The following is a 121,896-nucleotide window of genomic DNA, read 5'->3' as shown; positions in this document are numbered from 1 at the left end:
TGGGTAGAATCTGTTCTTGTTAGAATACATTGGTATTGGCATTCTTTTATAGAATAAAATACGTTAATAACAATGATTGATAAATCTTGGTTTGTGAAATGCGATAATTGACTACAAGCACTGATTGGAATAACTAATAGATTTCAATTTAATAATTAATTCTGCTAATTTTTTAATACTACTGCAGAATTTGGTTTACCCAAATTTTGATTTTCTGGATAATCTCTTCTGAAAATGCAAATTGTTTTAATAAGTGTGTGAATTTATATGATATCTAAATTTTTTCCAAAATAACATAAACTAATATGGAATTGAATAAAAAGAGTTTTACACGTTATTTGGTAAAACTACAGTCTATTGTAAAAGTTCTTTTAAATAGGAAATTTATGGAAAATTCTAATATGTACTACTATGCTGAATAAGAAGTGTTTTCAACTCTTATTTGATCAAGATAAGTAGAATTGTATTGGTATCCCATTAAACCTATAAAAACCAGGTAAAACTTGTGAAAAACATGATCTTCTAAGTTGAAAATCTGTTAAGATTTTATAATTTGGTTCAGTGAAATTTAATATGTATTTATGTGTAGTCCAGTGTTTGATGGTAAAAATAGAGTATTACCTCGGAATTCTTTCAGACAGCATTGAGTTTCATGAAAATTTGTAATTAAGCTTATCTAATTCTCTGCTTAAAAGTTATACATTCCTGATATGTGCTTTTTGTTTTTTGGGGTGAAATCTACCCTTTGTTAAAAAAAAATTTAAAAACCATAGATTTAAACGTTTAATATATTGAAATCATGTTTAAATATTTAGAATAAACATTCTTGTATAATTTTGAAATATAATTTATGATGTTTTACTATGTTTCAACCCTTAGAAACCATCTGTTATGATGAAATTAAAAAAAATAAAAATAGTTTTCAACAGTTTTAAATGTTTTTGTTAAGTTTTAATATCATATGTTCTTCTTATTTAAAATATTGTAATGGTAGCCTTGATTGTTGTAATTCTTTTTCTCAACGCCTAAAGCTCAGCTGATTTGATTCTAGACTCGGTACACAAGATGATATGTAGTGGGACGATAACATACAATGCATTAAGCAATTCAATCAATCATTTACATTAATTCTATACAATATACTTCAAACACTCAAAATATTATATGTATTATTAATATTCAATGTGTTATTACTAAACTGAAATCAAATTACAACAAACAAGATTACCAGATATATCTAATCAAAAATGTATTCTACAAATGAATAAATACTACATAAACTCAATATGGATTCGTCTACTTATTCAAACTTCAACTAATCAACATATTTATTGGTGCATTTATAATGAATGAAAATCCCTTTACTTTTCATAATATAATTTATAATTTATTGCAACATTTCAACTCTTAATAACAACCACTTATGAAAAAAAATTGTTAAAATTATAAGTGTGTTTTGTAGCTCAAAGTCATTTAAATGTGTAGAATAAACATTTTTCCATATTCTGACACATAATTTATGACGTGTTACAATATTGCAACCCTTAGAATCTACCCTAATGACAAAAAAATAAAATTAGTTTTCAACAGCTTAAAATGTTGTAATTGTGCATTTATAATAAATTATAAACTTTTTCAGTTGATGTAATTTATAATTTATTGCATCCCAAACCTTTACAAACCAACCTTGTGATTAAAATTAACAATCATGTTTACTTAAAATTAAAAACTGAAATTATAAAATAAGTAAAGTAGAGAAATAAAAATTTTATGTGCATTGCAATTATGTCTCTTAAATATTCAACGATTCAAAAATAGTATGTGTAGGTGAACTGTAAAAATATGAAATGTATATAACATTTACCCCAAAAAATATGTGCATATAACCTTAAATAATACATTATAGAATTTGTAACAAATTTTATTTAATACTGTGTATTTAACAGTAAAGTACCAGAGAGAACATTTTTAAGGTTAACCAAATAAAAAGCATGTTTAAAAATTTATTCAGCATTCAAATTAAAATGAATGAATTTATTTAAAATAATTTATATTTGTAATTTTATCATGAAAATTAAATTTCTGCTTCTGTATTAAGTGATGAATTTAATGATGAAGGCATGAATTTGTTGTACTTACATTTTTATTAATCAAAAAAATAACTTTAATTCAGTAATTTTTGAAAAGGTTAATATTAACGAAGTACATCACGTGTATATTCTTTCGGTTTTGGAAATGTACTGACTACATAATATAAAAGAGATATACATCAGCAGGTGTTTGCTTATGGTGTGCTTTGTTACTTTACTTCTACCTATACTTTCATCTATATATAAATATGTGCATGTGTGTGCACACACACACACACACACACACACCTTTTATATATTTTCTTTTTTGAATTGCAGTGCCCTTTCTGAGTCGTGGTGCCCTTTTGCAATTAAAATTTTTCCTTGGTGCCCTTCCCTAAGAAAAAGCATGACTACTCATAAGTAATAGATAAAAATAAATAAAACTCGTGTATTTTCATTATTTTTTTACTTCATTAACATTAAATTAATAATTATAAATGTCTTGGTTAAATTAATTATGAAGCTACAATATTTTATGACATCCCTATGAAGTGGCTGTGGCTTCCTGGCACACAGTTTGGGAATCACTATTGTAGACAATTCATGACTAAATAACACAAGCAACCACCTCAAAGAGAGTCTGTTATTGTACGGTACAATCGTTTCATTGAAACAGGTTGTGTGTCACATAGAGCACCAGGCCAGGGTAAACATCAGTCTCAGAAGTGGCAATCAAGCAGATGTGGCAGGCATTCATTCATAGTACAGGTAGATCAACGGGATGGGCCAGCTTAGAATTGAATATTCATAGGGTTATAGCATGGAGGGTATTGCATAGTCGACTATCATTTAAATCCTACAAATTAAAACTGATACAAGCTTTGAGTGAAGACAATAAAGAAAAACAAACTGAGTATTGTGTAATCGTGCTTTATTTAAAAACAAAGTTAAGACTGAAGGTAAAATTATCTTAATAAAATTGTGTTCATTGATGCAGCAACCTTCCATACCAGTGGTAAAGTGAATCGACATAATATTCGGATATAGGGTGAGCAGAATTCACGACACGCAAAAAAACATGCATGGGACTTGCCTAAGGTAAATGTTTTTTTTTGCTGTAAGCTGTCACAAAATTTACAGTTTTACCTTTTTTGCTGAGTTAATTGTAACTAGAATATCATACTTGGACATGCTTGAACATTATCTTATGCCACAATTACTACAGGATATGGACACAGAATTCATTTTCCAGCAAGATTGCATGCCATCACATTATCAACATGCAGTTGTCCCGTATCTCAGTAGCAAAGTTCCGACTTGGATTGGATGTTGTGGAACAATTTCATGTTCACCACGATCACCTAACTCCAGTGGACTCTCTGTGGAGTTATGTTAAACACATAGTGTTTGTTTCTCCACTTCCAGGAAATGTCAGTGAGCTGCGGCACTGGATAACAAATAGTTGCCATCATTGATCAAGGCATACTTCATAGGATTTGGCAGGAAATTGGTTATAGATGGGACATCTGCCATGTTGTTACACATGGTAGCCATATTGAACATTTGTAAATGAAAATTGAAAATATACTGTATTTAGTGTTGTATCAAACATTTCTGCAAGTTATTTACTTTTTCCTTTATTAAAGGTTACTTTTATACAACAAATTTAGAAATACTCTGAATATCTCTCTCTCTCTCTCTCTCTCTTTATATGTATATATATATATATATATATATATATATATATATATATATATATATTAGCCTATCTGTAAATAATAGGTATCCAATACCTGTTATTTTCTATTATTTTACAGACTAACTGCTATTATACATTACTTGTGGCCACCATTCCCTTCATTACTCCTTTTAAGCAGGAGCTGGATCAATTTCATATGTTGTAACGTGTTTTATATTATAACAATAATATATTGTTTTGTTATAAGGCTTATGAACCACAATCAACCTAAATTGGATATTTGCTAAAACCAAAAGATTTTGTGAATACAATTGGATTTAAACCTTCCCTAAGTGCTACTGTATTATATTGTTATTTTTATATTGCATATTTATCGTTATTGGTGTTTTTATTGAATTTGAAAATATATATTTTTTGAAACAGAATGTTTTTAAAAGTAATTTCTTTTTGGTATTCTATTGTGTTCTTTTCTTATTATTGAAAATTTCTTTTTTTTTGGAGACATTGGGACAAATTCATTCCATGCTGACAGATAGCTGTTTGGATACATTAGAAGAAGCTTGGTGTGATAGTGGTGGTAATAATAAAAGAAGAGTTAAAAAACTATTTGGTGAAGATATACGCTTTACTCCTGCAGAAATGAATGATTTCAATTTACCTGATGTAAGCTTTTTAACTGATTTGTCAACTGGTATTGAAGCTGTCCATTCATTTTCAATGAAATATGATGGCGGTAATTCATTCAGCAGTTCAACAAAAGAGGATAAGAAACCAGTCTCAAAAAGATCGGTTAGTAGTTAATGAATCAAAAAAATATGTAAAAAGAATTATACAAGTTGTACAATAGCTTTATAATTAAGTTAATTATATTTGTTGGGTTAATTATAATAATTAAGTGTATATTCCCTCTCTCTGAATTGTGAGACCTTGCCGATGGTGAGGCTACTTGAGTACAGAGTAGCTGGACCGAGGTCCAGCTACTCTGTATCACTGGAGTGGTATCTGTTGAGAACCGGACTGGTTCTCAACACCGACTTCTGCTTCAAGCTCCGGAGCATCTGGAAAGAGTATCCAGGAATGCCCGGTAAGTCGCCACAGGTGTTAAAGTGTGGTCACAACCACCAAACATCGGACACTGGATAGCACATGCAATGACTTTGGCCCGTAACATGACTTCGTGAGCTGCCAGGGATTGTAGTGCACCTCACGCAAGGAATCATGCTTCCTTGATGGCATGAACGTACTCATTACGGGCGTGCTGGTAAATCCGCAGACCCTCAGCGTGCACATCATCAACGATAATCCTTGTTATGGGGCGACGCTGGCATCTTCTCTTAGTAGACCTAGCTGTTGCGCACAGCACGCTAAGTAGAGGACCATCATTTTTTTCCTGGGTTTCTGCCTGCGTTTAACAGATGGCTCCCTGGAAGCAGCGGTCATGACAGCTCCATGTATTCTCTGATAAGCAGACTGACCACTACCTAAGTGTGTTCATTGCCTGAGGGGGCTGTAGGACCCTGTTGCAGCCAATCTTGATGGCCTGGCTGAATTGTTCAGCCATCAATTCCACCTCCTTCCTGTGCTCCATGCCCCATTCCAACCTATGTAAGGCAGCTGCACACTCACGCTGCAGCCTGTGCTGATCCGGGTCTCTTAGGTTGTAGGGACTCAAATCTGGAGCTCTTGGATTGCCACCATAAGCAATCTCATAGGCTGTAAGTCTGTGAGACTTACAGCCTATGGCTGTAACACTGGCTCACACTGGCTTTGAGCCAAACAGTCCAACTACTTGTACACCTAAGCAGATCGCCCGTTACCAAGTTGACATCGATGTAACTTTCCCTCAATTCGGAAGAGAAAGTTGGCAGTTGTTCTGCTTCATTAAGCAAGTAGAGGTTCCTGGCTTCAATGAACTGTGTGAGACCAACGCCTCTGGGGTCAGTGAGTGGTGTACCCCAGGCGGAAGACTTGGTGTCAGGGTCCATAGGAACCAGCACTCTGATGCCTGGGAGACCATCCAGAATCCGCCCCAAACTTTGCCAACAAGTCATCGATACTCTATTCAAGCTGGAAGTATCCCAACACCAGTATGACATTGAGGGTACTCCTTGTGACTCGCACAACAGTGAACCACTTATCTGAAAATTGGGGCATCCAGAAGACACCCAATGAGACCAAGCTGACCACGATCGCAGAGAGCAGCCGTCCCCCACGAGATTGAATAACATCAACTCTGTGGAAGGGCCAACCGTGTACAGCTCCTGGACCAAGAGGACTTCGAGGTCATACTCCTCAAGAATCCTCATGGCTTCATTGGTGGCTGACCAGGAATGATAGAGGTTTAACTGCTCCAGGCACAAGCGTTCAATAAGGTGACAACCGTCCTCAAAAGCTTCCTCCAATTCAGGCGTCGCCATATGCCATATTGTTTACGATCATCACCGCATGATAGTCATAAGAAAGAGTGGTGTGGTTGTTAGTGTAAAGCAACAAATTAATATACCTCTTCTATCTATGAGAACATTAATAATTTCTGTGAATGCACAGTGCATATCTCTCCAATTATTAGAGCATTAGTTAATAAAATATGAAATTAGAAAAAAAAATTCTCAGTTAGCAGTTTTTATAATTAAAATGTAGGGTTATTTTATTACCATAAAACATAATTTTCATATGGACGTTATTAATGTTTCAACTCAAAGAAACATTTTGTAATGTAAATTTAATAAAGTTTACAAACTGTAAACATTTACTATCTTTCATTTTTAGTTTAAGCTCTAATGATTTTCTTATAAAAATTATATTTTTGAAGTGCGTAGATTACTCCAATTCTTCATTTTAAAAACATCAGTCACATATAATGCAAGGGCTCAAATTTTTTTTTTATTCTGTTATATATTTTTTATTTATTCATCTTCAAAGGAAATTGAAACTTAGATATCACTGAAAAAAAATCACAAGGGTGTATTTGTTCACCAATGAATAGATACTATTATGTGTCAGATTACTAATCATAGTCACATATTAAACTCTGTATAAATAATATTTTTCTAAAAGATAGATTAGTTTGTCTAAGATAACATCTTTAAATGTGGTCTTTTTGTACCAGACATGAGATGATAAAAAATGCCTTAGAAGAAGTTAAAAAGATAATGTAAATAACTTGAGATGAATTGTATAAGGTTCATAGATGACATGGCTTTTTTTTAAGAGCTCAAACACAGGATATTGAACAGTGATTTCAAAATTATAAGAGACTATCTCAGAATATGGAATGTAAATGAATGTTAGAAATATTAAAGTGAGGATTGAAGGCATAAAGCCTATGGCAGTCTGCACAAAAGAATGAGGAAATGAACAAGTTAAACAGTATGATTCTTAGGTACCATGTAATAGGTTACGCAAGTAAAATTAAATAAATGGAAACATTCTTTTTTATCAATGGCTAAGGAAGGATTTAACAGAAAGAAACAATTATTATGTAGCAAGATGAAGCTGGATTTGAATAAAGTGACTTGTGAAATGTTATGTTTGCAATTTACATCTGTGTGGGTGTGAAATATGGACAGAAAATAAAGTGGAAAGGACTAGAAGCATCTGAAATAGAGGAGATAATAAGATGACTAAACTGACAAAGTATAAAATGAAGAAGAAATGGAGAGTAAATGAGAACTGAAGCTTAATCAGAGTAATTCAGAACAGGAAAGTTGATTGGCTGGGATATAATATAAAAAGAGAAGGATTGATTAAAGACGTGCTAGAAGTATCAGTAGATGTTGCAAAAGAAATGACAGAAAAGAGAAAAATTACAGACAACCTAACAGAAAATGGGACCTATTTTGAGTCTTAAATATCTTGAATAAAGGAAAACGGAGATGTACAAGGTGCAAGGGATCCACCTCATTGTAAATAGCTGTATGCTTAAGGCTAGGTTTAGCTAGGTTTGTTAAATATTTAATGCAATAAAAAATATTTTTTATTCATGTGCGAGTTATTTTTGTTACAGTTTGGAAGACCATGGTTAGTAAAAGAATTGCAGAAATGTTGTGGATCACAAACCCCTGCTGGTTTATCTGTTGAAGAATTCTGTGAAACTGTGATGACACTTTTAAAATCTGGTCGTTCAAATGATGAACTACAAAATGAAGTAATTATTTCTACAACTTAATTACAGTATTATTATTATATTCATCATTCCGTTACGTTGTAATTTTTTTTACTTTTTTATCAAGACTAATTTCATTACAATAATAAATATCTGGATCTTTTGTAATATTTTCTGCTTTTAGGTTGCATTAATTATTAGGTCAGAATCCAATGAATCCCATCATTTATTGGTATTTGACTTTTTAACAATGGTAACCTACCTTATTTTTCTTTTAATTCATTTCACCAAAGTAAACTGAATGAATGAATAAATGAAGTGAACTCATGTGAGTTCTTGTTATTTTTTTTTGAATTTGGATTAGCTATTCCAAGAGAATTTTAACCAGTAATGCGTGGGGACTGTTCACTGTTCATGATTAAAATTTAAGGACAAGGCTTATAATCAGCTGATGTAGCAAATAGGTAATGAATAAAACATGTGTATTGAAGATGTATTTGGGAGTATTGTTGAAAAGTAAAGCAGTATTAGTGCTAGTGTCTAGGATAAGAGTGTGGTTTTGGATGTCGGAGGGATATGGAAAGAAAGGAAGAATACATACTTTAAGGAGAGCAAAAGCAATTGTGGTAGATAGCAGGGAAAGGCATATACAGATGATTGTAATACTAGTTTGAAATATAGGTTACCAGAGAATGCTATGGATAGATAAAAATTTACTGAAAGAAGTATATGTCTACTGATATTTTTGGAAAACCAGTGGGATAAAATAAGGTAAGTAAGAAAGTTTAATAAAAACTTACATTTTATCTCCCATTAATTACCTCCATTAAAACTGAAGGGAAAATTGGAACGAGATCAGAATAATTGAAGGTAGGACATTAATCTAAAGATTTACAATTTAAGTTTTTCTTTTAGTTCTAAGAATGTGTTAGAAGAACGGGTTAGAAGGGACTCATTACAGTACATAATAAACTCATTATGAAGGAAATTAAATGTGACATCAGGGAGAATAATTTTGAGTTGTAACTTACAATTTGTTATTAAAAAAATTACCAATTAATAAAAAAATAATTTATTATATAAATCTCTTAGCTATATTTTTTAGCCATTTTTCTACATAATTGCCATCCAATTTTATGCACTTATCGTGTCTGTAAACAGGTTTTTGAATATTTTTGAATACCTTGTCATAAAATTGTGTCACCTGTGATTTAAGCCAGGTAGTAACACTGTTTTCAACTCCTTGTCATTTTCAAAACGCTGTGTTGCTGCTAATCATTTCTTCATTTTCAGGAAAAGGTGACAGTCACTGGGAGCCAAATCAGGGCTGTATGGAGGATGGTTGAAAAAACTCCCATATGAAACTGTTGATTTGGTGTCTGTAGTATGCAGGCAAAGTGTTGTCATGAAGGTTCGACCACTTGTCATGAATGTTTGTTCAACCTTTCTGAAACATACAACACCTGTCTTACCGCACATCTCACATTTTACTGCACCAGTCTTACAGACACATCTAACCACACTGTTACTTATGATATTCCCTCCATATACTGCACAAAGTTCATGATGAATTTCAGCTGCCGACAAGTTCTTTGCATGAAGGAAATGGATGATAGCAAGCACTTTACAATCAGCAGTATTTTCTGTGACAGCAGCCATTACGAGTGAGAGTTTTACAAGAACAAACATGCAAGTGATACTTCCAAAAAAACACTACTAGAACTGCACTGAACCGGGCTGTTCAACTGAGCAAACACAGAATTGTTACCCCCCACTCATTTGCTCAATACCGAGGATCGGAAGTTAATTTCTGAGTAGCCTGTAGCATACCATAAATCAAATGATTTTGCTAATATTGAATAAATTCAGAAAGTAGAAGAAAGTTGATAAAACAATTTTTATACACGTTATAGTTACGATAGCATTGTTTATGTCAATTTTTTGTATTGTTTTATTTATTTTTGTTTCTTTTTCCAGATGTTTGAACTGTTGGGTTTTGATAGATTTGAATTAATTCAGTTACTGTTGCAACATCGTAATGATATTGTTTTTAATAATTCTGTTGCTGAAGAGAAAAAACTAATTGCAGCACAAGGTTTGTAATATATTATTCTATAAATAAATAAATGTTTTAATTAGAATCATGGCTGGCTCAAAGATTTAGAATGTAGTCTAAATTTTTTTCATTTGTTAACAGCTTTGCTTTTCGATTTGTCTATTTATAAGCAGTTAAAAACAGTAATTTAAGTAGTCACAATCCAAGGAGAGAAAAATGTTAAGATTAACTAAGACTTTAATATAAAAAAAATTAACAAGAAATTCCAAATTTCTATGAATTCATTTCTAGAGAAATTAAAAATTTCTCAAACTAAGAAATTTGAAAATGAATGATTAAAACAAAATTAATGAAATAAGATGGAAATATTAAACTGATCAATAATGGTTTGTCTCTAAATGCCATCAGAATTTCATTAATGAAAATATATTTTCCTGAACAGTATTTTTTTTTTTTTAGAAAGTCAAGAATAATTCTACAACAGTTTTTCTAAGCTTATCTTTTTTTTCTATAGAGGAAGAAAGTGAAGGTATTGCAAAATTATTTTGAATTTATCATGATCCATAATTTACTTTTACCGGATTACAACCTGTTATTTAATCCTACTGGATTAACTTACTGGATCCTACTGGAGACAATAATTTTTAAAGAAAAATGTACTTTTAGATTAAATTAAACATTCACCCACCTTACATCTCTGATAGTGGGAATCATATCCTGTGCATATTTATTTATTTCATTAATACAATTGGATCCAAAACGAATCACATAAAAACTGATTCAAAACATCCAGTACAGTAAATTATGCTGATAATTGCCATCTAATAACAAGATTTATTTCATGATTACCTGTAAAATTTATATTTTATGCAGTGTTAATATCCGAACATCACCTTCAGTTGATTGAGAGATTAGGCTTTAACTTTGTCGTCAGTTTCTTCACTGTTAACAGTTTCCTGAGAATTTTCATGGTCTTTTTTTACACTCACTTTCATCGAAACATTTTCAACAAGTTTCCTGAGCTAATGTGAACAGAGAAATAATTCATCATAGGATGCCATTATCACATCTGATTAAGAAACTGACTCACAGGATATCACTATAAAATTCCTATTGATAATATAAAAAAATAACTTCTATATGCTTACAAAGAAGTTAAAAAGAAGGAATATCCTTAATTAAATATATGTAAGACTTACAAAATGTTACCTTTTGCATGATTTATTTTATGTGTGTTTACACATGTACAAAATGTTATGTGTCAATAAATCATTTAAGCAAATATTGATTAACTATTAGTAATTTAATATTTCATTCGTTTTTTGTTGTTGTTTGGTCAGGAACAACATAGCAAAGGCGACCTGTATATGGTTATCAAGTTGTTGTACAATCATAGCAGGAGAAATTAAGGATGATGATAGTGAAGATGATGAATTCAATCCTATTGAGTTGCGCGCAAAAAGGTATATTGTGTTAAAGTATTTAATTCAGTGAATTAAATTGTCAGATTAATATTTTAACTTAGTGTATTTGTGTTTTGTAAGAAATGCTGATTTAATGTTACAATTGTAAAAATTGAAAATATTTTAAAATAAAAATTATTAAAATATTAACAATAGTTTTTGTTTAAAATTTTATTTCTTTAAAAAGGGAGTAAACATTTTAACTGTTGTCAGAAGAACATACTCATTACATATACTTGCTGAGTGCTCAAAATGTATAATTCTTTGGAAGGTGATTACTATAACTTGTGTTTAGAGGTAAAGTCCTTACTTAATGCTTTTGATGACACATTGAAACCCACAGACTAGTAGTATATGTGTTTACATCTTATTTCCTTTATTTTAAAATTACAAATAAAACTTGTTTTAAAATGTATATAAAATGAGTTTTTGTGTAAATATGAGATGCAGAAATACATTAAAAAAATTAACTAGTTTGACCTTTGTGAAATGTTGAAGTATGGAAAAAACAAGTTGTTCCGTGCAATCAATGCTAACATCAACACACTTTCCTCTCTGTTTTTTTATTATATTTATTTATGATAAATTTTTCTCCTTATAAATAACAACTCTTATTAGTTTAAAGGCTATATTGTTTTGAAATATATAGAATATTTTTCCTAAATACACAAAGAAATGGAATCCTTCCATCAAAATAAAAAAGAAAAATTTCGATGAAATTTTTACAGCTGGAGATGATTTGTTCTCTGTCTGCTGTTATGTATTTTGAAAAATAAATTCATAAATTCATTCCTCATAAATAGATTTATTAAAATTGATTTAACCGATATTCTTAGTGAAGATAATATGGAAATTTTTCATTAGAAAATTAGTAAAATTTTACATAAGAAAAATCTTAGGTTTTATTATTGTTAGATAATTTTACCAAATAATATATTATTATTTGAAAGTAATAGTTTACTTTGTTTACTAGCAATAAATTAATAATGGAATAATTTTCAAATGTAATCTGTTTTGTATAAATATGTCCGATTACATTATGGTCATTTTGTGTTAAATCAACAAGAGCAAGTTACTTAGGTAGTATCATTGTAAATTACTCTGACTTAAGTGGAAGATTTTTAAATGGAAGATTGTGTGTTATTTAAACAAAAGTTGAAGATATTTTTTCATATTTATTCGTTATCGTTGCTTAATATTGGATTATAATAGTAAAATGATGTTTAGCCTCATACCATTTAAATATTCAAAGTATTTTCCCATGTAGTTAGAAAATAAGTAAAAAAATACACATTTCCAGAATTGGCTTATCTTAATTTCAGTAGTAATAATCTCTATATCTGCTTTTCTTACTTTATCAAAATGCATTTTCTAGCCTTTAAGTCTTGCACACGGATTTTTAATATTAACAGTGTTAATTTGAAGACAAAAAAAATTTGGAACAAGATTTCACAAAAAAATAAATTCTTATTACAAAATAGAACCAAAAATATGTAAAATGAAATAAATTGAAATATCAATTAATAAAAAGATAAAAAATCCATTAAACTGTAAAAATTTCAATTTTTACGCTACAAAAAGTTCATTTCATTATCACTCATTTGTATTTGTTAAGCGTGCCAGCAAAATTAAATCATATTCTCTCTAAATTTGTATTATTTGTTTTTTTAATTTAAAACCACACAGAAAAGTCTTTTTAGGGCAATTTTCTTCATTTAGACTAGGTATAGCTAACCCATTTCTGCTGCGGGCCATTTTGTTTGATGGTGTAATTTTTGCAGGCTGCTTAAAATTATTTTATACTGATTCAGGATCAGTAACATTAGCAGGATAATTAAAACTATTATTAACAGTTAAATTTTTATTCAGTTCTTTTTCAATATCAGATTCAAAGACTGGTAACATGCAATTTTCAGTATTTCAGAGAGAGATGTTTATCTGTCTTGATCTATATGCTGTTTTGTTTAACTTCATACATGAAAATGTTTGCGTAAGTCTATACTCCCAAAGCACATCAAATGTTTTACTTTTATAGTATTTTTTACGTAAGTAAGAATATCTGAAATTTCTACTCAACATTTGTCTTTCAAAACCAATCATTTTGGATATTAATTCCAGTTGAATGAAAGAGGGAACTTATTCTATTTCAAATGAAAAAGGTCCAACAAAAAGAGAAACATATCTTGTAACTCTTTAAAATCATTAAAATGGGTATCGAATTTGTTTTGAGATTTCCTTAATTTTGTTACAATGTTGTGAGAAAGTGCAATTTTGACTTCTGATAATGTTTTATTGTATATTTACGGAGTTTTTTTTTTATATGATAGTGGTGCAAAAACGAGGCACAAATATAATCCTTTATGAACACTTTGAATTCTTCTGAAAACAATAATAATTATTAAAGATTAAAATACTAGTATAATTTTTTGAACCGATTTAATAGAATTTTCAAACATGCTTTGTGCAATTTTTTATGATAAGATAATATTAACTTACAATGTAAAGATTGTTTTATAAAGATAATACTGCATGAGTAGGTTAAGTATGTTAAGACAATTGAGTTGATTTGGATGAAGTAAATGTAAAAAATAAATAATTACTTTATTTCTAAGTAAAATTTATGTAATTAAAAGCAAATTTAATGCATATGTCGTTTTATATCAATTTTTTTAATCTGATTTTTAGGCAAGCTGCTTTAAAAGCAGCGCTAAATGCTCCAGCTGTAAAAGAAAAAGAGAAAACAAGTCGTTTACAAAAGAAAGAAATCTATCCTCATGTTTATGATTCACTTAGTAAAGCAAAACAAACTGCAGGTACTTTTTAAACTGTGAAATATTATGGACATTTTTCCTAATATACTAATCTATTAAATTGTTTCTATAATAAATTTTAACATTTATGTAAAAAAATATGTAAATTTTAGTATTTAATAAATTTATTGAATTGAGATTACAGTTGTGGTTTTTGTTTATAGTGTAAATTAATGGTTGGTTTCAGGTTATATATCAGAAGTCAAAATGCTTTTACCAGAAGGTGTTGAAAGGAAAGATACAAAACAGTATGAAGAAGTTAATATACCAGTATCTGAACCACCACCAACTTCTGTTGGCAGTAAACTAGTTCCTATTGATTCATTAGATGAGGTAGATTTCTTTTATAAGTTAGTTTATATTGCATTTCTCTTCATTAATAGTTTTGTCTTTTTTATGATCTTTAGGTGATTTGTTGCTATTAATGCTATTCGTATATTTAAATTGTTTAATTCAGTCATAGTATCCATTCAATTTTATTGAATATTCTGATTAATGTTAATTAATAAATAAACCACCTAAAACAGAACTTTATAGTTTTTTGGTCGTTAGGTCATCTTGTCTTGATTCTCGGTTACAATTTATATAATAACATGTATGATGTATCTGATCATATCTGTGTATATTTATATACTGCAATTTGTATATTATTTTTATATTTAACATTATTATTAATGAATGAATAATAATTAAATATTAAGTTTTATATAATTGAGAGTCAAAATGAAAAGATGATCTAAGAACAGAAAATCATCTTTTCAAAGTAAATTCTATTTATTATACTTCTTCATTATATAACCGATTAAAATTGAAAATGTAATTCCTCCAATGTAAAAACAATGTCAGATAAATCCTACTTTATTTTTTACAGAAAATAATTTTTTTAGAGGTACATCTATCTTCAGTATTTTCAAAATAAATGAAGCTATTAGGTATGGCTGAAAAGTAATGGACAGTCACTAATAATTTTCAAACGGTAAGAAGTATTCAGATGAAAAAAAGAGATGAAAGTACATTAGTTTGTTACAAGAAATTTCATTTTGTTTTCAGTTCAATCAGAATTTACATGCTTGCATTTCTTCCGATAGTGAACAAATTGTCACATTTTATCAATTAATCCCAACAGCCTTTACTTAATTTATGAATACGCTGTGTCCGTGTTTGGTTCATTATCCATGATGAAATAATTGCCCTTCAGATTATTCTATAAATGTTAGACGAAATGAAAATCACAGGGTGTCAAATCTGCTGACTGTAGAGGATGTGACTTCAACTACCATCATTGGAAGAGTACACAAGATTGCAAGCTTGAATGTAAGAGATGTAATGTATTAGTCTTGGTAAGCTTGCCGTTGTCAAGAAAGAATGTTAAAGAATCCAGATTACAACACTGGGACTAGCAGAGGCACATTGGAGAGACAGTGGCCACTTCAGTACATTTGAAGGGAATGTGGTATATTTATTAGGAAAATCAAAACAATCAAGCAGTGGTGTCGCATTTATAGTATTGAGGGAATGGAAAGATGCGGTATACAAATATAGATCAATTAACGACAGTTTCCTTCAGGTGAGATTAAACACAAAGCTGGTGAAGCTCAATATAATTAAGGTGTATGCTCCAACATCAGCAGCTGAAAATGAAGAAATAGAAGAGCTTTATAACCAACTTGCCTCGTGCTGTGACTTGCTACCTTTGAAAGAAATTACTATTGTGTAAGGTGGCTTTAACACAAAAGTAGGCAGTAAAGAAATTGCAATAATATTGCACGTTGGCCATGGCCAACAATAGTCTCTGTGAAAGAAATTATGGTTCCAGTCCTGTCAAGAAAAGAGACTCCAAAAAATCAATACATTGTTTTGGTAACATCCTTGTAGGCTGTATACGTGGGTCTCACTGTGGACCAGATATCGCAACCAAACTGATTTCGTTTTGATTTCAGAAAGATGGGAAACGTCAGTCAAGAAAATAAAAACATATCTCTGTGCAGATGACAGGTCAAACCGTCAAGTGCTATGTCTGTTTCTTAGAGTCAAGTTGTGTTTCAACTGAATAAAACAAGACTAGTCTTTTCAGAATTCAAAAGATGGAACTTCTTCAGAAAATAAAAGTCAAGTTCAGTGAGAAATATGTTGAAAGTGAACAAGCATCTTTTAAAAAATAAGAAGAATTTAAAATCATGATCTTGGAAGCCACAGAAGAGATAGCTAAAGAAGTGAAACGAAACTAGTTGTCCAGTTAAACTGCTCAACTTGTAAAGGAATGAAGAAGAGTGAAAGGTACCACCAGTGCCTTTCGCTTCTCAAGTCCTCAGTACATTACTGGAGATTGTCAACTGAAATCCAAAGATTGTGTTATCATGATAAAAATTCATATATCCAAGAAACTTGCAATAAAATTGAGAAGCCGAACAGGAATAATGAAATGTGGTCCACGTCCAAAGAAATAAGGAAACTTACAAACACCTTCAAACAAAAAAAAGACAAAATCTTGGGTTATAGAAGATGCAGGTATTAAACTTCTTACCGACTATTGGGAGATTGGAGGAAGATGGAAAACTACTGCACCAACCCATATCTTGACGACCATGCAGAGCTCACAGAGTTAGATTTAGTACCAGAGAGAGAATATTGAGATTTAGTACCAGAGAGAGAATATTGAGATTAAGTACCAGAGAGAGAACAGTGATTCTCAAAGAGGACGTGTGAAAAGCAATAAAGAAATTGAAGGACAAGTCACCAGGTTCAGATAGCATCACAGAAAAATGTTCAAGGCAACAGATGACTATGTACCAGATCTGTAAATAGTGGGCAACTTCAGTGTACATACCTCTACATAAAAAAGGCTGCGAAAATTATAGAACTATTCTCCGATTTCACATGCGAGTAAAATTTTGTTGTTTATACTTCATGAACGTCTACAATACTATCTGGAAGGAGAAATTCCTGCAGAGCAAGCCAAATTCATCAAAGAAATGAGTACGCGTGAGCAAATTCGAAATATTAGGCAGCTGTTAGAGGAAGTTAGAGAGTTCAATCCTCTTATAATATATTTCCTAGATAACACCAAGATCTTTGACTCCATCAGATAGAAAGATCTGTGGTGAGTGTTGAAGAAGATGGGTGTTCCTGATCATCTTGTTACCCTCATTTGGAACCTACATGTAAAGAACAGTACATTGGTTAGACTGGAAAATGATACAATGGAGCTCTTTTACCTGATGAGAGGAGTATAACAGGGATTTATTCTAGCATGGCACTATATGAATAGGAGGCCGGCAAATAACCAACTTAAGGTTTGCCGATGATATGACTCTGTTTGCAGGCTCTGAAGTTGAAATGAAGGACATCCTCAACCGAGTTCAGCAAGAAAGTGAGGCGCTAGAGCTGAAATTAAACATTAAAAAAAACAAACATTTTCATCTTAAACAGACTGTTTGGATTATCAAAGTAGTCTGATAATCAGACTTAAACGGACTGTTTTTATTATTAGACTGAATGGACAATCTTCCAGTCAGTGATGTGCTGTCTGATTTCAAAAAGGTGGATCATTTTGTATATTTATTTTTGATAAATGTTGAGGCTCGTTGACCAAAATACAAAGAATTATCTTTGTGAAGGAGGCGCTTATGAAATTCACAGGTATTTGGAAGGATAGGGCAATCATGAGGAATACAAAGCTGAGACTGCTTGAGGTACTAATCTTCCCAGTAGTTATGTATGGTATTGAGACCTGGGCCATCAAGGTTGAAGACCAGAGGTGAATTGATGCATTTGTCGTGTGGGCCTACAGAAAAATGCTCCGCGCTGCATGGATGGAAAAGAGGACGAACAACTTGATTATAAATGAGCTGGATATACAGAGGATGTAGTCCGCAATATACTTCCAGCGCATCCTCTGCTTTTTTGGTCATGTAGTCCGTAGGCCCGGCATAAATACAGGGGAAAAAAATCATGGGCAGTAAGTAGGTCATGCAAAAGACCACTGTAAAAATGGCTGGACCAAATTGAAGATGCGACTGGGAAAAACACTAGACATTTCTTCAGAAAGATTAAAATGGCAGAGGACCATGAGCTATGGCGCGGGAAATTGTCGGCCTGATATGAAAATTACTAATAAATAAAATAATAAAGCAGTCATTGTAAACAAAAAATAAAGATGTTTAGTAAATTAATTATTAATTTAAACCAATAGTAATATATTCATTTATTTATTTATATGAATATATTTTTCTCACCAGACGCAGATTACCATCCTTTTGCCACACTACATCAGAAAACCTTATTAATTTTTTATTTTAAAAGTTAGCTTTTTTATTTGCAATACAGTGTACATTTTTTCTATTATTCCCAAAGAATAAAATAAAATAATTTGTTTAAATTTTTTCATGGCTATAATATACTCTTATCTTCTCTGTTAGAAATTTGTTTTAAAAATCAATTGAAATTGATTCAGATAGGATAATGTATTATTTTTAAATTGAAAATGATTTGCACATTCCATCCGTGCTAGTGTTAGAAAGATCTCATTGTAGTCTTGGCAGAATTTCAACATGGCTGTTGAATATATTAAGATATATTGCAGTAATCATAAATCAACAGGGATTCATTTCCCATCTTGCTGAAATGTACAGGAAGAATTGAAAAATTCCCTTCGACATGCCAGAAGGCGGAGGTAGATTTCACCGATGCTAAGTAGGGGATAAAAAAGATTTCCACCTTAAAGTTAAGAAAAAACTTCAAATTTACTCATGGTGACAATGGTTGTATGTGAAAAAAAGTTTCACATGTTCAGCATATGACAAGCCCCATCTTACAACCCAACAACATTTTGGTCATCCCTTGTTGTAAGCGTTGGTCATCAAAAATTGTTTCAGACAAAAGTTTTAGGTAATGTTTAGAGGACTAACGACCACTTTAAACCAATTCAATATTGTGCCTATTATGGGAGGTATGATTTTTTTGTCTTCAAAACCTCATTTTTTCCACCCCCTGGGCCAATTGTTGGTGTTATCAAAAAACTTTACATAAGTTTTAGGTACTTATCCAAAGAATAGTAGGAATTTTAAACAAATTCAATATTTTTACTTATTAAGAAAGTTATAGCAATATTTTATTTTTTTTAAAAAGCCCCCCCCATTTCCACCCTAACGGTACAATTTTGGCTGTTAACAAACTCTACCGAGTTTTTGGGACACGTTATTTTTAAGGAACAGTTTGAAAGTGATTGGTACAAAATTATGGCAGTTATTGTGTCCACAAGAAAGTGAAATATATATATATATATATATATATATAAACTTTTGAGCTGACTATGGTTTTTGGAGTCTGGGGGGTGTGAAATGCAAAGATATGACGAAATTTTCTGGAAGTCAAATCATGGTACTCATTATAATATGTAGCTTTCTTATGAAATCTACCCAAAAGTAATCAGAATTGAATGCATATGCATCAATTTAGTGTTTTAATTTATTCAGTGAAAATAGATTTCCATTAACTATAATATGAGTGATTCATTTGTTATCAATAAGCAGTTAAAAATGTAATTTAATCATCAAGTTAAAGGAAATTTTGAATAAGAATGAATGAAAAAACAGATAATAAATTGACACTGTTATAGCCTGATTAGAAGTTTATTTTATAATTTGCCATTAATCTCACTTAATGGGTGATATGGTCCATAAGTAAATTAAAGTTAATGTCATATATGTTATAAACAGTGATAAGCATTAATTATTGTTTTAATAATTATGACAATTTTTAATGTTTGGTTCTTTTCAGATAATGAAGTACTGTTATGATTTTTTCACCATTATTGGTAACATTAGTTAATTAATTTGCTTAAGGTAAATTATACATTTTATTTTTTTTCAGTAATGTTACATAGGCCATCACTCTGCTTACTCTGGTAAATAAATACAAGGAATTCCTTATTTGCATTCGAATTGAAAGCATAATCCAAGATTAATCAACATCTCTACAATCATTACGAATATAGAATATACTTCCAAATTATGTACTATATGAAAGATACTTAGCTTTATTTGGCAAAATGAGCAGTTTTGCTGCTTTTTATACATAAAGATTTTTAAACTTCAAATATAATGGATCATTTGATGCCATCTTGTGCAAAATAACATTTTTCTCTTCTTCAATATAAATGAGACTTATAACATGTGAGGTATACATTTGCCTTTATTTGTTTAAAAGTTAATGGAACAAATTAGAAATGACAATCTTGTATTATATTAATAAATATTTTGTTCCTAAATAAAATTACTAAAGAAATAGAAAAATAAATAATTAAAATGTAAAACCCACTTACCAACAATATTTTAATGTGTCCTAGCGCTTTCGGAAACGAATTCCATCTTCAGGAACTTAATTTTTTTTTTATTAATTAAAATTTTGTCATCAGGAGTAGAATTGTTATATAAAGTGTGTAAGATATATAAAGGTGGTCGTCATGTGTTAAAATTGTGTCAACTTAATGTCCTGTCATAATGAATGTCTCTACCGTAATGGTAAAATGGGAATGACTGGTATGGTCAGCTCACTTTATAGTTATTGTCTAGTACTTGTTTATATAATTTATCATTTTCAAATCTTGTTTGTACATTTATTAATTAATCGTTATTAAGATATATATATATGGTACTTTTCTAAGTTATTGGTAATGTGTATATTATTTGAAAAATCAAGAATGTTAATAAAATTATCTGGTTTATAATTATGGTTGTTATTTATAATATACTTAGCAAAATTACATTTATCTATTTGACTTTTTTTTTATACCATTGATATGTTTTCTCGTATTCTAATTGAGAATGACCGATTGGTCTTGTCAATGTATTTTAATTCACAATTTGCACATTTTAAGCTATATATGCCTTGTTATCTAAAATTATTACTTTAGATGGATCTGTATTATTTAAATATTTTATTATTAGTTATATGTGCAGTTTTTATACCAAATAATTTAAGTATTCTGTTGAAATTTCTATAATTTATGTTATACTTGATTTTAGTGTAGGCATTATCACCGTTGCTTTTGTTTAATTTTATGTTATCTTTTATGAAAATTTTGTATTTTATTATGTAATTTATCTATTAAATTACATAATTATAATTAAAAACTGCATACTAATTGAATGAAAAACTAATGTTTTATTGGTTGTTTTTTTTTTTTTTTTAACAAAAAATGTCTAATGAGTTTCTTTGTATAAAACATTTTGTGTTGTTGGCATTTCTTAGTTGCTAAACCTGTAGCAACCAATGCCTGTTTGGAAAGCAGTAGTGTGTTGATAAGAAAAAAGGGGAAAGATTTCACACTTTCCATGATCAGTACTAGATTGTGAAATGTATTAAAATTATTATAAGAAAGCCATGTTTACTAATTATATCTGCAGTTTCTGGTATTATTTAATACTGTAGAAGATTTATTTGTTTATATCTTGCTTCTCTATGCAGTTCATTCATTAGTTTGTGAAATGTATATACCTGATATGCTATTATTATATTACTCCAGGTCAGAAAAAAGTTCCAATTACCGTTACATTAGCTTTGCAAACCTTGTAGCTTTTAGTTTTACAGAACTCCCAGCTTACTAGTTAGTTCTACAGAATAAAACTTCTTAAATAATTACAGGTTTTTATATTTTTTCCAATTTTGATTAAAAAGTAACTAAAAATATATTTCAGAACAGTGGTAGTGGCTTCAGAACAGTTTGTTACAGGGGATACTCCATAATTTTGATTGTTCAAAGGAAATATTTTTACATTATTTTCTCATCTACTGTTTATAATATATATTTTTCATGAAATTTCTGAGAAACAAAAAATCTATTACTTGAAAAAAAAAAAACACAATATTTGATTAATAAAAAAACCGTTCTCTTTTTTTACTATGTCTAAAATGGGATGGAAGTGTTGTTACTACTAGAATTGTTTAAAATAGGGGAAATCCCCTCTTTTATTAGGGGCAATTTGGAATGTTACCAACCATATTTGAAAAGTATCATTAAATTATTAAAAAAAATTATAAATTGATTTTTGTTTTTAATTTATTTTAATTTCATCAACTGCAGCCTTAAACTATTTTATATAGTTTCCAACTTTCACAGATGCATTTATGGAAACCAGGTACCGATTTTTGAATAGTCTCATCTTAGGTATAGCCACTTTTAAAGCAAATATTTCTGTACTGTTCTCTTGTTTTCATTATTGTCCTTAAAATAAAAGCTGGTTTTAATTTACATTGCCATGAAACACTTATATCTCTTCACTATTAAAATTGTGGCTTAAGTCTTCCTCCATATACTTCAGCAGAATGGTTAATACTTGCCAGCTTATTTAGTTTTGTGGTGCCGAGCAGGCACCTTTGGTATCTTGCATGAACACAACTTTGAGTTGCTCAAATGGTATGACACTATTTCATAAAGAACTGTCCTTGAAATTTCAGGAAAAGACAAGACAAGGGAGGAAATAATGAACCAACTGTTCTTAAAAGCAAAAATCAGTAATCACAAATGACTGCCTTGCTATGCTTATTCTCCAGCTCTCCGTTGAATTTTTCTGGCCCATTTTCTTAATTTTCTTTCACTCATGGGGGTGTTTGATAATATATTTACATATCTTAACAATGATGAATTTCAGCCATTGTCATATTTCACCCATTTCTAGTAAAAAACTGAAATTTATAATTACATTACCTTACTTAAAAAATATGGAAAGTTGGTACACATGCATAAAATGGTCATTGCAATGCTGTTTTGGAGATATTAAATGAACTTTCCAAAAAATTTTATGTATGAAATGTGTTTGTACAGATATTATACTGCGTGCTACTGAAGTTAGAATGAAATATTATGCATGTATGGCATACTGGAAATCAAATTTTATTGCTTGTCATTGTATTAAAGTTAAAAGAAATAATGTATTAATTTTAATTTGTTCAGTATGTTTATTAATAAAAATGTTGCATATTGTGTTAAGTTTTAATTTGTATTTAATGTCAACATACATTTTTTTTAAAAATGTTACACACTGGTGGAAAGGTGTTTAATTTATCATATCTGTTATTACTTATGTTGATGTTCTGTAAATACAGGTTGGACAGATGGCATTTAATGGTGTTAAAAAATTGAACAGAATACAGTGTTGTGTTTTATTCAGCTTATCATACAAATGAAAATCTATTAATATGTGCGCCCACTGGTGCTGGTAAAACGAATGTTGCTCTACTGACAGTTGTACATACAATTCGACAATTCATTGATAAAGGCGTCATTCAAAAAGATAAATTCAAGGTTATAATCTTTTTTATGTTTTTTAGTGTAATATATTCTTCTGATATATTAAGTAAAACTTAAAAATAGTAATTTCAAGTTTTCTATTAATTTTGTAAAACTTCAGTAATCTAGAGTATATTTAAAAGGGCTTTCTTTCTCTAGAAAACTCTTCATGTGATATTACCATTTTTCATTTATCTTTGTATCTAAGTCAGGAAATACATCTCTTGGAATATTAAAGTAGTTATTCTAGGGAAAAATCTTTTTGACAAAAAATAAAAGTTACTGCATAAATTATGTTTAGATGCTAAAATCTAATGCTTAGGTTTATTATATATTTAAAATTTGTATATTTATGGAATTCTTTGCAGCTAACGATAGAAGATATTTTTCACGCGAAAAAGTAATCTCTCACATGAAACACTGTCCTGCTCCAGTATTTGGGCTGATCCTTTATGCAGGATGATAATTTTCATCAGCATTAAAATATTTGTTGCCATGTTCCTTCTTTATGTTGATCGTTAATTTATAATTGAATAGTTAATGTATATAAGTGTGAATTAGTGTTTTATTAATGAAATGGATGAATTTGTAGGAGAGGGACACAAGTAATTCATTATATTTTAATAAGGTGAGAGTTTGCCCAATGGTTCAGAAATTGCACTGGAGTAACTTTTGTTTGTTGTTGCTGTATTATTTTTTGATTGTAGTTTATTCATTTTTAGCAATTCAGTTTTATAATTACATATTTTTTCTGGAGTTATTTTATCAGTGAGAGCAGTTGATAATCTCAATATTGAAATTGTTTTATCCAAATCATAGTGAAGTTTTATTTTATATTATTTGAAACATTTTGTTTTAATTTGTTTCTATAACTTATGATTTGTATTTGAATGTTTGGCTTATATTATGTATTGTTATATATAAAGCTGATAGTTTCATTATTACTCATTTTTTGTTGTCAAAGGTGTCTGTACGTCTGTTAACATAGTTACTACAATTTTGTCTTTTGTAGTTTAGTTTCTCTTTCAGGTTTTTTAAAGCCTGAAATTAAGTTGTTAATTATCATTATTATTCTCAGACTCGTGAGGGTAATGAACACTGCAGGAGTCCAGGGTTGGAGCTCTCTGGCTAGACGGTCAGGCGAGCAAAGTGAGCCCTGACTGGCTAGTTAAATATATTTTTTTAGCATATAAGTTGAATAGACTCAAGGGGATATATTTTTTTTTATGTAGGCAGCTCCAAATCTGCTTTTAGTGTTCTGAATGAAGTTAAAAAACTAGGTATTCAGGAGTTCTCTTAATTTTGTGAACTTATTTAATAGAATTAAAGAATTAGTATAATAGAATTAAGTATTTAATTATACTTATTTAATAGAACACAGTCATTTAATGTTAACACTGAATAAACGTTTTCATTCGTTATTTAAAAGTAAGCAGAATATATTATATTATTATATAAGAATAAAAGATTATGAATTTTTTTTGGTTATGTTATGAAGTAGATTGTTTATTTGGAAAAACTTAAATATTATTTATTTTTGGTGGTATTGATAAATGTATTTAGATTCCTAAAATTAGTATCAAGATCACAATAAATTTAATCAACTATTAAGTTGGAATCGTAGCACTATCAAAAAGATAATTCAAAAAATGAATGATCAAATGATAATTCAAAGATTTTTTTTTTTTTGGTGGAACTTTCAAAAATTACTTGAGTGATATCTTTTGATGAAATGATTATTGAATTATCTTCAGTTGTAATTCTTAATTGTTAGATATGATGTTATTATTTGAGTAATGATAATAATATTTAAAATTATGAACTAAGAGAAAAAATTGCATCTGATTCTTTATTGAGAGTAATCAGATTTTAAGGTCTGGGACTCAGAGTGGAAAATAAATATACTTATTACAGTTACAAATTCCTCTTAATATTGTATCAATTTAAATAAATTGTCCTGTGAAATTATTATTTTTACATTAATTAAATATTATAATTATTTGTAAATTTAATTTGACACCTGTTTCAGTACCATCAATATATTTGTAAAGTATATTTCTTATAAATAGAATATTCATATTCTCATTCTCTTCAGTTTCAAATGCTGGTCTCTGTGGTGCGAGCCTTTCATCCAGAGGGACCAGGTTCAAATCCTGGTCAGGCATGGGATTTTCACACAAATAATTGTCATTCATCTCATCCTCTGAAGCAATACCTAATGGTGGTCTCAGAGGTTAAAGAAAATGTACTCATAGTTGATTTTATTTTGTAAATTACAAATATATCATCCACATATCTCATCCAGAATTGTATTTTATTTTGTATGTCGTTTTTAAAATTTATCTGTATAAATTTCAGCCTTGACTACTGGCAGAAGCATTCCTATTGATATTCTTTTGTTTCATATAAATTTACTGTCAAAAGTAACATATTTTTGTGTTATATGTTATCTGTTTTGGTCATTACATTGTTCACTTCTAGAAAATAATGAACCACTAGGTAATTCATGATCTTAAGGTAGTGTAATGTTCATAGAAATTTCATTCTGTTATTGGGTATATTTACATTTTACAATGTTGTTAACTATAATTTTACTACTTTCAGAATAAAATATTTATCTGTAGAACTGATAAGATGCTTTTTTTTCATTTAAAACTATTATTACTGCATTTGTAACGTAATAAGTTACAGTTAAAAATTAAGACTATAAATTAATAAAGACTCAAAAGACATCTTGCAGTTTGTAAATTCTGTATTTTTACATATAATATATTTATAATGTGTAACACCTGTATATTTTAGAATTTTTTGGTATTTTATTTGATAAAATTAATAATTTTGAATTTTATAATGTTTTGCAGATAGTTTACATTGCTCCAATGAAAGCATTAGCTGCTGAAATGACTGCAAACTTTAATCGGAAATTAGGACCATTAGGGGTTCAAGTATGTGAATTATGCAGTTAATTAAGGCAGAAATATTACAAACTCAGATGCTTGTTACTACACCAGAAAAATGGGATGTGGTTACAAGAAAAGGAACTGGTAATTTTCAGTTATGATTATAGCAGTTAAATATTAAACTGACTGTCTTTCTATTAAACATTTATTTCTTTTTTTTAAAGTGTTATTCTAATAATTTTCTTTTTATTAACAGGTGATATAGCACTCACAAGTCTTGTTAAACTATTAATTATTGATGAAGTACATCTATTGCACGGTGATAGAGGTCCTGTTGTGGAAGCCCTTGTTGCTCGTACATTAAGGCAGGTAATCAAACAAATTATTGGTAAACAGATGTGTTTTTTTGTAGATTAAAGTTTGAGTAAAGAATGAAAAGGATTGATTGTTATTTGTATTTTGCTGTAACATACCACAATAAACAAAGTTTACCTTTTCATTTTCACTGCTTATTAATTTTGGGCTCTTTCCTGTACTGTATTATTGGCAAAAAAAAATTACACATGGTTTTTTATGGATTGATTCTTGATGCTTTTAATAATATTAAAAGTTAAGATAAACAAAAAAAGTATTATTAATACTTTTAATATTTTTGATTTCTTCCATTTAACATAGTAAACAATAAAAATCAAAAACTTTTCTTGGAAGGTGATTTTGAAGGAGGTGGGGAGCATAAAAAGCAGATTTTTTTTTAATTTTTAAAACTTTTAAGTTTAGTTAATTAAACATGTAATGATAATTTTACAATAAAAATTTATCATAAATTACCCCCTCACCCCAAAAAGAAAAATCTTAGAAAACTTTTTTTTCTGTAAATTACTTTTTCACTATATAAGAATAAATAACCAATGCCAGGAAATTATTACAACTTTGTTGTCAGCTTTTTATATAAAAATTTATATAAAATGCCTTTTTAAAATTATACAATATTTGTTGTATAAAACATCTTTTGTGAAGCAGTTTTTTATAGTTGTTACTTTTAAAATTATATTGAATAGGAAACCTATAACAAAATAAGCAGTTTATTATTAAAATGTAAATAAAAAATTGTTAAAAACCTGTTCGTATGTAAATAAAAATAAATAAAAGTTTCTGGTTAATAATATTTTAAATAACTATTTATCACATCTAAAACAAAACAGAAATATCACTTTATACAAAATTAGAATTGAAACAAACAAAAACAATATGACTATGAGCAGCTGACTGTTCAAAAATGTAATTTCATAATTTTTTCAAGGTAGCAGAACATGTCAGAAACTTATTAGTGTTATTTCTGTGAACTCAAAGTTATAATCAAATAAAACAACAAAAGGAGAAAATTAACAGACATGGATTAAAGTCAAATTAAGTGGTGAAGACAGATTCTGTCAATTTCATTTGAAGTTGAGTAAATGAGTGAAAGAATTAAAGTATTTTTTTTCTTTGTGTGAAAAATTGAATTTAAAGAAATAGAATTTGTTAAAAATTATGATGATTCTTCATCAAAAATATATGTATAATAAGCAACAAATACATGGATACATTGCTGTTGTGTAGCATTAGTGTCTTGTTTTTCCACAGTTAAGTTGTTTTTTTTTTTTAATTTCATCAAATTCATTACCAGTAAATAATAAATGACTTTCATTATTCTTTTGGTTTTATTGAACAGACTGTTAAAGACACTCTTATAATATAATAAAAAAAAACAACTGTGATTATTATAGCCCTCATGTTTGAAATGCTTCTACATGCTGTTTGTGTCTAAGAATTTGTGAAACTGTGTGGTTGCATGTAATTCCCTCCATAAATATTTTGCTGCAAATTTTTATAAAAACAGTTTTTTTCCATTTTGAAACAAAATTTCACTTGCATTGCTCCCCAGACTTGATATTTAACTGAAAAATTTCCTTAACAGTTAGCATCAAACTGTTAGTTTGTAAAACCTTGAAATTTGTATTTAAATTGTCCATGTATGCATAACTCACCTTGCTTAAGTTATTCAGAAATATCATTTGTGACATTCATATGTACAAAGGGCATTCAATAATTAAACATTTTTAGTGAAGGAGACACTTAATGCAGGGGATTGAAACCTATGTAAGTATTAGTTGGCAATCTTGTGAAGAGCTGTTTGATTAATATTTACATAAACATAACCTCTAAAGTCTTAGTTAAGATGGCATATCTGCTCGAAGAAAGTACTTTTGAAGAACACCATTCTGTGATCTGATTTTTACTTTCGGAAAGTGTACAACCATCAGAAATATTCTCTTGGATGAACAAACAATATGGCAGTAGTTGCATGAACTGTGCGAGTTTTTACGCATGGGTGGAAAAGTTTAAAAGTAGCTGCAAAAGCGTGACCGATGAACACCACTCCGGGTGTCCGGTAACAGTGTCGACCTCAACTTTAGATTCTCATATTGATTCAGTAATCCAAGAAGACTGATGACTTACAGTTGAACAAATTGCTGATAAATGTCGAGTAAGTGTAGGTATAACTCATTCGATCATTCAGAACAAATTGAACTACTGTAAGACTTGTGCAAACTGGATTCCCAGAGAGCTTACCATTCATCACAAAGCTGAGAGATTTCACATTTGCAACAAACTCAAAAATTGTTTCAGTAATGAAGGTGGTGCATTTTTGGACAGATTTTAATATGTGATGAAACTTGGATACATCATTTTGGGCCGGAGTCCAAGCGTCAAAGCATGCAAGGGAAACACCCTGAATCGCCTGCCCGTAAAAAATTCAAAACACAACCATCATCGGCTGGTAAGGTCATGTTAACTATCTTTTGGATTGCCGATGGTCTGATTTTCTGTGATTATTTGGAGGGGCAGCGCACTGTCAACAGCCTATACTACTCATTCATGATAGAGAACAAAGTCAAGCCCGCGTTGAAGATAAATTGTTTAGGACGGCAAAGGAAAGGCATGCTTGTTCTTCCAAGGCAATGCTCAATCTTATATGGCACAACTGATGCTGGAAACTATTGGCAAAGTGGGTTGGGAGCTCCTACCTGATCCTTCTTATAGCCCTGAATTTGCCCCCTTTGGAATTGTATGTGTGAAACTTTGTGCAGCATCAAGTTAACAAAGCGGTAAAGAAAAAAGTACAAAACTAGCTCTGAGATCAAGGTAAAGAATTCTTTGCTGAGGGGATAAGAAGACTCATAAAAAGATGGGACAAATATAGAGAAGTTTGTGGGGATTATGTGGAAATGTAGACAAAAAATTGTATTTATTTAATAAACTATTTTTGCTATATAGCTATTTGTCTGTTTAATTATTGAATGACCCTTATGATGATGCTTGTTTATGTTTAAGCACAGAAGAGGAATTTTTCCAATCCTTTATTTACAAGCATGATCAGAGAAGAAAGCGATAACAATTGTTATACCGTAGCTTCTGATGATAATGATTATCAGGAATTAGTGGGGGGATTATACAATTAATTATAGTTACAAAGGTTGTACACAGCAAGCTGACTTCCCAGAGTATTTGGTAAGTCTACTCTGAAGTAAAGAAAATAAAATTTCTCAGGAAAATCTTTTTGTTTCTCTCAACATATGTATTCTTTCAAATCTACACATTTAGTCCAATGATTCTCAGTTTTCTTGACACTATCCTTGTGATGTGATTTATGTAAATCTTCAAAATAGGTGCAGGCTTAGGCAATAACTTCATCATTTCATGCAAACCATTTCTTTATCACTCACTTTCCAGCAAGCATATCTTCACATTTGCAAATAGATAATAGTTTGATAATAATGCACGGCAAATAGGTGAAATGAAGAAGAATTTTGTAACATAATTTAAACAGTTTTGCTACTGTAGATGAGTGAGGTGGTGCATTGCCCTGGTTGAAAAAAAAAAAACATTTTTTCATCAAATGTGGAAGTCTTTTTTCTTTATTTCCTCACTCAGACAACTCAGTAAGGATGAATAATTTTGCCGGGTTATCATTTTATCTTTCTCCAAAAAGTCAATGAAGAGAATGCCATGACCATATTAAAAGACTTTACTGCTAATGGAATGGTTTTCACCTTTGGAACAAGTTCTACAACTTTTTACATTAAAAATAAAAAGTATTTTACTTTTATGTAAAATATTTTATGTAAATCTGAATGATTTGACTGTACTTTGTTACAGATCTGTTTCTCAAATGAAACTGCAAAAATATTCTTCTCAATTGAAACAATCCCAAACCATGCTTAGAAATATTTAATTGTTCACATATTTTGTTAATTTGTGATCAATTGTGGCTCATCTTCAGGCAGTTTTCACTAGTATAGAAATTTGTGTGAAATATGATGCACTTAGCCATTTGAAACACCTATTACTTAGCAAGCTCATGCACTTTTAATCTTATATTCTCCATTACCATACCATGGATTGTGTAAAGGCCAAATCCTGATTTATGCAACATGAGTGTAGATTTTAATGGAATAAGTCAGAGCAAATATCAGTAGATTTAATGGCAGAAATGTTTGTCAATAATTCAATACTTACTAAATAGTTGAAATAATTTTGTTTGATCTTTAGATTGTACTGCCGCACTACCATGTAATTGGCCTAAGTGTATAGCAGTTAACGCCAGCTACTAGCACAAACATTCAGACCAAACTGAAAGTAACTGCTTATTTAAATAGATTTCAACCGGGTTTCTGTTGAATTATAAATTAGCTAATCATGTTAAACACTAACAAATCGATTGAAATATGTTACTTATCTATCTTCAAGAATATTATTCTTAACAAAAAAATATTTTTAAAAATGAACAAATTTTAACGGCGAAAATCAAATTTATTAGTTTGTATTAGTTGCATAGTCTGTTGCAGCCATTCAAGTTAGTCGTTTCCAGAAACACTATATCTTCACACAAATATTTTTAAGAATTTCTTTTTAATTCATCGACCTGTATTTCAAGTATTAAGATTTATTTTTTTTGCATGAAAATTTCCTTGCTTGTGCCAGTTTGCTTTTGTATATCTCCCATTACTTTGTTCAATGCGTGCAATTTTACTACCTAAATTAAAAAATTGCCTCACAAATGGTATTATTGTTTTTTTATAACCCTCAGGACCACCGTTAGCTATTGTTTAAGGGGATGAGATGAATGACAAGTTGCGTGTGAAAATGCCATGCCTGACCAGGTTTGAACCTGGGACCTCCGAATGAAAGGCCGAGATGCTATCACTTGTGCCATGGAGGCCGGCTCTGGTATATTCCCTTATTTTAATTTTTGATTATTTTCCTTTCTAACTTTTCCTTTTCCTTTCTAACTTTTTTGATTTCTACTCAAAGAACATTATCATCAGTGAATCTTTTTTTCCTTTGATAGTTTATCAGCTTCAGCATACAACTTTTGTAGCAGTGGGAGCAAGCTAAATCCTATCATTACTCTTTTCTTAATCAGAGCTTGCATTTCTTCATCTCCTACTCTATTACTAATGCTTCTTTTTATACACGTTGAAGTGTAAAGAAATATTGGACTAAATATTTATTTTCACAAAGGAGCTATAATAGCCTCCCTAGTGCCAGTCCTGTTTCTGTAACCAAAATGATCTTCATTTAATACTACATCTTCTGTCACTTGTAGATAACTGGTTAAAAAACTATTAAAGGGAGATGAATAGTAAGTGATAACTTGAGAGAACATGGTAATGAGTTTGTTCACATTTTGAGTTAGAATTTCTTTTTGTTATTCTTTTTTAATGTATTTAAAAATTTTTTAACTTATCTTTTTAATAATTTTTTATTGTAGGTTATGGTTTTTGTTCATGCACGTAATGCCACCATTCGTACGGCAATGATTTTAAAAGAAATGGCATCACAAAAAGGTCAGCTAAGGTTGTTTGAGCCAGAAGATGGACCTTCTGCTGGTAATGCAAGAAAAACATTTCAACGAGCTCGGTCTAAACAGCTTGCAGAATTGTTTCAGGCTGGATTTTCAGTTCATCATGCCGGATTATTACGTAGTGACAGGTGACAAAATTGTTTGATTTTTATACAATTAAATTTTTTATTTTGATAATTTATTTCATTATATTATGCTGTTGATCAACTTTACAGCATGGCAGTTGGTCTTGCTTGTTGTCAGGCTAGTCCTGGAAAAGTATCACAGGTTAAATGCAAATAACAAAAGTGTATTGTTTATATAGGTGTTAAAATTTAATTAAAAGTAAGTGCCATGATCTTACAATCTTTGAACACATGTTATGTAACTGTATTAGAATTATCATGATTACTGTAATTAAGTTTTTACTGTAACATCTGCTAGTATTTAGAAGGTTGTGATTTTATTTTTTTACAATTGACCATTAACTATTTAATGGTCAATTGTAACACAATAGAGTATACATTTGGAAAAAGTTAACCTTTTATAGAATAAAATATCTAATCTTAATAGTAAAAAAGAATTTTAGTTTAGAAGTAAAAACAATACAGTTTAATAGCTTAATAAATAAAATATCTTTAAAAATTAAGTAAATGTGAAAAATAATCAATTAACCTTGAACTCAACAGTAATATCAATACAGTTGTGCTTTTACCATGTGGACATTGTGAAACTATGCCGTGCATTTCCTTAAATTTTTAGCCAGGTATTTGATACCATAAAATTGTGACCATTGAGCCAGAAAGCAATTTTTAGCATTTGATTCCTTAGTGTTTCATAGCATTTGAACATTGGACAAAAATGACTACTGAAGATCTGGCTTGTCCAAACTAGTTAAGTTAGTTTACTCATTGTCTGGCTTGTTTATATGTGATTAAAATTGTACATATATTAATGATGACTACCCAAATTTTTTAAATATTGCCTACCTTTGACAAAGTTGTTTTTAGAGTATACTCAATTTTTTAACAATTTGAGCTTTCATTTTTATTTGCATTCAGATCTGTATGTATTAAGTACCTTTTCTTTTATGGATGTTCTAATCTATCTTGTGGACAGTAAATGTAACTAATTTCTAAGTTTCTTTCACTATTGTGTGCTTTCACAGTTGTTGTCAGTTGGTATACCAGTTAGTGTTATAATAATGGCTTCTCACATTATTTTGTGAACAGGCATGTTGTATGGAAGGGAAAAGTATGCATTTCATAAAAGTAAACGTCTTCTGTAGGATAGGTTACTCTACCTGAATAATTGAATAAATCAGTGTAAACAAAAATAGTGTGCAGTTGTTATGAGCAAATTGTATAATGGTAACATTAATTTTCACACGAGTAAAATTGAAAAGATTGTGTCAGTTACTTGATGGTGGGGTCATTATCCTCTCACTTCATTGTTACTACAATTGCCCAGGTGTTAGAACAACCTTTTTGGAATTTGTTATACTTAGACAACAATTCCTAAATAAACAAATAAAAGGATTCAAGGAAATTTTAAATATTTTAACTTTATCAGGGGTGTAAAAATCATTGTATAAGCAAGGAAGTCTGATATAAGTCAGTTGGACAAAACTTATGTGAATGTTGTCAAGAATTAAGGAAATCAATTGTGTGAAATATTAATCCTTAAAAGAAGTTTTACTGTGTTATCTATTTTACGATTAAGGCAGTAGTTACTTTACTGGTAGAGTAAGGTGATCTGTAAGAATAGAAGAATAGTTAATTAGCTATTTTGATGTGATTATTTGGTGCAGGAGTATATGAGGGGGACACAAAAATAACTAGAATTTGTACTTTGCATGTAATCTAAACATAGTTGTGAATTCCACCTCTAGCTGTAGCAAGCTTACAATGTTCTGCGATGTTCTTTCAAATGGCTTTGTTCTGTATTTTTTATAAGGCATTTCGTGGTGGTTTTTCTTGATACTTATTAGAAAAACATAGAGTCCGTGTTAAGTTTTGTTTCCTCTTTGGGAAAGCAGCTGCTGAAACATTTTACTAGTATTTAAAAATATTTTTAAAGAGGAAGCTTTAAGTAAAACAATATGCAAGTGGTTTTTGTGTTTCAAACACAACCACTTGAAGACCAACCAAGACCTGGCTAGCTTTTCACAATTAGAAATGACAAAAATCTTGAAAAAGTTTGTAATAGAATTATGAAGATTGTTGTCAGACTGATAAACAGAGATTTCTGAATTGAGTTGTACGAGTATGTTTATGAGTTCTTGCCAATAAATTTTAATAGGCGATTTGAATTTGGAACACGTTGTAATATTTGTGTCTCAGCTGCTCATAAAAAATCAGTTTTGTTAATGTGTGTTATGATTTGAAGGATGAACTTCAAAATGGCTCATACTTTCTTTCTAAAGTTGTGGCAGGTGATGAAAGCAGGTGCTACAGTTATGATCTGGAAACAAAACAACAATCAAGCAAGTGGAAATCATAGAGTTCACCAATAACACAAAAGCATGGCTAGTTTGATCAAATGTGAAGACAATTTTGTTTTGTTGAACAGGATTGTTCACATAGAATTTGCTCATGCTGGACAGTGAATCAGCATTTCTACGTGGACATGTTGATAAGATTTTTTGAGACAAAAATGCCTGGTGATATGGGAAAGTAATTATTGGTATCTACACCATGATAACAGCTCTATCCATACTGCTCTATACTCCAAACAGTTTTTGTTACAAAATAAGATGACCATTGATCCTCACCCTCCCTTCTCACAAGATCGTACTTCATTTGATTTTTTCCTTTCCTGTATATGAAGAAAGAGTCCAAAGGAAAGCATTTTTGTGCCATGGAGGAAATCAGAGATAAATTATTATAACCTTTGGGCAAGTATTTAAAAAAAAAGAGTTCCCAGTATTTGGAAAACTATTAGGTTAAGGGCAATTGAGTTACATGATAACACTTTGAAAGAGATTAAATTTTCAGAAAATTAAAATTATTGAACTTTTTTTTTAATGATGATAGTTATTTTTGGGTACCCTGTCATATATGCTTTGACATGAACAGTTGGATTTACCACAATGGATATGTTAATTTCTTAAATTAAGAGTTTGATTAATTTGTAATGATGTGATACTTCATATCTTCATTTCAAAATTGTGTAATAGTAGGATTTATTTTATATCTTTTGTTTAATTTCCTTAATTTTTAAACATGTACTTAGTTTTATAAATAAATTTTCCTATCTTACTATTATTCCTGTATTGTATGAGTAACCAAATCATTAATTTTCAGTCCAGATCATTAAAAGCTACTTAAATTTTAAAATTTCTTCATTTAAAACTTTAGAGTGATTGGCTTATTGCAAGATTATATGAAAATTGTTCAAACATATTATGTGAATATATTTTATAAATAATATATATATATATATATATACATTTTTTTATTATTTTTTTTTCCAGGTCGATGGTTGAGAAATATTTTGGTGAAGGGTTGATAAAAGTTCTAGTTTGTACTTCAACATTAGCATGGGGTGTTAACCTTCCTGCTCACGCTGTTATAATTCGGGTCAGTTTTTTTAAAACTAAAATTCAATTCATTATTATGAAATAATGTTGATTAATGTAAAATAATGTAATTAGTTGTGGTAACTTATTGCACAATTTTAAATATTAAATTCTTCAATGTTCTAAGGGCTTCTCCAAATCTGTGGGTTGATCCATATTCAGATATTCAGGATCTTAATTTACTGATAAGTTGGGTTGAAAATGAATATTGGCATATTTGTTGCATAAAAGGCTGGGTTCCTTACTTCTTGAATATAAAAAAAAAACAAAAAAAAACTAAGAAATTAGCAGTATAAGTTGCTTTCTATGAGAATTAAGGTACCATTTGTAGGCCGAATATGCATCATTTCAGTGGGCTTTGTCACATTGATACACATTAGTATATTCAATTTAGTGAAAAAGTAAAAAGTAAACCATTTTACCTAAAACACTATACTCCTTGTAACAAGTAAATAGGTAATTAATTTGATGATAGACTAAAAAGAAGAGGGATCTTATAAAAAAAGATAGATACAAATGTGCAGTTTTGTACAAATTTACACAATTATTTAATTTTTATACTTAAAAAAAATTGATATAGAAAAATTGGAACTGCAAAAGTGATAATAATATCAATAATTATAATAATAATATGATAGTAATAGTTTATTTGTAAAAGGAACTGAGTATGCAGTATGTTTAACTTATATCATTTTATGTACTTACTATATTGTAACTTATTTACTCATTCTAATAATCTCCATTTAAAGCCTTTTACTGTTTAACAATCAACTTAAATTCATAAATCCTCTTTCATTTTTCCCTTTTTGTCCATTATTATAAATCAACAATAAAATAAATATAACAGTACTAAACGGAGAACAAACAATTACAACACAATTACACTGATTTAATGCCTCACTAATATACATATACACAAGTCAAGCTGCCTTTTATGTTTCACAACAAAAACTGTGTAGTTTCTTTTGGGTTTTCTTATTAACAAAAGGCTCAAGTATATCTTGATTGTAGCGTAGAATAAACTGAACTTACCAGCAAAAATGTGTCTTCAAGCTCTTGCATATTACAGATACAGCAGTTTTTGTCACCCTCAAAATTATATAACTGCCTTTTCAAATAAATTTGAGGTCTACAAGCTTTTGGCATCCTATGTTAACCAACAGATTTTTTTTTTGAGACTGGACACCCTTAATTTTATGTACTTTTCCCAACTCCAAGAACATTCCATAACTGATAATCAGGGTTTTAATTTGAATTCACAAAAATCCCTTTCGGCACGCCAGAAGGCGGAGGTAGATTTCTGGTGATAAAAAAGATTTCCACCTTAAATTTAAGAAAAACTTCAAATTTACTCGATACGACAATGGTTGCATTTGAAAAACTTTTCACTTGTTTAGCATATGACAAGCCCCATCTTCTTACAATTACAGCAACATTTTGATCATCCATTGTTGTAAGGGTTGGTCATATCAAAAATTGTTACAAATTCAATACTGTGCCTATTAAGGGAGGTATGATTTTGTTTGTCTTCAACTACCATTTTTTCCACTTCCTGGGCCAAAGGTTGGTGATACCAAAAAACTTCACTTACATAAGTTTTAGGCCCGTATCTAAAGAATAGTAGGAATTTTAAACAAATTCGATATTTTACTTTTTAAGAAAGTTATAGCAATATTTTGTTTTTTCGAAAAAGCCCCTCCCCCCATTTCCATCGCCATGGTTTGATTTTGACCATTAACAAACTTGACAGAGATTTTGGGATGAGTTATTTTTAAGAAACAGTTTGAAAGTGATTGGCACAAAATTACGGCAGTTATCGTGTCCACAAGAAAGTGAAATATATATATAAACTTTTGAACTGACGGTGGTTTTGGGGTCAGGGGGATGTGAAACGCAAAGATATGTCAAAATTTTCCACAAGTCAAATCATGGTACCTTTACAATAGGTAGCTTTCTTATGAAATCTACCTAATACTATTGACATCACCTACAGACTGAGTAAAATAGGCTTCTTAATCTTAATATTTCTTTTCTGAGATTTAAAATATTCTATTCATATAATGTGTTCAGCCAACACCTTCTTTCATGTTTCTTTCAGATATGTTAACTAGTTTAAAACCACACTGCCTTTCCAATCTTCATTCAATACTATCAACATTTTCAAATAAATATTTGGCAGTCAATTATCAGCTATTTGTTTTCACCTTCAATAATTATTTCTGCACTCTGTGATTCACTTGAACTTTGATCTATGAGATTCCCATCTTTGCTCTAACAAAATTTTTGGGTGTGGTGCGGCCAAAGTGGAACAATCTTATAAAACCAACATGAATGCATTCAGTTTTCTTATACTAATGAGATGCCCAAATTTCCATATTATGCAGTATTCTGCTCTTCACTATTGATCTAAACTGCACCCATTTCATATCTTATTTATATTGTGGAGTATTACATTATTACTTGCAACGGCAGCTTTGCAGTTGATCTCCTTGTGTTCATTGATTCATACTTATTGCATTATCACTTACTAATCTAATTTTTACTTTAAAGCAGCAATTGAAAAAAAATATATCAAATATATCTCCATTTAATAATTAAGTACCCTATTTATTGAATTTAAAAAGTAATGCAATATATATTGTAACAGCCTATATTCAGAAATAAATGTAAGTGTGGAACTAGAGAGTGAGTGGTTTAGAAAATAAATGAAAAAATAAAAAATGTATATATATTTTTTGTGAAAAGATAATTGAGGTATAATAGATAATATATTGATAACAAATAATATATAGATAATAGATAATTGAGATAATTTGTATTTTGTTTATTATGTAACAGGGAACAGAGTTGTATGATTCAAAACATGGATCATTTGTTGATTTGGGTATATTGGATGTGTTGCAAATATTTGGTCGTGCTGGCAGACCTCAATTTGATACGTCAGGTCATGGTATTATTATAACATGTCATGATAAATTATCACATTATTTATCGTTGTTGACAAATCAGTTTCCTATTGAAAGTAATTTCACTGCCTGTCTTGCAGATAATTTAAATGCTGAGGTATTTATTGTTTATTTATAATTTTTTTCTGTCTTTATTATTAGTTATTGGTAAATAAAACATCTATTCAGGCGATAAAAATTTACTAAACCAACTAAATTATTGGTTTAGCTGGTAAAGTTATTTTCATTAATAATAGTGGTTTAAAATTGATGGCACTAATAAATAAATAATTTTTTTTTTCATGAAATAGTTATTTTAAGTAAGTATAAATTATTTCAAAGGAAGTATCAAACAAAGGAAGTGTATATAGTTGTAGAAAAATTAATATTAAAAAAATTATTGTTAGTATATCTGTTTTATTTTATAAAATATTAAAAATAATGGTTGTGTATTTAATTGTACAGTAAAAAAATAAATCTCTGAAGCTTGATAACAGTAAAATGTAATATATTTTAATTAAAAAGGAATATAGTGCCAGTTTTATTGGTTGTCACATAGTACTCGTAAAGTCTTTTTAGAATTAGAAATTTCTTATTTATTAAACTACTTGGTCTAAATTGCTTGCTGTACTAAATTCCTTTTAAAATTTTACTCGTCATTTTAATCATTTTTTTAGAAATACAGCAGTATAGGTGCTGTTCCTTTATGGGTTTTAAGATGTAACATATTTTAGATCTGAAGTCTGTTGCCTTATCCTCAATAGAAAACGTGCACTGTAGTTCAAAAATATCAAGGCTTTTTTGAGTTGAAAAGGAAAATTGAATAATTTATAGAAAAGTATCACCTTTTTTAAATTGTTTTCTTTCGTTTTTATATGTATAAGTAGGTTTTAGTATTTTGTTGTAAATGTAAGGAACATTTAAAAAGTAATGAGTGCATCATTAGGTGAAATGTTAACACAATATCCACATCAGTGATGTTGGTTCATATGATTTTAGTATCTTAACAATGAAATATAATATTTTGCACAGTTGTTGATTCTTGTTGACTTTTACAAACATTGAACAATTATCACTGTTGATCACGCTAAGAATCTCTCAGAAATGCATTAAAAAACAAGTGTTCAGACAGGGTCGGACAGGGACTGTAGAGAATTACTTACTCAAAATCATCTTCAAAATTACAAGTAGAGGAAAGAACAGAAGAGGAAGCCTTCTGTTGTGAATCTGACTGTAGATTCACGATTGGGCTAATATCTGAGTGGGTGTTTGATCACCACTTGCTAGTAAAAGTAACGATTCTTACGTAGATTTAATACAATTGTGGCCAACTGAGGACCTGTACGACCCTGCCATCCATTGTGTGGTGTAGAAAAATATACTACTGCATTTGAACATAAGTTTGGTCTCTTAATGTGGTTATCCATATTCAAGGGACTCCTTGAATTTTATTCATTTACTCGTTCTACCCATAAATCTTTACACTTATTTTCATGAACCAGATGTATGTATCAAAATGCAGTTGTAAGTTTTGGTATTCGATAGGAAAAAATTTACTCAGTGTCCAGACTGTCAATTTAGGGCTGAAAAGTAGGAGTAGAACATGTAGACATTATGCAAATAAATACAGTAAATGTTAGTGACATATTTCATAATACTTGACAGTATGCCATTTTTTTTTATTTTTGGTGGTCCTCCTCACCATAATGCACCCACACCAAGGCAAACTTATGAAATTTAGCTCTGTGACTGTATCTGCAGCACCTGAAACATCTTTGGACATCCACGTACTCTTTTACTCAGCAGGACCCAAAATTGATAAACAGTTAGTTTACCCCTGCAGAGGTAGATTTTTAAAGGAAACCAGAACCCACTTCAAAAACTTTGTGATATTGCTGTGTATCACGCCTACCTGTTTTAAAGACCAGCCAGCAGTCCCGCCGAAAGGCGGCTTCATCCAAATCTGTGTTCTGTTCCCTAATGAGGGACAAGACATCCTCATCGGTAAGGCTGTGACTATAATGCAGGGCCTATACATTCTTTCTGGGTCTATTTTTACTTCAATCGCTTAACCGCAGTGAAATCTCTAATTGCCTGAATGGTCTCTGTGTTATCTGCTACTACAACTAATCCCTTGTTGGTCTCTTTGATTTTTGCGATTTTAAGATCCTTCCAGTTACCCCGAAGTGCAACCTGGAGGTCTTTCTTCAGCTGACTGCTGGACAGTCGAGCCCTCTGCTCTGCTGACAAATGCATCTTCAGGTTTCTTGGACTGGCTGGGTTTCACGTCTGCTCCTAATCACCTCAGCATACCTACGCGGCTGCGCTGGGGCCAGTTTCTGAACTGCAGTTACCTCCTTAGGCTTTGAGGCAAGATTTTCAAAACCCTCCATGAGAGCTGTGAAAGTCACTCGAAAGAATTCTTGACGGGGCAATAATCTCCCCTTGGTAGGTGCATTGGTACTCTTGGGATTTGCTAGATAGGAAAACAAGTCATCAAGTTTCGCCAAAACATCATGGACCAATGGAGCAGAGCTGTCAGGCCTGCCTCCGGCTTGTGAAAACTCTTCAACTCATGGTCGGAATCAGTAAGCTTTTTATATTCAAGTCTGCCTTTTTAAAGTTCCAACGTAGGGGTTAGTTTTCATTGTATGGCACTTTTGTCATGGCCAACGTAACTATAAGTGCTCTGTGACCACATCCACCAGCATCGTTGAGTAAGAGGGCCTTGGTTTTTTCAGATAAGTGTGGGAGGATAACAACCAAATCAGGTCGTGATAACTATCACGACCTGAATATGAGAGGTAGGTAGGTGGTGTATCCACAACATCCAGAAGGTTATCAATCATCTCTCCAAGGCACTTTCTGAATGGCATTAGTCTTGAGTAATCCCATCTTGGAGAAGGGCTGTTAAAGTCTCCAACAAGAATAATATTTGATCAATTTGCATAATTAGGATAGGTTCCTCCAGATTTATGTTGCTAGAATGTACCACACAGCTGTATGCCTCATTCTGAAGATTGATATTAATGAAGCATAGAAGAAATTTTAGGTAGGAAAATGCTACACTTACTCACAATTTTCTCTTTAAATTAAAGAACATTGATAAATTAAACATTGCTTGTCTTGCAGTTTTCTACTGGAACTGACACAGTTTACTGAGATGAAAATGTTGATGTTTTCAGAGATTAATTTTTTAATTTCTGTAGTTATTTAAAAAAATCCTGTTCTCTTGAAAAACTGCAGTTCTTGTAATGAGGTTACAGTTAAATTTTGCAAGCCCAGATGTAAATGCTTTGGTTGCTCTTTGATATTATATTTTCCCTTTTTTTACAAATTAATTATTCATTAATTAATGTTGTGTTGTGTTAAATCAGTTATGCTTATATTAATTGATTGAATCAGAGGCCTGTAAGCAGCTGTGTCACTTGTTCATATAGTGAGTGTACTTGTAGTTTACTACATCCCTGGTTTACTTGATTACCAAGCAAGAATTATTGTTTTTAAATTAAGAATAATTTCTCATTGTAAAGTATATATAACTATTTATATTATTTTATATGTTTGTAGGTGATGTAACACCTGATGTAAAAGCAATTGCCAGCGCTAATGTTATAGTAACAACACCAGAAAAATGGGATGGTATATCACGTAGCTGGCAAACACGTGGCTATGTTCGTGCAGTCTCTCTTATTATTATTGATGAAATACATTTATTAGGTGAAGATCGCGGTCCTATTCTCAAAGTAATTGTGTCTCGTACAAATTTTATTTCTTCACATACTTCTAAAACATTACGGATTGTTGGTCTTTCTACAGCATTAGCAAATGCTAGAGATCTTGCTAATTGGTTGGGTATTGGACAGGTTAGTTTTATTATTAAAGCCAGTAAATATATTTTATCAGTGTTAATAATAAATTTCTTTCATTATTATGTGTTACTTATATAATTGTAATAAATAATTAAATTTTCTCCAAATTGATATGAACACCTTATTAACTATTATGTAGTTAATAATATTTTGTTCACATGTCAGGGACATAAGAATGTGAGAAAGTTTTCTGGTCAGAAAGTATTTTGTTTTATAAAATAAATGACAAGAATTACTTTCTTATAAACAAAAATGTAAAAAGTTTCTTTATCATCAAAATAAAGCTCAACATCTCAAATGTATCAATAGAGTTACATTTAAACCAATTTATTTTATATTGTCAGAGTAATTATTTGAAAGCTTGTTTGATAAAAATAAATAATTCAAACATAAAGGATTTAAAATATATGAGAAGATTGTAAACATGCATTAAATTATGTAAGCTAGGTGGAAAAAAAGAAAGAACTGTTATCTCTTAAACAATTTTCTTTGTCAGTAAAAGAGTACATCTGTAAATCTATTATAAGGATAAATATACAGAAGTAGATGTGGTCTCAATAAATTCTTATTAATAAAGTTATCGAGGAGTTTATCGTCTCCCATTTGGTGTGTTCTCAGGTGGTGGATAGGGCAATTCCCAGCAGATATGCAGGGTAGATGGAAAATAAAATACCACCCAGAGACCAAAGTGGTACCTCAAATACACTTCGTGTCTGATTTGCAACATGTGGCAAAGTGGTCGCAGTCTGTTCACCAGAGGTACAGCTGGGAATTTCTCCTAAGAGCTACCAACCTTGAGATGTATCTTAGGGAACTTGTTCTTCTAACCCAACAAAAAATAAACGTAGATGTGCATTTTGTACAGAAAGCTTGGACTAATTTTGTACCAAGTAACTTTGATAGAATCTGACTTTTAAAAGAATAATACAAGGAACTTTTATAAAACATCCAAAACTAACTTAACAAGTTGCACACCACCAACTTTACATTTTAAAGATCCAGAAACTCTCAAAACTGCATATAATAACACAGAATATTACAGAATACTCAAAAAACTACACAACTGCGACCCTCCACAAGAAAACTTTAATTTTGAAAACATCATTCCAAGTCGAGCAGATTCAAACCCACCAACTTTTGAAGAAATTAAAGAAATGATAAAGTAACTTAAAACTAACAAACCATCTGGATAAGACAATGCTATGGAAACGTTCTAGTGAAAAGATGAAAGTGTTGATGGAGTAATCCAAGAAATCTGTGAGACAAAACTCTACCATTTGGATGGATGGGCATCTGTGTTAATACAGCCACTGCACAAGAAGGGAGACAAAACAGATCAAAGTAATTACACATGAATATTCCTCTTACCACTGATATGTAAGACCCTATCCAAAGAACTCTTAAACTGAGCTAAAACGGTCTCTACCTGCAAAAAGGACAGTATTAAGGAGGGTTTAGGAAAGGTAGGTGGTCCTGTGCAGAACAAATCACAAACCTAAAAATAAAAAAAAACATCTTAGAAATTGGGGAAATCAGGAGTTTGAAATGTGTGGTTACTTTTGTAGATTTTAAAAATGCTTACAATTCAATTGACAGAAATGTGCTTATTATCAATCTAAAAGAATTGGACTGGATAGTAAAATGACTGAAATAATTAAAGCAACCTTAACAAACACATTTTTTTCTAGAGGAGGGGAAACCTTTTATAAGCATCATGTGGTCTCATACTCCGTAGTGTAGTGTGGGACTCTCCCTTGCAGGCCTACTCATTAAATCCCCTCCCCCAATACAGCAAGGGATGCTGGGCCCAACTTATGGTACTATCACAGCATCGCTGTGTGTTTGTCTCCATTACTGGCCCCATGTCTCAAACTTGTCAGGATCTTGTGGTTTTTTTTTTAATTTGGTCTTGGGGTTGGCTGCCTGCACCAAAGGAAACTCGGACATTCATCCCTGGACATCTTCCATCAACATGGTTCGGATGATCTTAACCAGCATCATGCATTGTTTGGTCTGTAGGATTTTCCCAGTGATGTTCTTAGGGGTAAGCATGCCAAATTTTCCTTTGTGTGCTTCCCTATGCTGCAGGAACTTATTGCACTTGAACGTCATGTATTCCACGATCTCCTTCTCCCAGCAGTAATTGCAATCCACAGAAGGTCTCAAAATCCATGACCAGTAAGAAACTGTGTCAACTTGTACCCTTTCTTTCTGTTCTTGTCTAGCCTCTGGGAATTACTATTCAGGTATTATTTCAGAGGATGATATGTATAAGTGTAAATGAAGTGTAGTATTGTACAGTCTTAGTTTGACCATTCCACAGATGTGTGGTTAATTGAAACCCAACCACCAAAGAACACTGGCATCCAAGATCTAGTATTCAAATCTGTATAAAAGTAACTGCCTTTATTAGGACTTGAACGCTGGAACTCTTGACTTCCAAATCAGCTGATTTGGGAATATGCATTCACCACTAGACCAACCTGGTGGGTTGTCAACTCATACCCCAGTTTGAGTTAAACTAACTTGAGTACAGCCTTTACTGGAGTCCATCTGCCTTTTGTCAACTGATCCCATTTCTGCTGCCCTCTGCATCCACCTTATTCACTCCCCTGTACATCTCCTCTCTTCCAAACGAGGAAATCCGGGGATGCAATTCTCACTATGCTGGCGACATCACCTGAGATACTGTTTACCCATAGTATACCTGAAAGGGAAGGGATAAAGATTGCACATCTGACTAAGATTGCATGGGCTCTCCCCCTCTGCAGCAATGGACCAGACTGGGGCTCCATTGAGTAATTTCAAGAGTATCACCTGAGACAAGACCTTCCACTTTGATGTGTGAGGGCCCTGATGTTGGCTGTTGTCTAACTGAACACAACAGGTGTTTTTTCAGCTTTGACCAACATATGCCTCTGGAATGTAGCATTTTTGTTTATCCATACCCCATGGTATTTCATTGCCTGGGTAGGGTGGACTATCATGGTACCGACCCTTAACAAAATTAGGGTCAGCTTATGCCTACCCAAGACTACAACCACTTGGGTCTTCTCTGGCAAAAGCTGAAGGCTGATCTCCTGCAAGCATGAAACAATAATGTTTGTTGCCTTGTTTCCAGTGTCCATCACTGCCCGTTCCAACTTTGCTGTTAACACAAGTGTCAAGTCATTGGCAAACCCAGTAAAGACTGCCCCAATGGGAAGTGCGAGGGACAGGACCTTGTCATATGTTATTTTACATAGTGTTCAACACTATGACTAATAGGGGGTTCAGGGCTCAACACTGAACCCTGTGGAACATTACAACTTATCCTGATCCATATCTCTCCCCCCAGTGGAAATTACCCGTCGCCAATTTTTTGAAAGGTAGCACTGGGTTACCCTTCTTGGTATAGACTAATGCCATAACTCTTCATAGCCTGGAATATTGTGTCCCATGAATAAACTGTTGATGTAACCTGTTACATCAAAAAGATGTAACAGCCTTTACTGGAGTCCATCTGCCTTTTGTCAACTGATCCCATTTCTGCTGCCCTCTGTAAACCACTCTATAAACCACAGAGATGGTTTATCCCCTCCTTTTCAATTGTGGGTTAGAGAATGTAGAAAGTTTATAAACAATAACAACTTTAAATAAGATCAAGGTGGATTGTCTAATTTTCGCAGATGACATGGCATTAATTACAGACTCACTTGAAAATGCACAAGAACAAATCACAGAATTAAAAAAACAAGCAGGCAAGGTCGTTCACAGTTTATCACCGGAATCAAACATGTATGTCTTGAGCTCAATCTGGCCTACTGGCCGTTGGTCATGACTACGTATGGCATCTACAGTCGACCTGCACCCTCAAAAAGTTTACTCAGGTAAATTGAGCAAGCAGATCAATCTAAAGGATGCTGGTTTGCTGGCTTGCCTCCCCTTCTTCCTGAGGATCACATGCTGGGCAGACTTCCAGGAGTCTGGAAACCATTCCTGGGTGATGGCATAATTGAATGTGTCAACCTTGCACCACAGAGCAAGTTTTACAACAAGCTTGACCACCTCCAAACCATGCCATCCAGGCCAGGGCTCTTACTGCGCTTGATATTATAACTGGCCACCATGAGCTCTTCTGTGGTGATGAGTGGGATATTAATGGCAACTATTTCCTTGTGGTTTGTCTTGCAAAACATAATGCTAAAGTTAAATTTATGGGGAAACTCTCAGAAAATTTTGAAATAACATAAGGTGTAACTCAAGGAGATGGTTTATGCCCTCCTTTTCAATTGTGGGTTAGAGAATGTAGAAAGTTTATAAACAATAACAACTTTAAATAAGATCAAGGTGGATTGTCTAATTTTCGCAGATGACATGGCATTAATTACAGACTCACTTGAAAATGCACAAGAACAAATCACAGAATTAAAAAAACAAGCAGGCAAGGTCGTTCAAATATCATTTGAAAAACACAGTTTATGACAAACATCAGGTATGCACTTCAATACGTTAAGATAAATAATAAAACACAAAATGGATTGCATTAAATATCTTTGAGAACGGATATCAAATGCCACAAAAAAGCGATAGAAACTAGAACACAAAAAATGGAAAGAGCATTTACATTACAAGAAACACATAAATTTCTGTCATGGAATATAAAACTGAGACATTGTCAAACAGTGGTTAGACCCAAAATACTTAATGCGGTAGAAACACTTAAACTAATTGGAACTATAGATCTTGAACAATTAGAAAAGATTTAAAGGAGAGTTTTGAGTAGAATACTAGGACCTAAAAGTAACAGGGAATTTGAATTCAAATTATGACCTTATAGAGAACTATATTTTATTTTAACTATATTTTAAACTATATATTAAACTGACAGATGTGGAAAAGATTACAATTCTATAGACATATATGTAGGATGGGTGTTAACAAAATAACTAAATGATGTTTTGATTTGCTAAGAAGTTACAAATCCAAACCCAAATGGTTTCAGGAAATAGAAAAAGGCAAGAAAAACACTAGAATCAACAGACACAATAAATGACAGGACTCTTTTTAGAGAGGTAATTCAGAAACCAGGTTATCAGGAAAATCTACCAGTGGAAGGAAGTGGACACAAGAAGAGAATGAACAACTCTTTTTAAGGATGAAAGAAGTGTGGGTGCAAAAGAAGCATAACCAAAGTTGATTTATTGTACCCCCTAAAAGGGTATTTGAAAAAAGTTATCAGCAGAACTAAAAACCTCAATACATAGGAATATAGTACTTTCAGTGTTGGTCAAAGTGGCTGTTCGATTCTAATAAGAGTCTGAAGGGGGAGAGAGAAAGAGAGAATTGAATGAGTGAGATGATGGGAATAATCATATATGAAAATCAAGTCTTTTCAAAGCATATAAACTTGTAATAAAAGAAGATATTACCAGCTTATAGAGATTGTGAATGAACAGGGAATTAAAAAAAGCTCTATGACTACCCTAAAATAATAGAATTAAGAAGAGAAAGTTGAAGTGGACAGAATGTATGACAAAAGTGAGAAAGGAAAAAAAAACCATTATATGTATAATAAATGTAATCTGCAGTTGAAGTAAAGGGGGAACATACAGCTGGGCCAACAATACTAAATTGATTTTTGGTGATTTGGCTTGTTTTGTAGCTCCTTGAAATTTTTTACGACTTAATTAAGTATACCTAATACAATTTTATAAACAAAAGGTTTAAAAAAATAGTATTTGGATATTGTTTAGCTTGATGTAAATGTTGAAACATTTACACTTTTAAAATTGAGAATATTTAAAACTAAGAATTCAAAGTACAAACAGTCTGAAGTTTCAATTCAGAAACTTTTTAGAAAAGTAGAGAAAACGAGTAAAAATTACTTTATTATTTTTAAGTGCTTTTTTTTTTTTGAAGAAAACTATTTATTTTGTTAGTGAATGTTAATTTGAAGTAACTGCCCATGAGCAAAAAGAAAAAAGTAGATAAGCAGTAAAAAAAGTTATTAATCTTTACTAGTAAATGTTTTGTTAAAGTTTTAAGTGAATATTTGTGAATTTTTAAAGAGTAACGGCTATTTTCTTCCCTTAATCTTTTTTGTACATAACAACTGGTGTAAATATTTTTCCACACAGGAGACATGAGACTTTATAATTATTTTATTAAGTAGCTTTTATTCTTTGTTTTGTAAAGCTCCTTTAAATTTAACATTTATTGCAGAAACTAACTTTAAGTAAATGTTTTTTGTTCCGTATATGCCATTATATCTTTTAATCAAACAGTAGATGCTATTTAATTTTTAAATTAACTAATTATTGTAGTCCAGAACTCTACTTTACCAGACTTTCCATCTAGTTTAATTTTTCTTTTCCTTTTTTTGTTTTCTGTTTTGGATTTCAAAATATTACATGTAATACCATAAAGCTAAAATCTATTTTAGTGTACATTGATGTTTATTTAGTTAGTATGAAGATTGTGTGTGTATGTTTTATTTTGTTTGTAGATGGGATTATATAACTTCAGACCATCTGTTCGTCCAGTACCACTTGAAGTTCATATATCTTTATTTCCCGGTAAACATTATTGTCCGCGTATGGCAACTATGAATAGACCTACTTTTCAGGCAATACGGCAGCATTCTCCTGCACAGGCAGTTTTAATATTTGTGTCGTCTCGTCATCAAACACGATTAACAGTCCTAGATCTAATTGCATTCCTTGCTGGTGAAGAAGAACCAAAACAGTGGTTACATACAAATGAACAGGTAATTTTATATCTCTAAATACAGTTTAACTTTTTTTTATTTGGTAATTTTGATTAAAAATGACATGTTTGTGAGGGGAAATAGAACATACAGTTTTGTATACCATTAATTATCTTATCTTATATTTTAAAAATATAATGTTTTTAAAGTTACAAGATAAATTAGGTAGCTCAAGCACTAAAAATAGATATGGACTCCTTTTATATAAATTAAAGTCCTGTGAATGAAAAGATGGAAGTTTTCTAATTATGTGCATGAATGAACGAATGACTTATATGTAAAATGCTTTAAAAAAATATAAAGTTGTTTGGGGGGTCTTCCTTTCTAGCTTTCAAAAGGTGCCAGTTTTATTTTTCAGAAAATGATAAAATCATTTATTTTTCCAGTAAAGGAAATTTCATTACCCACAATGTATATGCATGATTTGTAACGTTTTGATCATATATTTGTTAAAAAAATTACCACTAATTTTAAAATACATTTGGAAGTCTAATTAAAACAAAACTCTTGAATTATAATTTCCTTCTGTTCATACCCATGTTTTATATTATAATGATAATGTAAATTCATTTTTATCCTAAGAATGTTATCTATTATTTTGAAAATAATATAAGATGGAGCAGATGTAAAATCAATCAAAGGTCTCATTCGGGAAAAAAATACTAGGATGGTAAGTTATGATCAAATTAAGTATCCTAACATACCTATTGAAAAAACAATTCATATAATAAAAAATAAACTAATAAATAATCATGAAGACTTAAATTTATTGATAACATCATCGCTATTATAAGGAATATATGCCAACAAAATTACTTACCGACAGATTTAATGATAAGTGTTTTGCACAGGAAAATACCTTGCCTACGGTATTTCCTTTGTCAGCTATCATGTCTGAAATTTACTTACAAGATTTTGAGAATAAATTAGTTTATGGCATTATTCATACACGTAATGTTTTATTATGGACTCTTCATGTTGATGTTTTGTGTTTAATACGGTTATATATAATGAACACTTCATAATTATAAATAAGCTTAATTCATATATAACAATTTAAAATTTCCTTTAGAAATAAATTTTCTAGATGTTAGTATTGAAATTAATAATAATTAAACTGTAACTTCAGTATACAGGAAACCTATAACCGATAAATTCACAGTTCATAGAAGATCAGATCAGCCTTGGGCTCACAAAATTAACATACATACAAATATGATTAATAGAGCAATCCATTATACACAAAATAATAAAAATAAATTAAACATGTAAATAAATACTATAAAACAAAACATATTACAATTCTTAATAGATACAGTGATTTGTTAATTGATAATATATAAAAAAAAAACAAATGTCAAAACTTAATAGTACAATAACTTTAAAAACCAATAAATAACTCACAGAAGGTTGAAAATGTTTACTTAAAATATTCATACACAGATAGCGTTGTTGAAAATATAACTAAGGTTTACCATAATAATAAATTTAAACCTGCATATAAAACAAACAACCACATAATAAATTACTTAAAAAGCAATAATAATAATACTGATTCATATAATTTATACAATTTATGTGGGGTTTATAAGATAAAGTGTAATGATTGCAAGAATATTTACGTAGGTAAAACCAATAGATCTTTTAAAGCCAGATTTTTTTAAACATTTTAGGCATTATAAAAATAAAAAGTTGGGTTTCTCTAATGTTGCTGATCACCTCATTAATAATAAACATTCTATTTCAGATATTAATACTAATTTAGAAATATTGGAAATTAAGAAAGGAGATATAAAAAGTAATAATAATAAAAATCTAGATATTTTGGAAAAATATTACATATTAGTTGAAAATCTCTTCCTTCTAAGCCATTTTTTAAAGTTAGGAATCAGGTGTTAATCACTGGAAGACAGATCAGGTGAATATAAAGGGTGTTGGAGGAATTTGAACCATAATTCGTTGATTCTTGCCATTATAATGACAAGTGTGATCCGGATATTTCATCGTTGAGATGCTGCAATTGGTTTGCATAATATTATTCGCCACTTATTGTTTTACTCATCTTTAGATAATCAATGAAAGTTCCCAAAAAATCCAAAAAAACAGTTGCCATAACTTTTTCATGAAAAAAGTCATTTTCGCTTTTTTTGGAGCAGGTTGACCTTTTCTAACCCATTTTTTTTACTGCTGTTTTGTCTTGGGAGTGTAATGATGAACCCAAGTCTCATCAACTGTCACAAATATACCTAAAAATTTAATAATTATTAATCTGTGTTAAAATATTAATATTTTCTTGTGAAAACTGGGTAGACTAAATTCTGTGTGTGTCATGTTCAACAATCCATGGTGCTGATAATTCTGGAACATGATAATGCTCAGCCATACATATTGCATGCAACCACCAAGGTTATTGTGAAGTTGAAATTTGAATTTATTCTACACCCTCTATACCATGTGATTTGGCACTCTGCGATCTTCTTTCTGTGGTTAAAGAGGCTATTAAAGGTATTAATTTTGCCATGGATGATGAACTGAAAGACATAGTGAGATCATGAATGAAGGAAGGACCACCAGCATTCTTTATTGACTGAATAAGAAAACTGATACATTGTGGAGGTCGGTATGTATATCTGTAAATTGTGATTAAGTGGAAAAACAAATGTAAGTTTTTGTAGCAAGTAAAATGCACTTTTATGCTATATTTGTTTCATTTATCTGTCTCTCCATTTGTGAGTTATGAGCGACAGTGCCTTACATTTCACTCACCCCTGATATATATTTTTTCAAAAAAATTGTAATCATGTAATCACGTATCATAAACATGAAACTCAAAACATGGCTCTGGAAAATATATAAGCACATTTTAATGAAGTATAAAGAAATAAATTGCGAATACATTTATGTAATTACATTAATTTTTAAAGTATTATTTCCTAATTTAATTATAGCAAAACAATTTCATGAATGAATGAATGACCATGAAACTCAATTTTTATGTGAACTTTTTGTATGAATGACAGTCTTAATGAAATGAAAAATGATCAACATCTGTGATTAAATGGTGGCATCTCTTAACAGTCTTGGATTCAAATCCACTAAAAAGAATAAATAGTAATGTAAAAAAATATTAATTGAAAATTAAACAGAAATTATAAAAAGATATAACATGAATATTTTCAGTAGGGATTTTGTATTTGGTATATTTATTTGTTATGTAATGTTTAAGTGTGCTAAGATGGGGTATTTTTTGTATTTATTTTTGGTTTTAAATTATATGTTCATGAAAACATACGACATTTTAATGCACTCAAACACTGATTTACTAATGAACAGGTGGAATTCCAATTTATCTTTCAATTATATTCTAAATATCTTATCTGCCTTACTGGAAAAATACTGCCGTCAGTAACATCAGCTTAAATTGTGTTAATTTTTAATATTTTAACTTATTAAAATGCAAGTTTAATTTCTTTTAAAGAACATTATCTTTCTACAGATATAATTTTTCTTAAGTCACCAGTACTATCATTATAATACTTTGTTTGTCATTTCTTAAATTTGTAATAGCAAATCTTTTTGTATTATTATTATTCTTATTTTCAGGAAATGGAACAAATTGTTGGATCTGTTAAAGATCCAAATCTGAAACTGACATTAGCATTTGGTATTGGTATGCATCACGCTGGGTTACAAGAAAGAGATAGAAGAACTGTTGAAGAATTATTTGTTAATCAAAAGATTCAGGTTATTAATTAATTCAGTTTATTAACTATGGTTGACATTGACCATTTTTGGTTGATATTAATTGTATTTATTTACTACTGTAGCAGAGAAACTAAGCACACTAGGATTTTTCTTGGACTTGTTAGGCAATTTGTCTTTTAACCATCTTCTGCAGCTATGTCCTTTTGTGCTCTGAATATCCTGAGATTCTTCCTCTCCATAGATCTTTAATCTCTGGAAATTTCTCTTTTTATGATGTGCCCAGTTTAGTGTAAATGCAAGTTCTGATTTTAGCGGTAATATTTTGGTCTTTATATCATCTCTCTTCCTTTCTATCCTCCATACCTCACCTTTAATTTCTCTTGAGGGAGTGCCCTCTTCTCAAACACTATCAATCATTTTGATTTTACTTGAAAATGATATTTTGTTTATATTAGTAATGTTATATAGTGAGACCTGTTAACATTAGGTTAAGTAAATCCATTATAGGTATGTTTATTCTAGTATAAGTATAATTTTATATTTTACAGACTTAAATTTATATATAGGATTAATGTATTTATTATTATTATTATGCTTTTACGGCCAACATGGGACCACTTAAGTCAATTTTAGTTGGATCTTTTCTGAGAAAAGCGTGTTATTTTACTCTTTCGAACTGCCCAGTATTTCTTCATCCGTTCAGATCTTGCTTTCTTTTCTTCATCCGTAAACACCCTCTTCGTTGTATTTTGTAGTTTGTCTGTCTTTTATTTAAATCTAATGCTTTTATCTTTTAGCTTTGTAATTTTTCCAGTTTTATTCTGTAGGTCAGTCAGGGAAATTCCCAATTCTTTCATATCTTCTCTAATTTCTTTGATCCATCCTACTTCTAGCTTTTGGAACCAGAGCTTTTCAATGATATTTCTTGACAGTCTTGTTTGCGGTGTCCTTATGAGATGACCGAAGAAAGAGATTCTTTTTTTCCGCATAGTATCAGTAACAGGCTCTATTTCTCGATACACCACCTCATTTGGCACAATCCACCATTGGCCTTCTTTTTGGTGTTTTTTATTGATACACGTTCTGACAATTCTCCTCTCTATTTTCAGAATTTTTTCAATTCGGTTTTTCTGAGTGATTTTGAAAAGAGTCTCGCTTCCGTAGGTGACTTCTGGCTGTACTACAGTTTTATAATGTTTAAGTTTTGTTTTAGCAGAAAGGCATTTTTTGTTATATGTTGACCAAGTTAATTTTTGGGATTTAATCATTTTATTTGTCCTGTTTTGCCATGTCACTTTTTCATTTAAATTATAAGTTATTATTTCCCCTAGATAATTAAATTGTTTTACTATTTTAATTTTCTGATTGTTTACCGTAATGTGCTCTATTACCAGAGGATCTATGGCCATTAGTTCAGTTTTTTCGAAAGAGATATGAAGCCCTATCTTTTGTGCTAGGTTTTGAAGGCTCATGATTTGTGTTTTGGCTTCTTGAATATTATTTGCTAAAAGAGCGAGGTCATCTGCAAATCCTAGGCAATTTAGTGTGATGGAGTTTTTCTTAGTACCCATTTTTATATTTTTGGGATTTATTTCATACCATTTTCTCATGACAAATTCAAGGGCGCAGTTAAAAAGGAGTGGTGAGAGGCCGTCTCCTTGCCTCAATCCAGTTTTTATGTAGAAGGGTTGAGAGAGTTCACCTCTGAATTTCACTCTGGATTGGGTATTGGTTAAAGTTAATTTTATCATGTTTACGAGTTTAGGGTGAAGGCCCAGGTTTCTCAGAATATTCAGCATGGATGGTCGGTGTATACAATCATAGGCCCTTTTAAAGTCGACGAAGGTGATTATTAGTTGTTTTTTCCATCTTTTATATAAATCCATCATAAGTTTTAGGGATATTATTTGCTCCGGGCAACCTCTCCATGGCCTAAATCCCCCTTGGTATTCCAGTTCAAGTTGGTCTTTGCATCGGTTGTATATGATTCTCGACAGGATTTTGTATGTGCAATCCAGGAGAGATATGCCTCTGTAGTTTTCAGGATTAGTTTTATCCCCTTTTTTATGTAATGGATGGATGAGGGCTGTGGTCCACTGTTCTGGAAGTTTTTCTTCGTTTCATATTTTCACGAGGCATAGATGTAGGGAAGTTTTGACTGAATAAACTGATGAGTGTTTCCAGAGTTCTGCGAAAAGCTGGTCTTCTCCGCTTGCTTTGTAGTTTTTTATTTCATTTAAGGCTGCGAGAACTTCTTGAATTGTTGGCGGGTTGATATTTACTGGTGAAGTTTTAACTGGAGTTTCAGTGTCAATCTCAAAAAGCTCTGGGGGGTCGTCACAGTTGAGGAGTCTATTGAAGGTTTCTGCCAAAATTTCAGCATTTTCTTTATTGGTGTGGGCCATATTTCCTTTTTTTCCTCTCAGCATAAGGGTGGGTGGTTCATATCTTTGAAGAGCCTGACCAAAAATTTTATAATAGTCTCGGAAATTAGTTTTCTTGGAACTTTCTTCTATTTGCTGAATCAAGTTTTTTTGGGCTTGTCGTTTGGTTCCTCTTATAATTTTCTGAGTTATTTTCCTTTGTTTGGTGAATTCATGATTAGATTCTTCAGTTTTCTGGGTTTGGTGGTTGATCCAAGCCCGGTGTCTGTCTTTGACTGCTTTGTCACATTCTTCATTCCACCATTGGTGTTTTTTTCTTGGGTTTATAGGGGCTAGTTCTTCAGCTATTTCTTTCAGTTGGGATGTCAGTTCTTTTAAATTATTAGTTAATTTGATTTTTTTTGTTGTTTCTTCAAAGATGGCATTGTTTATTAATTTATGTGGATCATAAGCTCTTTTGTTTTTAGGTTGGGGTTTCTTTTTATGCGGGGTGAATTTTATTTTAACTTTAATTAAGTAATGGTCCGATCCAGTATCTTTCCTCTCAAGACTTTTACATTATAAATCTCCTTGTGATAATTCCGGTCCATGCAAACATGATCCAGTTGCCATTCTCCTTTTTTCCAATCTGGGTATTTCCAAGTCTTCAATTTGTTTGGTTTTCTCATAAAATAGGTGGATTTTGAGATCATATTATGGTTTCTGCAAAATTCGACAAGTCTTTGGCCGTTCTTGTTAGTTTTCTTTTGGGCAGGCCATTTTCCGATAATATCACGATATCTTTGTTCTTTACCAAGTTGGGCATTAAAGTCCCCTATTAAAATCTTCGTGTGGGTCTTATTTATGTTGTTTGCAGTTTGGTCAAGAAGTTCCCAGAATTTGTCCATCTCTTCTCTATCTTTTTTAAGATTGTTTTTGTCATTGGTGGGAGCATGGACATTTATTATGGTGTAGAATTTATTGGCTGATTTTAGGGTTAAGGTTGAAATCCTGGGGGAGTAAGACTTAAATTCTACGACCAAGTCAATTATTTTAAGATTGATTGCAAATCCTGTTCCGAACTGTGGGCAATTCTTCATCACACGTTTCCCGGGGATTCCTTTGTAAATTCTGTAACCCTGAGATTCAAACGGCTCTCGATCGGTGTTTCTCATTTCTTGAAGTCCTGCGATTAGGATATTTTGTTTGTCCATTATGTCTGTTAGAGTTTTTAGTTTGCCGGGTTGAGTTAGAGAATTAATGTTGTGAGTGGCAATGTAGTTTATTTGCTTGTGTCTTATCCTCAATTTTGAAGTTGTGTTGTTTTTGGGTGTTTCCAAACGCTCCGATTCATTGTTATCTTTTAAGCAGCTGCCCACCGGATCCGAGTGGAGCCTTCTCTGGTATTTACCAGACGGTGGATTTTTTCTTAAAAGACCTTCCATATTTGACTTTCAAAGGCAAGTCAGCCTTGGGTGGGAATAAATTCCCGAGTTACAACTCTGGATGTGATCCAGAGAGGTGATTCCGATTTAGTTCACCAGTAGAAATCTCCACGTTTCTAACTGGTTATCCAGACGAATCAACGTGGAGGCGCAAACCGATTTTTTTAATTGAGATTTTAAGTGTGGAGAAAGTTTAAATCGGTTCCGGAGTCATTTCGTCCATTAATGTATTTATATATGAACATAACTTATTCAATCAACTCTAGGCTCTTGGGTCTACGTTATAAACAAGAATCATCCTTATCATCATCTATCCCTGCTGTACCACTCTTTTTCCTTGTCTTCCACGGAATATTCCTTTTCTTCTCTGCTCCTTTTACTTATCTTCTGTGGAATATTCCATTTCTCCTCATAACTTCATCCAGATGAAAGTTTTCATTCAGTTCAAGTTCATTCAGTTTTTTCATTCAGATGAAAGGCAAATACTTATACAAATCAGAATGTGGTCAAATCTATAAATATTAAAAAATTATGTAGAAAACACTAATTATACAAAAATTAAAAGTTGATTGTTGTACTGTATGGTACGAAGCCTTAGTAAGAATCTAGAGCATTAAACAAAAACTAGACATTACGTACCTTACATTATTCGAACGAAATGTAAAATCATCATAGAAACTGCAATTTTTTTTTTATCTGAGTATGTTAAGCGATTGTGAAGTTGATAGATAATGAAATAATTGTAATTTTTTGATGAATATGATAGATAATATAGTATAAACTTCAATAATAACTTTAGTCTGGGCATAGGAAATTACATCTTTATTTTCTTTTAAATTGAAGTCTACTGTTATGCCGCACTTATAAACTAGTGCTAATTTTATTTATACTTTTGTTACAGTTATATAATGTATTGTTCTGTATAGCATCATCTTGCTATGTAAAGTTTACATGCTCATAACTAATTTTTCACAGGTATTAATTGCAACTGCTACATTAGCTTGCGGTGTTAATTTTCCAGCACATCTTGTCGTTGTTAAAGGGACTGAATATTATGATGGTAAAGTCAAAAGATATGTGGACATGCCCATTACTGATATATTGCAAATGATGGGCCATGCTGGTCGACCACAGTTTGATAATCAGGGAATTGCTGTTGTTCTGGTAAATAATATTAATTTTATTTTCTGAGCCACTTAAATGATTCTGCTTATTTTATTCTTTAATGTTTGTGACAAAAACATAATTAGAACTAATTATGTTAAATGTAGTTTTGATAAGATACTATTGTATTTTTAATGTTACTGCTATTTCTTGTAAATTTGATAAATAGATTTGTTGTACATGTTAACTACGGATCACTAGATCTGTAATATAAGTATAATAACAAATTATAATTGTGGCAAAGGCATACTGACATCTGCTCATGTGTTTTTCACACAGATGAAAGATAAATACTTAGAAAAATCTTGTAATTTCTAAATAATTGGCAGTACACATGTAATTCTAAAAATGTGGTCAAATGTATAAAAATTAAAAAATTCTATAGAAAACACTAATTGTACAAAAATTAAAAGTTGACTGTGTACAGTGTGGTAAGAATTAGAGCACTCTCAGTATAATCTTGTTTTTGTTTAATGCTCTGTATTAAACAAAAACGAGAGCGTTAAACAAAAGACTATACCTACCACACATTATTCAAACCAAATGTAAAATCATCAACTATACTTTTTATTACTTGAATGTGATAAGAGAATATGCAGTTGATAGATAATGAAATAATTGTTAACTCTCTAATGCCAACAATTCTATAGTCTTCCTGGTTATGTAAAAATTATACTTTTGATGCTTTTTTTTAATAATTTTTTCCAGTATGTAATTATTTATTCATTTAAGAAAGATATTCTATTCAAATTATAATATAGTCAATTATATTATTATCAATTATAATTTTATTAATTATATTATTTAAATTAAATTTCTTGATTTTCTGAATATCAGATACAGAATATTTTTTATCAATAAGGTAACATTACATAAACCCAGTTTACCGTTTTTATAATTTCTAATGTGTTCTAAAAATCTAGTTTGATGCAGGATCGTGTGAAAGTGCTATTGGAATAAAGAAAAAAAAAGTCACTTCATTTGATTTATAATTCTGTACTTGGGTTGTTCAAATTGATTTTTGATTATAAAAAATGCAATATATTGGTGTAGAGGAATATGGGTCATAAGTATTGACTTAAGAAAAATATATATTTGTTTGTAAACTACCCAATTTTGTTTTATTTTTAAACCATCCTATACTTTTAATTTCTGTATTTTCTCAGTTTTTACTGCATTATTATAATATCTAAGAAAAAGATATTAAACTATTTCAGCGAAGAAAAAACTTTTTTCTAACGTTATTGATTTGAATTGAATAAGCCCACATATTTTTATAATATTTGAGATTTAGGATTTCTATGTACAATGTTTTTAATTAATTCAATTGAAAATATTCTATCTTAAAGAAATTCTATAATCGTTTTTTTGATTTTCGCCTAAAATGTAAGACATCACACATTTTTTTATATGCATCATTACATTTTAATTTATTACTATATCTCTTATATATATTACATCAATTCTTTTGTTTTGTTTTTAGATATATAAAGTGATAAGAGAACTACCTGATCTAAAATTAGAGTTTTTTGTTCGTGGCTGTTGGGAAGGTGAAGAAGAAGATAAAGACAGAAAAATTAGCAGAAATGATATAGGACCTCCTACTGTTCTTCATGCTGATCAAGAATATACACTTTGCATTAAAATGATTAGGTTAAATCAAACTAGGTAAAATAAATTTTTCACAAGCATTTAAAGATTTACCTCTATACTAATTAATAAAACTAGCGAGTTACTAAGAGAGTCCACATTAATAATGTTTACCTAATTCAGTTGTCTGTAATTATAACTATACAGAAAAGACACTTTTCCATATCTAAAACTTAAAGCAGTACAAGTTGATTTTAAGAGTTTTGACATACATACTGTTATTACAGTTACGTCAATTGTTGCAATTTTTTTTTTCCTTTATTAGTATTGTTTCCTCATACTTGAGGAGACAAGTCTAACCCTGTGCCATCTCTGTTAACTGTGCAGGAATATGTAGTATGAAAAAAGTGCTGCTGTTTTTGGTTAGTTTAAAAATTCAAAGTGCATAAAATATTGAAACCATCTAAACATTATTGTGAAGCGAGTTCATGATTATCTGGTTACCAATGACCACTAGATAAGATAAAATGATCTTATTAATAGAAGTTTGAGGTTAAATCATGACATTATACAATCATCCCCCAATATCATCGTATACTGTGATGATTAGTCCTGTACATATACCTTTTTAATTAAGTTGTTTGTTTTGGTAATGACAGAATATTGCTGCAGTAATTAAAATTACTGTGTGATATATTCTATTCAGCCACACGCAACTTGCTGTTGAAAACAAAATTATCCGTAGTGATAATTATTTATATTGGAAACCTTTCTTTAAAAATGTGAATGAATAATTACTAATTAATTGTTAATCAATTCATGGTAAAGATTCATTAATTTTGTAGATTAATTATATGTAAACTGATAATGTCTGCTGCATAAAAAATGTATCTTTCAACACAAAACTTGCCAGTTTTTCACTATATGTACATTCAGGTTTATAATAATTTATTACAGCGCTTATTTTATTAAGCATATCATATTTAAAACAAAGCTAGTTATTTATTTTTTCTAAACTTGTATATCTATTGAAATTATTTCTAGAGAGAGAAAAGGACATGCACCTAAATTTTCTAAAGCAGTAGAACCTGGTTGGTTCCTAGTACTTGGCAGTATTGAAACTCAAGAATTGCTTGCATTGAAAAGAGTAATGCCTGTTACACAACAGCTTCTATTTACAACTCCAGCAGCAACAGGTATTTTACTTTTTTTTTCTCATTTCATTGTAATTTATGTTACAGGGGATGAAAGATATTTTAAATTTTGGTTTTATCAAATAATTTAGTGATGTAACCTCAGCTTACAAATCTCCAGTCTGTAATAAATTGAAAAGCATTTGCATTTTTGCTTGTCGGTTCATGATACTGATAAATATATGTCATCATAAATAAAAAGATATGGACGAGAATGTGTCACCATATTTTGTTGTGAATGTTTCTTTAATTTTCACTTTTGGCAGTTTTATGTGGTTGTTCATATATATTTTCTGAAAATCCTGTTTACATCTACATTGGTTATTATAATCATTTGTTGAATTGTAGGCTGTATGTTTAATTGGATCCAGCTCATTTCAGTAATCGATATCATTGAATATTTATTCATCTAACTGTAAAACTCTCAGTAGAATCGTTAACTTGCATTAAACACAATTAGATTGTGAACAACATTTAAATAAATGCCATAATCTCAAAAAATTAGGATATTCTTATTTGAGACACATACTAATGCGATAACCTTGAAGCATTAAAATGAAAGTACTTGTAATTGACATTTTTGAAAATTTACAGAAAATAAGTAAACTTAAAAGATAAGTACAACCATTAATAACAAAAATAAAAAAGTGTACAATAAGTTTTGATAATGGGTTTCAAATACTTCTACAATAAATGAATGAAGAAGCTAAGAAAAGTAAAAAGCAGCACCCAATAAACTGTACCTCATGTTCACTTAATAAAAAAAAAAAACAAAAAAACACTCTTTCTTATTTTATTTAAAAAATTTTATTTACCTATATCAAAAAGGTAAATAAAATTTTTTTTGTATATAAACTGAGTAATGACAATTTCTTTTTGTTTTAGGCCGTCATGTACTTACACTATACATTATGTCAGATACATACCTGGGACTAGATCAACAGTACAATATTAAGATGGACATACTGCCACCAATTGCAGCAAAAACTGTTGATATGTATTAAATAATATTTTGTATAGATAATGTACATAAAGTTTTGTAAATATGTTATTTAATTATACAATTTAATTATTATAATAAAAGGTAAAACAATATTTTTTATAGGAAATAAAAATAAATAAGAAAGAGTGTTTTTTTGTTTTTTTTTTTTATTAAGTGAACATGAGGTACAGTTTATTGGGTGCTGCTTTTTACTTTTCTTAGCTTCTTCATTCATTTATTGTAGAAGTATTTGAAACCCATTATCAAAACTTATTGTACACTTTTTTATTTTTGTTTGTTGTTAATGGTTGTACTTATCTTTTAAGTTTACTTATTTTCTGTAAATTTTCAATTCAGTATAGTACTTGAAAAGTACATCCACTTTTAATTAAATTTGTTATCAAAAAAAGAAATACTGAAAAATAATTGTGTAAGAAATGAACAAATTTTACCATAACATTAAATATACGATGAAAAAAAAAGAGTTTTGAAATTCAAAATCTAGATTATTTTTTTTATTGATAGCTTTAAAAAATTAATAATTTCATCTTTTCAGATGAAATTTCAGACCTAACAATAAAAAGAAATTATCCTGAATATTTAAAAAAAAAACTTTTAGATAGATGATAGATAGAGACTACATAATAAATTACCATTAAAGAAACCTACATATAAAAAAGAAATTAACACTGTGAGTAAATTTACCCAATTAAACAGTTCTTTAGTAAATATAAAATTGGTTATAAAGTTAAGGCTATAAAAGTTAAGCTTCTTTAAAATAAAAAACAAAATTCTAAATTATCAACACAGATAATTAATTAATAAAAGAATATATCCCAATTAATATGTTAATGAAATTAATTCACTTTAAACAATGAACAGATTAACAATAAAGCAGATGTCCTTCTCAAGAACTTCAATTTACTGAAAACAGGTAATAAATAAGAATTAAAAGATAAGTACAACCATTAATAACAAATAAGCATGAAGAAGGCCAGATAAAGACATGACGTCAAAAAGGGAAATAAAGAGGGCCTTGACTAAATGCTATAATAAGTTTTGACTATGGAGTTGTTCTGCTGCATCAATATATTGTAAACGAATGAAGTCAAATAGTTTCATTTCTGTTCCATCTCAAATCAATTTCCAAATCAGTTCCATTTCAGTCAAACAGAACATTTATCAATACATAATTTAAAAAAAAATTAATTATGATGGTTTATGTGAAAATTATACAAAATTCAATTAAGCTGTAGCTATTACAGTTTTATATAAAACTGCATATAAAATTTACTACTATATATATCTACACATTATTAATGATGAATCTGCCATACCTGTAAACAAAAAAAAACTTACTTCGACTATATACATAGAGAAAGAGAGAGAATTGATGATTACAAATTTATATTACATTTCAACAAGTTAAATGTACCTACAATACAAGATATCATATTTTCAAGCAATTACTACCATCTAAATCTTTAATAATTCTTTTTTTTTATTAAAATAATATAGCAAATAATAGAATAAACATTAATAATTTTCAAAGAATTAATATCAAATGACTTTTTAATAAAATATTAAATATCTTTTGAGTTTTTATAATATACATTAAGCACAATCAGTTTTTTTAAAATAAAATTTGTTTTAATTGAGAATTATAATGTTAATTAAAAAAAATACTTTCATACAAGAGATAATTTTTTATTATTTCATTAATTACAAGGCACAAAAAAATATTTGTTTCCCTTTTTCTATTAACTTTTTTAATTTTATTTAAAAAAATATAATTTTTAAAGCTATACATCTAATTGTATTATTATAATTATTTTTTTATCAGTTTATTTCATAATAAATAATACACAATTACTTGTATGGCGCATTAAATAATTTTAAATATTAATAAACAAACTGAATGAGTTTATTTTTAATAAGAAGGATCTGTAATTTAATTTACTATATTATGTATTTAACAAAACGACAATATTATGTAACAATGCAATAAATTATTTGCTACATTTTTCATGAATATATGATACATATAAGTCCTGATAGTTAACTAGACTTTACTTCAAGCAGCATAGTCATTCTGTCTATGAAGTGCCAACAATGTGTATAATTATCTATACATCTGTATTGCAGGAAATCCTACCTCCACTTTTTTTAAAAATATGTTAAACACCAATCTTTTTTGCTCAGAATTGTTATGCAGCTACATTGGCTATGCTAATCTTACATAACAGCCTATAATAATCCTTCTTGTTTCTATGAAACATTGCTTCTAGTTAAATGACACATGCCAGCCTTCATAGCACAAGTGGTAGCATCTCGGCCTTTCATCTGGAGGTCCTATGTAGCAAAAATATAATGTTATAAACTACCTAATTTTACATTTCATTATATTTAAAAAAGCACAGTGAACTATCAGGAAAAATTGACAGTATTTATATTTACTAGATAGGAAATATATAAATTTAACAAATAATTTCTATCCATATCTATTTACTTATTTCTTGAAATATCATTATTTAGAAGTACTTTCTCAGCAATTTAAATGTAAGAATAAATAAATATTCTGATTATTCATTAATTAGAGCAAATCTTGCTTTTTAACACAAATTTACACAAGATATGTATATTGAAATAATATTATTAAATAATGCATTATTAAAATTCAGACAAATGCTAATAACATTTTTCTTTTTTAACAGTAATTAGTGGGTTATAATTATGCTTCTAACCAAAAACCCAGAACTTAAATTTTCTTCATGTCAGATTTATTTACACATGCATACAGAGAAATAAAACTTTCTAAGTTTATGATAAAATCTACTAGTCTATTATTACATTTCATTATTCATTAAAGATAAATTTGTGACACAAATTAATTTAAAAAAAAATATCAATCTTATCTCCAAAGATCATTAATCAAACGAGAATTGCTCCTACTGAAAAGACAGATTTTCATTTTAATTACGTAATATGAATACACAATAATAAAATTACAATTTCTGTACACAATATTGAATGTCAATATCCACGCATAAAAAAATAAAATATTTATATTAATATTACATAATATTTACTGTACATTATAAATCCATTTGTTTATCCTTAAATTTACATGTTTCATTACTTTTATTTTAAAAACAAAAATTTAATAATATATCCCTTTACCAATTATTGATAAGACAATTTGCAAATAAATGAAAAATAATAATAAATATTCTATTTACACCTATTGCATGGAATGCTATTATAATTTTTATATTTGTAAATGTTGGAAGCACTTAAAATATTACATAAAAAAATAACAATAACAAATGCCAACTGTAAATATCATGTTAGTGTTTCATAATTTCATAAAGAGAATAAATATATTTTAAAAATGAAGTATTTATTGCTATATAACAGCATTGCCAGACAATCTGCTGTACATACATACACATGTGCGCATGCACATGCACACACACACACAATAAATAGAATATTGTAAATTATCAATTCTACAAAAAAAAAACAATAATTAATTAACATATGTAAACATTATGCTCTTTAAAATAGTATATACTACTTAATTGTATAAATAAATATTATTCTTTCAAAAACTTTACTAATAAATGCATTATTTAAAGGTCATAAATGAGATATAATTTTTTATATACTAGTAAAATGGTAATTCATATTCCTTCAAAATTATTATTAGCAAAATATGACGAACAAAACTGTTCTATTATCATAATTATTCTTGACCAGACTGAGCTTCAGAATAATCAAATCGATACATCTGTAAGACACTTTTAACTTTTACAAAAGAGAATTAATATTAATTATTGTTTTGATAATAGTTATATAATAGCTCTCAACAAATTTGAAAATAATATTCTGTTAGATTTTACATTTAGAACCCTAAAAGATGTGAAAATAAGGATAAAATACCCCTATTGCATTAATAAACCATTTAGAAAAAATGAAAGAAAACTAATACAACACACCTGTGGAAATAAAAAAATCACAAGTTAGCATCTTTTTTATTGGGTTTGTTAAACTAAAAAAAATAGTCATTTAACTTAACACTGCCAAAAATAAAATCCTATTTGGAAAAGGATTGCATTTTTGAATAAATTTATTGATATAATAAAATAACAATATAAATGGTTAAAATGGAGAAAAATTTTTTTGATCTAAATTAATATTCATTGCAGCCACAAAAAGAAAAGCCTCATGAAACAGAATAATTAAAAGTAAATACATTAATTATTTAAAATATACAAACATATATTCAACACTAATTATAAACCAAATATTACTGTAAAAAACTAATTTAAAAATCATTTATGACCAATAAATGAAAAATAAAATAAAAACAATAATAACAACATACAAAAAAAATCTTTAAACAAAGATAACACAATAAAACAATGATTACAACAATGTACAAATTTAACTTAAAAATACAACATAAATTTTTTAAAATGCACCATTGACTGTAAAATAGTAATTAAAAAATTTAACTACAAAAATATAACCACAAATAATTTGTCACATTCTTAACTCAATTATTTAACTGTCTATATATTCTTTTAAACCTTCATTTACTATACAAAAAACAAAATCTATTTACTTTTAAAAATTAGTCTCAATGACTTTTCATCATAGATTTAATATTAAAACAAACAGATGAAGATCATTATAATCTAATAATGATGAGTGATGCGTCACTAACTTTAGTACAAGAAAAGTTTTAATACTTTTTCCTTCAAACCTGATTAAATTCTCTTATCACAAAAAAAAATTAATTAAAAAACCGAAAACTTTAGATTGGTGAAAAAGAAAATTCAGCTAATACAAAGTTCTTTGTCAACTGTCACAATTATTATTCTGAATTTAAGAGTAAATAATGGTAACTGTTTAACTCCTGACTGAAATAGAAGTGACATTTGCTGCTTTTGTGTAACAAAAATTCCTGATCTGGTAGAACAATTATATTAAAAAAATTTAATAAAAACTTAATCCATAAACTATCCTTAAAACTTGAGCCCATGGCAATAAAGAAACATTCAGTAAATACAGCTATAAAATTAATTCAGACCATTCTATTTCATTTTCTACATTTTTCACATTTGGTCATTTACAATTACCAGTGGTGCTTCTTTTAACAACAAAAAAATAAGTAGCAAAACCAAAAGAATTATATATTTTCTTAGCAGGCTGTTATATAGTATTATCTTGAAGGTTATGTAAATAAAAAAGGTTTATGTTTTACAAGAACAAAAATGGAGAAAAAAAATTATGTATTTCTGTTCATACATTTGCACGACTAGTAATGCACTATATATAATGAATGAATGATAGTCATTGTTACTCTGAATACTATTTATATGACTAACACCTAGTTTATAAAAAAAAGTAAATTTTAAATAAGTTAACAAAAACATGCCTAAGTTATCAAACCTAAGATTTTACGAAGCTGATAGACTTATATTTTGGATGACAGAAATGCATTTTCATACGAATGCTCCTAATTTCTTACTGATAACTCTATGGATAATTTTTATAAAAATAATTATCTCTGACAAGCAGAAATTACTTTTGCAGATTTGTTTTGAAGTAAATAAAAACTTCAAAGAAAAAATAATAAAGCACTTAGTATTTTAAAAACATACCTGCAATAAAAAACTAAACCTTATTTAAGAAAAGCTTCATATATTTAGTTGTTAAATAAATAACTGAATGTAAACTTACAAGTTAGTTACCTTATAATATGACTTACTACAACTGAACTGTTAAGATGTATTAGAAAGATAATTAAATTATTAATATCAAGAGCATACAACTTACTTAAACTGTCCTGAATAACAGTATAAAATTGTTTTACATTAAGAAAAACATGCTTCCCTAATTAATAAAATACACACATATATATATATATATATATATATATATATATATATATATATATATATATATATGTGTGTGTGTGTGTGTGTGTATTAAAGTATAAAAACTCAATTTTTTGAAACTTAGAACTTATGCTTTTTATATCTGAAAGGGAAAAATAACAATAGTCTATAAATATTACATAACATCATTAAATAAATAGATTTATAAATATTAAAATAACATCTATTAAATTTGAATGGTTTCACAAGTTAAACTAGTAGTAATTTTGTGGAAAAAACTGTCCATGTCCATGAAATTCACGTTTGAATATTATGGATTCAGGGAAGTATCAATTAGATTGTTTTACTAAAAATCACTGTTTTCTAGAAAAGAATCAAATGTAACTTAAGTAAGACTTCTTTGCGTGAGGTCTTCCAATTATTATAAAAAGAAAAATGTAAAAATTTTGTTGTAGAAAAAGACATTTGTTGTAAGCACAGTAAATAAAGATTATACTTAATTTTATGTACTACTACGTATCAATATTGGTAGACACGGGCATACATGTATATATTCACTCAAAATAATTTTCTTGCAAAAGATGAATAAGTACACGTATTATTAATATCCAAACTGGGTTAAAAATCAACAAAGGAAATGCATACATTTGCTTTAAAAGTGTTTGATAGTAAAGATGTTACCCTTTACTGCACTACAAAATATAATATCTTAACACTGAAACATGGATTTTGCTACATGAAATGTATTATAAGGGTCAGGAGTTATTATACAAAGCTACAAATACAGTTATTTTGCATAAGCTCCAAATTTTCTTTCTATAACATACCCAACCCTCTTCAGATTTCATATGAATTAAAAAAGAAAGGCATACAAAAAAAAGAATATAAGTATACATATACATGATATGAATCTTATCTTAACTGCAATAAATATATTAATGCAGGTTGGAAACGTATATAAATTTTTAAAAGCATCACTAACCTCCTTAAAATGATATTTTTCCCCAAACCGAAAAATATGGTTCATATTACCATAAATTAGTCTTAAAATACAGCACCAGAAGGATATATTCATATTATGTTAAAAGAAAAGTATTTCCTACAAGTTGACGGATGTTTTTTTTTCTTTATATTCTCAGAAGTTTGAAACTTTCAATAAATTGTTAAAACAAAGTAAAATTTGTTACCTAAAATAACTACAAACAAATAAGACACTTTTGTTTTATTAATTAAACTTGGGGTAAAACATTATGAAAGTTTCTTCAAATCAGAAAACTGTTCTAAATGAGTATTAATTTTTAGATTATTTTAGTAACTGTTTGTAAGTAAACATGAACTGTATTCAGTAAACATGTCTAATTAGAACAACAGCAGAAAATAAATCGTGACACCAACTAAACTATAATATTTGAGGATAGAACTCAAAAGTGAAGATTCAAAGTTAATTTTGGCACTGTCATCAAAATAGTTAGAAGGAATTATTATCCAGTTCACCTTGTAAATAGAATCAATCTGTTCTTCACAAATATTACCAATCATTATTGGCTACTAACAAAAAAAAAAAAAAGAATAATTATTGCTACAATATGAAAGAAAACATAGTTCTGAATAAACACTCATACCACTACTTATCAACAACCGAAAATTAAAAAGATTATCTTTATTTCTTTATTTTGCAGGTTATCAACTAGACCTACCTACTGTAATTTTTTTTAATTAAATTTTTCCCTTTTAATAATAAATACAGATTATGTTTAAGATGAAGTGTTTGACAAATTATAAAAGTTAACTTTTATAATCCTAATTCCATATTTAATCATACAACTGACTTTTTCATAAATTTTCAGCGAATGATATTTCATAGTTGCAAAATCAGCATTAACAAAAACTAACGTTATAACTAGATAACCAGTATTACAAATATACTTCCATATATTTCAGATAAGAAAATATCTTTACAGAGATGTGATAATTAAACTTGATTTTAATCAACCCAGAGATGATTTGATTTCCATGCATAAATCAACACATGTTTTTTATGAACCCCTATGTATAATTATTATAGTTATGGAATAAAAATATATATATATATTTTATTTTTTGGTTTTTTTCACCAACATATTGACCACTGTGCTAATTAAATCCAATATTAACAACTTAACCACTAAAAAAATAAAAATACCAATAGTCAACTTTAGTGGGATCCACATACAGTAATGGCAGTCATCATTGACTCCGGTAACAGCAGTGGAGTTTTGTCATTCATACAGATTTTGTGGTTAATAATAGTTTTATCAGTTAATGTATTTTGGTGGGACACCAAAACCTTTCTGTTTTTTTTTTAATACTTTTTTTTGTAATTAAAACCAAAACCTTGAATATTGAAGTATGTAGAGTAAATCAACTCCTTTGTTAAATTGTTAAAAAAGGGTATAATGTTTTCATAATTCTGAATCCATCTGGTAACAGCCTATATAACCTAGAAAAAATCTGCCTTTTGTGAATATAGAAAATCTTATCTTTTTTATGAATAATGGAAATGTTATCAGCCCTGTCTAATTTGACAAATATTCATTGTTTATAGAAAATTTGCCTAACCTTAACATTCCAGAATCTAGTTCTACTTTATATATTTATGATAACTGATTAAAATCTGGCTACATTCAGATTAGTAATTAATTGCATGAAGAAGTATTAATATTCTCAACACATTGAACAAATCTAAAACTGTTAAAACAATTTCATACACATTTCTCTTAATGTGAGTTTTGTTCAGTTACTCTATAAAGCAGTTATTCGTTAATATTAAATATAAAGAAATCTAATATAAATGTATGATGTATTAAATAAAGAGTACAGTTACCTTGATGAGAACATACACTAAAACTGGTATAAGATCATCAGCTGCAGGAACACTGCGATCAGATGCTAATGACAATAAATTCATGATAGTAGTACAACAATGAAATACACAGTATAACTTATCACGTGGTGTTTTATATGCTGATATTGCTGCTATATCAGCTTGGGCTGAAGGCCAAGGGCACTCATAATAATACATCTTTGGAATTCGTAAATCTTTGTGACTTGGTGTTATAACTTTAGAAAGCTTGTTCATGTGTTCATGCAGTACTCTGAAAAGAAAAATACTTTTTGTAGTAAACATTTTTTAAATCAACAAAATAATTATTTCATTCTTATTGTTTGTAAATTATCTTTACTGTAATATTACATTTATAATTTGATGAGTGCTAACATATTACTTTTTGAGGTGTTAAGAAGACAGCTACTACATTTTTATCCACCAAAATAATTACTAATGGTAATTAAAATATACTTAAAAATTTATTTTATAACAATTTTAATTTATAGCAGTGAGTATTTCTTGCTTACCTGTACTATATTCTAATGTTTTCAAGCTGTTAACTATAAAACATAAATACAAAATTGAATAATATTTTAATACATACATTGCATTACCTGTGATAAAATTAAATTGTGAGAAATTAATGTGAGAAAACTATTAAATTTACCGACTTAGTCAAAAATATGCAGATCAAAGATACATGGAATATCGTAGATTGATTCTTAAAAATTTTAGAATTTCAGGTTGGTGTCTACTCAAATACTGTAGTATAATTTTTTTTATCAGTTTTAGTTACTGGTTGATGGATTTCTCATTTATTAATAAAAAAAAAAGTTTTAATGAGACAAAAAACAGAAATTCTACACCATTCTTTTACACATATATCCTGGATCCTACGTTCTAATTTATTACAATTGTCGACTTTCTTTAAAAAAATAAAAATTGGTTTAACACTCTACTCTCTTTTTTTCAGCAAGTGTTTTATACATCTCTATTCTTCGGTTAGTCTCTTAAAACTTACCTTTTATTTGCTGCTTTCAAGAATGATAAAAGAACTGGCACATCAGTATTATTTCTATGGTGAGAGGTATAAAGGACTTGAGTAAAAAAAATAAATAATTGTTTTTTTCAATGGTAACAACATGCATAAAAAAATTCTCTTTCAGATGGTATAAAAGGTTTAAGTCAATTATTATTATGATTGGTTTTACAAGCAGTAACACAAACGAGTTAATTCAATTTTTCAAACTTTTGGTTGGTAATATAGTGTTAATTCAACTTGTGTCTTTTTAAGTCATAAGACATCTTAATTCTTTTTGACCATATTTTTCTAACAATGTGAGGTCGGTATAAAAGACTTAAATCAACTTAATTCTATTTAAACATGTTTCATGTTAATTTTGGTCTGTTCAAAAAGGTTTAAGTCAATATTTTTATTTTGATATTACATAAAATTTGTCAGCCAACTAAATTTTTTAAACATATTTTTACATTCAGTAAATTTTATATACAAAATCAGATGATTTAGTAATGTTAGTATTCCTGATATTGTACAGCTGTTTTCTATAAGGTTACAAAATATTGTAGTGTGAGTATTAAGTTATATTATGACATTTTTTTTTGATAAAATGGAAAATATATTGTTCATTTAAAGTTACTTGTTAAAATTTAAAGTAATAAAATATGGGTGATCGCTCATGAAAGATATAGAATATGGCTTTAAGAAGTAACATTGAAAAAGAAGACTGGTAAATGGCATAATCTTTTTTGTTAATTCTAGGCGATATAATATGTATTCTACTGTTTAGCACAATTCTGCAAATTATCCTTCATTATTGAAATATTTTGATGTACTTCTGTTTCTCCAACTCAATTTTTGGTAAAGGATTTCCTTCTGCCATCAAATGTGTACAAATATAAAGAAAATACTTTAAAAAAAGTTACAACCTTTATCAGATCTGTTAAATGTAAATATTTAAGTTGAATGCAGGTTATTGTTTTAACATGATGTGATGATATATTATAATTTATTTACTAGCCAATTACAAAACCGCCAGAAAAGAATTAATAAAATCAATTATTTTACAAGTACCCGTCAGCAGAAAGTTTTCCCGCCCTACAATAATGCAATTAAAACAAAGTCCGTTCATAAAGGCATTCTATGCCAATTGTAGTGTTCAGATTTATTTTATTTGAAGTTTTATAAATGGCAAATATAAAATAGATAATCTAACAAATTTTGGTAAATAAAGTGAAGACCGACTGGATTAGAATATAGATGAATACAATAAATTATAATTAAAGAGGTCTAGGAAATGATTAATTAAAGATCCTGAAAATAACCTTCTTGTAGAGTGTGAGTAGTTTTATGTGTGCTTACTTTTGTAAAGATAACAGAATTAATAAAAATATGTATAAATCAATTGTATTCATTTCATTTACATTTTTTATTTACAGATCTGTTATAAAGTATGACTTTTCTTTTTTCTTGTAAAACAAAACAATTTTCTAGATTACATGAATCCTAAATTTTCTTAAAAAAATAAATGTTCTTTTATCATCAGTAGATTTCAAAATTTTTTTCTAAACTACTCACACTTCTGGTTCATTTTTACACTCAAAACAAGTGTTTGATTTTTCAGAATTTTTTTATGTACATATACGAGGTGCGACAATAAAGTAATGAAACTGATTTTTCTTTGCAAGATGTGGCAACCCTGCAGCTTGCATAGGCACACCATCTTTGACCTTGGTCTATAAGCTACTTCTAGTCCAAGCGGCACATTGATGCAACTGCTCAGTCGTGAGTTGTGCTGTAATAAGTGAACACGTGTTTGTGTCTCCCGTCACAGAAATAAAACCGCAAAATATTGCGCAACGGTATGCCATTTCCTTTTGCGTTAAATTAGGTGAAAACGCGACAACAACGCGAAGGCAGAACGAATGTTGAAGATGAAGACCACAGTGGACGATCATCAACCTCATGGACAGATGTCGACTTGACCAGGGTGCGTGAAATCGTACGATCTGATCGAAGATTATCCGTGAAAATGATTGCAGAAGAACTCAACATCGATCGAGAAACGGTTCGTCTAATATTAACTGAAGATCTTGGTATGAGAAAGATTTGTGCAAAAATGGTCCCCAAAAATCTCACACAACAACAGCGAGAAACATGGAAAAATGTGACAGCCGATCTGTTAGAGCAAACGGAAATCAATCCAGATTTGTTGAGTCGTGTTATCACTAGTGATGAAGGTTGGTTTTTTCAATACGATCCAGAGACAATATGCCAAAGTTCACAACGGTGCTCAAAGGGATCACCCAGACCAAATAAAGCTCGCATGTCAAAGTCATAAGTGAAATGCATGCTTGTGTGCTTCTTCGATTCCAAGGGAATTGTTCATAAAGAGTGGGTGCCTCCTGGACAAACAGTTAACCAATATTTCTACAAAGAAATTTTAGAAAGACTTCGTAAACGAGTTCTTCGTGTCCGTGCCAACATTGCTGATAATTGGATTCTGCATCACGATAATGCGCCATCCCATACTGCTCTGTCAGTACAGCAATTTTTAACCTCAAAACAAATTTCAGTACTACTACAGCCACCTTATTCACCAGATATCGCTCCGTGTGAATTTTTTCTATTTCCAAGAGTCAAAATGGCGGTCAAGGGACACCATTTTCAAACAACACAAGATATTCAAAAAGCTGTGACGAGGGTCTTGGAGGATATTACAGAAGATGAGTTCCAGAAATGTTACCATCAGTGGCAGAAGCGCTGGAATAAGTGTGTGCAATCAGAGGGGAACTACTTTGAAGGAGACAACACCAAGCATGTCTAAAACTGTAAGCAACATTTTTTTTCACATCAGCCTCATTACTTTATTGTCGCACCTCGTATATACTGCACTTTGCACAAATAATAGTTATTTTACTCGTTTGTTTTTCTTTCTTTGAAGAAGCTTCACTACAGCAGGTATAGCATTGATCTTTCCATGGCTCAGTTATTTGCTTTCTTGAAGAGTTTGTTGTTATCTTATAACTTAAAATGTTTTCTACTGCTGTGATTATTAGTTTTTGTACTTTAAAATTATGATTACTTTATCACTTTAGGTTTTATAAGCTGTAATCCAAGTTTCTGTAAAAAGATTCTTCTTATATTTTTGTTACTTTTATTCCATTCTGGATAGTTTTGAATGTATAATGAAAAAACATTTATGCATATAATATTAATTAGAGTATAAAAAACATAAAGTGGCCACCTTCTAGTACTCCTTTTTGTAATGCACTCCATTGCCATTTGATCGATTGAATCCATAGCGCCTTTTGTTGATTGTAAAATATCAGACATCATTTTTCCTTTGCAGATTATTATCATTATTTTAGTAGACAAGAAGATTAGGCTGTTTTTAGGCTTTTTGTTGGTTATGTACGATAGTGAGATTACAGGAGCCTATTAGATTCTAGATCTGTGAATGCAGACATATTTAAATGCAGTGGTTCGTTTCCGGTTTCTTTTAATTCCTTTGGATTGAACTTCCCGTTTGACTACATGGTTCCTACCATTGCTAGATCATGTTCTTTGTAAAGCTGTTAACTTAAAAGAATAGATGTATAAAACCAATCAGTAGTTGCTTTCCTCCTTGACTTTGTGATACAAGTAACTAGACGTTTTACTACTGATATTGAATCTGTAGGTATAGTCAGCCGCTTTCCACAAGAGATATCCATGTTCAGTATAAAACTGTTCATAAACTGTTAATAGTCTATTTTATTAAAATATTGTTCTTTCCAGGTATTTCTTTTAAAAATACTTTAAACAGACATCGACCTTTGAACAGGGACAAGATTTCATTGATAGCCGTATTTACTGATTGATAGTGTATAATGTTTGGAAAGCTTATTATTGATAAGTTCAAAGAGTTCCCTTGTTGGAGCAAATTTGTCACTGTCATTTTAATTTGTTTATCATCAAATTGTATGATTGTGAGCAAACTATGAAATCTACAATGACTAATAGGAGCAATATATTATGCTGTTCAAAATTCATTTGACCACAAGTAATGATAGTCTAAATTATTATCATTATTTGCACCAGCTACTATAAGTATTCCTAAAAATTCAATTATTTTCATTTCACTGGTCTTGTTTAAATTTTGTAAAACTGCCTCTTCATTCGAATGTTTCACAAAGAGTGACAATGCATTTTCTGAAAAGAAATTTCTAAGACTCATAAATACTTCTTACTCTACCAGTATCCTTCAAACCTGGTCTTTCATGAAATACATTTGCTATCATTCTACGAGTAGTCTTAATCTTATTAGTTAAATATTTCAAATTTATACTTGATTTCACCATATATTTTACTTTGTTATTTTGAAGAACCAGATCTAACCCTTGTTCACCTTCAACACTAGGTTCTCCTAAACCATCACTGTGAACGTTGTTGTCATAAGCAAAGTCTTCTGTTTCACTTCAATTGTACAACTCATCTTCATCAATATGTCATCTTAATGTAATATAATTTCTATATCATGGGTAGAAATGTATTCACTTAATTTCAAAAAAATAAAACATCCATTTCACAAAAACTCAAATAAAACTAGCCTAATACAGAAAGTATTATCAACTACAAACACACTGACCTACTACTGATTTAATATAAGCAGGCATGCCAACTTACCACAACAAAATAATCTCATTTAGAAAAACTGAAACATTACAAGGAAAATATTTTCTGTTTTAAAAAAGTTTTTTTTTTAATAATATAAGATGGGTCACTTGTTGGCCAGGGGGGTTAAAAAGTAATCCATTATCTAATTTCTGTTATGAAAATAAACAGCTGGTAGAAATCTGAACGTGATGTTTTCCCAGAAAAAATGTTATCTTTAATGACACAAATTAATTTTTTCAGATTTTTTTACTGATGTCATTTATTAGCACAATATTTTTCTAAACTGTGACCATTTATTGACCTCCCTTGGTCTATCTAGGGTTAATGTACCTGGAATTCATGTTTCGTGTGGGATCATAAAAAGAGTGTTAGAAACTTTATTTGTTCAATAGAAATATAAAAGGGGATTCATCTCTTCAGATGTTATGAGATTTTGCTATTGCTGAGCTATTGAACAACTCTGTGTTAAGTATTACCTATTCGTTTGTTAGGGAGCAAAATCAGGCATGTACTCATTATGCTCTTTAAGTTAGGGAATATCGCAGTTAAAATTTTCCCAAACGAATTAGATGTTGATGAAAATTGAATGATCATGTCATTAATGTGGTGGTTTGATGCCTTATGATTTTTTTGTTATGGAGAATAATCAAAGATGTGGTACTTTCTTTAAATGCAAATGTCCTGAATTGCCTGAAGTTTTTTTAGTTAAAAATTAAAAATTCAGTAGATTTTATAAATTGAGACAAAATTTTGTTAGAAAAAGATGTAATTTACTGGTTAAATGCTGACATGAATAATAGCACATTAGCATACAAGGAGATTTTGAACAGTTCCTCTGATATGTATTAAAATTAAAGTATATTTTATTAACTGTTTTATTACTGATAATAGATGAAACAAATTTTTAGTCCTCCCAGTACTTGGTAACAAGTATTAAAAATGTTTAAATTTTATTTTACAGTAATTGTTTTTAAATTAATTTTATAATATTTTGTGTCTATCAAAATACAGACCTGTAATATTTAACTGTAGGTTTTTTCTTATAGTTTGTAACATTTTTGGAACGCTTAGCGAATGCAATGAGTATGGATGAAATTACAAAAGATATTGGGGATGATCTTCATACAGAATCACTTTTATTAAGAGCTAAACAACTAGCAAGATTAGAAAGTGATAAACTTGTTGATAAGGTATTTAAAAATTTTCATTTTTTTACTCTTTCTTACTTTAAGTATTATATCAGTCATAATTTTTTTTTTCCATAAAGGAAATTGTAAAATTGATTCAGTTTTATAAATAATGTTTCTTAAAATATTTTGGTTCATAAAGTGTTTAATGTATTTAAAATTCTGTAAATTACATTAAACGTTGTTTGTTTACGGAGAAGAAAGATTATGTAATTCAAGTGGTAAAATGTTTGTTATTGTACTTTTTTATCTCTACTTTCATTTGCTTTATATATTGGCTATCTCCAAAAGAAATAGAAATGGATGTGAATTGATAAAACTTTGAGCTAAAAAAAAATATTTAGCAAGTCTTATTTTAATATTATATTAATAAAATACCTTATGTTTAAAAATTATACAGGTGAAAAAAAAAGTCAGTTGAAATTAAAAAAATTGTACAAATGTGTTATGTGTATTGTAACAATAAAGTTAAGAAATAATGAATAAAGAATTTACAAAATCAGTTAGTTGTAAGCTGTTGTTTAAATGTTAATTTTTTGCACTTGTAAATAGATCCAACATGCAATAGTGTAACTTAATGTACAGTTCTTAGAAAATATTGATGTCATTTTTAAGTGTTGTCATAAATTTTGGGTAGTCTTTTGTTTTTAATTGCGTTAAAACCCTTTATAGTTGTGCTTTTAAGCATTAATGAGTGTTTCTTTTTTCTAAAATGAGCAAAAAGGGTAAAAATCCACTTTTTGTTTCTTTCTACAGACTTGCAATATTTTATTTTTGATATCATGTTTGCAGCCATGAGAATATTTTGTTGCTACAATTAATTTAAATAGTGAGTTTTTCAGCATTATTAATGTTTGTTTTTGAAGCTCATTAAGAAAGAAATAATGTAAAGGATTTTTTTTTTAACCAAGAATTAGGAACTGCTGTTTTCAATCAGCTTATTTTAAAGTTCGTCATTGAATGTGTAGCATTAAAAAAAAGAAAAACATTGTAGACACTGTATAAAATAATACACTACTCTCTTTTCTCTGTATGTGTTTGGTTTTGTTAAAATTATAAAATTTGGGTATATTTAAGCAGTTGAATTTTCCATGTATATTGAAAGAGTACTGAAAAAGGATATTTGATTATAATTTATTTATTTGCCCTTTTGTAGGAAGATAATAAGTATACATGATCCATGATACTATGACTATACAAATAATATACTTTCACAGTTGTAAATCTTTCGCTGCTGCACATGGTGTATCACTCATTGACAACTGCTAACCTGCACTATCAGTTAATATGTAGTATACTTGCAGTTTATAACCTTGACTTAGTGTGAATTGCCATCATGATCCTTGTTCTTCTGTGCGTGATTTACTTATTGTTCTAATTCTCATTTTAGTGAGTGTATTGTTTGTGTGCATGTAAAATCTGTGAATGTGTGTATCTAAAAACTGTGTATGTCTGTTTTGAGTTTGAAAATGGGTGGATAATTTTATGTATTCAAAATGGTGTTGTGTGCTGTTTTGAGTGTAATAACAATAATAATAATAATTATAAAAACTCAAATATAATATTATAAACTTGATAAGAAGGTTATGTTTCACTCATTCCCAAAAGACAGTGCACAAAGTAAAATCTGGGTAAACAAATGTGGCTGACAAGACAATTTTAATGTTGTCAACAGAACAATTTGAATCATACATTTTAAACCTGATTACTATGGTGAGACTTACAAAGTCAACTTTTAAATTATGAACCGTATAGAAAAAAAATTTAAAAAAGATGCTTCTCCTACTGACCACTTACCTAAAACAGGAACTGACAATAGTGACTGGTTCAAGGAACATACATAGTGAAAGTAGAGAAAAAAACAAGTAAATGAGGTGCTATCAAGTAAAAAAACATTCCTTCATCACCAGAAAATGATGAAAATTCATCAGTGAATGCTGAAGAGGAAGATCTCACCATGACAGGATCTCAGAGAGCCTGAAAGCATTGTAGTAAGTACATCTACAGAAGGTGAAAAATTCAAGTTGCTTAGTGAACTGCATTATAACAAGTTAGAAAGCAAACATTTACTGGAGGAAATATCAAAATTAAAATCAAAAAATTATTTACTGAAGCAGCAAGGTAAATACGTGAAAAAAATATTCAATATTCACTCCAGGCCAAATTCAAAAAATGAGAAAGAGCGTTGAATTCAATCAAACTAAACGCATAAAGTGGTCTTTTAAAGGTATTTCTTAAGCATTTTCTTTACACTCAGCTGAGTCACATGCTTATACCGTTTGAAACTGAAATATCCACTACCGACAGTTTTGAAAATTGAGTGAACAAAGTTACAATCATTCTGGGTGTGCTAAGTGTTATCATAAATATTTTGAAGGACTGCCATTTGTATCCATTTGAAATGTTTTGTGCCTCATAGCTTATGAAATGAAGGTGAAAGAACAATATGAATTCGATGAAAAAACCATACACTTCTACAACTTGCTAAATATGTCCAAGTGATCAAAATTCATGGTTTATTCAAAAATTGGAAGCAGCCTGTTTTTTATAATTATGACTGCAAACTTACGAAAGATATAACTTTTAACATAATAGCTCAGAGACTATTGGATTCAGCTTTGTGGTCATGACTTCTGACTCAGGAGGTGGGAATGTAAATTAGTGTTTTATTTATATATTTTTTAACATTTCATTTATGCTACTGAACTCTTGATGAAAGAAATTGTGATTAGTGATAATGAAAATATAATTGTAACAGATAATGGAAAAATATTGTTTAGAAAATAGCAGACGTAATATAGGCCTAATCGTAACTTGAACATGAGGTGGCATTTTATTTGTTTTCCCATGGGAATTTTCAGTAATAGTCATTCATCATTTTTGTAAGTAATCAACTTCAAATAAATAATCCTACGCTACTAAATGTCATTTGTATGTGTGTGTCCCCCTTAGTTTTGCATTAGAATATACTGATCACTAGTGGAAAATCCTGATGTATACTAGTTATACATGGGTGTATACTTGTAATATTAAATATTGATATACCATATATATATATATATATATATATAATCAAATAAAAACAGGATTTTATTTTTAAAAAAAAATTGTTTATTGAAAAATAAAAGGAAAATTAATTTATTTTTCTACATAGTTTCCTGATTTTGAAATACATTTTTCCCAGCGAGAAGGAACGTTTTTTATTGTAGCACTGTAGAATGAAGCTGGTTGCATCAGGAGCCAATTGCACACGGATCCCTCCTTGGCCTCACCATCTTCAAATTGTTGCCCTCTTAGAGCTTCTTTAAGTGGCCCAAACAAATGAAAATCACAGGGTGATAGGACTAGGCTGTAGAGAGGATAATCAAGTTGAGTCCAGTGCATTTCTTTTAGTTTTGAGACTGTTAGAGCTGCAGTATGGGGACCTGGCGTTGTCATGGAGGAGGGTGGCCTCTCGAATCGGTTGGTCTCATCTGCAGCTCTCACCTCGTTCAACAGCTCGCAGAAGTAAGCAGCATTGATTGTGTGTTGCTCAAGCAAAAAATCAATGAGCAAAATGCCATGCCGGTTGAAAAAAACAGTTGAAAGAACCTTACCAGCTGACAGTCGAGTCTTGGCTTTCACTAGGGCTGCCTTCCCTTTCCTCGGCCACTCCATACTGGGTTGTTTCAACTAGGGAGTGTAGTGGTGGACCCACGTTTTGTAGCAGGTGACAATCCAACTCAAAAATGCATCGCCTTCTTTCACAAACCTTGCTGTAAGCCTCTGAGAGATCTCCAAACGTTCCAACTTCTGATCTGCGGTCAAACAGTGAGGGACCTATCTGGCACACACTTTATGGAACTGAAGGTCATTTGTGATGATCGCTTTACAGCTTCCATAAATTGTTCCCACCTCTTCTGAAATTTTGGATACTCTCACCCGTCGATCGTCTTCAAGATTGTCTTGAACCATGCAAATGTTTTCATTTGTAATGCTAGTTTGAGGACGGCGATCATGTTGCTGATTTTCCACTCATTATCGTCCTTATTTGAACTCTTTATGCCAGGAAAACACACAAGTCCTTGACAATGTTTGGTCCCTGAACTGTGCAGTCAATCTCCGGTAAATTTCCATCGCTTGAACTCCTAATAATGTTGTGTATATAGCTTAAGTGCTCTGTAAATAATGTAATCATTAGCACTTGTGTGATTTATCTTAGATAAATTAATTATTTTTTAAATAGTTCTCTTATTTTGTCTGTACCTTTTGCATTTCCAATTTGCTTAAATTAGTGACGGTAAGGGGGAAATTTGCAGAAAATTAATAAAAATAAGTTTAACTGGTTTTTTTGTTCATTTTATGTTATTGAAAATGCAGTAATAAGTTTAGTTGTTTGCTTAGTAATATCAGAGAAGATGTTAAAAAAGAATCTGTTGGATTTAAGATAACGGGAAATATAAACTCAAGTGAAAATCTACATCAAGTAGACACAAGACTTTTTATAAAGTTTGTAAATAAACTTTTGAGAAAATTAGGTGCCTTACAGAAGTAATTAGTTAAAAATTTACTAGTTTAGTTATTAAAATAAATTAAGGCCTCTCCAACTTCGTTAATTTTGAGATCAAATTGGTGGAAAATTTGACCTAAAAAATAAAAATATTAATTAAAAATAATTTCAGTTAAAATAATTATCAAAATGTAGCTTGGCTGAATTAGGATTTTTTTTATACTTTCATCAAACTGATGTTATTCTCAATAGTTCACTATCTTGACATTATATTACTGGCTTCTCATTTAATAAAAAATATAAATTCGCAGTGATAAAAACATTATGATGTTTTTATAGTTAAAAAAAAATTCTGCATACAAGTTACATTTTGATTACTTAGATTAAATACTTCTGCCAATTTTGATATTGTACAGTAACTGCCAGAATTTTATATTTTTAAAAATTACATGCATGTTAATTAAATATTTGTCTCATTTATTACTAATTACGTTAAAATATGACATATTGAATTGCAAGATCTTTCTGTGTTGTATAAGGGACTTCTTTCCTCTATATTGTTTTTAGCTTATCTTTATTTTGAAGGATGTTTTTAATATTTATTATATTTGAATTATATTAAATTTTATACATAGTTCTTCAGTCAGTTACCACTTGATTTTTTCTGAATCTAATTATGTAATGTATTTCTATATAATTCTTCTAAATCTTGTATTATAATTTAATATAGTGTCTATACCTTGGTTGTTGTTTTTATTTTCTTTCTCTTGCTTGCATAAATCTTATATCAGAGGTGTTGTGTGTGTTATGGGACATTCCCTCGACTTCGAAGGGAACGCTTGTTGTGACATCCCAATGAGAGAAGTAAGATTCATATTCCTCTTCTTTGTACTTTGCTTTATTATTTTAATACTTTTTTTGGCTTTTTTTTGCTTTAAAAGTAGTTTTTTGTAGTGTTTTATTTTTACTATTAAAAAAAATAATTTCAAGTACTTAATTCATTTTTTTCATTTTACAAGAAATCTTTCAAGAATTTAAAGAGTTATGAATTCTCTTAAGTTAAAATACCAGCCAAATAATTTTAGTAAAAACCATATTTTTTTTGTTTTTATAACTCAAACTGCTTATTTTATCAAAACAAGATTAGAGAGAATTAGAAACATTTTTTTATGTGTTGCTACATATGAAAATTGACAGTAAATGTAATGTTCTGCTGCAAAAAATTATCATTTTTTTTTATTCTTCCTCCCCTGTTAAAGAACTTCCATGCTAAAATTTCATTTTACCATTTACTGTTGTAAAAATCAGAATGTCTTCATTAGCAGTCAGCTTACAGGGAATTATCCAATTAATTTTATAAATTTTTATTAAGTTTAGTTTATAATTATTATTATTTATTTAAAATTAATTTTAAAAACTTCATTTATAACAAAATTTTTAGACAAAAAACAAGTTTTTTATAAATTTATATATGATTCAATTTATCATTCAGAAGGTAAATAAAATAGTTCAATAAATTTTTGTTGATTGGAAACACCCTTAATCCAGATCTGGTAACTTTGAATGATTGAACTATACTAAAAATTTTGTGCCAGAAATAATGAATGGTTTACTTGTTTATGTTGGTTTGAAAGTGGGTTAAAACCTTTGTTGTTGGTTGACATGTAAATGTTCTGCTTTAATAAAGTTTTACATATTTTCTGTTATTCTCCGCATGTTGACATTTATTCCAACTGCATAAATGCTTCATTCTCTTTACACTATTATTTTTGCTGCAAAAGTGTACAAAGATTTACCAGTGATAAAGATTATTTCTCTATTAACAAAACCAAGTCAAGTTGAAACTAAATAAAATTTAGTGGAAAAAAGGTTTTTTAAAAAGTATTCTTGTATTCTGTAAATTGATAAATAAATTATATACTTCTTTATTTTATACATTTAATATAATTTTACTTGAAAAAAAAATTGTTCAATGTTATTTGTAAATAAATTGCTCTAATTGTTGTACATGCATATTCAAAAAAAATATTTTTTGGATAATCGTAGCATGTGGTATTCATGAAACAAGCATCACAACACCCAACACTTTCTGAAAAAGTATTCAAGTTGAGTGGGTTAATGATTTTATCTTTTCAACTTTGATTTTTTAAATAATTTTTTTTTTAGATGTAAAGGAACTTTACTTTTAGATGTTACAGGGCCGTAACACAATCAATTTTCATACAATTCTTAATTAATGCTGTCTATAAAATTCACTTGTATTTATTGAGTTGACAGAAATTTATCTTGTTCATATCTGTGGTAGATAAACAAAATATACACGTGAAATCTGTTGAACTGGTAAGATATGAAACAGGTACTCACTATAACAATTTGTAACTTTACCAGATTTCATCACAGTGACTTAATATATAAAAAAAAACATTCTTTATAGATTTATAAATATCTCTCTGGTCATGTTTTGATACATGGTTTTTGAATACCTTAAAAAAAAGGCTGCTTTATAGCTTAATTAGAGTAAGTTGTAAAATTCTTAACTCATTGAATTCTTAGAGCTAAAAGTTTTTTAAGACTGCAGAAAGAATAATTTGATGTTATTTTGTTTATGAAAACATATTTTATTTTATTAACTGATTTCATTTTTAATTTTCAATTTAACCCTTTCATTGTTTGGTTGATTCTAACGAGACTCCTAAACTGTTGATCTGATTTCTTAAGGTTTAAACATTTTTAGTACGTTCTCATGGTCTTACAGAAAATCAGATATTATTTAACTGTAAATCAAATTTTGTTGATTATGCTTGCTTTTGTGAAATGTTGTATTTATATTTGTGGTGGTTGTTAAAATTTAGATGTTGATCCTCAAATTTCATTACCAACAAATGTATTAACATCTATTTTTTCTTGTCATTTAACTGATCCATTCTCTTTCTGAATCTTTTAATAACGGTAAATATTTTCATTCAAAAAATTTCATCTGATGTAGATGAATGAGTATTGCTGAAATCAGTATTACATTAGGAAAAAAAAGTAAATAGAAGATGATCCAATTTATGGTTTACAACTTTTAGTGTTAGATGAAATTACTTCTTAATAAATAGGAAAAATTATCAGTAGAAACTATACTACAAAAATAAAAAAAAAAAGCATAATATTTTTAGCTGATAGAGATAGAGTAATCTCTGTATTTTACTTCAATATAAATAATGCAGAAACAATGTAGAAACCTTAGGTAGATTTGTTAAGAAACTGAGTCTTGAGTTTGTTTAAGTCTTTGAGTTTTAAGTTTCCTTATATAGAGTTTAAAGTATATTACAAGTTCATGGCAGTCTGTTACATTTTATGCAAATAGGTATTTTTTTCAACGAGAGGCTTAACGAGTTATTCTATGGTTTTCAGATTTAGCTTGCCTTTATGTAATTATTTTTTAACGTTTAGATAAAAATTTATTCAGACTGAAATTTAATTGTAGTTTTATAGTACTTAATGTGCATATATGTATGTATGTATGTATGTAGGTGTCAGTACATGATTGCTCTTACAATTTAATTAAAACTATTTGTAATTTTGTTTGTGTTGTGAATATAATAATATTTTACTGTTAGTATTTCTTATTAATAAACTGTAAATTGTTAAAGAAATTTAACTAGAGTACTATTATTGTTAACATTTATTATTTTTAATTAGCTAACATTTTTATGCAATCTGTTGAAAAATATTACCCTTTATATTTGTCTCTTACTGAATTCTGGCTTGATACTTACTAGTGAACTTATCAGATGCAATTTAGGAATCAGAAAATCCTGGTGCCATAAGAGAATATATTGAGGTATTCCTTAGGTAAACATTTATTGTAAATTAATACATGCATACATTACTTTTTTAATTTTGTTTTTTTATCATCACTCTTTACATATCTGTACTATACAAAATAGCCAAATTATACCACAGATGAATCCCTGTAATAACATTTCAAAACTGGTGGGATGTTGAGTTGGACCAACTTTACTTATAAAGACACTGAATAATATCCACCTTTGTTTCTTTGGAGTGTTTTTAGAGATGTGGATTAAACCATTTATAAAGATGTAATATATATATATATATATATATATATATATATATATATATATATTTATATGAGAGTGCATCATTAATTAAAAGTTCTACAAATTTAATGCAAAAGTGTGAATAATTTGTTAAAATTTTACCTTTTATGTTGATTGGTACAAGCATATATAATAGTTCATATACTGGATGGTGCAAATATAAGTTCTTATCTAACTTTATAAACTTAAATTTTTATTATACAGTGTCTATTTTTTATTTAGAACAATTATCCAGATAATATATTTCATGAGGAGCTGGCAATACTGAGTAGACATATCAGCCAATTTAATTTTTTATGAAACTCCCACTTAAGAAAAATGATACTTAATTTCAAAAGTCAGGGTCACTACCCTACTGAGATTTAATACAGTCTTACTGTCTTTAAAAACTGCCTGCTAGCTGCTACTTTTGGATCCAGTGCAGTTACCCAAAAATTGCCATTGCATTCATCCAAGTAAGAAGGATTGAATGAATGATAAGGGAATAGAAATGGGATAATTAACTCCTAGTAACTTTCTCTGATTAGGGAATTTTACCATCCAGAATTTATCCACATTTAGAATTTTCTGTTTGCTTTTGTATATTGTTCAGATATAAATAAATATTTTAATTCATTGACTGTACATAATAAATAGTTATTGTAATTATTTGAGATATCAATTTAAGATGATTTAATTTTTTTCAGTACATATTTTCCTACCCAAGAAATTGATTCTTTTTTCTTAATTAAAATGTCATTGTTCCAAAGATTTTTGTGAACTTTATTATTAAAGAATTGTAATACATGATTATTGAAAAAATAATAATGTGGTACATTAGGTAATTGCAAAAAATGAAATTTGGAGGTATATTTTGTACATACAATATGCATTAGTGCACACTAATAAGTAAATAGCGTTTCTCTGTATATAAATTAATAAGGCTTACATCCTTATAGAATGAAAATACAATTGCAAGTCACTGATCTTTCTTGGGTAGTTGTTTGAAATGATGACCTCTTTGAATTAGTATTTGCAATATTAATTTTGTAGTGCATTCTAGTATTTGGTTAACAAGTAATACTTTTGTGTTATGTGTTGCTCTAATGAATTTTACACCTTTTACCAGGCAATAATTAATAAGCTTCCTTCAGTTCCTTCAGTTAATATACTTAGTATTTGCAAAACAGAAGCAAAGAGAACAAGGACAAATCTTTTTTTTATTCTCTAACATATTACTTGAGTGTACATAGAAATTAATTTTTCAATCCCATTTATGGTACAGATTAATGTGTCCAAATAATGTGCTGGTTTTACATAAGTAAAAAATATGTCCACTTTTAAATATTAATTAATAAAGATAAGAAAGATAATTCAACATTGAATTTAAAAGATAAATTTAGAGTTGATTACTGTTTTATCAGTAATCAAGATGATTTAAAAGAAAACTAATTCTTTAGTATCGTAAATAACAAAAGGTTATTATCTACTTTACTGTTTTGAAACAGGCATGACTTCAAGCAGCATTTAATATTCCATTTTTACTTTTTTTTTTTTTCTTTTAGTGAACTTAAAATATAATACAGATTCATGAATTTAACTTGTATGTGTTAGTATTTTAAATTTTACTTCCCTGTATGTTATCAGCAGAATGATGTAATCTATTTGACCTAATATAATAGTATGAAGAAAAAGAAAATTCTATGTAGAACAGCTATATATAAATTTGATAATGTAAATTCACAATTAACCACTTCGTAAAAATGATCGATCAGATTTTACCAGTGAAAATCTTAATGTAATTTCCACTTGATTTCATTAGGCTTGTTTAATGATCTTTTGCTTAAGAGTATTCTTTTTCTCTTCTATTTTGAGGTTCTGTTTCATTTAGCCATTCTGTGGTCAATCAGCATTCAGCTACGCGTTTATTGTTTTCAGCAACATTAGAAGTAATATAACTTTAATTTCACTTATTTTTATAGCATTATAACCAAAATCATATTTTTATATGATGTAATTAATTTAACTTGTTGTTTCTTATTTTGCATGTCTGAATATCTGAGAATGTTTAACACTAATAAAATTTGATCAGTGCATTCTGTCATAACATCACAAAACAAGACAGCAACGAGTAGAAGGCATGTTGTAGTAAAAAGGCATGTTGCCAGTCTGCAAGTTATGTCCAAGAATCAATGGATAAAAAATCATGGAAGTGTAGTTAAGTTTCAAGATCATATCCAAGCAAGTCCCCTCCTCTGTACTTAATAGTAGTTCAAGAGTTTAGGATATTTTTTTTTGTATCAGATCTTCACTTCATCTAGTATTCTATGAGATTTATTTATAATAGTGTTAAAGAAATAATAAATTTCACTTTTAGCAAAAGCAAATGTAGATATTTCTTTTTTTCTGCGTTTTTAATTTTGTTTTTTGTAAATGACGTTTTGCTTCCTTTAGTTGTTTTATTTTACATTTAATTTGCTGTATTTATCTTTTACTTTTTTTTATCAAGATGTAGTTAAAAATTCAATACCTAGGCAAAAATTTATTATTTTATAATAAATTGATAACCATGCTATTTTTATTAAACAAACAGATTAATTGTCGCAAAGCCATAGACTGAGTTCCTGTTTTACAGTGATTCTTGAGTACCTGAGATAATGATAACTATTCAGGCTCATATTCTGTATGTTTGAAAAAAATGATTAAAACCGGAATAGGTTTCGGATCAAGGTGAGATATAATTCAAAACATAAACAAATAACCATAAAATAAATACTGAATACATTAAAAGTATTAAACCATAATTTATCAAAACTGGACAAAAGATTGTGAGACCTTGACAATAGAGACAGACAAACACATTCATAGAACAGTGATTGTGCTTTAAGAATGACAGTAACAATTACACTGGTCAACATGATTTTTGACTCATGAGTATCAATAGGTGTACTTAATGTAGTTTTTTATCCTGTTTTCAAATATGTATTCGGAATTTCTCCATCACCCATAGTTTTTTATTAATTTTTTTAAATATTTTAAAACATTTTTTCATTAATTTATCCATTGCCAAGTAAAAGCTCATAGAGCATTGTAAATATGATGGATCCAAATGAGGCAACTCAAAAGCATTGCTATTGTTGTACAGGTTCAGATGTGTATAGACATGTACAAAGACTATTTAGTGTACCATACATTCATCAAAACGATGCCAGTTGTGAGATAGTAGTGAACCAGTAAACACGTCATTGTGAATGCTTTGTGTCTGAGTTATTGTGTATTGCATATTTACAACTTTATTTCTTTTAATTACGCATTAGTTATAAAACGCCTAAAGTCTGTTTAAACCATCCTATATATGTGGTGAAGTGATGCTAAAGTGTCGAAGGCAAAACCTTATTCCATTAGTGAAAAGTGTTATGAACTTCATTTTGAGTGTAGAGTCGGGGACCAAACAAGGGCCTGGGTCCCACATATCTGTTGTTTTTCATGTTCTGGGCTTCTCACTGCATGTACAAATGGCACACACCACATGCCATTTGCTATCCCTTTGATTTGGAGGGAACCGAAAGATCACTCTTCTGACTGTTATTTATGCTTAACAAACATTAAAGGCATTACATTAAAATCAAAACATACAGTGCTATACCCTAACTTGCAATCTGCAATGAGATCAGTTCCACACTGTAAAAAATTGCCCTTACCAAAGCCTCCAGAACATGTGGCATTAGAGGAAGAGAGCTTAGAGTCTGATGGAAGCAAGGAAGAAAAAGAAACAGATTCTGGTGATACAACTTTTGAACAAAGCGGTTCATCTGAGCCTCATTTACTGACTCAAGAAAATCTGAACGATCTCATACAAGATTTAAAGTTACCCAAAAAACAGTCTGAAATGCTTGCTTCCCAGCTAAAAGGATGGAATATTCTTCAAAAGAATACAAAGATATGTACGTATTGTAATTGTCATTCTGAATTTAAAGAGTATTTTTCTGAAGAAAATGGCTTAGTGCTTTGTAATGACATTTCTTCTCTTATGGAAACACTTTGTAATGAACATAACCCAACAGAACAGTGCTTGTTCATTGATTCCTCTAAAGTTAGTTTAAAAGCTTCTGCATAATGGCAATAAATTCCCATCTGTATCTGTGGCTCACTCGGCTAATATGAAAGAAACATATGGAAACTTTCAATTTATATTGGAAAAGCTTCAATATGCAGTGTATAAATGGAATATCATGGTGATTTTAATGTAATTGCACTTATTCTTGGTCTGCAGCTTGATTCCACAAAGTACTGTTGTTTTCTGTATGAATAGAATAGTAGGGACAGAAACAACCATTTCATTAGAAAAGAATGGTCTAAATGAATGCTAATCACTCATTCCTGAACAGAAAAATGTGAAATATAACCCAATGTGTAATCCTAAAATTGTGTTTCTGCCTCAGTTATATATCAAATAAGGATTAAAAACGAATCTTGTCAAGGCCATGGAAAATACACTTGGTTTCATGTACTTAAAGAGTTTCCAAAAATTAGTGATGCAAAAATTTATAGAAGGAATATTTGTGGGTCCACAAATACGATTACTAATGCATGATGAAAAGTTTGAGGAACTATTGAATCCACTGAAGAAGCAGCTTGAAAAGCATTCAATGAGTCGATGAGCACAGGGAACACTTTTATCAGGGATTTCAGCTATGGAAAATAGCTGAACCAAGGCAAATGGAATCCTGATATGCTGACAGATTATATATGGTTGGACCATCATAGGGATGCTCCACAAGCGAAGTATAGCAGAAAATCATAATTTCTTACTTTGTACGTGAGTCACGTGTCTAAATGGAGAAAGTATTGAAATATTTGGAATTATAAAGTTTTCTCAGAAACTTTGCTTGATGGGGAAAAATTGATATCATATTTGAATTCAGGTGAAAAAAATATTATCAGAATCACATATTTTTCTTACCAAGACAAAAAAAAATTCTTTTTTGTTCCCCTGTGTTATCAGCAGTTAAGACATAAGCCAAGATGTTGATTTCATTAAAATTTTAGAATAATTCTTTGATACAGATATTATAATTATCTTACTGTGTTTGTCATTTAATTTGTACTTATTGTTATAATCTTCAAATCATACTTAAGAGCTGTTATTTTCCCCTGTTTGGCTCATTTCTTAAAATTTGCTTACTGCTTTGTCACTTCATCACTTTTTGTGGAGGAAGTTTATATCCGAGTTTTTGGTACTTAATTATTATAATTGATTTTAATGTTTTTGACTATTAGTTAATGTAATGTGGTGAAATTTATTCAAGATGAATTACTTTTTATAAATTTGAGGTTCATGGATCTTTATACCATAGACAGCTATGGTATAACTTAGATTTATTTGTAATTTTTATTTAGTCTCATTTTATTTTATTAGATGCTTGTGCTTTAGTTTATTTTTCATGTTATAATTTCTATATGTTATATTCTTTATTTTCAAGTTTATTTCATTACTAAATTTTACTTGCATAGTTAATATTCTCTTCTTTTATTATTTTTTTTTTTTGTCTTCAGTCATTTGACTGGTTTGATGCAGCTCTCCAAGATTCCCTATCTAGTGCTAGTCGTTTCATTTCAGTATACCCTCTACATCCTACATCCCTAACAATTTGTTTTACATATTCCAAACGTGGCCTGCCTACACAATTTTTCCCTTCTACCTGTCCTTCCAAAATTAAAGCGACTATTCCAGGATGCCTTAGTATGTGGCCTATAAGTCTGTCTCTTCTTTTAACTATATTTTTCCAAATGCTTCTTTCTTCATCTATTTGCCGCAATACCTCCTCCCTCATTTGTCACTTTATCCACCCATCTGATTTTTAACATTCTCCTATAGCACCACATTTCAAAAGCTTCTAACCTTTTCTTCTCAGATACTCCGATTGTCCAAGTTTCACTTCCATATAAAGCGACACTCCAAACATACACTTTCAAAAATCTTTTCCTGATATTTAAATTAATTTTTGATGTAAACAACTTATATTTCTTACTGAAGGCTCGTTTAGCTTGTGCTATTCGGCATTTTATATCGCTCCTGCTTCGTCCATCTTTAGTAATTCTACTTCCCAAATAACAAAATTCTTCTACCTCCATAATCTTTTCTCCTCCTATTTTCACATTCAGCGGTCCATCTTTGTTATTTCTACTACATTTCATTACTTTTGTTTTGCTCTTGTTTATTTTCATGCGATAGTTCTTGAGTAGGACTTCATCTATGCCATTCATTGTTTCTTCTAAATCCTTTTTATTCTCGGCTAGAATTACTCTATCATCAGCAAATCGTAGCATCTTTATCTTTTCACCTTGTACTGTTACTCCGAATCTAAATTGTTCTTTAACATCATTAACTGCTAGTTCCATGTAAAGATTAAAAAGTAACGGAGATAGAGAACATCCTTGTCGGACTCCCTTTCTTATTATGGCTTCTTTCTTATGTTCTTCAATTGCTACTGTTGCTGTTTGGTTCCTGTACATGTTAGCAATTGTTCTTCTATCTCTGTATTTGAACCCTAACTTTTTTAAAATGCTGAACATTTTATTCCAGTCTACGTTATCGAATGCCTTTTCTAGGTCTATAAACGCCAAGTATGTTGGTTTGTTTTTCTTTAATCTTCCTTCTACTATTAATCTGAGGCCTAAAATTGCTTCCCTTGTCCCTATACTTTTCCTGAAACCAAATTGGTCTTCTCCTAACACTTCCTCCACTCTCCTCTCAATTCTTCTGTATAGAATTCTAGTTAAGATTTTTGATGCATGACTAGTTAAACTAATTGTTCTGTATTCTTCACATTTATCTGCCCCTGATTTCTTTGGTATCATTACTATAACACTTTTTTTGAAGTCTGACGGAAATTCCCCTTTTTCATAAATATTACACACCAGTTTGTATAATCTATCAATCGCCTCCTCCCCTGCACTGCGCAGTAATTCTACAGGTATTCCGTCTATTCCAGGAGCCTTTCTGCCATTTAAATCTTTTAATGCTCTCTTAAATTCAAATCTCAGTATTGTTTCTCCCATTTCATCCTCCTCAACTTCCTCTTCTTCCTCTATAACACCATTTTCTAATTCATTTCCTCCGTATAACTCTTCAATATATTCCACCCATCTATCGACTTTACCTTTCGTATTATATATAGGTGTACCATCTTTGTTTAACACATTATTAGATTTTAATTTATGTACCCCAAAATTTTCCTTAACTTTCCTGTATGCTCCGTCTATTTTACCAATATTCATTTCTCTTTCCACTTCTGAACACTTTTCTTTAATCCACTCTTCTTTCGCCAGTTTACACTTCCTGTTTATAGCATTTCTTAATTGCCGATAGTTCCTTTTACTTTCTTCATCATTAGCATTCTTATATTTTCTACGTTCATCCATCAGCTGCATTATATCGTCTGAAACCCAAGGTTTTCTACCAGTTCTCTTTATTCCGCCTAAGTTTGCTTCTGCTGATTTAAGAATTTCTTTTTTAACATTCTCCCATTCTTCTTCTACATTTTCTATCTTATCTTTTTTACTCAGACCTCTTGCGATGTCCTCCTCAAAAATCTTCTTTACCTCCTCTTCCTCAAGCTTCTCTAAATTCCACCGATTCATCTGACACCTTTTCTTCAGGTTTTTAAATCCCAATCTACATTTCATTATCACCAAATTATGGTCGCTATCAATGTCTGCTCCAGGGTAAGTTTTGCAGTCCACGAGTTGATTTCTAAATCTTTGCTTAACCATGATATAATCTATCTGATACCTTGCAGTATCGCCTGGCTTTTTCCAAGTGTATATTCTTCTATTATGATTTTTAAATTGGGTGTTGGCAATTACTAAATTATACTTCGTGCAAAACTCTGTAAGTCGGTCCCCTCTTTCATTCCTTTTGCCCAGCCCGTATTCACCCACTATATTTCCTTCCTTGCCTTTTCCAATGCTTGCATTCCAATCTCCAACTATTATTAAATTTTCATCTCCTTTTACGTGTTTAATTGCTTCATCAATCTCTTCGTATACACATTCTACCTCATCATCATCATGGGCGCTTTTAGGCATATAGACGTTAACAATTGTTGTCGGTTTAGGTTTTGAATTTATCCTTATTACAATGACTCTATCGCTATGCGTCTTGAAATACTCCACTCTCCTCCCTATTTTCTTGTTCATCACGAAACCTACTCCTGCCTGCCCATTATTTGACGCTGAGTTAATTACTCTAAAGTCACCCGACCAAAAGTCGCCTTCCTCTTCCCACCGAACTTCACTAATTCCTACTATATCCACGTTTACCCTATCCATTTCCCTTTTTAAATTCTCTAGCCTACCAACCTTTTTTAAGCTTCTAACATTCCACGCTCGGACTCGTAGAATGTTATTTTTTACTTTTCTGGTGACCCCTTCCTTAGTAGTCCCCACCCGGAGATCCGAACGGGGGACTATTTTACCTCCGGAATATTTTACCAAGGAAGGCGCCTCCATTATTGCTTTTGAAAATGCAGAGCCACATTTTCTTGGAAAAAAAAACAGCTGTAGTTTTCCATTGCTTTCAGCTGCGCAGTACTCAGAGGACTGAGTGATGCTGATATGGCCGTTTAAGTCATTGTGACTTACGCCCCTAACAACTACTGAAAGAGCTGCTGCCCTCTTTCAGGAATCATTCCTTAGTCTGGCTCTCAACAGATACCTCTCCGATATGGTTGCACCTTCGGTCCAGCTACTCTGTATCCCTGAGCACTCAAGCTCCCTCACCAACGGCAAGGTCTCATGATTCATAGAGGAGGTCTTTTATTATAATGGGTTAAATAAGTAATCTTTTGTAAATTTATAGTCTACTGTGGTTTACAATCTTCAAAGACGTGTTAGAAATCTAAGAGACCAATTACAGAGAAGAGATCTTCATTTAGATTTACTAAGAAGAAAAGTTACATTACATGAGGATAGTACTCGTATGCGATCACTTTTAGAAGCTGAACGTGATGATGCAAACCTTAGGTAATTTTAATTATTTATTGATAATAACAAGTTCTTTGGTTTCTTTTTTATAAAACAAGATAATATTCTAAAACATAATAATCTTAACAAAATAACTTAAATTCTTTTATGCTGTCTTTATTTTATTATTGCAAGATTTTTGCAGTTAAAAAAAAGAAGAAAAATCCTTACAATAAGCATAAATAAATAAATAAAGAATAGTATTTAAATTAAATAAACAATTAAATTGATCGCTACATAATTTAAAAAATATTGAAAAAATTTTCACCTGATCTGAGTAGTGTAAACTTTCTTTTAAAAGATTCAAAAAGTTGTAGAAAATAACAGCCTGGGTGTTGGGTACCACCTTGGACTATAGTGATTTGGACAATAGCATGTTTTTGCCACTCCTTGTTGGGGATAGCCAGCTACAATGTCTAGGGATGTCTGGTTACCCCTTATTTATTGACAACATTTATTGACAACTCCAGCACTTTAAAAATCAAATATCCTGTTACAGAGGCCTAGTAGTCAAGAAATGTTTGCCCCATTACACCTCACATAGTTCTGCTTCCTGAGAAGATAGTGGGCTCTGCTTGCTGGGAATTGAAAACCAGCATAGATTTTTTTTAATTTCATGATTTAATAATCTGTACTACAGTCAGAGTTGATCTGTCTTGAGTTGAGTTGAGTAGTCAGTGGAATAAGAATTATCAGATCCTACTGAATTGAGGGTATAGCATGCAGAAAGGATATAACAAAGGATCGTCTTGTTTATTGTTATTGTAGCAAATGTTAATGTGTGGCTTCATTTGCTTAATTTGACAGTAATTTTTTTTTAATGAGTTTGATTAACTTGGTTTATCTTTCTCCATTATATTTAAAAACAAAAATTTTTTAGACATAGGTTGGCTTAGAATATTGATGCACCACAAAACAGCTGGTGTATAATGATTCTAACCTCAACTCCATTGGTGGATATAAGATTCCCTTGTGTTTTGATGTACTGCTTTTTGAAATGTTCAAGAAATAGTGAAATCATTGTGTTTGAGGAAGGTACGGTAAGTTAAATTCATTTTTTGGTAATTTTTAGGAATTTGACAACAAATAAAATAAAATAAAAATTTGATTTAATTAATGTAAAATAACAATAATTAACATTATTGAATTTAGTTTAAAAATTACTTTTGTTATTAATAAGCTGTATGTAATTCGTGTATTTAGCTTAAATTAGATGAGGTTAGTGAGTGAAGCAAGCATAGGTTATGTTTTGTTAGTTTTTTGTTGATATTTGTTCATTAGATGTATGTATTCATTTTATACATAAAATGTATGTTGGATTGTTTTTAACCACCTCTAAAAGGGGGAAACTGGAATTAGAGTATATTTGATAATTTTCATTGATGTTGTGGTCTGATTGTCACCAAAACTCGAATTCAGTTGTGAAATTTTGTTTGGAAAGTAAATATTGGGGTAAGCAAATATTGAAATCTTGTAATAGGCAAAATAGGAAGGTGCACTCTAATTTTCATGGTTTCAGGAATTCCCTTTTATATTTTCACTCAAGTGAGATAAATTAGTTATAGGGGTTTTGCATTTTCAATTAATATTCTATAAGTGCTGGGAACATTCAATTGATATTTTTCTACTAATTGTTGAGGTACTAATTCTATGTGCATATAAAGAATAAGCCAACTAAATCGCTCATTACAATTTTTTAGCTTCAGCCATTTGTTGAATAGCTTGATTGTAAGAGTTAAGTGAAGTTATTTAGGAAAGGAAAGAAAAATTAGTTTGGTTAACCATTTCCAAAGGATTATAAAAGAGATTTAAATTAAGCATAACATTTGTTTATCCAAAAAACAAATAATTCAGCTAGTTGTAAGTGTAACATATTGTTAATTTACACTTATAAAATTTTGAATGTAAAATGGTGCATGCTTATATTGTTCTGATGGATCGGTTTGAAAATTCCAAGTTTTCAAAATGAATGGTTATTTATTTTCTATGTAATATAACTTAATTAAAAGTATTTTACAGATGACAGCCTTGGAAAGAGGAAAGAAAATAGATGAATTGCAGAAGAGGTTACTTGATTCAGAAATGTTACGGAATCGTTGTACTCGTAAAGTGACGCTTCTTAAAGACCAGGTGAGTTAAAATTTTATTATTTTTCTTCTCTTGTCCTCAACACATTGAATAAAGTTAAAATTAATATTAACTTTTTGCAGGTCATTGCTAAATCATTAGGAAAGTAGTTCCTTAGAAATGCTTACTTCAATTGACGGTTGAAGTTTTTTGATAAAATTATTTGGTGTACTCTATCAAACACTTATTTTTGTACGGCTGTATTATAACGTTTGAATTTTGCAGCTGAATCTGTATCATAGTGAGGGTCATTACAAAACAGATTTTCATTACAATATAGATGATCAACCGATCAGAAGCCTACTCTTTTCAATCAGTGACCTATCAGAAGCGGTTATTATTTAATATATCATCTGTTTTTTTACTTTGTTTTTAATCCAGTTTAGTAGTTAGCAAGCAGAGGCTAATTTGAAATTACATCAGTAGGTAACTATGTATCTGTATTATACTGTTTGTAATTTTTTTAGTATTAAAAAAGTCTTTAATACTAATCGATATTAAAGGAAAGGCAGAAATTATGACTAATAACCTATTGCCACAGAAATGTATATTTAATGTATTTTTTGAAAAATTAAAAATAAAATTCTGTTAACAATGTATCCATCATTGATTTAAAACAACAATCCTACCTATTCTACCAGCCTGTTATACTATTCTACTACTCTACTACTCTACTATTATGTGTACTTATATATCAAAATAAATTTTGATGTGGTATGAAATATTTTTATTTTTTTTAAAAATTACACTGATAGACAAAAAAAAATTAATGTTTCTCTATGTATGATACCATTTCTTGAATACATTATGATCTGTAAATACAGATACATTTATAAATAAATTATATAATAAAAAAGTTAAAACGAAGTTAAAACATATTTCAAGTTAAAATATTTAGTATAGTGTGTGTTGCTTTTACGTCCAACAGATAGCGCTGTTTTTCAAAAAAAGCATGTTTTTACCTGTTATAGGTGTGACATCTTAGGTATATAAATAGTAGGTATATGAAAACACGCACATATTCAAATGCAGTGTTGTATCAAAATTTCAAAGCAATCGGTGAAGAACTTTTGGAGATTTAAGATATTGAACAAATGAACATTTACATTTTTATTTATATAGATTTACATAAACAAAAATATACAGATCACACTAATAAATGACACCTTTCCATAAGTAAAAGATGCCTTACACAAGGTGCTCACATCACCTCATCACACGCAGTCCTCATGGGAGCCCATTATTATTAAAAAAAATTTTTTCTTAATTTATTTAATATTATTTTATTTAATGTATATTTAATTCTATTATATTTGTAATATTGTTCATTAGGTTGGTTCGAATCTTTCAGTTCAAACCCAGCTCACACAATAATAGAGGCTCACACACACACATATATATATATATATATATATATATATATGTATATATATATATATATATATGTATATATATATATATATATATATATATTTAAATAGCATATGACATGCTTGGTAATGTAAGGATTCCAATGCTGAGTCATACATCTAAATCAGTTCAGCTGTTAAGCTGCTATGGTGGAACAAACATAATACATACGTACACCCGAAATACATAACTACTTTTCGGGCAGTCATGTATTTATCATCAGTCTTTCTCAAAATAAAACTAATATTGATTTTTTTAACAGTTATAGTATAATATATGTTAAATCATTCAAATAATTGCTTTTTCACTTTTTTGGATTCAGAGGACAATGAAATGTCAAGAAAAAATGAGTGTAAATTCTGTTCATTCAATCATGCATATGTGAGAGGGAATTTTTGATATTATATTATTCTTATTTTTACAGATATTGACAATGGTTTTGGAATAATTGGTCCAAAAAAATTGTTGCTGGAGATAGTGCTAGTTTAATTTGCAGAGCCTCAATAATTGATTTCAATTCACATTTTGATTGGGAATTTCCAGATGCTTCCAATAAACAAGGTAGGTCATATTTTTTTTTTTAAATTTGAGCTTATAGTACTATTCATAACATAATCTTCATGTATTACTTGAAATAAAGTAGAAATTATGTATAGAAAGTCTGTTAATAAAACATCTGATTTTTTTCTTAGCTAGAAGCATTTGGGGATCCAAGTATAGGTCTTAGGAAGCATTGTGATTAATCTGGCTGACTTTTCTTCAAATATCATTGTATACTCAGATTTGTATATAATCAAGCTTGTTAAATGTTTCATTATATTAGGAGCAGCTGAAATGTTATGCTCACTGGAATGTAATGGTAGAACAAAATGTCGGACAAAGAAATAGGTGCTACCATCTTGTAGCTTCATTCTCCTAGTCAAATTGTTAACCCATGACCTCTCATATCTGTCAGTTAACATTGTTAGTCAAGTACTTCTACTATCCCAGTGTGTCTAAAACAACTTAAAGACTTCCATTTCAGTATTGTGACCCAAAAGAAAAATGGCAGAACATAGAATACCAGTACTATGATTATATATGCCCTAACCGGTCTCTTTTGTTTATTATATTGTATATAAATTTTTTTATGAAATAAATAACAATAGCAAAAATAGTTTTACGTATTAAATCTATCAACAAAAAATGCCAGTTAGATAAAAAAAAAATGTAAATGAAATTATCTATGAAAGAGAGAACTGAAAACTAAATTGGCTTATTATCTAAAATAAAACATACAACAAAAAATATATGCCTCTATAAATGCAGAATTAGGTATTTCGATATGGTAATTCGTCGAAAAGTGTTGTATGAGCAGAACGTTTGACAGTGATAAATATGGGCCTTTTAAAACAAATCCAAAACAAAGAAAATAAATTTTTCAGGAAAATATTTGGTTCAATAAGGAAAATGACATAATATACGTATATAAATTCCACCCCCACAAAATACTATGCCAAAAATTTAAAGAAATAAAAAAAAAATGCGTGAGAGATCGGCTTTCATAGGACATATTTTAAAATTAGTGATAATAGAATTGTAAAGAAAATACTCCTCTTTTATGAAAAGAAATAAAAACTAAAAGTATTTATTGTGATTACATTAAAAAAGACTTATCAAACTAGGAATAGAAATTCTGGACTTACAAAATGAGAAATTAATCAAAAAATTAAAATAAAAGGGAGGGTTTTTTATTGAAGAAGAAGCTCCAAAATAAAAAACATATAAATTAGTAACAAAAGAATTTAGGATAAAGGTCAGTAAGAGACAAAAAATACTGGCAGAAAAGAAAGAGTAGAACACCAAGAAAAGTGTTAAACATGATCCAAAGTTGGCTAGAAAAAAGACTATAACCACATTGAATTATGTTTACATAGGCAGGCATATATAGTATAGAATATTAAGGCAACATTTTAAGTTTTTTAAGATAATATTATTTATAAGATAATATAATTTTTAGATAATATCTACAAGATACTTTTAATTGAGGTAACTTAATTATAAACGCACAGTACATTCTACAGTAATTCAGATCAGAACTAAGCTACTGTCTCCTTTAAATTCTTAATTTTCATCCATTTATCATCTGCATTACTTGGTAATGCAGATCCATTCCCATTCTCATTATTTCCAGCATCACATTTTCCATTTCTTAAATTGTTTCCTGTTTCCTTAGCTTCTCCAAATCATACTAATCTCTTGCCACAACTAAATTGTGATCTGAATTTATACCAGCACCTGGATAAGCTTTAGCATTCTTTAAACAGTTTCTAAATCTTTGTGGTATCAGAATATAATCAATTTGATACTTTTCTCTGTCCATTCGTGTACCGTATTTTCCCACTGTCTTGTTTTTCCTTCCCTCTCCAACTACAGCATTCCAATCACCTAGTATTACTACAGATGCTTTTCTTTTCTTTCCCAATTAACTCTTCTATCTTTTCATAACACCGTTCTACTTCCTCATCTGTGTGCTGAGTGGTTGCCATGTACACTTCAGTTATTACAATATTTTTTATCTTCTCTTATCATTATCATCACCCTTTCATCAGCATACTCAAACTTTGATAAAATCTCCAATTTTTAAATAGAAGTGCATTTTAAAAATTTGTTCAAGCATTTTTCAGTTAGTATGTTCTAATATAATAGATAGTAAGTATATTGAGGATTAAGTTAAATCACTTTCAATTAAAATTTTCTTTAAATCCAACTCCTGATATCAACTTTTTCTTCAAAATCCTCCCTAACCGTAACAAATGTTTAAAATCATTCTACTGGAACAACTGCAAGACAGCATCCAGAAACAAAGACTTTTAGTAGCATGTGATCAATGCACAAGTAATTTTTCAGCAGTTTATATCTAACTTTAAAGTTTTGGAAATTTGAACTGAAATAGTATAAAAGAACTTGGGTGGAAAATTGTAAGAGATATTTTTACTAATCGGTGGTTATTTAAATAACTTATAATTTAACACATCGGTGGTAAATTACATTTGGTAGAATTTAAAAAGTAAATTCAGTTATTTTATTGAGAACAATAACATTTTTGTTAATCTATTTTTAATTAAAATACTATAAATTGTTCATCAGAAGTTTGCACCTCAATTAAAGCCTTGAGTATTTATGATATGAAGTTGTATAAGCGTGGAATATACTATCATTATTTACTAATGTAACAAAGATGAGTTTGCTTTTGAATAAAAATATGTACAACAGTATATTTCAGTCAGTTTAGTAACCAAACAAAGAAAAATATTAAAGTACATAAATAATACAACACTAGTTGTATTATTGAAGTACAATAATAAAACACTAGTTGTATTATTGAAGTACAATAATACAACAGGTACTGAGTGGTACTGTAACTATGTAAAAAAGCAAACATTTATCGTGTCCAAATATTGAAACACCTTTAATATTTTCCCTTAGCTTGTGATTTTAATTGATCCTTTCGTTTATTGTGTATATTGTATATGGATATATGTATGCTCTGTACATCCCGTTTTGGATTTACGTACTAAGATATAGTGAGATTGGAAGTATTAGAGTGCAGTAAGACATTAACTGTTTGTTAACAGTTACTTTTTCCTTTATTTTACATTTTACTTGTAAAACTCTCCTTTCTCTTATAAGGTGATAATCGATGGTAATAAATAATAAGTGGGGGATTAAGAATCTATATTCAGTAAAAATTTTAGTTATTGTTTTCCCACCAGAGAGAAAACAGTCATCGATGGGATCATACAGGCAAAAGATTGCATCTTGGCTTTGATCTGACCCAGATCAGTGGGATCAAAAATAAGGAAATGAAATATATAATGCTCCTTAATCTTTTAAGAAGATGAAGCATGAGACAAAGAAATACCATCTAAAGACAAGCCTCAAGGCTATCTTTTGAACTTTGGTCTATATTTCAACCGCAATTCCTCTGGAAATTGTAATATTTTCCCAGAATGCTGGTAACTTTTAATAATTATTGATTTTGCCTGTAATTTGAATACCCAAACATATGCTCTGTGAACCTGTGCTTTTCCTCTAGGTATTAAAAGATAACACAAGGTGAACCTAAAGCTTCCTACGGAAAAACTTAACCATTCCCAGAATTGTGTGGAGTGTCCAGTTGAGAAGTATCCAACTGAAATATTAAAACATTCCCTCCTGGAACATCCCTCCTCAGTGGTGTTCTAAAATGATTAATTATTTAATCATTTGCTAATAATGTTAACAATTTCCTAATGTTATTGTTTCATGACTACCAAAATTAATTCTTATTTAATTTTATATTTAATGCCATGTACAAGTAGATAACATTTTATTGGTTAATTTGTATTGTACTAAATGGTTACAAGTTAATTCTTATTATTAATAAAACATGAACTTGTTATCTTGTTTTACATAACATCAGCATATTAACATGTGTTGATGGTTACAGCTCATTCCATGTGTAAATTGCTTTCAAATTCTTTTTTCCTTTTTATGGATAGCAATATAGTTCTTTTTTTTTTGTAAACTTAGCAACTTTATTTATCTTCCTTATTGTTTTAGTTGAGATTTTTTTGTTGCAAAATTTAATCGCTTAAAATTTTATCTTTGTGTCATGTAGTTGAGGCAGATCTACTGGTCTGAAAACTGATAAGCTGCCAAAGCAGCTAACAACTTTGTATGTGCATTGTTTGTTTGGTTTTTATTTCAGAGGGGATGATAAGGTAAGAACAAAAGTTTTAAGGCTATTTACTATATGGAATGAAAGGAACATTTATGACGAATCATTTCTTGTCGACTTAGTGGGCTTACTCAGTTCACGTACGCCTGCACAAGCTCCTGTACCTGATGCTCAAGATTTTCAGGTAATTTCTATAATGCTTAACATGATTGAGTTTTTTATTTATTTAATCTTGAAATATAATTCATTATTATTATTATTCTCATTTATCTTTCTTTCTTTTGCCAATTCTTTTTACTAAAATAGAATTATCTACTGATGATGATTCATTAACAATTAAATTGAATGTAATAAATCAGTCCCTGTCATATAATACATACATTATTAAAAAAATTGTTATAAAATTGTTTATAATAAAACACAGAATTTAAGGGTATTCTATGACCAACATTGTTTCAAAATAGTAAACAAATAGACCAAGACCAACAAACTGTATTTTACCGTTGTTTTCATACCATAAATGTCATACTTTATTGATTCATTTCTTTCAAATCACTGTGTTATTATTTGAGAGTAACAAGTTGTAAATACTAATAAAAATTATTTATTTCCATTATTTTGGTTAAAGTATAGTTAAATCAGTCTTCTTTTACATTGGCAGTGAATAGGTTAAGTGAAATGCTTTTTAGAATGGTCTGAAACATGTATTTTAGCAGTTATTTAAATCACAAGAAGAGTAGTAGTCTCTTTTATCTTTTTATTTGGTTAGTACAATTTTCCAACTTCTTAAACATCTGTTTATATTTTTTAATCCTTTCACAATGGTAGGTAGAATATTTACTTGTTGCTTCCTCTGTTGAAATAATGTAAGATTAAGTTTGTTGTTAAACAAAAAATATCTTTTGGAATTGATCTGTTGTTTCATAAATAAGTGACTTTTGAAAAGTCAGGGAAAATAATTTAATAATACTTCATTTTAAGAAAATTTTTTTCATTTTATCTTGTTTTAAATTTGCTTGTAGGTCGTTTTTGTAGATAAATATTGTATATGGGTTGTAGTAATATTAGGAAAGAAATAGTGCTGTGTAGTAACAGCTTATTTTTTGTATCTTCCTCTTGCAGTAATATGTTACTAGAATCAAATCATTACTTTGAAAAAAATCAAAACTTATATATATTTATAATTTCCTTCATAAAAATATAATTATACATTTTAACTTATGTTTTATTCTTGTTTAACCGCTTTGTCATCGATTACTGCATGCATTTATGTAAAGAGTATGTTACTTGTATTCTTAACTGCTGTACAGGTAACACCAAAAAGAATTTTTATATTTTACTTTTTAGCTTGGATTTAGAAGAGGCAATACAAGAATTGAAGGATAAATTTGAGAGTGGATTTACTGTTTCTGGAGAAAGGATGAAACTGTTTAAATTTATGACAACAAAAACTCTATACAGATTATACATAAGTATAGATTATGTTGATGTATTAGGAATGGTGGTACGCAACAACAGTTATTTTGCTAAACAATACATCTAAGAAACAGTAATAAAGTAACTTGATTAGTGAGATACAATTGGTAATAGGAAAATTATATTTTAGTTTTTCTAACATTTTATTGAACTGGAACTTATAGGTGGGTAATTTGTTTATTGTTTTTTTTTTTTTTAATACTTCAGTAGTTTCCTTCACTTTTTTACAGCTTATAAAAACTCTAAATGATTATAGTTTACTCATTTTTATTCCCTCGTATTCTTTTTATGTTTTATTACTTATAGATAAATAATCCATTTTCTAAATATTATGTAATAATTTCATTACAGCCATCAGCACTTATTTCCAAAGTACGTAGCTGCAAAACATTAGAAGATGACACTGATTTAAGACTGAAAATTGTTAACGAAAGCCATCTGCAATTATCAGATGCTGATGCTTTAAGATCTTCTTTGAAAGGTATATATTTTTAATGCTGGTAAACCTTGTTAATTAAGTTTTGCACATCTCATTGAATTGTTAATCTATACTAGAATATTTATATACTGCTTTAATATTGATTTTATATAGGAAGAATTTGTTAGTTTGGTATAAAATATCTTCCTAATAAATCCCATGTGATTGCAAACAGATTATTTTCTGCCCTGTTTGAAGTATATGAATAGTTAAGGTTTCTTCAGTGGGAAGAAACAGTTGTGCAATACCTCATTCTAAAGAACTTTTTAATAAATGCAGATCCATGTAAAATTATGTTGTTTTAAACAATTTAAAATTAATGGCCTAAAACTTACAATTTGAAGTTGTTATTCTGACAATCAATTATCAAATAAAAATAATTTTAACAATTATTATGTTGCGTATAATGTGAGTCAAATGTTAAAAACTTAGATGTAATTCAAAATCTACAACACCAATTTTGATTATGGATAGAATAGAAATCTTCAATGAAGTTAAAAACATTTTTCAATTAAAACTTGCTTTAAAAAAAAAAGCTGCCTTTTCTTAAATTTTTTATTATATCATCACAAGTGTCAGTATTATATGGTATCTTTATCAACTTTGACTTATGAGTTTGCTTACATTCAGAAAATGTTACTCTATGAATTTTCACAAATTTTAATTGTAGTAGTCTTGTGCTTTAAATATGAGTTTTTCTTTTAATTTGCTGTACAAAAATGTATTATTGCTTCATAAATAAATATTAACAGACTTCATTGATTGTAGAATTTTGGAATGCAGTAATGCAGTGTAAGATTGTGTTATAGCTAGTGAAAAATTTATTATTTTGAAAAATTAATTAAATCAGGAATTTTGAAAAAATCTTCTTTTCATTGTTTAATTACTTTGTGAATATAGCTAGAATAGCTATATAAATGGGAAAGTATGGTGATCATGTCAAAAATAGGGTATCAGGTTTTTTTAAATTGAAAAATAGTTTTGTGTATTGTTTAATTTTTTATATGGCAATTTTTAATATTATTTTATGACTTTTTTTTAATTAATTGTGGTTTTTTATCACCAACAGTTCTCAAATGGACCATTAATATATATATTTTCTAGAATTGATCCTTTCAGGAATCGTATTCCTCTGCACTATACAAATTATATTAATCCGATCAACCCAAGTACAGAATTAATAAAATAAAATAAAATATGATGACACCTACCTTATTCCATAATCCAAGCAAGAGCACTTTCGCAAGTACCTCACAACATCAGTTGCTCTATATAATTTTAAACATTGTTGTTGCAAATTACACATTAAAATTAAAAACCCTGTATTATATGTTTACGCCATCGCGTAAAGTTGTTTTATTCCAATGAATTCAAGGTTATGGTCGAGTCTTGTAGTTTACAGGCTTGGTAATTTTATGAATTGTCAATATATAAAAAAGTGCTGCTATCTAAAGCAGCTTTTATGATTGTGTCATTCTCATACTCTGTATGTAGGTTGATCAAATTAAATTTACTTTTATATGTATATATTATATATGTAAAATCTTTCTAAAATGTCAAAAACCCTATTATTTGTATTAATATTGTATTTCTTAATTTCCAGTTCTTCTAAATTTGTATGAATATCAGATATTGAATGTGTATTTTCAATAAGATGATCAGAAATATTAGAGTAACCAGTTTCCTACTTTTATAATAATATCTAAAGTGCTCATCAAATCTAGATTTAAAGGATCTAGTGGTTTTACTTCTATAAATATGGTCACAATCACTGCACTTTATTTTATAAATACCACGTAAATTGTGTAAATCATATGAAGCAGGGCTGGTGTGCTTCCATTCCATGCTTTGTCTTTTGGACTCTTGATTCAAGATGGTGAACCCAAGTTTCATCACACATTTAAATCTTGTTTAGAAATGAGTAACCTTCCCTTTCATAGCATTCTTTCAAGGCTGTATACACTTAAGGTCTTGCTTTCTTTTGTTGTTGTGTTAACTCTTTCGGGACCCACCTTGCACTTGTTTTGCTGTACTTGAACTTGTTACTGATAACATTATAAACTGTGCCAACACTTACTACAATTGTTTTTGCTATATGTTCAACTATATGTCGGTCTTCACGAATAATATTGTCAATGCCCGTTTCAAGCAAAGGAGTTGACACTTCAACTGGTTGGCCAGGACCTTGCTCGTCAGTCACTGAAGTTCGACCGTTTTTGAACTGTTCTACCCGCTTATAAAAATTTCCGCAGTTCATACAACTTTCACCTGACTGTAAAATCATTCAAGAAAGGATTTTAGCCGGTTTTTCACCTTCAGAAAGCAAAACATAGATCCCTGAACGTTGTTAAACTAATGTGGAAACTTCAAATGGACATGCCATTGTTAAATGCAATATGGAGGTTATAAACAAAACAATTTTTATCCGCCAGCTGTTCCCAGCTCATCCCAGTAATGCCAACCTTAAATCATGAAAGTACAGTACTCCTCCTACTAACTGTTTCATTTCTACATCAATTTGTCTCTTTAATTATTGAATGTCCCCGTACATAAAAAAGTAAGTTTAATTTGATCAACCTACATACAGAGTGTGATGATGACACAATCATAAAAGCTGCTGTAGGTAGCAGCTCTTCTTTAGACATTGATAATTCATATTTCAACTCTATACATTACATAACTTTGGCTAGCTAGTCTACATGGATTTCTATTTTATTTTTATTATTGATTTTAATTTTGACTTTTAATTTGATTTTATTAATGACTTCATATTTTACATGTGTGTAATTTATAATTTTAATTTACAATTTAAAATTTTTGAATTAAAAAAATCTTTAGTTTTATTTCTGTTTTGATTTAACTAAAAATGATCTTTTTACAATTTTAAATCTCATGAATTGTATAGGGATTTTAATTTTAATGCGTAATTTTCAATGAACATTTTGAAAAATTATATAGAGCAACTGATGATGCAAAAACTTTTGTGGTACCCACAAAAGCGCTCTTGCTTGGATTATGGATTAAGGTAGATGTCATCCTATTTTATTTTATTTTATTAATTCTGTACTTTGGTTGATCGGATTAATATAATTTATGTGTATACATATATATTATATTACATTTTTAATGTAATTGCTTTATCATCATTTATAAAAAGAGATTTTTTAACTAATTTTCTATTTGTAAAACATTTGTGTATTTTCATTATTATCTGTATTGCACTTAAATTCTAATATTACAATGTTTTACAGATCGTAGGCATGGTGAGGATGTGGTGGCCGAAGTTGAAAATGGTATTGATAAAATGGAGGCTTACATTAAAGCTCTTGAATTAGAAATTAAGGAGAGACAAGAACTGATAGAACTTTTAGATCTTGCTGATGTTTTTTATGAAACACAAAAAGGTGAAGCAAGGATAGTTTGTAATGTAAGTAAATATGATTACTATTATTTCTTTCATGGCCTCTTTAATGTTTATTCTGGTAAGAAATTGTATTTCTTTTTCTTCCTGTATAATTTTATGGTTGATTTATGTATATGGATCATTTAAAAATTTAATGGTGAAAAATGCTTTTATCAGTTACTGATGAAAGAGTTACTGAAAGGAGTAACACCAGTTACTGCTCTCAGTTAACTGATTTTTTTTTTTTTTTACTTTTAAGGCCGCAAAGGACCACTTTAGTCAGAATAATTCAAGTCTTTTTTGCCAATCTTTTGGCCTTTAAGTTCTTAGCTTTTACTTTCATGTTACTTTCACGTTCACCTGTCATGATGTCCTTAAAATATTCATCTCCTTCCTTTCTGAATTAGTCAAAAAATAACAGTGCAGCGTCTGTATTTTTTACTACATTGATCAATAGCATTGCATTTTAGTACCTCACATAGATTTTAATTTATTTGAAATAAACAGGGCAGTTTCATGGGTTACGGTGGGAAAACATGTGGAAATTTTTTATGTCATCAAGAGTTTGATGTAAGTCCTTTATTACATATATTGATTACATAAGCTTCTAAAGTAATGAAACTTGTACAGAATATGAGAAATACAGTGTTGAGATTGGTTGTCCTTGAATTAACCAGGATCATGATTACAGTTCACGAACGGGTATTACTTTCCACATATTCTTTGTGCACATTGACTGTTCACCATGTATATTATTAACATGTTTAATATCTTGAATGTCAATATCTTGAAGCTTAACTCCTTAACTAAGCTAGTCAATGTTTTTTTCTCACCGGTTTGAAAAATCTTTAGTAGATAAATTGTGTTTTGTAAAACTTAATAAGTTTAAACTTTATAGGAAAAAGTATCGACATTACAGATTGATCTTTCCAGGTTCATAATTAATCTTTTAACTAGTTGTTTTTTCAAGTTACAAAAATAATTTGGGTTTTTTATAGAAGAAAGAAAGTAGCAATATTTGTTTTACATTTTTAAAAAAGATCTCTGGTTTTTTTAATCATATATTTTTAAAAAATTTTGTACATTCTATGTAAAAAAAATTGTTCATTTTCAACCAAAATGTTCAACCTTAAAATGCCAAATTAAATAAAAAACTTATATTTATTTCATATAGAGTAAGAGAATAATAAAATCTATATTTTCAAGTACAAATGATAATTATAAAATAATTTTCAAATAAAATAATATGAACATTTTTATCATTATTAATTTTACTTATAATTAATATTTAGTTCCCATTTTTATCGGTTATTATTTGAAATAATGTTTGGAGACTACTTACAATATCTAAAATTAAGGTTCTCTTTTTATACTTTAAATATTTTTTAGTAATTTACTAAAATATATATTTTGATTGCTACTTAAAAACAAACAAAATTGACCTTGAAAAATTTAACAATCAAATATTTATTTTCTTTATTTTGTTTTACTGTTTCTCCTCAAAACAACTTAAATCAGCATATAATCATTATAAGGTCCATAAAGTAATATTTAACTATTTATTTAAGCAATAAAGCGAATTCTTAGTTATAGAATTTAAAAACTATAAAAAGAATGTCAGATTTTATTGAAGGAAAACATTAAAAATTAGTATAAAATTAAATTTAAAAAATTTTTTTAATTATGATGGAATGGCGTTTTTCAACAGTTATTTATAGATAAGGCATATTAGATCTGGAGGGTCGAAATAGGAGAAAACTTTTCCCACGCATGAGACCATGTGATGTGGAAAAGGCTCGTAAAAGTAAGTATTTGGATTAACGTATGAAACTTTATAAAAATAACTTTGTGCTAATTTTTTTTTATTAACAAATTTAAAAAAAATTATTTTTTTCAGTTTTCTTTTGTTTTTTTTAATATGTAAATTATTTATTAGAACAACAAAATGCCACTAACACCATAAAAAAGCTGAGAAAATTCTACACAGTTTTAATAGTGAGCACTTTTTTCTATGATCACTAGATTTGGCAGTATTTAATAAACAAATGGCCACTCACTAAGTAGGTGCACTACTGCTGCAGCAGTATATACTTACGAGTTGCATGTGCCATAAACAGATGCCCATAACTTGTGATTTATTAAAGATATTTGAGAAATTTAAAATGGTATATAAGTACCAAGACAATTTGGTATACAAGTACTGAAGACGTTAATCATATTGAATGTTTGAATTCTCGGTTTTATTGTTTAAGTGTTAAATTTTGCAATTTGTTAATATTAATATAAGCCGTGTAATCATAAACAGATTTCAAAAACTAAGAATTCATGTTTGTAATGTCTTTTCAAGGCCATTATCTATGAATTCTGTAAGGAATATATCTAAAGGTTATTTATTATTTTTTCAAATTATTTCAGTTGTATCTTATCCTCTCCAATTAGAAAAAGCAATCGCTATTTATTGTAATCTTTTAGATTTAAAATTGATTTAGGAGTTATGAGTTAGGTAAAACACATACTTTCAGATGGTGGAATCGGTTTTAATAAAACTTTAATTTTTCTGTGAGTTTTATTAGCAAAAAGTTAAAATAATCTCCAAAAAGATGAAAATATTGCTGTAAAGAAATTGTAAAAAGATAATGAAAATAGATTTTTATTTTAATCTTTGTAAAGTTGTAGATAAACATATGTTCTATTAATGTGTAACTTACAATAGTGACTTATTAGTTTTTTTAAAATTTGTTTTGAAGTACAGGGCTTTAATCAATAAATTGAAAAATTTAACTCTTAAAGAAGAAAATCAGGAATTCAAATGTTTTAAATACTTTCAAAATATGATTAATTAATTTTGTTTAGTCTTAGAGAGTTATACATGCCATTTTGAATTTCTCAAATAAATCACAAGTTACAGGCACTTGTTTATAGCATGTGCGACTTATGGCATGTATACTGCTGCAGCAGTTGCACCTACTTAGTAAGCGGCTTTTTGAGTAATAAATACTGCTTAAAAAAGGGCTCACTAGTAATATTGTGTAGAAATTTCTCAGCTTTCCAATGGTGCCAGCGGCGTTTCGCTATTTTAATAAATAACATATATTAAAGAAAAACTGAAAAACACTATTTTTTTACAATAATTTGTTAATAAAAAAAAAAATAATAAAAAAAAAATAGCAACAAGATATTTTTATAAAGAGTCTCATGTATCCACACATGAGACCCTTTAGGGACTCTTTCCACTTGGTCTAATACATGGGAAAATATTTTCTCTAATTTTGTCCCTCCAGATCTAATGTGCCTCACCTTGTCTATTAGTAAAATTAATTAAAAATTTTTTTTTTTTTGTTAATGTTTAATTAATATAATATATATTGCTGAAATTTATTGGTGATATTTAATATTGATTTATTTATAAAGTCATAATTTTTTTTTCTGTATAGATTGTTGATATAGTATTATTCTTAAAAATAATATTGTACAATTAAAGTTTATTTGTTTTCTTAATATTTGGAGCACAACCACATTACTATACAAAATTAGATTGTATATATATATATTAATTTTTTAAAACTACTGCTTGTTAACTTAATTTGTTAATTAAATATGTTAATACTCTCTTTAGCATAACGGGAAGAACATGTTTTCAGAGTATTAATCCAGCTTTGTCCCGTTTATCTAGTTTTTTTTTTAATAATAGAACCATCAAATAATTAAAAGTCTTTATCAATGTACTTTTTGTATTATTAATCAACATGATACAATACTACTAAACAGAGTTTTTAAAATCTGGATGCAGGAAAAGTTATCGAAGATGGAGTACTTATGCAAAACACATTCTTCCTGGAAAAAAAAAAAGGTAAAACTACATTTACTGTTTCCTACTTTAGGTGACATTCATTATATATTAACAAATAAAATAATATTTGTATATAAAAAAAATATAATAATTACGTGATAAAAAGTCAAAATTTTGTAGAATTTTTTTTAATAATGAGATAATGAGAATTGTTAAGACTATGTAGTAGATCCTTCTTTCTAAAATATTATTAGAAAAGCTTCAGTTCAAGTTAATTGGGATTGTGCTGTACAATTTTCGTGCAAGTTTTATTTCTTTTTTTTATAGTTTAGTTATCTATATTTTTTAATCTGTTACATTATAACTCTAAAAAGGTTTTTGTAAATACATTTTATTTTGTTATGGTGAAAATTTAATATATTTTAGATTTATCATTCTATAGAAAGGATTTTTGTGTTTAAATATAGTCTCATTAGATATTTGTTAATTTTCCAAATGCATTCATTATCTTTATCATCTAAATGTGTTATTATTGTATTTAAAAATAAAAAAAAAGATAATGTCAAATTTATTGTTATAACTGCTTATTTCTTTTTAAAAAAATATATATATTTATATATGCATGAATATATTTATAACTTGAAAATGATGCTGGCTTTGAAACTATAAGGTTAATTTTTATTTCATGTGAAGTTAATATAAATAATTTATTAATTAGCTTCTAATATAAACTGTGAGTAGATTAGAAATTAATAAAATAAAAATATTCGGTTGTGTAGATAGAAAACCAGTATTTTGTTAAAAAAGTATTCCTGAATTGTAAAATGGTAGTATATGAAAATAAACAACTTTTTTTGTTTTGAATTCCTAAAATTCCAGATCATCCTGAATCATTTTTGTTCTTATTAGAGTAAAAAAAAATTAATAATCAATTTTTAGGTGGCAGATGGAAGGTCTCAGATATTTAGGACATTCATTCACTTAAAAATATCCATTATTTAAATTTTATTTTATTATTTAAACTTTATTTTATAATTAATTGTATTTCAGTTAAAAATAAGTAATTTATAAACATTTATACATAATTTGGTTGCTTTTTAGGTTAGATTTAATTGTTTATGTTGCAATTACTTACTGCGTAACATAACTTTAAAATTTTTACATGGACATGACACTTGTACAACATTGCTTATTCTGCTATTAAACTCATCCCTTCCCCCCCCCCCCCCGTGTAATCTGCATTGTGACAAATATAAGCTTGTCACAATGTAGATTATTTTTAGTATTAAAAATAATCTAGACCAAAAATTGCATCCCAGTATTACAACTTACAACCCTTTGAAAAATATAGACCCATAATTTCTTACTAAATCTTTGGTATTGCGTTATGCATTGTTTTTGAGTTACAAGATGATATGATGTTTATAGTATATGCATTTTCTTACTCATCTGCTGCTGGTAATATATGAATTTATTTTTTTAATAGAAGTTGTAAAGATTATTTTTGTTTTTTCTTCAAATTTTTTTGATAATTATTAAAATTTATTCATATTTCATTACAATAATAGTAATATCAGTAATGCTTAATTACTATTAATAAATTATGTATAAAAATCTTTATTCTTAGGTTTAATACCTTTTTCCCCAAATTCCTAAACTTTTTTCATAATTATTTATATAATTAAATAATCATTTAATCTAATATTATTTTGCTAGCACAAACATTTCAAAGAAATTAGTTTCACTCAAGTTACATCATTAAATTAAAATAATAATGAAGTAATTAAAATATATATATATATATATATATTTAATTAATTACTTATTTTCCTAATGTGTATGTTGAAATCTGTTAAGCCAGTGAACAGTAAGCAACCCTCCCCCTGGCCCAATGAGATAAAGACATGTAAGTGAGGTGTAGTCTTGTACAGACTCAGGTCATCCATTCTTGAAACGTGTGGTTAATTCAACCCCGACTCCAAAGTACACTGGTTTCTGCTATCTGGTATTCTAATCTGTATAAAGCAACTAACTTTTACTGAAATTTAAACCTCAGAACTTTCACCTAAGAAAATCAGCTGTTAAACAACTAATTTGTTATAAGTTTGATTTACTTTATATATATTTGTACTTGAAACAATTAATTAGAATTAGCATTTACAAAAACATTTAAATCAGCTGATTTTGAAAACTGAAATTTCATTGCAATTTATATGGGACATTAATGAAAACATCTGATAAAGCTATTTCAGGAACAGTGAAACCTGATTAATGCTAGAATAAGAGTGGTATTAGAATGACTAGGGGATGCCTTTGACTGTATAAGGTAATTTTGATAATAGAGGTTAAAGATATTGTATTGAATGATTACTTGCTCAGTTCAAAACAAAAGATTAGTTGCTTTCTTTGCTGTTCATTACATTATTTTTTTATCTGTATAGAACTACATTAATTAATATGACTAATTATTTTACTGGAGGGTAAGAAACAAACCATGTACTGAAGGAGTTTAGAAATTTTATCTACTGTTTTTATTTTTACTCGTTCCACATTCAAAGTGTCATATTTTCACGGCCTTCTTGGTTTTTATAAACAAAAATTTATCAATATTGCCAGTTTCCACAGAATAACTTAAATCTAAAAAAGTTCACTTTGCATTATATGTGTTTCAGTATCACTTAATCTATTATCTTTTATGTACACTTTATACATTGGTAATTAGAATATTTCTAGCATTACAAATATTAAAGAAAAGTATTATGAATTTTCATTACTTAATTGGCTTCCAATCTTTTTTCTTCTATAACCATGTTTTTGACAATTATTTCTTACATTATAATCATTCTTATTCTTTTCAAAAGTATAACTTGTGTTCGTATGAAATTATTTATAAAAAAAATCCTTTTTTTTCATTGGTAAAAAATCTTTTTTAATTAACTGAATTTATGTGATTCAGTGTAGTCTCTAGTACAATTTAATTTTTACCATTCATGTTGCTTCCCTTTTCCTTTAATAAAAATGTTATTGTGTTCATAAATTTATTGAAATGAGCTTAAATAATGTCTTTATAAAATAGATATTGAAGGACTGCATGATTACAGTTTTCTAACTGCTTGCAAAAGTCATCCTTGTTTTTATAGTTAACTATTTTTTTATTAGTAATATCCACATTTAAAATATTTATCTTTAGTATTACTTTTTTATATTACGCTTTCACATGTTATTTACTTTATTTTCTTCTTATGCATCTTCCTTGGTCATTAGCGATTCTAATTTCTCCCATAATATTTTTGTCACTGGTAAAAAAAAGAAAATTTCTTCTAGCATAATTTAACTTTATTTAAGAATGATTTTGTTAAATATTGCGCATCAAATCAGTACATACAGTATTAATTGGCATATCCTTGCTAAAGAGTGAATTTTTCAAGATGCTACTCTTGCAGATTCTACTTGTTTAATGACAGAGAAAAATTAACCGACAGAAGTATGATAATATAAATTTCACCAGGCTGCAGGTGACCATTTTTGCCCAAATCAACTCCTCAGAGCATTCAATTTAAGAATTTAAAAGTGTAGATGCACTATACTATTAGAAAATTATTTTATTTTTGTTATAGATTATTCAACTATAATTTACGTTATATATAATATAAACTGCTTACTAATATATTATTTATTTCCCTTAAACGCTGTCAGCTATTCTGCAATCTTCCGGAGGGATAATTTATATTTAAGATATATAAAAGTTTAAAACTCACATATTTAAGTATACATAACAGTTGATCATCATTTTTTAAAGTTGAAGTCTTAAGTCGAAATAACTACGTCCGTATTGTAATAGTATCACAATTGTTATACTACAAGGTAACAATTGTGATACTATTACAATACAGACGTACTTACTTCAACTTAAGACTTTTACAAAATGACAATCAATTATTATGTACATTTAAAATGTAAGTTTTAAAATTTTATGTATTTCAATTATAAATTATAATCCCTCCTGAAGATACCAAGGTAGCTGAAAGAGCTTGAGGGAAACAAGTAATATATTGGTAAGCAGTTTATATTATATATAATTGTACTTTACCAACGTTGCCATGTTAGAAAAACTTAATTTATGTTTCATATAATGTGAATAATTCTTTTAAATGATTGTGAAACATTTGGTAAATAATATACATCACCAATAGTTATACGCCTTCAGCAGAATGAAAACCCAAAAAAGACTTCCTGAGGAATACCTTCCTCTAATCGTGGTGTTATGGCATGCTTTTATTTTATTGGGATCTTTTCTATAAACTTGATGTTTATACACTGGTTCTAGTGGCATAGATTTTAATTCTATTTCATCTAAATGTAAAATTATATTACTGGCTGGAACTAACCTGATTTATCTATATCAAATAGCAGTGAATCAATCCTTCTCATTTGGTAAACTTCTTGTCTATAAATTGAAATTATCTGAACCAGTCATAAGTAAAAAAATGTCAAGGTTGGATGTACTTTTATTAAGGTAGTTAGAATAGTCTAAAGCTAATCTGACTAAATTTATAGCCACTGATTTTGTTGGTGTGTTTAACAATGATCTAAATCAGTGGTTCCCAAACTTTTCCGAGTTGCAGCGCCCTTTTTCAATTAAAATTTTTCCATGGTGCCCTACCGTAAGTAAAATCATGACTACTTGTAAATAAGAGATAAAAATAAATAAAACTTGTGTATCTTCATTATTTTTTACTTTATTAACATTAAATTAATGATTATAAATGTCTTGATTCAATTAGTTATGAATATACAATATTTCATGGCGCCCCTATGAAGAGCCATGTCTCTCCTAGGCACCGCGGTCCACAGTTTGGAAATCACTGATCTAAATTATTAATATCAACAATATTGATTAATTTGGATCATAATTGTATCTGCTTTTGCGGTGGTAGTGAGGGGTTACTCTTACATATTTATTGTTGGATATTCTGAAGTAAACACGCTTGTATCCTCTTCTTCAAAGCAGGTTAGGGGACAGTGTAATAAAACCTAAATTAGTTTGGCTCATCATGCTTTGCTTCCAGCTCTTGATGAAAAAAGGTTATGTAAATATTTCTACCTTCCTCCATCAAAATCCCCTTCACAAGAAATCTGCAGACAACCTTTTCCAATATGGTGGTTGTCATATTTTTGGTGAAATTTAGCATATTAATACGCATGACTTTATTTCCTTGGTACCACTATTATGTATCTGTAGTATTTGTGTAAACTGTACCTGTATTTACTTGTATATACCAAACCCCTACAGAAACAGTAGTATCATATTGGGTCAGTCTAACTCTGAAGTGTTACTGTAAGAAAATGTGTTACAATTTTAAAAATGTATTTATAGGAGACCATTCTTTCAGTATTGTAATTTGAATCGATCCTAATCCTTTTATAAATTGATAAAAAGTTTATTTTTTATTCTCATTTCGTAATTGTTTATTTAGTAGTAAAAGAATCTGTAGACAAATAATGTGGCCACCACATATGATGCAAATTTTATTTGTTGATGAAGCTAAACGTCATGTTTTTTAATTTAATAACATTACCTTTGTATAATCTTTGTTATGAATGGATCATAATATAATCCTGTGGAACAGCCACATAATCTTTTCCAATTTTATCAACAAGAATTAATTTAGCGTGCAACAGCAAAAGAGCTAATTCTTAGCGGTTGTTAATAAGAATTTTCCTGCTGTTTCCTTTTATTATATCAATGAGCCAATAAACTATTAGGTAACGTATATCTAATTGAAGCTCCACTTATATTTAATTTTTTTTTAACAGCATTTGTAATGGGTCAGCTATAAAATTCTGTGTGTGTAAATTTTGCATTGGGTCAATATTTTTGAGCAGACAACTACAATCCATGCAGACAAGCAACAATGATCAAAAGAATATTTTACAATAGGGGATTAATTTGAAGGTTGTCTCCACTTGAACAAAACTGAATAAAATAAGGTGATTATAAAGAATATTTAATCGGGTCGCATTGACCTGACGTAAGTTATTAAGTGTTGGTTTACAATCCTTCTAAGTAAAAAATTTAAGTTTTTATAGTTATCAACCTGATTTACTTTTGTTTTAATATAGATAACATTATTTTAACTGTTTGTTTTCTCCAATCAGTTTTCCAGCGACTGCCGGATGTGAGTGTATAGGCAAATTCAATTGCTGCTACTGGCTTGCCAGGCCTGACGTAGCTGCAGATGTAAATGTATTAGATGCAGATGGTAAATGTTTAGAACCGACTCAGGTCAACCGCTCCTGAGATGTGTGGTTAATTGAAATCCGACCACCAAAGAATCCACAGTTTAGAATTCAAATCCATATAAAAACAACTGCCTTTACAAGGACTTGAACCTCAAACTCTCGACTTCAAAAATCAGTGGATTTTGTGATGACGAATTTAACCACTAGACTAACCCGACATTATTATTTTAAATATATAGATTAATTTTAAAAACTTTTAATTTAATTGATATTATGTATAAGCTTCCTTTGCTTGAAATAATTTATAAAATAAATAATTATCTTGTTACTTGTATTTAGATTAACAAACATTACTTACGTTTGTAGTTTGGAATCCTTAAATATAAACAAACAAAAACTTGAGACTACATGGAAGAAGGGGGTGTTTTTGTATAATTACTTTTTTTTTATGTAAATGGAACCCTTTGCAAACGTATAATGAAATACATTAATATATATTTAATGTATTTTTAAACATTTTTTTATAGAAGACACCCTAATGATGATGGCTGTTTGTTTATTCCACTCGTCTCTTAATTCCCAATATTTCTTATAGCTCAAGAAGAGACAATAATGAAACTTATAGAGGTAAGCTACCCTAATTTCGAAGCAGATGTTTTCTTTTTTTATCCATTTATGTCATCATTAAAACTGCAGTAATGTTTTATTAATTAAAAAAAAACATTCCACAGTTTTGCAATTTTTATCGCTATTAGTTTTTTATATTTTTAAAATAAGTTTACAAACTTTGATGAATTTTATTTTCTCTTAATAAAGCTTATTGGTAAAGCGTGTTTTATTCATCAAGAATAAACTGTCGTTTGTTTTTAATTAGTCACTTCATCGTCATTTGATCCATTTCTGTCTACTCTGTACTAATCTTTTAATTTCAACATTATTCATCTGTAATTATATACTTTTATTTATTCTGACAAGTTGCCTTTATCAATATTTCCATACATTGCTAAACTAAACCTTAATGAAGTATTTTATAATTTGCCAACCTAGCATTAATAAGAATTCAACATAGACTTATTTTTTCTCTGATTCATCTAAAACCACTTTATTAATTTTATTAGATCTGAATTCTATAAAACCACATTTCAAAACCTTTAGTCTTTACATTTATGGATTTAGTATTATCCCAAGTTTCATTGCATTAATATTGCTACACTCCAATTATGTATATACATATTACAAAGAATTTTTTTCGTATTCCTAGATGCTTTTATACTATTTTTTTTTTTTTTCATGAAGTCTGTATCTGTCCTTTCTTTATGCCAACTTCTTCCTGTTATTTGATTCATGCTTTTTAATAAATTTACAGTGTATTGGAAATGAATTCTAATTTCAGTGATTACCTCCTCTGAAGTTGCTCCTTACACCAGTTTTATTTCCATTCTCTTTTTCAAGTTAAATTTTTGATTTAATAGTTCTCATTTCCTTTTAGTTTTTCTATTATTTTTGATCATATAACAGTATGTCTTAAGAGTTTATTTACCTTACCATTATATGCAATTTTGTAAGCATTGTTTTTCTCTTATTTTAAATTCCTTTTGTATCAGTGAAACCTTACTTCTGTGAGCAGAGTTAAACTGTTCAGTAAATTTATCGTTTATTGAAAAGGCTTTCAATATTCAGTTCAGTTTCCTAGTTGTTTATCTTTAATTCATAACTTCTCTATTAAGTTAAATCAGAATATTTATTTCTTTAAAAAACACATTTGTCCTCCAACTTGTGCAATTAAAGACAATAAGGTTGAAAGAAGCATTATAGATGCGTTAAAACTTTTATTATATAAAACAAAAATTGTATAAATATAATATATAATTTTTGGTTAATTTGAATAAGTATTTAATTTGTAAAAAAAAGGAACATTACAGTTTTATACCTTATTATCGTCAGTATCATGTGGTTTTTTGGTGTGTTTGATAGTATTTCTTAATTCAGTTAATAATCCATTTACTCTAAGAATGTGCCCCATCGAGTTAATCTTTCATCTGTATACAACAAACAGAAGTGGTCTTTTGCCACAGTCCATTTTCAGCACTTTATTAGTTATTTGATCCATCCATTTATTTATTTCCTCCAATCATCATCCATACGTCTAGTCTCTCAGTCTTATATTTACCCTTTCTCATAATCTACAACTGATTCCATATGTTTTACTTAAGTCTTTTTAATCTGTTTGCAATCTTTTTTCTTAATCGGTGTCTGTGTGTGTAACTTCCAGTTCAGTATTCCTTGAATGTTCTATTTGATCTGTCTATTAGTGTATTCCATACTTAATATATTGTCTAAGAACCTTTACTGTTCAATTTACTTTTATATGTTCACTTTCAATCACTTATTCTTATACCTTAGATTTTTCATTTTGTAACCTATATTGCATTTAACAGTAAAACTTAAATAGATTGGGAAAAAATTTCATGCGTTTTGGAAAAAACACTTATTTAAAAAGTCATTTTCTAGAGGGTATATTTATTCTAGATTCTACATCAGTAGAAAGTGAATTAACTAACCTAATCACAAAATCAAGTTTTTTTTTGTCTTCAATCATTTGACTGGTTTGATGCAGCTCTCCAAGATTCCCTATCTAGTGCTAGTCGTTTCATTTCAGTATACCCTCTACATCCTACATCCCCAACAATTTGTTTTACATATTCCAAACGTGGCCTGCCTACACAATTTTTCCCTTCTACCTGCCCTTCCAATATTAAAGCGACTACTCCAAGATGACTTAGTATGTGGCCTGTAAGTCTGTCTCTTCTTTTAACTATATTTTTCCAAATGCTTCTTTCTTCATCTATTTGCCGCAATACCTCTTCATTTGTCACTTTATCCACCCATCTGATTTTTAACTTTCTCCTATAGCACCGCATTTCAAAAGCTTCTAATCTTTTCTTCTCAGATACTCCGATCGTCCAAGCTTCACTTCCATATAAAGCGACACTCCAAACATACACTTTCAAAAATCTTTTCCTGACATTTAAATTAATTTTTGATGTAAAAAAATTATATTTCTTACTGAAGGCTCATTTAGCTTGTGCTATTCGGCATTTTATATCGCTCCTGCTTGGTCCATATTTAGTAATTCTACTTCCCAAATAACAAAATTCT

The 121,896-nt window shown here is 29.3% G+C and overlaps 2 protein-coding genes and 1 pseudogene across 2 annotated transcripts; all 3 read left to right on the top strand.

The window, feature by feature from the left end:
* The first annotated feature begins 4,293 nt into the window (after positions 1-4,293).
* On the top strand, positions 4,294-11,388 carry LOC142322432 (activating signal cointegrator 1 complex subunit 3-like). The gene is made up of 4 exons (XM_075361518.1): positions 4,294-4,560; positions 7,778-7,918; positions 9,854-9,971; positions 11,273-11,388. Exons 1-4 carry the CDS (start codon positions 4,294-4,296, stop codon positions 11,281-11,283), a joined length of 537 nt encoding a protein of 178 aa, XP_075217633.1. The 3' UTR covers positions 11,284-11,388.
* On the top strand, positions 11,289-62,015 carry LOC142321312 (activating signal cointegrator 1 complex subunit 3-like; annotated as a pseudogene).
* A 37,954-nt stretch (positions 62,016-99,969) lies between these two features.
* Positions 99,970-112,653, top strand: LOC142321311 (regulation of nuclear pre-mRNA domain-containing protein 2-like). The gene is made up of 5 exons (XM_075359305.1): positions 99,970-99,992; positions 103,378-103,531; positions 105,175-105,304; positions 108,553-108,728; positions 112,495-112,653. The coding sequence occupies exons 1-5, from the start codon at positions 99,970-99,972 to the stop codon at positions 112,651-112,653; spliced, it is 642 nt and encodes a 213-aa protein (XP_075215420.1).
* Positions 112,654-121,896: the final 9,243 nt, after the last annotated feature.

Source organism: Lycorma delicatula, chromosome 3 (assembly GCF_047948215.1).
Source record: "Lycorma delicatula isolate Av1 chromosome 3, ASM4794821v1, whole genome shotgun sequence".
In the NCBI taxonomy this organism is placed as follows: domain Eukaryota; kingdom Metazoa; phylum Arthropoda; class Insecta; order Hemiptera; family Fulgoridae; genus Lycorma; species Lycorma delicatula.
Note: the sequence above shows the minus strand (reverse complement) of the source record. Positions and strands in the feature narration are given on the sequence as shown.

Excerpts from the sequence above, each read along its gene's own strand:
- LOC142321311 (XM_075359305.1), top strand. The coding sequence starts at position 99,970 with ATGGTAATTCGTCGAAAAGTGTT. Across the intron at positions 99,993-103,377 it reads GTAATTCGTCGAAAAGTGTT|AGGGGATGATAAGGTAAGAA; the intron begins GTATGAGCAGAA and ends TTTTTATTTCAG. Across the intron at positions 103,532-105,174 it reads CTGATGCTCAAGATTTTCAG|CCATCAGCACTTATTTCCAA; the intron begins GTAATTTCTATA and ends ATTTCATTACAG.
- LOC142322432 (XM_075361518.1), top strand. The coding sequence starts at position 4,294 with ATGCTGACAGATAGCTGTTTGGATACATTAGAAGAAGCTTGGTGTGAT. Across the intron at positions 4,561-7,777 it reads AACCAGTCTCAAAAAGATCG|TTTGGAAGACCATGGTTAGT; the intron begins GTTAGTAGTTAA and ends TTTTTGTTACAG. Across the intron at positions 7,919-9,853 it reads ATGATGAACTACAAAATGAA|ATGTTTGAACTGTTGGGTTT; the intron begins GTAATTATTTCT and ends TTCTTTTTCCAG.